Below are 144179 nucleotides of genomic sequence, written 5' to 3'. Positions count from 1 at the left end.
TTCCGCACCAAGGAGGAGGACACCAACAATTGCATCCATGACAGTTTAAAATGGACATTTCACATTACTCTGGCTATGATCCAACGACATGGGTAAACCGATTGATACAATTCTTTGAATTTCAGGGCATTGTCGAGAATCATAAGGTGTAATTAGCCTCCTTCCACTTAGAAGGCAAGGCAAATGTATGGTGGCAATGGGTTTAGCGAGTCTACAAGGAGGAAGAAAAGCTCATCACTTGGGATGACTTTGTGTGGATGATATTTGTGCTGTTTGGACCAATCGAATACAAGGACTTTGATGAAACACTATCTTGGTTTTGTTAAACTAGGTCTCTCCAAGATTATCAGCGTGAGTTGGAATGCCTAGCAATCAGAGTGGTTGGTTGGCTTTAAAGGCACTGATAGGCATTTTTTGGGTGAACTGAAGGATGAAATCGCTATGGACGTCCCAATTTTCAAGCCAAAAACACTGCGTAAGACCATTGAATTGGCAAGAATGAGGGATGATCTGCTAAGTAAGCAAAGGTAAAGTACACACCTAGAATGGAGTCGAACATTGGTTCAAGCAACAAGGGCCCTTCAAGCAGTCACCATGCCTCCTATAACACGTAACAACAACAATATGAAGTTCATAAGATTAATCTTGGAGGAGATGCGGAAGAAGTGAGTGAAATGACTATGTTTCAATTGTAATTAAAGGTTTACACCTAAACACAAGTGTCAAACGCCTCAAGTCTTCCCCCTCGAAATGGTGGAAGATTTAAGGTGGGATGAAACTAAACAGTTAAAATGACAGTTTTCATGATCGCACCTTGAGAACAAGGCTACTGTGAAAGAGGGGAGGAATGATGGAAACATAACTTGGAAGTCTATTATGAAGTGGGGAAACTACAGTGGAGTAGGACACAAAGTGAGTTGAAGTTTTGTTTTATTCTAGGAATAGCTATTATGGCTGTTAGTTGTTTTATTGCTTTAAACTAGTTCATGTTAGTTAAGATTGTTGCTCTAGTTAGAATAGGAGTAGGATTGTTATTTTTATTGGAATAGAAGTAGGTTTCCGTATATTGTTAGGAATACATGGCTATAAATAATAGGATTGGTAGTTTATTTTCAATCCTAATAAAGAATTGTGATTTGTTCCAGCCCTAAGTAGATCACAATTTATCAATTTTTATTGTAGTAAGATCCCTGATTCCGTCACAAACCCTCCCATTTTTTTTATATTTTCACACCTCTCCAATCTTAGACCCTAACATTTTTATCTCTTTCCCTCTCCATCATGTGACACCCACGTTGAGCCTGCTCTCCCAAGATGGGAACAATGGCATCATCAAAGGTGAGAGATCTCACATACCCATTCTGGAATCTCCCTTTCTCTCTCTCTGAAGCACTCATGTCGCACCCAAGTTAAGCCTCAACTCTTGTTTGAGTCGCACCTCTTGTGGTATGACAACTGTTTAATGGTGCCAACTAATGTTAATTTACACAATCTATATGTCAATAATGGCTGCAACTCTAACACAATATTCATAGCAAATGCCTCCCCAATCTTGCGTATAAACCTGGTGTTATTCACTATATGTCAATCATGGCTACAACTCTAATGCAATATAATTAGAAATTCCTATCCAAACTTGTTTATAAACTTGGTGTTATTAACTAATCCGATTCATTAAAAAATAAAATAATATGTATACTTAATCATATGAATTGGGTACACTTGTATGACTTGTAAGTCATAAAGACAATGTCTACCCTAGGAACAACCTGCCCTAAATTTTGGCATATTGTCTCTATACAGCGAAGGCCTTCATTCTTGGTTCTATGCCCAAATGTCCCAAACAGAGCACAATTATAGACACGAGCTTGTCCACCTACCCCCTCCAATTGCATCTTTCACCTCACAATATATCCGAAGGGAATGTTGACGGAAACAACTCAGGAATAAAATATATGAGAAATGGTTGGTTAATGCATTGTACATATCCTAAGCTTGAAGTTACTTTACATATCCGAATTGGTATTCTCAAAAGATAATCTTACATATTAGAAATGGTATTCTTACATAACTGAGCACCACTAAAATGAGGACAAAAATAGCACCAAAATGAGTACAAATAATAGAAAAATGAGAACTAAAATGAGCACAACATCTAACACCAACCTTTACACTAACATCAACAAGCTGACGTAAATAACACAAGCCTACATGTAAATATCACTACACTTAGCAATACAATAAGTTGCGGGAATGTCTCAACTTAATTAAGCTAATAAATATTAATATATATACATTCTAAACTGAAAATCAGGAGCACAAATATAATCTCTTCCAATATAACTGTTTCTTGCAAAATGTGACTAAAGAATGGGTCTAGAATCCCAAACTTGCACTGTGATACCCAACCCCCTTGTTAGCCCAGCCCATGTTCCCATGTTAAAAAAAAAAAATATGCTAGTTACGCAAGTGAAGCTTCACTTTGGGGTATTGTCTTTAAGCTCTCTTATGCATGACAAGCCTTTCTTCTTCTTCCCCTATTTTTTTTTTTTTCTTTTTAAGTAATAGTCGTACTCTTTATTTCCTCATTCCACGTTACACACAACCCACATTCTCTCTCTCTCTCTCTCTCTCTCTCTCTCTCTCTCTCTCTCTCTCTCTACGCGCCATAAATCTCCATTAAGATGAAATCATCAGCCATTCAAATTTGCAACGTATCTCCCTTAACGTCTGGTCATCGGTTTCCTTCCCAAGTTAATGGTATTTTCCTCTCTAAATACCCCAACTCAATTTCATTTCAAGTTTTATCATCACTCTCTTCACTCAAAATATCTCTTCTATTTTTCTACAATTGGAATGATCTGGGTAAGTCCCTTAATTTATATTCGATTACTATGTATTTATTTGTGATTTGTTAGGACGTTCTATGTATTGAATGAGTTTCTTTTAGTTGTTTTGATTATTGCAAGACTAAATCTGGTTGTATAAAAATTTTAGCATTCATTTTAGTTTAATATATATGGCTATATATATATACACACATGGTAGACTAAGATTTACATTTAGAGCATATAGTTGAGAAAATATTTTTTTTTTCTACTACGAAGATGCAAAATTTTATTTTACTATTCTTGGTGACTAACTCTAAAAAATATTTTAAGAATTATTCTTAAGTATAAGAGTTGTCAAGCAATATTAGAGAAGTCCCCAAGTCATTTCTTAAAGGAACTATTAGTTTAGATTGCAAATTCATCGACTACTGAAGATAAAAAAAAATTATAACCTAAGACTATCTACATTGTTATTCACAATGAAAATTGATTCTTGGATATTATTAAAAATGCCCTTGTTTCATTTTGCATGATATGATAAATGAATCATAAAGAATATACAAGAAAAGTGAATAAAATAATGTGTCAAACACGAGTAGAGAATATGAAATATTTAGCTAGCATCTAATTGAATTTTTGCTCTAACGCACATTGACGCTACTTCAATCACTTCCATACATTAATTGGATTTGTGGATGTGCATTGAATAAATTGTGAGTATCCTTGCTTAAGAAGCTAAACCACATTCATCAACGTTATCTAATCTAATGCTTTCAAGCAATAAACAGAAAAGTTCATGAAACTTACGTTTTAAGAGACATTTCATCAAATACCATGTGTGCAAATTAGAAAGCCACTAATTTCCACTCCATAGAACTCAATCTAACCCAGAAAAAAAATTACACTACTTAGAATCAGTAGACACAAATGAGATAGAACCGATATACGAGTCCAAACAACCCAACATAAATATGGAAACAAGCATAAATATAACCCAATATGAGTGCCACATAAATGAAAAGCCACTGGAAGAGGAGCTGTAAGCTATCGAAAATGAGTCCAACACAATAGTAACTACTTCAAATAAACAAACTAAAATAAAAATAAGCTGAAATAAAAAAACATCTTAAATGTAAATGCAATGAAAATAAGAACTTGAATTCGGCAACAAGTCTTGGATTCAAGACTTGGGAGTTGGTTGCGCACAGTCTACAACTCTCTAGCAAAAATAGAGTATTTTTCTCCCTCTATTTTTCATTTTCTCTCATCTTGAAGTAAAAAATCAGTTGCCTTTCTATGCACACAGGCCAAAAGCACCCCAAAAATGGAAGAATTTCGGGTGCCTCTTTAGCTACTATGTAACCAAGTCTCAACTTTTCTGCTAGTAGTTATTGTATGTCCAAAACAGGCAACAAGCATGGTTTGTAGTAGTAAGATGGAACTGCAGCATTTTTGGTGAGTTCGGTTTGGAGAAATTGAATGCTTGAGAAGGGAATTTCCATATAGTTGCAACTGTCTTGGCTTGGAGTGAATCGGTGCAAGGGAAGGGAATTTTTGTGAGGCTAAATCTGGTGCAGGGGCCCACTTGAAGTGAGTTGCACGTTTGGTCCATGGATCAACATGGATTATGCCACTTATGGCCCACTTGAAATACGCTTGAGGTCCTGCTTGCCACCTGCATGTATGCCAATGAGTTACACAACAAATGGACCTCCTCAATTTCATGTAATAAATTAGAGATTAGAGATCATAAAACTAGATTGTTATCAATTAAGTTAGAGTTGATTTATCAAGGCTCAATCACTCAATTACTAGTAAAAAAAAGTGTAATTGACTCAAATTGAAGTGCAAAATAATCATAATATAATAGCTCAATCACTCAGCATCTAGTTTTTGTTTTCTTTAGTTAGTGGTTGCGTGATATAGTTAGTGGAACTTTAACACCATGATATGAAGGCTATTGAGATTTCTTGGGTGACTTGCTGATGGTCATGAGACTGACTAAAATGATCTTATGCAAGAATAGATTAAATAAATTTGCAATGTTGTTAGCTTATATATTTGTTGGAAGAGTTCAAGAGACTGACTAAAATGATCTTATTTTCTTACTAATGGAAGTTTCTTCTTTTGCCCTTTTGGCTTTGAAATAGGAAATCCACGTTATTTTCTATTGCAACTTTCTAAGTTCTTGTGCTAATGATGATTCTTATTTTTTTACCTTGCTTCGAATTTGGTTTTTACAATAAGTGAGTATTAGTTTGGGATCATTCAACGTTCGGTTATTAATGTTACGTTGGGTTTGATTTTATAGCGAGTTTTTGTTTTACATTTGGTTTGCATCATTTATTTAGGTTTCAATTAATACAAAGATCTTTTTGATCAAGTGGTAATTTGGGTATTGAAGTATGTAGGTTTAATTAATTTGACAATTTGATTAGAAGTTTCTGAACTCTTTATTTTTTATCAAGCATTACTGTTCAAAAAATTATTTCGCATTGTATAAAAATATTAGAACATCTCCAAAATAAATTATTGTATTATGAAATGTGTGACTTGAGCCTAAAATTTTATGTAAGTAGTCATGGCATATTTATAGAAACTTTATGTGCATTATAGTTATGTGAAATGATATATAGATTATATGATAGTAGGATACCATTATTAAATTTTGTTTGAGAGGATAACTATACAGAAGGACTTTGAGAAGTGTAGACCCACTCAATGAGAAATTAAAGAGATGATAACTAAACTGAAGGACAATAAAAATGTATAGACTCTAAATGAAAAGGAAAAATGGGAAGGATAATTGCATTGAAGGATATTAATAAGGTGTAGATCTCAATGAATAGGAGATTATGGGAAGGATATCTACCCTTGAAGGGATAGTTTCCCTATGGAGAAATTTTTGGAAGTGTATTTACATGGTATAAGAATTTTATTTTACAATATTACCATGATTTCGGCTATTATTTATTGTTGCTTATAGGTTTATTTTTATGAGACTTATATAGTTCACCCAGGTTAATCAATCTTACTTATCAAGCCGTGGACTTACCTTCCTTTTGTAAAATTATTTCAAACAAAAACAAGACAAAAAGGAGGCTTAGTTGGCATGTGAAAGGATTAGAGTAAGAGTGATGGAATACGTGTCATTTATGGAATAATTTGGATTTTAGTTGGTGTTGTTTTTATCTACGAACATTTTGAGCTCAATTATATATGAAAGTTACCATTTTGTTGTCAATGGAATCACCTCCAATTTTTAGAAAAATTGGGGCGTTACATGTATTATATTTTTAGCCTAGTGATTGTGCTATTTAGACTAAAATTAAAGTGTATAAAGACTGTGTTGCTTTACTATATGTAAAAATATCAATGTCAATCTACATCTTTATATCTAGGGGTATAACAAAAGTTGTCCTCATACAAACGTTAGTAAGACACTTGTACCTACCAAGGGAAGAGAATACAACCTAATTAATATACCACAAAGAATCAAATTATAAAAGAAATATTTGTAAACAATACCACAATTGATTGAGCAGTAGAGGCTACAGAAAACCCGTGCCCATACAACTATGTGAGCTAAAATCTGCCACAACGATTCTATCTAGGTGCAGACTATTCTCCTGTTCAAAATTTCATTTGGTTATATAGTTAATGCTGAAAATATGATTTCAATCACAATATATAAAAGCAACCTGACTTACCTGAGCTCGTTGCATCTTCCTTGATTTCAACCTATTTACTGTGTTCTTAGCAGACAACTGTTTCCTATTAGAAATTGGCCTCCCTTTATTATGAGCCATTATATATGACTTTGCAATTTTTTAGGGCCTTTTATCACCCCTAATGACTCAATAGAACGATTATCATACATTGGTTGCACCCCAACCTATTCCAGCTTCAACTTACCTAAGTGAGTCAGTAACTTCGCACAACCTTCATCATTATCGTTTGCAATTGAAGAAATCTTATTATTCAATTTGTTCATTCGGTGTGCATTTAGACTACAACTTAGTTCATCGCAACTATTTTGGACAAGCGTGACATCTTATTTCAAATCATTCCTCCATCTTTCAAGAATGTATTTTTAATGCAACTCATCATTGTCATGGAGTGTTAATACACAAATGGCATGCCTATATAAAATACCCTTAAAATCAAACAACTAACCCATGTAGCTTGCTTCATACTATGCATCTTTAATGTTAAAAACATATTTTAAACTTTTTCTGAATCCATTCACAACTTGGACTTGATCAGCCACATGATATGTAAAAATCCCCCATTCACTCCTAGCCAACAATGTGCAACAAAATATCAAACCTCTTAATTTCGAACTTCCTTAAATTTAGTATTTATATAAGTTTCTTGGAACTTCCTCTCAATTCCGTATAAAGCTATGCATGAAATTTGTGTATAAGGAACTGAAGTCAGCTATACTCTTATTCTTAATCTTGCATCTAAGTGCAGTATCATACTGATCTATGAACTATTTTAATGTTTTTTTTAATTTACGTAATAATCAAATAACGCATTCATACATCTTGCTTCTCTAAGTAGTTGACATTCCTACCCAAAAGTTATTCCTCACATAAGCTGGCACTCATAGATGATACTCATAATATAATTATTCAAGTCATGAATGATTACGCAGATAAAAACTATTAAGAAATTGCAATCAACACTTGTCAAATTTCTCATGAGTCAATGTGTCATAAACACACATGTATGAATAGTCCACAGATTAGTTGTTTTTCTATTATATGCCACAAGTGAGAGAATGCCAAATTCAAGAAACATTCATTATGAAGAAAACATACACATGTAGCTCACTTTTGATGCTATCGTATTGACTGTATGCTTCAAATTTTTTCAAAATTTTTTTTCATTATATACCACAAGCAAAATCAATATAGAGATTTCGGAAACACCTTTATAATTATATTCTGCATAGCTTAATCTTGGTCTGTTATTATGGCTTGTGGTGTGCAGCCATTCATGCACTTAAGCCACAATTCAAATAAGCATACAAACATGTCCATATCCTTCTTGTAAATCAAGTCACACCCAAACATAATTGATTGGTCATGATGATTAACTACCACAAAAAGGAGCATGTGGCATTTTGTATACATTGATTAAGTACATTATATCGAAAGTTATAACACCATCGAATGATTCGTACACAGCTCTACTACAGTCATCTATCCAAAACACATTCTGCAATCTAAATTCATTATCAATGTCCATGACATAATAGAAACTATCATTTTTTTTTTTAATAAACATCAAAGTTTTATTAGTAGTATTATTAATAGCCTCAGTAAGGAGAGGAAACCCAAATACAAAACGAACAACAGCCTACCAAATGAACAAAGAAAAAAAATCCAATAAAGGACAAAAATGCACTAAAATGCACCAATGTCCCGAAAAGCTACCCAGAAGCCAAACGAGCCAAAAATCCGCCCCTGCATTACATTCTATATATACATGTCGTATCTTAAATCGCAAACTTGATAGAATTTATCATATTTTCTCCTAGTAATCTTCTAAATACCAAATACCTCATCTTTTTTTTTTTCCCTAACTAGTTAACAATTAAAAGAGAGTCAAGTTCCACTTCTATTTGTTGTAAGCCTAGTTCCTTACAGTGTTGCAAACCATGATAAAGGGCCAAAAGTTCCTCTGTATTGTTCGTCCCGTGGTCCAAACTTTTCGCAAAAGCCAACTTCAATCTCCCAAGATCATCTCGAGTAAGACCTCCTGCCCCCATATGTCCAGGATTATCCAAACAACTCCCATCTACATTTAACTTAAACCAACCATTCTCTAGTTTTTGCCGATTCACAAGGCAAACTTGTTTTCTATTGGTAAACTCATTTTCTATTGTGTGTGCATATGAATGAAGTAGTTTTGTAGTGCTTTGGCACCTTCTAATCCAAGCCGAAGTAATCTAACCTCACATATATCCTCTTATCTCAGAAATGCGAGAATTGAAGTTCTTACACAATTGAATGTCGGCATATCATTGTATTATAGTCTTCTCTTCATCAGCTCATCCAATCTTTTATGACGTCTAATGTATCTTTCATTTCCAATACTGAGAGCATAAGTGTGCTCGAGGACAACATAAGTCAAGCAAAACTCCCATTCAAAACTCAATATGGCATTGATCTTTGTCTTGCATCCATTATATTCCACCAGTCTTGGTTTAGGAATACTCGATGATGTGCGTACAAACTTGTCTTGATGGACACAAACAAATGTGAAATACCTTGTTTTTCCATTAGCTCCGATTTTGAAATTTCGCTTTGTCACTTCAAAACTAACTTGCTATGCATATCTCCTATAGCATGCCCTCACTTCCTCAAGTTGGCACTATTGAATGATGCTGACTAGTGAAAGAGGGGCCTTAGAGAGAGAGAGAGAGAGAGAGAGTGGTCATGTGCAAGGCAGGTTATTTTGGATGCATGGGAAAATCAAGTTTTCAATTAAGCAGAAGACTTGAATAAAGCTTCACGAGGGATTGAAAGCTTTTGATAGAAGCTTAGTCAAATCTCAGAGTCAGAGCAAGTCTTGGACAAAAGGCTTTTAGAAGGCAGAGTAGCGGATGTAGAGAAGAAAACAAAAAATAAAGCTATGTAGGTTGGGTAGTAAGCCGGCAATGGAAAGTATTAAGGGTATCATTACACAAAATACAAATATTTTTTAATTTTAAATCTTTTAATTTTTTTATCTAATCATTACCTAGTTATTATAATTTTTTTCAAAAATTTAAACAAAATACAAAAAATAATTCAATTTTTTTAAATATCAAAATATAAATAATAATTAAAAAAATTATATTCTAATAATAATTTAACTTTAGAATATTTTTATTCAATTTTTTTCTAAAACCCTTTAAAACATCTGAACTCAAATTATTTTACTGCTATTTACAATCAGTTTCACTAATATTCACAATCAAGTTCACTACTAGTTACAAATTTTTCATTTGATCTTATCTTATCAACATCTCAAGCACGAGATCTTCGTCATTAAGATTGAGAGTTACATTGGATTAATTATTGATCACTGAGTACATATTAAAGGTGTTTCAATTTTTATTTTGAATCAAAATTATTAGTCGCTGCTGTAGTTCTATTTTATTACCAGTACCGGTTTTTTTTTTAACGTCCAACCAAGCCTAGAAGTATGAACATGTACTGTAATTTTTGGAGTGAGGCCTGAACATATAATTTTTCTGGAGATGGTTTTTGAATTCAAACAAGGGCTGAATCTTCTTTAGTTTCCTTTCACTGAAATTTTTGGAGCAAGGCTTGAACATATACTGTTACATTTTGGGATTCAAGTAGTGTACGTGATCGAAAAAAATAAAAAAAAAAATAAATAAATCCAACGTTCAGTTTTTAAAAAAGGTTGTACGATAAATGCTTGAAAAGAAACTCTATGTTTAGAATATGAAAAAGAATTCTATTGCTGAAAAATCAAGCCTATCTTAATATTTGCTTCAGTACAATTTTTTTTTTAAACATACGAGAAAAGTGCTATTATCATAAAGATATCCTATAAAAATAAAATTAAAAGTTCATATAATTTGATATAATATATTATATTATAAAATAGATTTAATGTATTATATAAAATTATATTAATTTATAAATTTATTTTATAAAAAAAATTATGCTTAAAATATTTATTTAAAATACATGCTGTTATTCCCATCCCCAAGAAAGGCATTTTAGCCAAAATTTACCTCCATTGGGCCGTGTATTTTGAGGACCAAATTTTAAAACTTTGTTACGGTAAGTCCTCAAATTTAGAGACCTAACGTAGCTTTTTCTAAACTAATTGTTTTATTATTTATTTTCTTATTTGCTTCTTTTAAATATTTTTTTTCTATATATGTGATAATAGTTGCTTTTTCTTTTTCTATTTTATAACTAAATTTTTCTACTGTTATTTATATGAGTAAAGCTCCGACCGAGTGTAAGCCAATAAGATCTCTACAAGTATGAGACTTATGTGATTTATGGTATGCGGTAGTGTACTGAATCAATCCTCTTTCAATTCTCTCCCTCTCCCCTATCACCTCTCCCGTCTTCTTTCTCATCTCTCCTCTTTCCATTTTTTTCTCTCCCATCTATTTATTCATTCAGAAAAAGAAAAAAGAAGGAAAAAAAAAAACCCATCTAGTCACTACAAGAAAAAAACATTTTTTCACACGATTTTTTTTCTTTGTGACTAGCGCTAGTGGGAAATACTGGCTTATGGGATAAAACACTTCTGTCATAATAAGTTTTGACATTTATCACCAAAAATTGTGCGACGGATGAGAAGTCATGGTGAAAAACCACAAAAAGTAACGAAATTGTGTTCGTGTTAAATGGTTGTGGTTTTTACCTCTAATATATATTAATTTTGCTAGTAACAACAAAACATTCCATGCGGTTTTGCCTTCAAAACTGCACCTGAGAGATTGCTAGCCTAGATTGTGCCCTTCAACACTGTATATTCTGAGAAAAACTTCGATGGTGGTTTCTCTTTTTGCAACCTAGTGGAACCTCACTACAAATAGCTAAGTGATTCCAAAGTATCCAATAACTCTAGGTTTTCTTATTATATGAACATTAGTTATTATGTTTTCTTAGTACCCAATAATCCAATATTTTTCACGAGAACTGTGCATGGCAATTGCTCATTTTCCACCAAAAATGTTGGCAGGGAAAAACACCATACGGCATGTAGCATAGACGTCAATCACAACAAATTACCCACAGATACTTTTAGTGGGTAATACTAATACCCCACCATCTACTCTCGTGGGACTTTTGCAGCTAGTAGTGGAAGGCTCTTGCCATGGAATGTCACAACATACAGACCTAGAATAGGACTTTAGATTTATTTAGTTAGATTTTATTTATTTATTTATTTATTATTATTATTGTTATAAACTTGATATATGTTTTGAAATAGATTTAAGATGATAATTGCTGTCGATTAAGCTTCATCCCCTATCCCGAAATTGTATCCCTTTAGTTTTCATTTCAATTTGACTACGACCCCTGAATTGAATTCAAATTCTCAAATCTAGATTTTATCTAATTTCTCTTCAAAACTCACGGCATCTCCCTCTCTCTCATCTGAAAATCCCACATGATCCTTTGTTTTAAACACAAAAAACGTAAGGGAAAAGATACACATACCAGCCTAACATAACAGTCCCTACAACTTTGAAAACCACTTTCACAGCCAACCGAGGGAACCAACTCGCCGGAAACAACCACAGAAAGTGCCGACCAGCCCACTCCCGTCAAACCCACTCCCTTCCCGTAAGCCCACGCCAGAATCTTCTCTCTCCCTCCATTCTTTGTTTCGTTTGATAGATTTTTTTCTCTCTCTCTCTCTCTCTCTCTCTCTCTCTCTCTCTATTGTACCGCACCACCTTTCTAAGAAGGCCAGTGGCGTTGTTGGTCACTCCCAGCCTCCTAGAGCTGTCGCCACCTCAGCCTCCTCTCGGTAAGCATCTCACGGCCATTTGTTTCTTTGTCTTTATTTGGTTCCAGACTTCTAGTGATACGGACGTGAGCCACTCTTGTAAGTTTTGTCCTTCATTTAAATTGTTTTGCTCAAGACATCCCATAAAGCCCCTTTTAAGGCTTTTCATAATCACTTGTAAACCCTTTCACCCTTAGCCTATACCCTCCTGAACCAAATTCTTTTTAGTACAATGGCCTTTGGGCTTTAAGCCATTCGACCAAGTGATTTCCTTTTAAGGGTGTTGGGCCTATTTTAATAAACCTATTAGACTTAGTTTTAATTGGACTTGTTTATTTTGGGTGGGCTTGGTTTACTATTTATTCTTTGGAAAATATTTATTATTTAAAGTAGGTTGATTTTATAAATTTGCATACTGTTTATTGTGAGTTGATGGTGTTTTACAAGAAACTATTCTAGTGTATTGAGTGGGCTGTTTTACTTAAATAAATATATTAGTCAAACTTGTTTTTATAGAAAATATTTAAGGGCTTTTAAGCATACCTTTAAAGTATTCTTTTATATCGGTTCGGCTCATTATCTTAGTTCATATTCCAATTAACCTTTAATAGATTTTTATAAAATTATTAAGTTATATCTTTGCACAGAATATTAAATATTATGATATGAGTTTTGGAATAATATTATTTTATGTAACCTTTTTATATTTGAATATTTATTAAATTATTTCTATGGTAAGATTTTAAGTAATTAGATTGCTACGACACATTTTCTAGAAAGTTTAGTAACATCCAGTGCCTTGTATAAGTCACGAGCTAAGACGTGAGTTTTCATAAGAAGAGCTAACAGGTAAATAGTATGATCATATAAATGTATGCGTAATGTAAATATTATAATTGGGTATGATAATATAATATGGTTTTGATGGTTATCTACGTTGCGCTAAGGGCCAAGTCAAGGTTAGATCACTTTCACGAACTTTTATGAATTACAATGATTTACATGAAAGTAAGCTTATATATGTTATGTTATTATGGATTATTGATTGATGGATTGAATGTTACTAAAATCACATGGAAGCCATGATATGATCATATAATAATTTAAGTTAAATATGCTATGAATTAATTAAAATAGCCAGATCGTGCATGCTATATTCATGTAGTACTTAGACCATGTATGCCATTTATTGTTCATGCAATAACTTAAGTCAAGCATGCCATGTAATAAATAGCCAAATCATGTATGCCATGTTCATGTAGTTCTCAGATCATGCATGTCATGAAATGTTATAAAATATTTAGATCATGTTAGGACATGTCATGTTATGCTACGTTGCGTATAAGAAAACAACATGAACAAGTTACACAAGTTAAGTGAAACACGGACTCAAGCATGTTTCATTCCATGTTATGTAAGTTAAGTAAAACACGGACTCAAGCATGTTTTACTCCATGTTATATAAGTTAGGTGAAACACGGATTCAAGTGTGTTTCACTCCATATTATATAGGATAGGTAAAACACAAACTCAAGCGTGTTTTACTCCATGCCATGCAAGTCAAGTGAAACACGAATTCAAGCTTGTTTCACTCAATGTTATGCAAGATAAGTGAAACACGGACTCAAACATGTTTCACTCCATGTTATGCGAGTTAAGTGAAACATAGACTTAAGCATGTTTCACTACATAACAAGTTATGTTGTGCGATGGACTCAAGCGCGGTTCACCATGTAATAAGTATAATTTAAGACAAACAAGTTACTCATACATTCACGCTTCATGTTTGCCATGATTATGTATGTTTCCGCTCATGTTAATGAAGTATAGACATGTTATGAGAATCTATGAATGTTATATGTAAGTTATGATGAGGCTTTAAAAATCAAGTTTATGCTAAGCTAAATAATATTTTAAGATATGATGTGCTATTTACTGAGTATTTGACTCATTTTTTATTGTTGTTTGTTTTTTTGTTTTCTTTTATGTTGATTAGCACAGATGGTGATTATGATGATGCAGAACTGGATGACCAAGAGTAGTTCTAGTATAAAGACTTAGAGATGAATAAGTGTCATTTACACAAGGATTAAGTTTTCTTTTATGTCATTTCAATAACTGATCTTGTTTAAGACTAGCTCATGTTTTGCTTTATTTCAGTTTCAAGTTTCAAGACTATTTATATCCTTTCAATTAAGTTTTTCAATAAATGAGGTATTTCAAAATAATGAGTCTCTTTACCGGGCATTTTGTCATGTATGTTAATAACGTCTCTATCCTACGGGATTGGGGTGTTACAAATGTACTGTGTAGAAAAGCATCTATTGCCCACAAATTAGAATTTTCGTGGGATAGAATACTTTTTGCGGCGACCTATATCCCACGAAATTCTCACGGAAGAAATTTGTGAATATAACATTTTTTCCACAAAAAACGTACTTTGGCCCATGAAACCCCTTCTTGGAAAAAAAATGCTTTTTCTTGTAGTCCATCAAAATCAAGTTCTAGAAATTCGACAAAGGAATTGAATTTATAAAATATCCTATGTATGTAAACATGAAACTAGAAAACTGATTGATACATTAACTCAAATCAGAAACAAAATTTGAATCCATCCATCCACAAAATTTTACAAGCTATCTACGTGCTGAAGATCCCTAGCTCTAGCAGTTCATGAGAAGAGCTCAAAGGCAATGCCAAGATCATTCTCGATTTCTCGATGAGGCAATCGAGAGATGCATTTTGCTGCCTCGCACACGATGTTCCTTTCGCAATATTCATTTCACTTGTGATCAACAACAATTCTTGCGATTCTGTGCCTCTTCTTTCTTCAGGTCATCCAATACTTTAATAGCTTCTTAATTTTATAGTCTTCAATGTTTTGCTCAATTTGCGTAGGCAAAGTTGCATCCTTATCTTCCCTGGACTTTGCCAGATCAAACGCCGTCTGATGTCTAGGATCTAGAGTGAGAGAGAGATAAATTTGTTGCCATTACATTCGGTTTAAATTCCTCGCATTTTACGTGCCAAAATGTAATCAACATAGTTAGAAATAAAGTTGATAATAACGATTTATAAAATATAGTTTCACGCGGCACACATGAATTAATGTACAATTTAAAATTCATAACGCGTTGATAATCCAGTCACACAACGTGAGTGTTAGTTAATTAACATAACATATTTATATATACCTCTAAATAAATACTTTTACGTACCATCCAAATTTTAAAAATAATTTCTGCAAAGTATTTATGCATGCAATTCAATTTTATAACTTTGACGTACGGGCAACCTAATTCAAAATAATTCTCTCGTTTGGATTGATGATTTTCTCGAATATATACTTTCATAATCATTGAAAAAATCTAATTTTCAGATGGTTTTTTTTTTTTTTCCCTGCATTTATGAAAGTGGCTGGATTCATTAGAAACATTATTGGGAAGATAAGATGCGTTCAAATTCTGTCTTGTACAAACTGTTTTGACTTTTATGCCTTTTTTTTTTAATAATGAAAATTGTGGAAAATTATAAGATAAAACAATTTATTTTAGATGTCGTGTATAATTTTTAGAAATAGATTCAACTTGAAACTGGAAAAAATTTAAAATAATAATAAAAAAAGGGATAAAATCATTCGAGTCCAAACATGCGTGGTTGAATCATGCGCCATTCAACGAGTGGGTGGATGTGATGTTAGGTTTAGCCGCATGGTGGAAGACTGACCTAATTTATCAGCAGAGTGGCCCAATGGATAACCTTTTATCATGATAATGAACATGCAATTTCCTCAAAGATGGCTCAGTCCATCCAATGATCTCTCTCCCCTCACTTCACAAAGAAAACTTGTATTCGATAAAGACAGAGACTTGGAAAGAAGACTTTTATAGGGTAATAATGACAAATTATTTTTTCTAGTCCTTGGTCTTTGAAAACGAAATTGAATACAATTTTATTACATAATCAAAAAGAGAAATACAGGATAAGGAAAATGAAAGTGGAAATAACGGATTGTGCATAAGAGTATATTTATTATTTACAATACCAAAAACATAACAATCCTTCCACCAATGCCTATGCTTTTGTTTTTTTCTTTTTTCCAGACTTTTCCTTCCACAAAGAGACAATCATTGTGTGCTCTTATTTTTATAAATTCAATATCTGGTTCTTGGAGTCTTCCATTCCCAAAATTCTCTCGTATTACAGGCATGCAAGTTTTACTGTTTTTCTTTTCGATACCTTTCAAACGGACATGAGTCTCAACACAGATATCTAAAGAGAAGAAACAATCATTTTCTACTTACCAGACTTTTCCTCCCACAAAGAGACAATCCTTGTGTGCTCTTATTTCTATAAATTCAATGTCTGACTCTTGGAGTCTTCCATTCCCAAAATTCTCTCGTATTACAGGCATGCAAGTTTTACTAGTTTTCTTTTCGACACCTTTCAAACGGACATGCTTCTCAATACAGATATCTAAAGAGAAGGAACAGGTCATCAACTTCCACTATTATTTATACTTTTCTACATATCTCTATCCTTTTTTTTTTTTTTTTTTTTTTTTTTTTTTTTTTAAATTTTATTTTTTATAATATACCGTAAGTTAGCTGATAGCCCCAAAGTTTTATGGAAACTAGAGTTGCTATCCTTTTTACCTTGCCCATAGGGATACGTCTCATATAAAACATAATACAACACCACATCTCTGAATTAGGGATGTCAAATCCTGTTAACGGGTCGTGTTCGTGTCGTGTCAAAGCATATATATTATACTATATAGGTAAACCCTAACCCGACCCGTTAAGCTTATTGTGTCAAAACCTCAAACCCTAACACGACCCATTAACATAACGTGTCGTGTCGTGTCAATCCGTTTTGACCCATTAGTGAATATTACTAAATAGGTTGACACAAAACAATACAACCCGTTTCAAACTGTTTATGTAAATGAGTTAAATATGCATAAAATTAACCTGCTTAACTTGATTAAATTTAACATAATTTTCTATAAATGTTAAAATCACAATATCTATAAAAATTATAAAACTAACTACAAGTCCAAAATTACAATCTAAACAATAAAAATATTGAAATTAAAATTCTAACAATTTTACTTTTAGGTAGAAGGGTATAATTGTAATTTTAACTTTCTTAACGTGTTATAACGAGTTATAACGTGTCAAAACGGGTTGACCCATTATCAACCCGTTAAGCAATCGTGTCTTAACGGGTCAACCCGTTTTGAACCGAACCCATTAAGACTAAACCCTAACCCGCTATTATCGTGTCGTGTTCGTGTTGGGTTAACAGGTCGTGTAACAAATTGCCACCCCTACTCTGAATAGCAGTTAATATTATTTGAAGAAGACTATATGATAATAATGACAAACTCTTTGGGGTCCTTGTTCGTTCGACAACGAAATTGAATACAAAGTTTATCTACTCTGGCGGAGGAGATAACTCGAAATAAAGCATTGTGTACAAGATATTTTAGTACTTACAATACCAAAAACAGGACAATCCTTCCACTTGCTAAAAACAAAAGGACAATTCTTCCACAGGCGGCTATGCTTTGTGTTGATCTTAATTCACAAGACTTTTTCCGGCCCCCACAATCATGCACCATTTTACTAAGGCTTGTTTGCTCTTATTTCTATAAATTCCATCTCTGGTTCTTGGTGTGATCTTCCATCCCAAGACTCTCTCATATTATAGGTATACAAATTTTACTGTTTTTCCTTTCCATACTTTCGATCAAAACGGATTTTTGTATCAATACAAATATCTGAAGAGAAGGTACGAATCATCAACTTTCACTATTATAAACTTTCATTCTTTATATTCTTTTCTTATTTTTAGAAAATAAATGACAAGGCATAAGAAATTAAGACGTGCTCCAGATTTTCTTTCATACCGTTAGGTAGCCCCAAAGTGTTTTGGTCGAAAATCGAGTTGTTGTCTTTTTATTTTTTATTTTTTAAATATTCCCTTAGGCTTAGGCGCTATACATCTCATATAAAACATAAAACGACATGAACACATCTGTGAATAGCACTCATAATGGCGCATCTCAGCCAAGTGCAGTGAACCGCGCCAGCTTGAAAGAAAAAATAAAGAAAATACTTATATAGACTTTTCTTTATATATAATTAATGGGAGTGTAAGCTTGCATTTTGTGTACTTATTATCATCAAATATTCTTGTACGTGCTTTGATTATATATATATATATATGTATATTATAAAGAGTCTATAAACCGCATAATATATGGGCTCGAATTCATTTTCGTTATCCAAGTAATTCTTCTATAAATAAATCAAGAAAATGAGGAGACCTAAAAACTTCATTAGCAATTACAAACAATTTTGATACGAAATTGTAGACATAAAAAACTATTGTTTTAATTAGTGAAAATGGAAAAGTACGTATTACATTCTTTGATTGATGAACATTATTCTTATTCTCCCATTTGAAAACACACAGCGAGGGGAAGAAAAACGTAGAGAGAATAATTTCAAGGTGATGGCAACCATCTTGCTTCTTCTTCTCTTCTCAGCAAGTTTCACCGCACACGCTCAACAAGCTGGGCAATCCGTTATCAGGCCAGGTTCTTTGTTAACACCTATAGGCACCAATTCTTCATGGCTATCACGTTCCGGTCTATATGCCTTTGGATTCTACAAGCAGGGCAACGGCTATGCTATCGGGATTTTTATTGCTGGGATTCAACAAAAGACTGTGGTCTGGACAGCCAATCGAGACAATCCACCACTTCCCGCTGATGTTAAATTGATCTTCACAAGCGATGGACGACTGGTTCTGCAATCGGCACAAGCTGGCACGGAGACCGAGATCATCAGCAGTACTGAAGGTGCAGCAGCAGCATCGATGCTAGATTCGGGCAACTTTGTTCTCTATAACTCTAATAACGAGACAATAATATGGCAGAGTTTCGACAGACCAACCGACACCTTCTTACCAAGTCAGAAACTCACAACTGATCAAGTGCTGTTTTCCAGTCGTTCGGACACTGACCACTCAACAGGCATATTTCGTCTCATAATGCAACAAGATGGATGGCTAGCAATGTACCCAGTTGGAACCCCATTCACACTTGAATTTGGTTATTTTGGACAAGGTATATCTGGACAAGGAGCTGATGTTTCACTAAATTTTGATACTGATGGTCACCTCTACTTGCTTAATGGCGCCGGCATATATATAGTGAATATTACATCAGGAAGTCCAACAAAAGGTTTAATCTACCTTTTAAGAATTGACCCTGATGGGATCTTGCGGCATTACTCGCACAATCTTGATCAGAATAGTGTTTGGAAAGTCACATGGTCAGGTCCGAAAGATGTGTGTGCCCCTAAGGGTCTTTGTGGCATCAATGGATTTTGTGTTACAAATGATCAAGAAGCTGCTTGCAAATGTCTTCCTGGATTTACACGTGTTAATGAAGATAGTTGGATTTTAGGATGTGAAAGGAATTTTGATTCTAAAAGTTGCAAAAGCAATGAAGCAGTTTCTGGATATAACATGAGAGAAGAGCCAAATACTGTATGGGAAAATAATAACTATTCTATCCTGACATCTTCAACCCAAGACTCGTGTGGAGAAGCATGTTTGAGGGACTGTAACTGTGAAGCTGCGTTATACAAAGACGGAGAGTGTAAGAAACAAAGGCTTCCTTTGAGATTTGGAAGAAGACAACAGAGTGACTCAAGCGTAGCCCTCATCAAGGTAGGTCTGTCTTCACTCTCTACAGATCCAATTGTACCGAAAGAAAGCAAAAAGGAGATTCGAGTGGACATCCTGATTATTAGTGTTTCGTTGATTGTATTAGCATGCATTGTCTTAGTAGTTTCTGGAATTGTAGTTTACAAATATCGTGTTTGGGCCAACAAAAACATATCTAACAATGAACAAGGTGGCTTGGTTGAGGATGTTGCTCCAAAATCATATACTTATGCAGAACTTGAGAAAGTGACTGATGGTTTCAAGGAAGAGATCGGTAGGGGAGCCTTTGGGATTGTTTATCGAGGGGCAATATGGAATGGCGAGAAGATTGTGGCCGTCAAACGACTGGACAAATTGTTGGCCGAGCGGGAAAGAGAGTTTCAAACGGAGGTGAAAGTTATTGGGAGAACACATCACAAAAACCTAGTTCGGTTACTCGGGTATTGCCATGATGGACCGAATAGGCTTTTGTTGTATGATTATATGAGCAATGGTTCACTTGCAGATATACTCTTCAAGCCATCAAAACAACGACCTTCTTGGTATAGAAGAATTGAAATTGCTCGTAATATAGCAAAAGGAATTCTCTATCTCCACGAAGAGTGTGAGCCACAGATCATTCACTGCGACATAAAACCACATAACATTCTCATGGATGAGAACGGGTGTGCAAAACTCGCTGATTTCGGATTAGCGAAGTTGCTGAAACCAGACCAAACCAAAACATATACCAACATAAGAGGCACAAAGGGATATGTTGCACCAGAGTGGCATCGAAATTTGCCCGTGACAGTCAAAGTAGATGTGTATAGCTTTGGAATTGTACTCTTAGAGATGATTTGTTGTCGAAGGAATGTGGACTTTGATCTTCCCGATGAAGAAGCACTTCTTGAAGAATGGGCATACCATTGCTTTGAGTGTGGTGAGCTGGGCAAACTTGTGAAAGATGAGGTGGTCGACAAGAAAGAACTAGAAAAAATGGTTAAGGTAGTACTCTGGTGCATTCTAGATGAGCCATCACTTCGTCCCTCAATGAAGAAGGTTCTACATATGTTGGAAGCTGGGGCTATTGATATTCCAATCCCTCCCAGCCCGACATCTTTTCTCACTGCCCTCTAAATTGGTTTTGCAATTTATCTGTCTCAAAAGTTGAAACCCAAACATGTAATGGTTAGAAATAATAAGTGCTCAGCATATTCTGTTGCTTAGAAGGGAATAAAGAAGATAAAAGATTTTGTGTATTTGGTGAAATCATTTCTGTTTCTTTCTAGATGTAGTTCCAAATATCTGTATGCCATTGCTACACAAGTGTTTTGGTTTTTATTGTATTTTATTCATATATGGGATGCAATGGTTTACCGACTACATTGATTGCATACATAAGCATTGACTGTGTCAACATGCCTTTTCGAAGGCTAGTTTGGCAGATAATTTGAGGTTGTTTTCCATTTTTTTTTTTTATGCAAATACAATGAATTGCTTGAACTTTGATGAACCTGTATTAGGGTTAACTCGAATACCAAATCGTGCGGCCTCTTGGTTGTGCAATTTTTATGACATTAGTTTTTTGGGTGACATATATAATAACACAAAAAGAATGTTAAGCAAAACAAAGACAAACTGATTTACATTGACTAGAAAACCAAAAGCAACAACTTTGTATAGCTTCAAAACAACTCATTTACTCAATTTCACATTTGTAATCCTCACATTTCAAACAATTTACAACAATTTCAAACTCTAATACTCTTCAACACCCTTCATTCCACAAAGACTTGTATCTGATTAAGACGAAGACGGCTAGGTAAGAAGACTATGGGGTAATACTAACAGACTTTTTGGGGCTCCAAGTTTCTCGACAACAAAAGTAAATACTACTTCAGCAATTACAGAAACATGTGGTTGGTGAACAGAAGGAAACAAAACCAAAAAAAAAAAAAAAAAAAAAAAAAGACAATTCTTCCACCATGTATTCTTTGTTTTCTATAAGACTTTTCCTCCTCCACAGCCACCATTTCACTCAGACCAATAAATTCAATGTCTGGTTCTTATTATCTTCCATTCCCAAGGGCCAAAACTCTCTCATATTATAGGCATATAAGTTTTTCTGTTCTTCCTTTTGATGTCTTCAAAACAGACATGTATTTCAATATAAATTTCTAAAGAAAAGGCAAAGGTCATCAATTTTCACTATTGAAAGTTTTTTGAAAAATTGAGCTGCTTATCTTTTTTTTTTTTTTGTTCTTTTATTTATTTATTTATTTTTATGATACCCTTGGGGTTTATACGTTGCCTACAAAACAAAATACAACACCACATCTATGAATAGCTCTTAATGTGGCATCTCAGCCAAGTAATTAAGACTTTAATTTAATTATTCAATTGGGTGTATTCCCCTTGAATTTTTTGTAGTTAGTAGTTAAAATGGATTAATTATGTACTTGTTAGTTATATGGAGAAAAAGTTATTCAAATGTATAGCACCTATATGATAATTGATCTTCCTTGGTTTTTTTTTTTTTTTTTTGGAGGGAGCTTCAAATTCAGTTGGCTTGATGGATATTTTATATCTTTAAAAAAGTAGATAAAAGTATTCTTATATGTACTTTGATTTATATTATAAAGAGCGCATAATTAACCTGTATAATATTTCGGCTTGAATTCAAATCCACTTTCTTTATCGATGTAATTTTTCTAGAAGCAAACCAAAAAAATCAGGTGACCTGAAATCTCATTAACAATAAGAAAAATAGTTCTTCTTTAAATGGGTCGGAACTTATTCAAAAAATCATTATGCATCTTTTAAGCATATGATAAGTTACCGAAAGGACTAGTGAGTGCACCTGTTAATTGGACGTTTAAAAAAACATGCTCATAATATAAACAAAGCTCGCTCAAACTCACACATGATCTATATATATCACAATCACATGCACATAGCAAGGCCAACTACTCATTATCACACGCACGCACGGCTAGAAAGATGACAATTCCACCAAAAACAATTGAAGATCAATGGAGCTACTAAGTTGGAGAACTAAGAAGGACAATCATCTTCACCTGCATCACCATTGGATGGCAGGTCAACAAAGAAAGGAAAACAATCGTGTAAAGAAATGGGAGAAGAATTATGAGAAATAAAGTTTTTTTTGTCTTATGTACAGACCATGACCTTTTGTTTGTATTCCACTTTCATTTATGTAAAAGCAGTGTGAGCAGGGTAGTGGTAGGATGTATGCATAATAGAATTTGTAAGCTAGTGACACATATGTAACGCTATAAAGAGTAGGCCCTTTGTACATATAGTCATATAGATCAATATACAAAACAATTCCTCTCAGTTTTTCCTTTATTATTTTACTAAGTTCTTGGTGTTTTCCATACATTCATTTGCATTTGCATTTGTTTTATCATATCAGAGCTTAGTTATGGAAGAACACAACTCAGAAAGCCACAATCAAAACCAAAACAAACCCAACCAAAGACCTTGCTCATCCAAGCAGTCCATTGGCACAAATGATGGCATTGGCTCCATGCTTGTTACTCATAGCTTGGATGCCAGTAACTATTACTCATGGGCTCGATCAATCAAGAGAGCATTAAGAATAAAAAATAAGCTTGGCTTCATTGATCGAAGTCTATGTGAGCCAACTGACCCAAATGACCCTCTCATGGAACATTGGCTTCCATTACAACATATTTGACCTTTTGCTGCCACTTTGTTTCTAGCAACTTATAAATTGCCGTAAATGCTTAGTTTTACCCACAAAATTAATGCTTGGAAAAAAAAAAAAAAAGATGCAATGGTGACTAAAACCCATTTTTTTCAACAAGAGCATGTTGCCAAAATATTATTTTGACCAAAAAAGTCAATTTTGACACTTTTTCAATATTTTACAACCACAATCATTCGCCACTAATTTTAATCGTGTTAAATTTAATTATTTACCGCGATTTAAATCACTACACAAAAGGCCAATTTCCTTTAATTTTTCTCCCTCTCCCCAATAGTCTCCCCGTAACCTATTCCGGCCCTTTCCTTACACCCCCAAGCCCCCTGCCCGTGACCTTGCCTTGTCTTCCCCCCCCCCCCCCCCCCCCCCCGGTCTCTCGCACCGACCTGCCAGCCGCCATGAGTAGTAGCCGCCTCGAGCACATGCACGAGGGTGTCACCGTCGAATGCTGCCCATAACCTCTCTATCTCCCTCTCGCCCCCCCCTCTCTCTCTCTCTCTCTCTCTCATCCCTATTCGTTGCAGTTGTTGTGCCGCCAATCCAATTGCCCAATTCGGTCTTCCCCATCGTGCACCATTGCAGATGTAGGAACCGACGTAAGTCGCCCCTTATTCTCACTATTGATTTCACTGTATTCACTACAACGAAATTTGGGTAAGAAAGCCCGAGCATTAGTTTCGAATTTATACTGTTGTTTTCGTGGCTTGTACATTAGTACCATTTGGAAAGTTTCTTTGGCTCTGGTTGTGTAAGAAACATTAGAGTTTTGACTTCTTAGTTACATTGATGTGTAATAACCTCTGATTTGGGGTGTTGTGGGCGGAGAAAACTCGGTAGTGTCGCTGTTTGGGTTGCTGTATGGATTGTGTGCGACGTGGGGTGTTGCTGGTTGTGGCATTGTTGGTGAAGAAGACTTGACTGCGCGGCCTAATTCTCTCATATTAATAACATTTTATGATTACGTATCTTGGCATGGCCTAATTGCTTTATGTATATGTAACTGGTTAACTTATACTGTGACGCCCCCAAAATCCCCACGCCCGAACACGGGGAAATTGAGACGTCCGGATGGTGACAACCCGGGTCACCATCCCATCGACGGGTGCCGAGTGTGTGCAAGGCAACGGATGTGTACAGAGAAACACGCAGCGGATAACGAAAGTCATAACTAAGTACCAGAATTTTTCTTAACTTAATACAAGCTGTTTAAAACATACATAGATAAAATATTACAAAACACAAATGCAGTTTTAACAAACAAAAAGATAGCATCAGCAACCCGGCGGAGCCGCGTCCTCGGGCTCAGCCTCCTCCTCTTCGTCCTCTAACTCTGCACCAAGAGCTACGGAACCACGAATGGTACCGCAGGTAAGTGAAACCCAAACACTACCAGATAAAAACACATAAAACTCAAACAATATGCATGAACCATGCCCAATGCACAAAGCCCAAAAACACCAGTTTTCCACACACGTCAAAAACCCTTTTGGCCCAAAAACACATCCTTACCGAAAAACACGCCAAAAGTCACATTTGGCCGCCAAAAGTCCATTTGGCCGCCAAAAGTCCATTTGGCCCAATATCTCGCCGGAAGTCCATCCGACCCAATATCTCGCCAGAAGTCCATCTGGCCCACGCCAAAAGTCCCATTTGGCCTCATAAACCATTATCCAATTTTAACCGTATGCACCATGACCTCCCCTAGGGGTCATCCGCACACCCTGGCTCCAGTGTCACACCGTAGAGTACCACCACGCATGTGACACCTAACGAGCGATGCCCAGTTCCGCTCCCCGCGCGTGCGTAGCCAAGCATCCTCTAGCCCTCGCCAGCGAAGGGCCACGGAGTCGGTGAGTAGGGCGATGCCCGGTTCTGCGCCCGGCGCGTTCGTAGCCAAGCATCCCCTAGCCCTGCTCCCGTCATCTCTCTCGACAACTCAGGGGACATCACTCAGTTTATTCCGCTCCCGAGTGACCAGAGGAGCTCCACCGAGATAATAACCCATCCCGGCTTGGGCTCGTGATACACACGCACCCGTAATACACTTACGCCAATACACAGGCTTTTCACACATGAACAAAAACACACGTGCATGCACCATGAAATGCCATATCAATGCATAATAAAATAACCAACCAACATAAATCAATTAAACAGACAACTCCGTCCTCCATCCATCCGACCCCCGAAACTCCTCGGACTCAGTCCGGAATCAACAACCAACAACAGTAAATAAATGAATGAGCAATATATATTAAAATCTGAAAATAGAGTTTGGAAAATACTTACAGCGCTATACGGCAATTTTAGAAAACAAGCGGCGTTGCAAACAGCGGAAAAACAGCAACGTCACAGTGAAAATTCACTGTGGCCGTGGGTTTGAAAAACCCACTTTTGAACGGGGACAAACTAGGACACGAGATTGATAGGGAATGGTCTAGGGATGGTTGTGAAGCTATTGGAAGTGACGAACGGCCGTGGGTGGCGGCGGAATGGTCGGATTACCCAAAACGGAAACTAAGCTCGTAGGAGCTATTCCGGTGGTCGTTGGAGGCCGGAAATGGGTGGGTTAGGACGGCAAGGAGTCGGTGATGAAGTGGTGAAGAAATGGTGGCCGGAGGTGGAGCGACGGCGGCGGATCGGAGCAAAATCCGTGCGCCCTTCTTGGAGCTTTTCCGGCCAAACGGCCGGCTGGTTGGGGGTGGGTTTTGGAGGGGTGGTGCACCGGAGGGAGAGGAAGAGAATGGGACCGGTAGGAGGCCGAACGGTGGCCGGACGGCGGCGGTAGAGTAGAGAGAAGGTGACGCCGGCGTGAGGGAGAGGGAGGAGAGAGAGAGAGCACGGGGGGGGGTTCGGTCGAGCGGGAGAGAAAAAGAAAGAAAAAAAAGAAAAAGAAGAAAAAAGAAAAAGAAAGGAAAAAGAAAAGAAGGGAAAAAGAAAGAAAAAAGAGAAAAAGGAAAAAGATGTGAAAAGAGATGAGGTCCAATCCTCACTCCGGGAAAACGAAACAAACCGCCGAAAAAGATTAAAACCACAAAACAACTTAAAGAAATAAAACACAACATCAAATAAATTAAATTAAATTAAAACCCAATTTTTAAAACGCAAATAAATTAAAATAAAATAACTGATATATTAAATAAAATAAAAACAATTATTTCAGCGAAAATACACTTAAAAGCGGGTCATCACATCCTCCCCTCCTTAAAAACAATTTCGTCCTCGAAATTGCAAATCAACCACCAACTTAAAGCAAGCCACATAAACGCTCATAAACCAACTGAGATCAAGATTAAAATACATACCTTCATCATTCAAACAAATACGGGTACTGCTCCCTCATGTCCGCTGCTCGCTCCCAAGAGAAGTCTTGAGCTAACGGATCTCCCCAAGCCACTTTAACTAAAGGTATCGTCTTGGACCTCAACTGTTGCTCCCTCCAATCCAAAATCTGCGACGGAACAACTTCGTAAGTGAGATCCGGTTGCAACTGAATACCTGCTGGGTCGACGAAACGTGGCTCTTGCTGCCCAAAGCTCTTCTTCAGGGATGATACGTGGAAGACATCATGAACATCCCCAAAACCCCACAAACAGGCATACGTCCTCCCATGCGAACACTTGAGGATGCTTGAGATCGGGTTCCGGTCCGCTGAACAAACTTCTGAGGCGAACCCGAGCTGCTTCCTTCACCAGAAAAACTCCGCCTCTTTTGCCCTGAAGGGGAGCCCATACTCAGATTATTTTCCCTCTCTATAAGGGTGGCCACATCCACTAACTCCTGAAAAGTGGATATCCGATGGCTGACCACCATACGGCTTATGTCCTGACGCAGCCCCTCCTGGAAACGATCTGCTCGCACCTCCTCAGTGGCGACAAGGTGAGGAGCAAACCGCTCCAGTTCTATGAACCTCCGGGCGTACAGCTCCACTGTCGCGCCCCCTTGGACCAGATTGGAGAACTCTCTTGCCTTTTGCTTCCTTACCGATGCGGGAAAGAAGCGGTCATTGAACTCTTTCTTGAAACGCTGCCAGGTCACTGCAGCGAAAGATCCCAGTTCAGATTCCAATAGCACCCTTTTGGTATCCCACCAATCGGAAGCGGTACCTTGCAAGAGGTAACTGGCGTAAAGTACTTGCTGTGCCTCAGTGCACCCACACACCTCAAAAGTGTTCTCCAGATCTTTGATCCATTTTCCAGCCTGAATTGGATCCTCGTTTCCAGTGAAGTGTGGGGTCCGATGCGCCAAGAAGCGCTCATAGGTGCATCCGGCTTGCACCATGCTACTGGACCCTCCTGGATACATCCAAGGCCCTCCCTGATATGGCCAGGGACCTCCTGGTTGTGGCCAATACCCTCCTTGTTGCGGACAAGGCTCTCCTGACGGTGGATAAGGCCCTCCTGATGGTGGACAAGGCCCTCCTGATGGTGGCCAAGGACCCCCTTGTGGTGGCCAAGGTCCTTGTGGTGGCCAAGGCCCTGCCTGTTGGGACCTCGTACTCTGTTGCATAAACTCCGTCATCTGCCGAATTGCTTCGGCTATGGAGTCATCTCTGGAGGTATTTTCTTGCGGTTCCTGAGTATTTTTCCTTGGTCTCCCTGGTCTCCCCATACTCCTGTCACAACACTACTCTTGACCCTCCTTTAAGAAAACAAATAAAACCATCATAAAACCAACAAAAACAAAAAAAACAGCATTACACAGCAAGAAACAAAAGAAACCAGCATGCCAAAACATAACTAAATAAATAAAAACAAACAAACAAGCTCACACAAATAAAACAAATAAAACAACTATACTTAACATAATTTTCAAAACACAACTTAAAAAAACATTCTGGTACTACCTACGGGACATGTGGTTTTACCCAGAGCCAAACCGCTCTGATACCACCTGTGACGCCCCCAAAATCCCCACGCCCGAACACGGGGAAATTGAGACGTCCGGATGGTGACAACCCGGGTCACCATCCCATCGACGGGTGCCGAGTGTGTGCAAGGCAACAGATGTGTACAGAGAAACACGCAGCGGATAACGAAAGTCATAACTAAGTACCAGAATTTTTCTTAACTTAATACAAGCTGTTTAAAACATACATAGATAAAATATTACAAAACACAAATACAGTTTTAACAAACAAAAAGATAGCATCAGCAACCCGGCGGAGCCGCGTCCTCGGGCTCAGCCTCCTCCTCTTCGTCCTCTAACTCTGCACCAAAAGCTACGGAACCACGAATGGTACCGCAGGTAAGTAAAATCCAAACACTACCAGATAAAAACACATAAAACTCAAACAATATGCATGAACCATGCCCAATGCACAAAGCCCAAAAACACCAGTTTTCCACACACGCCAAAAACCCTTTTGGCCCAAAAACACATCCTTACCGAAAAACACGCCAAAAGTCACATTTGGCCGCCAAAAGTCCATTTGTCCCAATATCTCGCCGGAAGTCCATCCGGCCCAATATCTCGCCAGAAGTCCATCTGGCCCACGCCAAAAGTCCCATTTGGCCTCATAAACCATTATCCAATTTTAACCGTATGCACCATGACCTCCCCTAGGGGTCATCCGCACACCCTGGCTCCAGTGTCACACCGTAGAGTACCACCACGCATGTGACACCTAACGAGCGATGCCCAGTTCCGCGCCCCGCGCGTGCGTAGCCAAGCATCCTCTAGCCCTCGCCAGCGAAGGGCCACGGAGTCGGTGAGTAGGGCGATGCCCGGTTCCGCGCCCGGCGCGTTAGTAGCCAAGCATCCCCTAGCCCCGCTCCCGTCATCTCTCTCGACAACTCAGGGGACATTACTCAGTTTATTCCGCTCCCGAGTGACCAGAGGAGCTCCACCGAGATAATAACCCATCCTGGCTTGGGCTCGTGATACACACGCACCCGTAATACACTTACGCCAATACACAGGCTTTTCACACATGAACAAAAACACACGTGCATGCACCATGAAATGCCATATCAATGCATAATAAAATAACCAACCAACATAAATCAATTAAACAGACAACTCTGTCCTCCATCCATCCGACCCCCGAAACTCTTCGGACTCAGTCCGGAATCAACAACCAACAACAGTAAATAAATGAATGAGCAATATATATTAAAATCTGAAAATAGAGTTTGGAAAATACTTACAGCGCTATACGGCAATTTTAGAAAACAAGCGGCGTTGCAAACGGCGGAAAAACAGCAACGTCACAGTGAAAATTCACTGTGGCCGTGGGTTTGAAAAACCCACTTTTGAACGGGAACAAACTAGGACACGAGATTGATAGGGAATGGTCTAGGGATGGTTGTGAAGTTATTGGAAGTGACGAACGGCCGTGGGTGGCGGCGGAATGGCCGGAAATGGCTGGATTACCCAAAATGGAAACTAAGCTCGTAGGAGCTGTTCCGGTGGTCGTTGGAGGCCGGAAATGGGTGGGTTAGGATGGCAAGGAGTCGGTGATGAAGTGGTGAAGAAATGGTGGCCGGAGGTGGAGCGACGGCGGCGGATCGGAGCAAAATCCGTGCGCCCTTCTTGGAGCTTTTCCGGCCAAACGGCCGGCCGGTTGGGGGTGGGTTTTGGAGGGGTGGTGCACCGGAGGGAGAGGAAGAGAATGGGACCGGTGGGAGGCCGAACGGTGGCCGGACGGCGGCGGTAGAGTAGAGAGAAGGTGACGCCGGCGTGAGGGAGAGGGAGGAGAGAGAGAGAGCACGGGGGGGTTCGGTCGAGCGGGAGAGAAAAAGAAAGAAAAAAAAGAAAAAGAAGAAAAAATAAAAAGAAAGGAAAAATAAAAGAAGGGAAAAAGAAAGAAAAAAGAGAAAAAGGAAAAAGATGTGAAAAGAGATGAGATCCAATCCTCACTCCGGGAAAACGAAACAAACCGTCGAAAAAGATTAAAACCACAAAACAACTTAAAAAAATAAAACACAACATCAAATAAATTAAATTAAATTAAAACCCAATTTTTAAAACGCAAATAAATTGAAATAAAATAACTGATATATTAAATAAAATAAAAACAATTATTTCAGCGAAAATACACTTAAAAGCGGGTCATCACATATACTGTCATATTTGGTATAGTGTCTAGACCTTTAGCTTTAGTATGACCTCAAAAGTGATAGTTAGATGGCAGTTTTGTAGTTACTTATCACTTAAAAGGCTGGGTTGTTATGGTTACCCCAAACAATTTTTTTTATATGTTTCAGTTCTAATTGTATCTTGAACATTGGGTTGTGTTACATAGAAATATTGAAGCTTTACTCACTAAATATGCTGGCTAAACATTTTGTTTGGGTTTGAGTTAATTTTGATTATGAGTTATATTCATTTTGGTGGTTCAAATATCTACCATGCTACCACTTGGATCTGTACCTCGTTTTTAGGGTAGATGGAAGGTTCAAATGTGGGATTTACTCTTGGATAAAGATGGTAATTTTTGGGTCTTCCTCATTCTCATATGGGGTGTCACATTTTGGGTTAACTATAAAAGGTAGAAATAATTTCTGGATTTTATATTGCTAGTTTTTTATAATTTATATGTTTAAATTATTAATATACGTTTAAAATTTATAATTTTATCAACAAGATCCTATCTTGTATTTTCGTTGTATCTAACTTTTATTTTATTTTATTTTATTTTAGCTTTGAGTAGGGTTTGAGGCTTTGAGCCTCCTTTCTAGGGCTTTTCTTTCTTCACTTTAAAGCCCCCAAAAACCCAAGCCTATTAACTTTTCTCAATCGCAAAACCAATGTCTCATGGCTTCTCAGCGGCTTGGTGTGTCTCCTGAGCCACTCTCAGCGTTGGGACGTAGTTCCGATAGGCTTAGCCTTCCGACGCTTCAATCCAAGATGAAGTCCAACCTAGAAGGGTACGAGTCAAAGTTGGTCCTCATCTACAACCAATTCAAATCCTACTTGGAGCTCTTCCAGCAACAAGCTGCGCTTAGCTCCACGTCCATCATCGGCATCACCACCGACCTCACCGTAGCCAAAGACCTCGGCGATAGGGCCATGCTCTTAGCCCATGTCACACCTTTTTATCCTCATCACCTTGCCGACTTCCCCAAGCAACTCTCCCATTTCCTAGCCTCCTCCGCATGTTCGCTGCCCTCGAGTCTGAGATGTCATATCGTTCAATCGCTCATTCTCCTTGCTAATAGGAAGGTAATATCGCTAAATCTCACAAAGAAAAAATAAAAATTGATGTGATTTTTATTTTATACGGAGCTTTTTCATATTGAATTTGGCATATTTCATTGTTTTACTTTAGATGGTTGATATTGGGGACACCCTAGCTTTGTTCATGGAGCTACAGATTATGGACGATAGGGCTTTAAGAAAATTGGCGTTCTCTCATGTTGTTCATAGCATCAGGCGAATGAATTAGAAGCATAAGAACGAGGTTAAGAATCGTCCGCTTCAAAATATCTTGTTTTCACTGCTTCAGGTTTGTATTAGTAATTTTTTTGCCTAATCAATGAGCAAAGCTTCGTCGGAGTGATAATTGATTTTTATATTTTGTAAATATTTTGATAGCAAGAGGATGAAGCAAAAGCCAAGAGATCGCTTATCACCCTATGTGAGCTTCACCGAAGAAGAGTTTGGTTCGATGATAGAACTGCAGATGCAATTTGTACTGCATGTTTTCATTCTTCATTAAGGTATATGAGTATTGTTTTTTGTTGGTAATCATGGGTAATTTATAATCTTTGAACATTTGAAAATCACAACCTGCGTTTGAATTACTTAGGATCATGATTGCTGCTCTGTCATTTCTCCTTGATTATGAGAAGATTCAAGACGACGATGATAGTAATGCTTCGAGCAGTGAAGATGACTTGAGTCCTCAAGTCACTCGAGCTGTCCTTTGTAAAGAGGCTGTTTATAAGGTTGGTTGTAGATTTCACTAGGTTGTTCACACAACAATTTAGATTACCCCAATATATTTTAGGAGTACAATGGGATGGAATTTACAATTCTACTCCCGCCCAAGAAAATTACCTCCCACTGCAGGGACAGCTGTTGGGTAATGAAGTACATATTTTTTTTATTGCGTTTAAGGCAGTAGATATTTTGAGAAGTCATTTGTAAAAATTTAAAAATTCTTTTAAGAAGACAACACTTCATGGGTATCTTGTATTGACTACAGGCACACCATAAAGGAACAGTTTTGAGCAAGAAGAAAAAGCAAGCGAAAATATAGCGTGCAATTCGTAGCATGAAAAGACAGCAACGCTTATCATCAGAAAAAACGACCTCATTTTATTATTATTCACCTCTTAGCCATCTTAGGGATGCACAGGTTATTATGTTTTCTCATTATCTTCTATCCAGTTACTTCTAATATTTTCCATGTGGATAGAACAAGATTTTACATTTCTATTCACTTGCAGGGATTTGCTGAGAAGTTATTCTCTCGTCTTCAAACATGTAATGAACGTTTTGAGGTGAGAAATGTTATCTGCATTTTTTCCCGAATGACAATCTCAGACGTTTTTTTTATAAGATGTTTTTATATCCAGGTAACATATGTCAATATGTTGCAGTTCTTCTCTTGTTGTATTAGGTTTTCTCTCTTTATGAGTCGGGCTAACTAAGATTGTCAATGGGTACTTCTAATGTTCTTTGGAACCCTTAGGGGTTGGCTCAAGCGGTTGAGGCCTTGGTATTGGTGGTATGCTCTCTCCAGGTCTAAGGTTCACAAGTCCTTTGGGTGCAAATAATTTTTAGGACAGTGTAAATTAAGACTTGCTTTACACAAAGAGGGAGGATTAGAAGCTTAGTGTAACACCCCCTTCCCATAGAGTTAAGAATGCTACTAAATTATGAAGCATAACATGATGATGTTTAGATAACTCGCAAAACTTGGTCTATACCTGGGTCGCTGCCTCAAAACATCCACGTCATCACCTGGGACATTCGAAGTTGAATATGCATATGCATGGCACAGCATTAATTGTGACATAGCAATATTTGTATGCATGGCTATCATATCATGACATCCTTGGCATGAATCTTGCATGGAGCGTAATATCCACAAACAATACCATTGTAATCCAACAAGGATTCATAAAGATGGCCTAACATAGATGGCCTTACATAGATACAAGTGAACAAAATTTTTCCAATACAAAGAACATGGAGTGGTTTTTGGGTGTTTCATTTTTACCCTGAATTTGCATCAGCCATTAAGGAACTTGTCCAATGAATTTGAATGATAAAAATCCAGGACAGGGAGCTGTGAAGTGGGTGACACACTGATGGCTGCAGTTAACAATCTTTTTTGGGTTCCCTTTGGTGCTGTAAATGCATGGACAGCAGCACTCAATGAGAGCTATAATCATATAGGTGGAGTTGCATCAAAGGGAGTCTGTAAATTTTTAAGGATGCTCAGTTAGATTTGTTGTAAGATAGGGTAAAGCAAAGAGAATGGTAGTCATGTAGTTTTAAACCTGGAAAGCCAAAACAGGGGAAAAATAGTATGTGTACCTGCCACATAATAGGGAATCTGGAAGGACTTTTTCTTACAATTTTCTTACCTGGGTTTTGGGAAACCAATTTCTATGGATAATGGTGAAGGAAACTTGAAAGAACAAGGCTGCAGAGGGGTGGCAAAGAAGAAACTCTGGATTGAACCTTTACTAGAGTGGCTGTTACTTCCATAGATTTTTCTCCAATAATTTTCTTTTTGATAAGATGTTTACTTCCAATAATTTGGCAATAAAACTCGAGGAGAAGGCTTGTAGAGTGGCAGCAGTGGGCCTCCTATGACTTTAAACCAGAAATTGAGTTAAAGAAACTGAGGGTGGTGGCACAAGGTGTGCTACCAGTCAGCTTCTTTAGACCTAACCTGAGTTTAATTTTTTTGCAAAGAGAGAGGAAGAGGAGAGTGGTGGCACAAACAAGAAAATTAGGGTTTTGTTGCTAAGTTTGGAGATGGTCGTGTGGACAGAAACATGGGAAGTGTTAGATTTTGGAAAGGAAGAGGTTTATAAAGGGAGACAGACAATTTATTGGGTCAACATTTCAGGAAAATATGCAAGCTTAATATGCTTTATCTTTATTTCAAAATGATGGAAGGATTAATTTACCGTGTTTGGAATGTACTAAGAAGTAAATCAAAGAGAAGTGAGAGATTAAATTTAGGAATACTTACCATGTGGATATTAAGTAAGAAAGAAGTGGATGGAAGTGGCAGGGAATAAAATTCTTATTGGTTCCACTTTCTACTTCTCCCCAAAAGTTGTGAGAAGTGTAGTGGAATCATTAAGTGTATGCGAGGGTACCACATATTCTTCTACATTCCCCTCACAAACTGATGTGGTAGTGCATGCGGCACTTGCCTTATCATCTACCAAAATGACATGGGCAATCCATGTGCCATGTAAGCCCTGAATTTTGTTCTAAAAAAGGACACAGTGATCAGAAGGAAAAGGAAAAAAAAAAGGAAATAGTGTGGGGAGAGTGAGGTGGAGTCGCATTTGTGCTTGCGGGTGATACTGGTGTGAGAATTATTTGTCTTAGGAGTCTGTTGGCGATGTCTCCTGGGCTGACGAGGTGCGCTCGGGCTCCGTTGGCTTTGCCGCCGACCAAGGAAACAACCTCTTCTTTGGCTCTCTTGGCATATCAAGAGAACCTTTTCTTAAAAAATTGCACAACTCCCATCTTGTATTTCCCTTTAATCTCCTTCTCTCTTTTACTCAAAGAGAAGTGAGAGGACTGGTTTAAAGGTGCAGAGGGTGAAGTGGATCTCTTGCTCTCGAGATGAAGTTTATGAAACTTGGATCAAAGCAGGATTCCTTTCAGGCTGAAGGAAACAATGTCAAGTGAGATCTTTTGGAATTAAAGAAACAAAAAAAGATGAGAGATATAAGAAGTCACGGTAGGCCCCTCACCAAATAAGTAAGGAGCAAGCACTCCAAAAGCCTTTTGATGATGATTACCAAAAATGTTCTTGATGAACTACATGACACATAAAATACTTAATTAAGACCAAGATCAAGATTTAAGCAAATATAAGAAGCTTCAGGTTGCTGAAAATAATTGACGCATAATTGCAGAAATATGAAGATATCTTCATTTCTTAAGCAACTATAGCTGCTCTCTCCTTTGTTTTCCTGCTTCTTTCCAAGATCTAGAAGGAGCTGCATATGTAATTCAACATGCATAAATTATAACCATAGTAGGAATTGCTTGTATGCTTGATATGGATTATTTTTTGTTGAATCTGAAGTTATACAAAGAGCCAAGAGCAGAAATTTTCATTCTTTTGGTCAATTAGCTTGCTTTATTTTTTGGCATCATCCAAGAATATCTTCCAAATAATAAAGTATTTTTGTATGCCATTTATTGAGTAGTCCAACTCCAAATGTCCCATTAACATTCTGCCAAAAAACAGATGCAGGTTCTATAACTTTTTGTTTTTGTCTTCTCTTTTTCTTATGGTTTTGAGTACTTAATAATTATTTATTGGCTGTGGGGATGAGCATGCATGGCTGTTATGGGGTCGACCCATCTCTGCTGTAATAAATATATATATATATATAAATTTTTTGATTCAAATCAGGTAGAAAGTATTTGGCTTTTCAGAGAAAGATCAATAGGCCACCAACATTATCTTTCACTCCCAAACAAAGCTCTTTGCCTTATGTATTTTTGCATTACTCGGTTGATCGCCAAGGCATCTAAAACAAATAAAAGACAAAACTAAGCCCCACTAAGATCAAAATAAGGTGTTGGATACCTGCAACTTGCTTTAACGCCTCTAAGATTAGAAAGGAGCTAAGTATGAGCAACTCATCAGTGTGCACCTGTATGGATGTGGCGTCAGTTTCAAAGTTTGTGTCTCCTTTAACAGTCAGCCTTGTATGGGTTGACAATGGCAGTACTTGCTACCATCTTGGTGCAGAAAACCTTGAGTAAGGTATGCAATTTCCACACTCATCCTTGCTTAATATTGCTGATTAAGTCCTAATTTACTGTTTTTTGTTTTACTCCATTTAACACTCATATGCTCATTTATGGTGAATTTGGAAATCCTAAACTTCAAACTGTCCATGCTTTAGATTAAATAAATAGTTTGCATGATTGGAAAAAAAAATGCAATTGGTGGCTGAGAGTACAGTGACTTGAATGATGGGATAGGGTAGTTAGTAAGTGTCAAGATTGATATGATATTGGACATTTATCAGCCCTGCTATTTAGGAAGCAACTCATAGGTAAAAATGTTGGATTTCCATGACAATAACTCAAGATATATGTGCTCAAAGGTATGTATTTCTGACAGTTGGATATCCATTCAAACTATCCCTGCTTTAGATTAACTAAATAATTTGCATGGTTGGATAAAAATACATACAATTGGTGGCTGAGAATAGAATCAATTGCATGATGGGATAGGGTACATAGTAAGTGTCCAAGATTGTCATAATATTGGTAATTTATCAGCTTTGCTATTTTGGAAGCAACTCAACTCTAAAAAAATGGATTTTCATGACTTTAACTCAAAATATATGTGCAGGGAGTATGAAGCATGGCAGCAAGAGGAGATTTCAAGGAACTGTCTTGATTAAGACACAATGAGGCCAACCTTGGAATGATGTGGACAATGAGATGTGTTTTTTTTTTAACCAAGATCCCCACAGATATCTTTGACCAGGGAAGAGACTAGAAACCATGCTATATATATTGATCTGTAATAGTTCTGTTTTAGGACATAGAAATGGGACTCATGTGTGAATATGTTGTTTATGTATATTGGCTGGGCATGTCAGATTGAAAAGGATGCCAATTATGGGAAGCATGTAATTAATGAGACTAGAATTGATGATTAAGTCATATGTGTTGATATGATCATAAACAAGATTTTGTGGTTTATGTTGGCTGGATATTGACGAACTGAACAGGGTGCATTTGGATGGAAAATATGTTTAATGGAGAACTAAGTGATATATAAAACAGATGTGTTCATTTGGATGTGCCTTGTTTGTGAGTCCTTAGTTGGGTAATCAAATATTTGTGTCCACTTAATTTCTCCTATTTATTTGGAAATGTGCTAAGGGGGAAGATGTCAAGTTGATCTATAGTAACAATGTTGACAATTTTGTTTTATACTTTTCATCTCAAAAACAAATGGCATGATCAAATCAAAGCCATCTGTCAGCGGGAACATGCATAGGTCGCAAATTACTAATTATGTATTGAGCGTTAATTTATGGAGAAAAATCTGGTTGAGGTCACTGTTGTATAGTAATTACATATTTATCATTATTGTGTAGTAGTGGCAAAATGGTAGGGTAGTAAAGTAGCAAGAAATCATCTTTTGCTATGCTAGGTAATTGTGACAGATATGAACATGGAGTTGTTTTGTGGGAATAGAGGTTTTCTGACAAGAATGCATCATCAGGACCCTTCAATCTCTGCCAATAAAATGTAGGTCATTGTATTCGGAATTAGATGTAAAACAAATTTGCTGAGATTGAGCTATAGCAAAGAAAACAATGGCCAATAATAGTTATTTTTGGCATAGCTGAATCATCAATGAATTCCTAAAGTGGGAAAACTAATTAGTCGGCAATAAGGCAGATTGGAGGATTCACAATTGTCAGTAAAAGTATTTTTCAAAAGACATAGTTGCCAATAATAACCTTTTACATTGATGTGTGCTAGTAGCAAAAGCTAATTGAAGTCAGTCTCAATTTGTTGAACCGCATTGCAATTAAGTTATTGTGGTGCTTCAAAGTTGCTGTGAACTATTTTTTCTAGTAACATAAGTTTCCAATATAATATATTTCCTACAATATGTATATGTAGTAAGTATTCAATAGCCACAATCTAAATTGATGAAATAGCATGTAAGTGGCAAGGTTGCATTCCGAGAATTGAGTTAACTGATCAAGATTGGGAGGGCGGGTTGCAGTATTTCTGACAAGAAAAATGACTTATGGCAGCGGCTTCCATTGCCATAATAAGTAGCTATTTTCCACAAATTTTCAGATGGCCGAATATAGTAGTTAAATTGGCAGTTTATTATCCGCAAACATGCGGCGGGACTTTTTTGCCACTGAATGGTCATTTGCTGCAAATTTTGATAGTTTTTCTAGCAAAAGATTTCGCGTCAATAGGCCCTTTTTGTTGTAGTAATTTGTTGAAATGATATTGTAATCACTTGGATGCAACATACCATGGCTCTTGATATCAAATGCAGCCCAGAATATGTAGAAATAGCACACCAACTTTGGCTTTAGTTCGAGCAACATTTTGCACAACAAAATGCACCTCCAATCTTTGAGATCAAACAAGCTATAACCATACTAATGGAAAACCAAGATTTTGTAAGTGTTTATTTCTCCAAACTCAAAACTTTACTTGATGAACTTTTGAATCATAAGACAATTCCAAGTTGCAGCTGTGGATGCCTGAAAATTGTTGTACAAAACCAACAAAGGGATTGGGTTATGAAATTCCTAATGGGTTTGAATGATTCTTATAAGGGAATCAAAACTCAAAATCTCTTAATTAAACCCTTCCCTAGTCTTAATGAGGTTTATTCCATAATTTAACAAGAAGAGAAAAGAAGGGAAATATCCACTGAGGGATCTATTCATGACTCTATGACACTGTTTACTCGAGGCGACTACAAGGAAGGTGGCAAATCAAACACTTCTACACAAAAGAGGGATCGATACTATTACTCCTTTTGAAAAATTACAAGACACTCACTAGAAAGATGCTTTAAGGCTAACCCAAACAAACCAATTTGCTCTCATTGTCAAATCCCAGGTCATACTGTAGATAAGTGTTTTAAACTACATGGATATCCACCAACTCACAAGTTTGATGGAAGGAACAGACCTTCAGCAAATCAAGTCATTGCGCCTTCAACTTCTGCACAGGATTTGGAAAATGACAAGTCTCAAGTGTCCTTAAGCCAAGAACAATATTCACAGCTTCTAGTTTTTCTCAAACCAGTAACAAGTCCCTCACATTCAAGCCCCTTAGCCAACAATGTCCAAAGCATTTTTGCCTCTTCATCTTCTGATGGAAATGTCCATGAAATTTCTGGTACACCTTCATTATGCTTATCTGTTTTTAACTCCAAGCTTTCAAATAAATTGAATGTGCCTTCGATCATTGATACAGGAGCAACAGATCATATGATCTATTCTCCCTCACTATTCTTCTCAATCCAATCACAAACTTCTTTTTCCATTGTTCTAACTAATGGTGATTGATTGAGCTGAAATATTGCATAGTTTAGCTATTTAAAACCAATGTATTTTAAATTCTTCGTGACACTATTATTAGTTTTAGATAGAAAAATGGTTAATAAGCATAAATACGAGTTGTGATTTTTAATTAATTGATATCATGTTTATGCTTAATTTTATAACTATGATTTAATGGGACAATATTTCCTCACATATATAGTCTATTTTTTTTTGATAATCTATTTTTCTTTTAATTTATTTTTGAGTGTTATTTATTTCTTTTTATTTTCAGCTTAAATAAAATTCAAATGGGATCCGGTTGGAACTTTTGATCAAAAGTACATATTAATTGAGAGGAATGAAAAGAAAGAAGCGATGTACTTGGACAGCTGAAAAATAAGACAAAATGAAGAATCAGTGGTTATTTTCTTGCTTTGATTATTCAAAATACATGTGATCTTCATGGTTGAACGAAAATCACGGAGGCTTGAGAATTTTAGGTGGTGCAACATTAAAGTCATACAAAGGATTTGAATTATTGCAAAAGTGAAAAGAGAAATGAATTTTCGGTAGAAGTGTGAATGTAATTGGGCGGCTGCTTGTTTGGCTTAACTTTCACCGGTTGATGCAGCTAAATTTGATAGGCAAAGCAGAATAAAATAAATTTGGTGCCAGCTGGAATTAAGGTGAGGAACATGTGATTGATTGGAGGGCTTGAAGTGTGAAGACGTGCTTGAGTTTTCAACCAAGTGTGAGTCGGCTATTGAAGATGGAATTCGGTTGGGTTAATTTTATTGAAGATGGAATTCGGCTGGTTAATTTGATTGGAGGAAGGGCAGCACCAACTTGAGGCAAAGAAGAGCCGTGTGGGAGTTTTCAACCACGGAGACGTGCTGTTTTTTTTTTTTTTTTTTTGTGTGTTGAAATCAGAAATTGGGGGGAGATGTCCAGCTGTTTTAGAAGAGAGGCAACAAGTCTATAAAGCAGGAGGTGTTGTGCTGGAATGAGGGACCAGTCGGTCAGTGCAAGAGTTGAGATAAAAGTGTAGGAATCGGTTTAAGGTGAGAAGAGAAAGAATTAAGAGAGGTCGGTTGGAATTTTTTGGGGTTGAAAAGAAATAGGTGGAGTTAATTAATTGGTTGGAATTTATCTTGGTTGATGGTAGAAGGAAGGAATCAGTTGGAGAGAGAGAGAGTGAGACGTGGGAAGAAACATAGAGAGAATTATGTAAAGGTGATTAGCTGGAGTTAAAGGGAGACGGCTGGAATTATTTTTTCTTGGAAGTGTGTCGTCGGTTTGATGTAAGTGAGGTGGAGTTTGAAGAGAGTAAAGACCCATTGAATCCGTCGGTCCTAAGCAAGCAAAAAGAGAGAAAAGTCATGATGGCCAGACCATTAGTCGGTGGGGATTTATTTTTCTTGATGAAGGAGGAAGTCGGTGTTTGAGTTTAACTTGGAGTTGATGTGGTTGGAGTTTTATTTGGCTCCTTTATGTTTTTGTTTTTCGTTTGGCATCTGTTGGGGCTGCAGCTTCTTCTTGATGAATTTCTTTTAGTTTCAATTTCTGTTTTATGCATTTTAGTAACGTCGTGAGCTTTATTCTTTCGACGTTGACTAGATTCTAAATTTTGTTGTTTTTAAATTGTTGCCTAGTATTTCTTGTATTTCATTTTAGTTTTCTAATGAATAATATTTACATGATTTCTATAGCACTTATAATAAATATGATTGGCTAAATTTCCATACTAAGGTTAGAGGTGAAGTTTAATGATTTAAATATTATTTTTGGATCCACGTAAAATTTATTCTACAAGCTTGATCGATTGAGGGATTTTATTATTGGATATTTTGATTATCTATATACTCGTCTTGATTCATTGTGATTTCCGAATACAGTGAATGCTTGAGGAATCCCTGTGGTATTCAAATAGATTTGTAAATGTTTTAATCATCAATCGTTCACGCTCAATCATAAGCGACTATTTTTCTTGATTTTAAGTACTAAATCTTCCAATTAAACGGAATCATTATTCTAGTTTAATTGAAGTAAATCGATCGAAAACAATATCATAAATTATTAAACGGATCCTCGAAACCTTAGTCTTTCTCCATATTAATTCATTTTATCATTTTAGTTTGATTCAGTTATTTTATCAATCTTCATCTGATTGCACGTTTCTTTTAGTAATTTCGTTTCATTGTTTGAATTTATTTCCTTTATCACAAAAGTCAATCCCTGTGGATTCGATCCTGTAAGATACTACAACACCTGTATACTTGCAGGTAAAACTGCACTAAATTTTTGATTCATTAATTTGAGTCAGAATTTAGGTGCAACAAATTTTTGGAGCCGTTGCTGGGGATTGCAACGTGCGATAATTGTTTTTTAGAAAAGAAAAAAAAAATTTTTTAGTAATCTTTTGCTAATTGTTTTTCATATTCTTTTTGCAGGTACACCTTTTTACGGAAAACAGAGCAGGTAACATTGCTTCCATGTTCATACCATTTGGTAATCTCGTTCCAAAATTTTTTTCTTTTACTTTCTTACTTGTTTTGGATTTTGTTTTTACTTTTTGAATGTACTCGATCCTCTATGATGAATGATCTCGTGGCAACGTGATCAAATGGGTAGATTGAGAAGAGAGGAAATTGTTTTAAAAGAATTGGTTGATACTTTGTCAGGTGATTCTAAAAATTCTCATTCTAATACCATGACTGACAATCGTAGTGTTCATGACGAACAAGAAAATGAAGAGGCACAAAATAATCCGCCAATGAGAACTTTGCGCGAATATTTGCAGCCTACAAGGACAAGTACTCCATCTTGCATGAGTTTTCCTACGAATATGGGAAATTTTGATTTAAAACCAGGAGTAATCCAATTACTTCCCAAGTTTCATGGCTTAGATTCAGAAAGTCCTTATTTGCATCTAAAAGAATTTGAAAAAGTTTGTGCAACTTTACAAAACCAAACTATCAATGATGATGTTGTTAGATTAAAGTTGTTTCTATTCTCTTTGAAAGAAAAAGCTAAAAATTGGTTGAACTCCTTGAGACCAAGATCTATTGGCACATGGCAAGAAATGTAAAGAGAATTTCTGAAAATTTTTTTCCTACTCATAGGACCAACACTCTTCATAGAAATATTATGAATTTTTCTCAAAAGGAAAATGAAACATTTTTTCAGTGTTTGGAATGTTTTAAAGAATTGTTGCTAACTTGCCCACATCATGGCTATGAGACTTGGCGCACCATTAGTTTCTTCTATGAAGGTTTAACATCTCAAATGCGTCAGTTTGTAGAAATGATGTGTAACGGTGAATTTTTAAATAAAGATCCTGATGACGCTTGGGACTATTTTGACCAGTTAGCTGAAAATGCCCAATCTTGAGATAACACAGATCGTTCTGATCGGTCAAATAAGCTCAAACTCAGTGCCATGTCTCAAGAAGGTATGTATGTTCTTAAAGGAAATGATGATGTGAATGCTAGGATAGCAAGTCTGACAAGAAAAGTCGAAGCCATGGAATTTAGGAAGGTAAATCCGGTTAAGGCCAGTGAAAAAGAAGAAGAAAATTGTGGCATTTGTGAGATTAGTGGACACCTAGCTCAAGATTGTCCAATAATCCCTACTTTTAAAGAGGTGTTACACGAACAAGCAAATGTCATGAATTCCTATAGGAGACCATTTTCTTCTCCTTATTCGGAAACATATAATCCTGGATGGAGAAATCACCCCAATTTTAGTTGGAGGAATAAGTCCAATTCAAATCAAAATCCTCAAGGGCCATCTTCTTCTAGTCCTTATGTGCCTCCACATAAGAAAACCCTTGAGGAAACATTACAGGCTTTTATGCAAGGACAAGCAAATATCAACACTCAGACAATGCAGGCCATTACTGAGATGAGAAGTTCTATTAGCGACTTGACCTCTGCATTGCATGCTCAAGAAAAGGGTAAGTTTCCTGCTCAACCTCAGCCAAATCCCAAAGGTAAATTTGAGGTAAGAAATTCAAATCCCTCTGATTCAAAATTTGAACATGCCAAGTCCATCACCACTCTACGCATTGGAAAAATAATTGATAAGAGTATTTCAACAACGAAAGTTGATGAGACCAACAACTCTTTAAATTCCAAGAGTGATGGTGAACTTGAGAAGGTTGAATTGGATGTGCCTGTGAAAGCCCCAATACCTGCTCCATTTCCCCAAAGATTGCAACATTCTCACAAGTTGGTTCAAAATACTGATATTCTTGAAATTTTCAAACAAGTAAAAATCAACATTCCTTTGTTAGATGCAATCAAGTAAATTCCATCGTATGCTAAATTTTTGAAAGATTTGTGCACAGTGAAGCGTATGATGAAGGTGCAGAAGAAGGCTTTTCTCACTGAGCAGGTAAGCGCCATCCTCCAGAACAATTCTCTTCCTAAGTACAAAGACCCAGGTTGTCCAACAATTTCCTGCGTGATTGGAAATTTTAAAATTGAAAAAGCTTTACTTGACCTCGGAGCAAGTGTTAACCTCCTACCCTACTCGGTATATGAGCAGTTGGGTCTTGGTGAACTTAAACCCACCAAGGTAACACTCCAACTTGCTGACCGTTCAGTTAAAATACCGAGAGGGATAGAGTAGGATGTGCTAGTTCAAGTAGGCAAATTTTATTTCCCAGTGGATTTCATTGTTTTGGACACAGAACCTGTCTTTGATATTTGCACTCAAATTCCTATAATTTTGGGTAGGCCGTTCCTTACGACCTTAAATGCTTTAATAAATTGTAGGAGTGATGTGATGATAATATCTTTTGGCAATATGACTTTGGAGTTGAATATTTTCAATATTTGTAAACAACCTGATGATGATGATGATGTGCATGAAGTAAATCTGATCCAAACTCTTATTTAAAATAAATTTGATTTGTCAAGTTTTTCTGACCCACTCGAGGCTTGTTTGGTTCATGGTGCAAATTTTGATGATGATTCTGTGCTTGCATCTATGAATTTTTTGCTAGAATCTACTCCTATAATGGACACTGATAAATGGAGAACACGTTTTGAGGAATTACCGCCTCATGATGTCGTGTCTCTCCCTTCAAGTGTGCAAACACCAAAACTCGACTTGAAACCTCTACCTGCTGATCTCAAATATGTATTTTTAGGTCAAGCAGAGACATTACCAGTGGTCATTTCATCAAAACTAGATGAAATTCAGGAGAGCAAATTGATTGGTGTTCTCATTGAACACAAAGAGGCAATAGGATGGACCATAGCTGATATCAAAGGTATCAGTCCTTTGATTTGTACCCACAGGATTTATCTAGAGGACAATTCTAAACCCTCTAGAGATATGCAGCGTAGACTGAACCCCAACATGAAAGAGGTTGTCAGAGCAGAGGTGTTAAAACTTCTGGATGTAGGGATCATTTACCCTATTTCTGACAGCAAATGGGTTAGTCCCACGCAGGTGGTATCCAAGAAATCTGGTGTGACTGTAGTTAAGAATGCTGATAATGAATTGATCCCAACTAGAGTTACTACTGGTTGGCGTATGTGCATTGACTACAGAAAACTGAATTCTGTTACCAGAAAGCATCATTTTTCCCTACCATTCATGGATAAAATCATTGAACGTGTAGCGGGCCATAAATTCTATTGCTTCCTAGATGGTTATTCTGGATATAACCAAATTGAGATTGCTCCTGAAGATCAAGAAAAGACCACTTTTATATGTCCATTTGGTACCTTTGCATATCGAAGGATGCCATTCGGACTCTGTAATGCTCCTGCTACATTTCAACGATGCATGATGAGTATATTCAGTGACATGGTAGAGCGTTTCGTTGAAATATTCATGGATGATTTTTCTATTTTTGGTTATTCATTTGATGAATGTTTGATTCATTTGGAAAGAGTGCTGATTAGATGCAAAGAAAAGAATTTGATTTTAAACTGTGAGAAGTGTCATTTTATGGTCACTCAAGAGATTGTTCTTGGTCACATTGTTTCTTCTCAAGGTTTTTAAGTGGACAAGGCCAAAATTGAATTAATTTCTAAATTGCCCATCCCAAAGAACATCAGGGATATCAGATCTTTTCTAGGTCATGCAGGTTTTTACAGGAGGTTCATCAAAGGCTTCAGCACAATTTCTAGACCTTTGTGCAATTTATTGTCAAAGGAAAATTCTTTTGTGTGGACTGATGATTGTGGGTTAGCTTTGACAAAGCTAAAAGGTATGTTGATTTCAGCCCCAATTATGCGATCACCTGATTGGAATTTACCATTTAAAATTATGTGTGATGCTAGTGATTATGCTGTTGGAGCTATGTTGGGCCAACGTAAGGACAAAAAGCTTTGTGTTATTTATTATGCAAGTAGGACTTTAAACAGTGCTCAAATGAATTATTCAACAACTGAAAAAGAGCTACTTGCAGTAATTTTTGCACTTGACAAATTTCGCTCTTATTTGATCGGATCTCAAATTGTCATCTTTACTGATCATGCTGTGTTAAAGTACCTTTTTAGCGAAAAAAGATGCAAAGCCCAGGTTGCTTAGATGGATCCTTTTGCTGCAAGAATTTGATCTGATTATCAAAGATAAAAAAGGAGTTGTGAATGTTGTTGCTGATTATCTGTCTAGACTTGTTCTTTCAGATTCCATAGAGACAGTTCCTATTAAAGACACATTTTCAGATGAGCAACTTTTTGGTATATCTCAAGTGCCATGGTACGCTGACATTGCTAATTTTCTTGCTATAGGTGAAATTCCTCACATTTGGACTCAACAAGATAAGAGGAAATTTTTTGTGGAGGTAAGAAAATTCTTTTGGGATGATCCATATCTGTTCAAGTATTGCCCAGATCAGATAATTAGACGATGTGTTCCCAATAACGAATTTCAAAGTGTGATATCTTTTTGTCACTTTGGGGCATGTGGTGGCCATTTTTCTGGAAAGAAAACTGCTTTTAAAATTTTGCAATGTGGTTTCTATTGGCCTACCATTTTCAAGGACACCCATGAATTTTGTAAAACTTGTGAGCGTTGTCAAAAGTTGGAAGGTATTACCCGCCGGAGTATGATGCCATTAAATCCAATTTTGGTTGTTGAAATATTTGATTGTTGGGGCATCGACTTCATGGGACCCTTCCCAGTTTCTTTTGGCAATCTCTACATTTTGGTAGCTGTGGATTATGTGTCCAAATGGATTGAGGCTGTTCCATGCAAAAACAATGATCACAAAGTGGTACTGAAATTTTTAAAAGAAAATATTTTATCAAGGTTTGGAACACCTCGAGCCATTATTAGTGATGGGGGTAAACATTTTTGTAATAAGCCTTTCGAGGCCTTAATGCGAAAATATGGTATTACTCATAAGGTTGCTACCCCTTATCATCCACAAACAAGTGGTCAAGTTGAGGTATCTAATCGGGAGATCAAAATTTTTTTAGAAAAGATGGTTAACCCAAGCCGCAAAGATTGGTCTTTACGACTAACCGCACTTTGGGCATACCGTACTGCTTTTAAAACCCCGATTAGTATGTCTCCATATCGACTCATTTTTGGAAAGGCATGTCACTTACCTGTGGAGTTGGAGCACAAAGCTTATTGGGCAATCAAGCAATTTAATTTTGATGTGGATAAAGCTTGCTCTCTTCGTAAGTTTCAGCTTAATGAGTTGGAAGAAATCAGGAATGAAGCTTACGAAAACTCTCGCATTGCCAAGGAGAGAATGAAAACTTTTCATGACAAAAATATTTTTCGAAAATCTTTTGAGCCTTCCCAAAAAGTTTTGTTGTATAATTCAAGGCTCCATTTGTTTCTTGGCAAGTTTCGATCCCGATGGATCGGCCCCTTTGTTGTAAAAACTGTTTATCCTTTTGGGGCCGTTGAGATAGAAAATCCAGAAAATGGTAATGTTTTTAAAGTTAATGGACAAAGGTTGAAACCATTTTTGGATGATTTTACTCCAGAGATTGAGTCCACTACTCTGGGGGATCCTACTTATCAGAATTAATTTATGATTTCTCATTGTATATACCGTATTTGTTTGTTTTGTTTTTCTTTCTTTTGCTTTTTGTGTTTTTAACTTTGACAGAAATCTACTCCTTATGTGCGTTCGAATATCTCAGGTGAATTCTTTCCTCTCTGTTTAATCATTTTCGTCTCAATATATGTTCTACAGTGTTTATCTTGCTCCAATTCATACCTGTATAGCATACATCATCGAACATTCAATTGTTGAACATTGAGGACAATGTCACATTTAGTTGGGGGGAGGGTTTTCTGTTGAAAATTTATTAGTACAATTTATTAGTACCTAAAAAAAAATAATAATAAAATAAAATAAAAAAATAAAAAATTTTTGTGAGGTGCGTTGAAACATAAATGATTAACACACTTCTGACATTTTTGTGAAATTTGAGTATCTTAGTGGAGTAGTTGAGCAAAATTATTTTGTGAAGATTTGTTTTCAACCTTAAGCATAGAACATGCTTATGATGCATCATATTTTGTTGAGGAGTGACTTGAAACACCGGGATGCGATATTTAAAAAATGAGAATTAGTTTGATTTGTATAGAATGAAGGGCAAGTTTTGAAAGAACATTTTGCACATGCTTACACTTGTAGTGTTCCTCATTAATGTTCATTGATTTAAAACAGGAGAAGTAAACTGCAGGACTACCGAGCCTTAAAAAAAAAAAAGGGAAGAAAGAAAGAAAGAAATTTTAAAAAAAAATCATGTAATTTTTCCTGAATAAAGGGCTAGAAATAGTTACCCAAAATTTTGGGGGTTGAATGTTCAACTTTTAAACAGAGTTGGCGTGAAAACTGCTAGTCCCTTAGGCTTTGAGGTAGTTAGAATCAATAATGATTAATCTTAAGGTTGAAAAATCCTATGATAAATCATGTTTATTAGTGAGGAACACACAGAGGTTTAGCCACACACACATATCTGAGTTCTAAGATATTTGCCTTAATTCTATGTGAACAATTGTTGAGACTTTCCTTGTGGATACAACTCCTGGTGTTGAGTAGTCACGAATCGATTTTTTGTGAGAATTCAGAATTATGTTTGATTGTTTTTGTTTGAATTTTGAGCTTTATGCAATGTTCAGCTCAATTAATTTTCACTATTTTGGTCAAGGATTAGCAAAAAGCTAGTTGGGGGGGTGTGATTGAGCTGAAATATTGCATAGTTTAGCTATTTAAAACAATGTATTTTAAATTCTTCGTGACATTATTATTGATTTTAGATAGAATAATGGTTAATAAGCATAAATACGAGTTGTGATTTTTAATTGATTGATATCATGTTTATGCTTAATTTTATAACTATGATTTAATGGGACAATATTTCCTCACATATATAGTCTATTTTTTTTTTTGATAATCTATTTTTCTTTTAATTTATTTTTGAGTGTTATTTCTTTCTTTTTATTTTCAGCTTAAATAAAATTCAAATGGGATCCGGTTGGAACTTTTGATCAAAAGTGCATATTAATTGAGAGGAATGAAAAGAAAGAAGCGATGTACTTGGACAGCTGAAAAATAAGACAAAATGAAGAACCAATGGTTATTTTCTTCCTTTGATTATTCAAAATACATGTGATCTTCATGGTTGAACGAAAATCACGGAGGCTTGAGAATTTTTGGTGGTGCAACATTAAAGTCATACAAAGGGGCTGAATTACAGCAAAAGTGAAAAGAGAAATGAATTTTCGATAGAAGTGTGAATGTAATTGGGCGGCTGCTTGTTTGGCTTAACTTTCATCGGTTGGTGCAGCTAAATTTGATAGGCAAAGCAGAATAAAATAAATTTGGTGTCGGCTGGAATTAAGGTGAGGAACATGTGATTGATTGGAGGGCTTGAAGTGTGAAGACGTGCTTGAGTTTTCAACCAAGTGTGAGTCGGTTATTGAAGATGGAATTCGGCTGGTTAATTTGATTGGAGGAAGGGCAGCACCAACTTGAGGCAAAGAAGAGCCGTGTGGGAGTTTTCAACAAGGGAGACATGCTGTTTTTTTTTGTTTTTTGTGTGTGCTGAAATCAGAAATTGAGGGGAGATGTCCAGCTGTTTTAGAAGAGAGGCAACAAGTCTATAAAGCAGGAGGTTTTGTGCTGGAATGAGGGACTAGTCAGTGGGTGCAAGAGTTGAGAGAAAAGTGTAGGAAAATTGGTGGTGATTGAAAGAAAAAGGAATTGTGATTGGAGGAGGGAAGGAGGACCAACTAGAAGCAGCTATATATATATTGCTGGACGTAAATGAGGAGGGTAGCAATCGATGGGTGAGGATTTGAGGGGCAGGTTACGTAAGAGATAGAAGGGAGTTGAGGTGTGTTGGTCATGAGTAGAGAGGGAGAGAAGAGAACCAGTCGGTGGGTGCAAGAGTTGAGATAAAAGTGTGTGAATCGGTTTAAGGTGAGAAGAGAAAGAATTAAGAGAGATCGGTTGGAATTTTCTGGGGTTGAAAAGAAATAGGTGGAGTTAATTAATTGGTTGGGATTTATCTTGGTTGATGGTAGAAGGAAGGAATCGGTTGGAGAGAGAGAGAGTGAGACGTGGGAAGAAACATAGAGAGAATTATGTAAAGGTGATTAGCTGGAGTTAAAGGGAGACGGCTGGAATTATTTTTCCTTCGAAGTGTGTAGTCGGTTTGATGTAAGTGAGGTGGAGTTTGAAGAGAGTAAAGACCCATTGAATCCGTCGGTCCTAAGCAAGCAAAAAGAGAGAAAAGTCATGATGGCCAGACCATTAGTCGGTGGGGATTTATTTTTCTTGATGAAGGAGGAAGTCGGTGTTTGAGTTTAACTTGGAGTTGATGTGGTTGGAGTTTTATTTGGCTCCTTTATGTTTTTGTTTTTTGTTTGGCATCTGTTGGGGCTGCAGCTTCTTCTTGATGAATTTCTTTTAGTTTCAATTTCTGTTTTATGCATTTTAGTAACGTCGTGAGCTTTATTCTTTCGACGTTGACTAGATTCTAAATTTTGTTGTTTTTAAATTGTTGCCTAGTATCTCTTGTATTTCATTTTAGTTTTCTAATGAATAATATGTACATGATTTCTATAGCACTTATAATAAATATGATTGGCTAAATTTCCATACTAAGGTTAGAGGTGAAGTTTAATGATTTAAATATTGTTTTCGGATCCACGTAAAATTTATTCTACAAGCTTGATCGATTGAAGGATTTTATTATTGGATATTTTGATTATCTATATACTTGTCTTGATTCATTGTGATTTCCGAATACAGTGAATGCTTGAGGAATCCTTGTGGTATTCAAATAGATTTGTAAATATTTTAATCATCAATCGTTCATGCTCAATCATAAGCGACTATTTTTCTTGATTTTAAGTACTAAATCTTCCAATTAAACGGAATCATTATTCTAGTTTAATTGAAGTAAATCGATCGGAAACAATATCATAAACTATTAAACGGATCCTTAAAACCTTAGTCTTTCTCCATATTAATTCATTTTATCATTTTAGTTTGATTCAGTTATTTATCAATCTTCATCTGATTGCACGTTTCTTTTAGTAATTTCGTTTCATTGTCTGAATTTATTTCCTTTATCACAAAAGTCAATCCCTGTGGATTCGATCCTATAAGATACTACAACACTTGTATACTTGCAGGTAAAACTGCACTAAATTTTTGGTTCATTAATTTGAGTCAGAATTTAGGCGCAACAGTGATGCTGCTGCTGTTACTCACATAGGGTCAGTAAAAGTTATAAATTCCCTAACCCTTCAGGATGTTCTTTGTGTCCCTAGCTTTACTTTAAACTTAATTTTTCCCAAAAAATTAACTCAAACCCTTCACTGTTGTTTGATTTTCTTCCCTCATTTCTGCTAAATACAGGACCTTTCAATTTAGAAGACGATTGGCATGGGTGAAGTAAGGCAAGGGCTATACCACATGCTACAAGGGGAAGTCTCTCCCTCAGCCTTGTCAGATGCCTTGAGCAAAATGAGTCCACTATCTTCATTTTCTATTTCTGCTTCAGTCACCAACAATGACCAAAACTTTGATGTTTGACACTATAGACTAGGACATTCTTCTTACACAGTTTTTCATATAGATGGTGAAGTTCATTTTTCCAAAATTCCTAATGAAAAACCTTGCTCCATATGTCCTCTAGCCAAACTGCACAAACTACCATTTCCTCTAAGCATACACAAAACAAAAAAGTGCTTTGAACTATTACATTGTGACATTTGAGGCCCTTGCAATGAGATTGGCAGTGATGGATCAAAATATTTTTTGACTATTGTAGATGACTTCAGTAGATGTACCTGGACCTACATGTTAAAATTAAAATCTGATGTTAGCACCACTCTTAAGAGTTTTTGTGCTATGATAGAAACTTAGTTTGAGACCAAAATAAAAATTATTCGAAGTGACAATGGGGGGAGTTTAATATGAAGGATTTTTATCTCAAAAAGGGCATCATCCATCAAAGGAACTGTGTTGAGACACATCAGCAAAATGCTGTGGTGGAAAGAAAACTGGTACATATCTTAAACACAGCAAGGGCATTGAGGTTTCAAAGTGGAATCCCCTTAAGGTATTGGAATCATTATATTTTGATTGCTGTGTATTTGATAAATAGGATAGCTTCACCTGTGCTAAGCAACAAAAGTCCATATCAAATTCTATTTAATCAAACTCCAAATTACACACACCTTAAAGTTTTTGGTTGCTTGGCCTTTGCCACCACCATTGTCAATGGAAGGCATAAATTTGACCCTAGAGCAAAATGGTGTGTGTTCATAGGGTACCCTTTTGGAGTTGAGGGATACACTTTGTTGGAACTTGAAGCCAAGAAAACATTCACTTCTAGAAATGTGATTTTCTATGAAAAAGTTTTCCTTTACAAAAATGGATCCTCACAAACACTCATGAGCAATCAAATCAAAGCAATGTTAGCTTCACTCAAATCCCTACCATTCTTACAGAATCTGTCACAACTTCTCCAAACATTCCTCAAGAAATAGAAACAAATTCTTAAAATACCATCTCTGAACAGGAAGTTTTTGACACTTTCCCTCAAACTGAGTCAGAAACTAGCTCTCATGACCTTCCTACTCATGACCATCCATCAAATATCACACCAATCACTCACTTGCCTAGGAGGTCAACAGGGAATTGAAGGACACCATCCCACTTGCAGGATTCATATGTCAGCAGGTCTCTCTTCACCCATCTCAAATGTTGAGCAAACAGAAAGGCAAGAATCCGTCAGGTAATGCTTATCCTTTAGTGATACTATTTCGTATGGAAAGCTTTCCAATTTACATAGAGCCATTGTTGTTTCCATTACCTCTCAAACAAAACCTAGAACTTAAATGGAAGCCAAAAATTCACCTGAATGGTGCACAACTATGAGAGTGAAATAGAAGCTCTTGAACTTAATGACACTTGGGCCTTAGTTAAATTACCACCTAATAAGGAAGAAATTGGGTGTAAATGGGTGTATAAGGTTAAGTATAAAGCTAATGGGAGTGTAGAGAGATTTAAGGCAAGGCTGGTAGCAAAGGGATATACTCTACAAGAAGGACTAGATTACCATGAAACTTTCTCACCTATGGCTAAACTTGTCACTGTCAGAACACTTCCAGCTATAGCAGCAATAAAGGGATGGGGACTTTTCCAAATTGATGTAAATAATGCATTTTCGCATGGTGAGTTTGTTGGTCAATTACTATACTTGACACTAACTAGGCATGATGTTATGCAGTTTAGTTATTAAGCCAATTCATGGAGAGCCCTCGGGTCCCACATCTACATGCAGCACACAAGATCTTAAGGTAGATCAAGAGGGCACCAAGTCAAGGGTTATTCTATCCAAGAAACTCAAAACTACAGCTACATGGATATAGTGATTCAGACCGGGAAACTTGCCCTGATAGCAGGAGGTCTATGATAGGTTATTGTGTGCTAATTGGTGAACCATTGGTGTCTTGAAAGTCCAAGAAACAACATGTTGTTTCCAGGTCCTCATCAGAGGCAAAGTATAGGGCCATGGCCAATGTGTGTTGTGAATTGACATGGTTGAAGTACTTATTTGAGGACTTACATGTTGAACATCCCAAGTAGCTTTCCTATATTGTGATAACAAATCAGCTTTGTATGGAGCCACCAATCCTATCTTCCATGAGAGGACTAAGCATATAGAGCTTGGTTGCTACCTAATTTGAGACAAGATACAAGAAGAGAGCATCATTACAGAACATGTATCCAGCAAATCACAAGTGGTAGACATACTAACCAAGGCTTTGGACTCTCAAAGCTTTACTCTTGCATGTCCATGATGGGAGTAGTAGATATCTACTCTCCATCTTGTGGGGGGCTGTTGAAGATTAATGGCGCTGCTGAGTTGGAGAGCTAAGAAGCACAATCATCTTCACCTGCATCACCATTGGATGGCAGGTCAGCAAAGAAAGGAAAACAATCGTGTAAAGAAATGAGAGAAGAATTTTGAGGAATATTTTTTTTTGTCTTATGTACAGACCATGTGCAAACCATGACCTTTTGTTTGTATTCCACTTTTATTTTTGTAAAAGTCGTATTAGCAGGGTAGTGGTAGGATGTACGCATAACAGAATTTGTAAACTAGTGACACATATGTAAGGCTATAAAGAGCAGGCCCTTTGTATAGATAGTCATATAGATCAATATACAAAACAATTCCTCTCAGTTTTTCCTTCATCATTTTACTAAGTTCTTGGTATTTTCCATACATTCATTTGCATTTGCATTTCTTTTAAAAACATCATTGGGGGTTTTTGTTTTCTCCCTTACACCCAATTTAGCCCAAAATGTGTGGATGGAAGACAACTTTCCTCGTTCTCATTATGCCTAAATAAAAACTTTTCCTTTTTGCCCTCATGACCTAGTTCCCATCTCAGAGCATGTTTGTAACAAAAAATAAATTTGAGTTGCATTTTAAGGTTTTTGTTTGTAAAAATGGTAGAAAACTTTTAAGGGGAGTCTTTTTAGGTTTTTGTAATATGGATTTGGTATTCCTTTTTTTTTTGGGGGGGGGGGGGGGGGGTGGGGGGTGGGGGGGAATGTTATTGTAAAAGTATTTGAGTCTACCAAGTGTTAGAAAATATTTTGTTGAGAGATGAAATATTATTGGGGTTGTAAACATATCATCAAGAATGAAAGGAAAGGAATGGGCGAAAGACTAGTTTATTCAATGGGGTGGTGGTAGACTGGTAGTTAATAGAGTGGACACATTGTGCAGAACTGTAGTTATAGAAACACATGGTTTCTAAGCAAAGGAGAACAAGAAAGAAAAGCAGGACAAGTGACAACTCCATGAAACTTCAACCTCTAGCAAAGAAAAAATGTTACGAATAAGATATTGAGCTAAATGAATCGAAACAACATAGTGGCAAGAAAAAAATGGTATGTCAATCACAACAGGTTTTATCCCATCCTACTGAACTTAATTTATGATTGATAATATGTTAGTGTGGAATGTGCAGGGTTTAGGCACAACAAAGAAAAAATTGAGTCAAATGGTGAGGACGTTTAATGTGGCTATTGTAGCGATTTTGGAACCTTTTTCGGATGTTAATAACATGGATCAGGTGGCATGGTATTTGGGGTTCTTGAAATCTTGCAGTAATGCCGAGATGGGTGGCAAAATATGGGTAGTTTGGGATGATTCATATGAGTGTGAAGCAAATGATCACTAGTTGGTTCCTTCGTGGTGCAGCAAATCTACTCGTTACGTTTGTCTACGCAAAATGTAACCAAGTGGAGAGATATGATTTATGGAATAGTTTAAAGGAGGTTTGTATAGATGGACCATGGATGGTCGTGGGGGATTTCAATATTAGTAGGAAGGATCAGGAGCGAATGGGTGGGAATCTGTGACCACTAACTTCCATGGCTGATTTTAATGTGTTTGGACTCCTGTGGTTTGCTAGATCTCCCAATGGAGGGTAGGCACATGTCATGGTGTAATGGACATGATGGGAGCAATAGAAGCTGGGCTCGCTTGGATCAAACCCTCATTAATTCATCGTTTGGGATTTCTTATTTGACAGCTTACTTTGAATACTTGCTGAGGAAGTCCTCAGATCACTCCCCTATGCTTGTTCGCTTCCAAAAATCGAAGGTATTTTATGGACCACATCCTTTCTGTTTGTAGAATATGTGCTGTAATCATGCATGATTTAAACCTTACGTTGAAGCAATTTGGCGAGAACCTGTCACCTCTTCTGGGCTTTACAAATTGGCAAAAAAATTGAGGAAAATGAAAATTGCGCTGAAAACCTGGAACTGTAATATTTTTAGGCTGTGGATCAGACTATCAAAGTGCTAGAGGAAATTAAGATTAGAACTCCTAGAAAATCAGTTGCAAAATAGTTTTGATCCGAAATTAGAATGTGATTACCTTATCACCAAAGCTAAGTTGGATATCTGGGAACGTAGAGAAGAAACACGGTTGTTGCAATTGGAAAAAAAAAAAGTGGTTAAAGAAGGGTGATCAAAACACTAATTTTTTCCAAGCTAGTGTTAATCAAAAAAGAAAAAAAAAATGCAATTTTCCAAATGGTCTTAGAAGATGGTAGTATTTTGGGACACCGGAGCTGATTCATGAGGGTGTGACTAATTATTTCGAAAGTTTTCTTTTGATGCCGAATGTGGTGGAGCAAAGGAATTTATCGTCTTTGATAGAAGAAGTGGTTTCCCAGGAGGATAACATGGATCTTGTTCAGGTGCCTTATTTTGAGGAGGTGGTGGCTACTTTGGCCACAATTTTGAAGGAGAGCACACCTGGATCAGATGGTTTTGGCTCAACCTTTTATGTATATTGTTGGGAATTCATCAAGGAGGATATCGTTGAGGCTATAGAAGAAATTTTCTTAGGTAGACCATTACCTTGATTTTATATTCGTTCTTATATTATGCTAATCCCCAAGGTAGAGGAGCCGAAAAGTTTTGACAAATCCATATCAATAAGCCTTTGCTCGGTGGTGTATAATTTTTCTCTTTTTAAATTTTAGTTCAACTGTTGACTCAGCTTCTTTCTCACTTGATCTCATGTAAACAAGGGGCCTTAATTTTGGGTAGTAGTATTTTTGAGAACATCACTTTAGCATAGGAATTGTTGCATTCTCTGAACAGGAAAGTGAAAGGCGGGAACGTAATGCTAAAGATTGATATGGACAAGGCTTATGACCAAGTTGATTGGTCCTTTTTAGTTAGTGTTCTAGTGTGTTTTGGTTTTTCCTCTCTTTGGTGCAGGCTGGTGATGAACTGTGTAAGGTCCCCATGGCTTTCCATAATGATGAATGAGACTTATAAGGGTTTCTTCCAACCATCCCGGGGCTTAAGGCAGGGGGATCCCCTCTCACCATATTTATTTATTATAATAGAAGAGGTTTTGTCTAGACTATTATGGAAGGCTTTTATGGATGGACGGATATGTTGCTTCTCTCATCTTGTGGGTGCCCCGTTGGTGTCACACCTCTTTATGCTAATAATTTACTAGTTTTTGCAAATGGTGAGAGGAGATCAATGCATCGACTTTTCCAAACCTTGGAGATCTATGAAAAATGGTCGAGTTAGCTTATTAATAAAGAAAAGTAGGCGTCTTTATTTTTGAAACATATTATAACATCTAGGTGGAGGAGTTTGATGAGGCCCACTAATTTTGTTGAAGGGAATTTACCCGTAACTTATTTGGAAGTTCCCCTTGTGTCTGGCAGGTTAACCTCGAGAGATTTAGAGCCTCTTGTTAGGAAGATAAAAAAAACAAAATGGCAAGATGGAAGCTGAGATTACTCTCTCAAGGTGCTCAGCTTGTATTACTCAACCATGTTCTCAATTGCATCGCTGCATATCTCTTGGCAGTTCTATAGCTGTAGATGGTGGTTCTCAAAAAAATAAATTTGCACCTGTCTACTTTTCTATGGGGGGAGTTTGGTAAGCCAAAATAGAAATGGTGTGCATGGAAAAATTTAAGTAAACCTGTCAAGGAAGGTGGCCTGGGTCTTAGAAATTTTTTTGAGGTCCAAAGATCTCTACATATGAAATTCATTTGGCGTCTTTTGACTGTGGATAACATTTGGACAAAGTTCTTTCATGCGAAATATTTGAAAATTGGACATGTGATGCTTACCGAAGTGCATCGTACAGCTTTCCTTTTTGGAGATCAATTGTTAGGGTAATTCCTGAAGTTGTTGAGAATGTGCACGTTAAAGTGAGGGGCAGAGCTTCTTTTTTCTGGTTTGATAAATGGCTGGCAGACGGTCCTTTGTGTAGTAGGTACAAGGATCTGGCTGAGGGGCTCAAAATTTAGGATGTGTGGATTGGTGGTTCATGGAATGAAGTGAAGCTGGTGGAGATCATTGGTTTAGGAAGCGTTGGGGACATTATGCAACAAATTATGGCTAGGAGAGAGTGACCAAATATCATGTTTTTGAAACTTGCTGTAGATGGGTGCTTCATGACAAGAAGTGCTTGGGATTTAATTCGCGTCAAGGGTGTTGAATGCCCTGAATTGGATTGGATTTGGCATCAATTGCTGCCAAAGAAAATCTCTCTGTGTATGTGTGATTGAGTTGAATTATTGCATTTTTAATGCTTTTGGAAACAATATATATTAATTCTTTCATTACTTTATCATTGGTTTTATATGGAAAAATGAATAAATCAAAGTTGTGATTTTAATTGATTCAAAAGAATGAATTTCTGCTCTAATTTTATCACCTGCCAATTAATATGGATTATGGTACATTTCGCTCGAGCGGCGGCTTCTGGCCGCTCGAGCGAAGTCAGGCAGGTTCAAACGCTCGACTTCCGCTCGACAGTGGGCTCGAGCGAGGTGCAGGAGAAGAGATCACTCGAGCGGAGGCATTTGGCCGCTCGAGCGAATTCAGGCAGAGTCACACGCTCGATGTTCGCTCGATAGGCCGCTCGAGCGAACTTAGGCAAAGTCGAACGCTCGGTGTTCGCTCGACACTCCGCTCGAGCGAATATTGCATTTTTACAGATCAGGGTTCATTCCGCCGTCAGAGTATATATATGTTTTTTTACATCTTAGGACGACTCTTGGGTTGGAAAACTCAGTTTTTGAGTAGAGAAACACTTAGAATTCATTTTTCCTTTGATTTTTGTTCAGATTCGAAGAGGATGATTCATTCAATCGATCATTCACACAACTACACAATTTCCACTGGATCATTCACTCACACTGCAGCAGATTGAAGAACTCCTTGAGGGGTCCAATTGCCACTGCAGCTCAGCCTCCCCCACCGCTTCGAATCTTCATCTCCATTCAACTGGCTTGATCTTTTCAATTCCCTACTTGCTATTTCATTTCAGTTTTGATTTTCTGAATTATTTTAGAGAATTTTGATTTAGACGTTTGAGAAATTTATTTGTTATTCATTCAATTCATGTTATTTATTTTTATCGTTTCGTTAAACTTTCATTTTAGTAGTGATTACAATTACGGTGGTTTAATTTGAGAATTTGTGATTTGAACATAATGATGAACCCTAGAACATTGATTTTGGGGCTTTTCAATTTCAGTGCATGTTTTGTCAATTACTTCCTAATTTAGTTTAATTCTTAATTTAGTTTTATCAATTTCTGAGTTTAATCTATTAGTCATTTACATCCCTATCCGACAATCAAAATCCAAAAATATGAATCTAGTCCAAGACTAGTGTCCTCTCCCATCCATTGCACATACCATCATTTTATTTTCTCTTTGTGAAGTTTTTCATCTTTTTCAACGAGTTTGATTTCTAAGTAACTTTCCCTGAGGAGACGATCTAGGAATTTATTCCTAATTATTATACGACATCCTCCTGCACTTGGGATAGCTTTAGTGCTACTCATTTTTGAGTGAGTCAAGTTTTTGGCACCGTTGCCGGGGAAAGTATTTTAACTTAAATTTAAACTCGTTATTTTTATTATGCTCTTTAAACTGATGTTTCATGTCATTGGTGAGGGACAGTTCAAATAGGTTGCTTAGAGTCACATCGAGTGTTGAGAGTAGTATACACAGTTTGGAGACAGATAGCTCTTCTGTCTTTTCTATTAGTGAGTCAGGTGAGGAAATTGAAATTGAACCAGAAAACATGGCTGTACCTGCACCACGCACTCTTAAGGATTATTTGCAACCCACTCGCACCACTACACCATCATGCATAGTTTTACCTGAAAATGCATCTAATTTCTCTATTAAGCATGGCATGATGTCAGTGATACCTCAGTTCCACGGGATGGATTCTGAGAGCCCTTACCAGCATTTGACAGACTTTGAGTTGGCTTGCACCACTTTTATCACTAGGGCTGTTACTGATGAATTCATTAGACTTCGTTTGTTTCCTTTCTCTTTAAAGGATAAAGTGAAGATTTGGTTTAATTCTTTGAGGCCTAATTCTATTTCTAGTTGGTCTGATATGCAGCGTGAATTCTTACAAAAATTTTTTCCTTTTCAGAGAACTCAGTTTTTGCAAGAGCAAATTAGTCAGTTCAGTCAGAGACCTTATGAGACCTTTCAGGCCAGTTGGGAAAAATTTAAGGATTTGATGAACATCTGTCCACATCATGGCTTTGAATCTTGGAGGTTGGTGAGCTATTTTTACACTAGTCTTACTCCAGAATGCAAGCAGTTTGTTCAGACAATGTACAATGGGGAGTTCTTCAGCAAGGAACCTGATGAAGCTCTATCATTTTTTGACTACCTTGCTGAGAGCGCACAACAGTGGAACACTCATACTGATCGAGTTCCATTAGCAGCATAGCCACTGAGGGCTATTTCTGGAGGGGGCAGATATGAGCTTAAAGAAGACACTGATGTTCAAGCCCGAATAGCTGCATTGACTAGAAGACTAGAGGTCATGAAAATGGAAAAAGTGAAGGCTGTGAAAGTAGTAGAAGCATGTTCTATATGTGCTGATTCAACCCATAAGACCCAAGACTGCCCGATTATGCCAGTATTTCAAGAAGGTGGGTCTGAGCAGATGCAATCAGCTAACTGGGTTAATAGAGCACAGAATCAGCCTTTCTCCAACACATATAATCCGGGGTGGAGGAATCACCCAAATTTTTCATGGAGAAATGATCAGCCTGGTCGGTCCCCACCACCTCAGCAGCAGCCATTTAATCAGGGTGCGCCTCAGCACCAGTATCCGCCATATCAGAATCCTCAGAGCTATCCTTATGTAGCTCCTCCTGGATTTCAGCCTCATGTAGATGCACAGAGTTCTCAGCCTTCATCATCTGCAAAGAAGACTCTAGATGACAGTATGGCTCAGATGGCCAATACACTTCAGCAATTCATGCAGATTCAGGCCACCACAAATAATCAGAACACTCAGGCCATAAATGAGTTGAGAGGCACTATAAATAAGATGAGCACGACTTTGAGCACCCTAGAGAAAGGGAAATTTCCAGCACAACCTCAGCCTAATCCTCAAGTGTACAGGCAGCAACAACAGCAAGTGCATAATGTTTCAGGGGATGTTATTGAGACAGCGAAGGCAGTTCTTACTTTGAGAAGTGGGAAGGAAGTTCCCCAACCAGAGATGCCTATAGACACACAGGTAGTTGGTCCTACACCTGAAGATGTAACAGAGACTGATGAAGTTGAGAAAGAACCAGAGGTAGTGAGACCAGAGCTGAAGAAAACTGTGATTGCAGATGTTGAGACTAGTAAGGGATACCAACCTGTGGTTCCCTATCCTTAGAGATTGGCAGCTGGCCAAAAGAACAAGTATCACACGAAGATTCAAGTGATTTTCAAGCAAGTGAAGATCAATATTCCACTCTTGGATGCCATACAACAAGTGCCTTCATATGCAAAATTTTTGAAGGACTTGTGCACAGTGAAGAGGAAGCTGAATGTGAAGAAGAAAGCTTTCCTAACGGAGCAAGTTAGTGCATTGATATTGAGTGAGACTCTTCAGAAGTTTGGAGATCTTGGCTCTCCCAACATTTCCATTATGATTGGTGAATCACGCATTGGGAGAGCTTTACTTGATTTGGGGACTAGTGTGAACTTGCTACCGTTCTCAGTATATGAGCAGTTGGGATTGGGTGAGCTGAAAAAGACCTCCACCATGCTACAGCTGGCTGACAGATCCGTTAAGGTACCGAGGGGTATTGTAGAGGACGTGTTGGTCCAGGTGGACAAATTCTACTACCCAGTAGATTTTGTGGTTCTTGACATGCAGCAGCCGATCTCCACTATTTATCAAGCTCCTGTCATCCTAGGAAGACCATTTCTAGCTACATCAAATGCATTGATCAATTGCAGAAGTAGAGTTTTGAAGCTTACCTTTGGGAACATGGCACTTGAGTTGAACGTTTTCAACGCTTGCAAGATGCCAGCACATTTTGATGACATAAGCGATCTGAATGCTGTGGAGAGTTTGACACCAATAGATTTTATTTGCTCAACTTCTCCATTCTCTGATGATGATTATATTTTTCAGACACCTGAATTTTTACTTGATGAGAAAATTGATCATATCAATGAAGATGACTTTGATTTTTTTGATTGTTTTGCAGATTCATCTTTACCACTTGAAGTACAATTTGCGGGAGTAAGATGGAAACCCCAGTTTGAAGCTCTACCACCACCAGACATGCTTAAATCTTCAGAGGAAGAAGTTCCCCAGTTGGAACTGAAACCACTTCCTCAAGATTTAAAGTATGTGTTCCTTGGTCCTGAAGAAGGCACTTTTCCGGTGGTGATTTCCTCAAAGCTAAATCAGAAGGATGAAGCCCAGTTGAGTGAAGTATTAAGAAAGCATCGAGATGCAATTGGTTGGACAATAGCTGACATCAAAGGCATTGATGCCGCTGTATGTACCCACAGAATCCATCTTGAAGACGATGCTAGACCAGTTCGTGATGCTCAACGTAGGCTCAATCCTACCATGAAGGAAGTTGTGAAAGAGGAGGTGCTTAAGCTACTCGCAGTGGGTATCATTTATCCCATCTCAGACAGTAAGTGGGTAAGTCCAACTCAAGTGGTACCAAAGAAATCTGGTTTGACTGTCATAAAAAATGATAAAAATGAGTTGATTCCAACTAGAATGGTTACTGGCTGGAGAATGTGCATTGACTATAGAAAACTTAACTCAGCCAGTAGGAAGGATCATTTTCCTTTACCATTCTTGGATCAAATTTTGGAAAGAGTAGCTGGTAATGCATATTATTGTTTCTTGGATGGCTATTCTGGTTATTATCAAATTGCTGTAGCACCTGAGGATCAGGAGAAAACCACTTTCACCTGTCCTTTTGGCACTTTTGCGTTTACTAGAATGCCTTTTGGTTTGTGTAATGCTCCAGCTACTTTTCAGAGATGCATGATGAGTATTTTTTCTGATATGATTGATGACATTTGTGAAATATTCATGGATGATTTCTCTGTTTTTGGAAAATCTTTTGAGAGTTGTTTGCATAATTTGGCACGTATTCTCCAAAGATGTAAGGAAAAAAATCTTTTACTTAATTGGGAGAAATGCCAATTTATGGTCACTCAGGGCATTGTATTGGGGCATATTGTTTCTTCTGAGGGTATAAAGGTTGACAAGGCAAAGATTGAATTAATATCTAAACTTCCTATTCCTAGGACAGTTAGAGATATTCATTCTTTTCTTGGTCATGCTGGTTTTTATAGGCAGTTTATTCAAGGGTTTAGTTCTATTGCAAAACCTTTGTGCACTCTTTTACAAAATGATATTGAATTTGTTTGGACTGATGAGTGCCAAAAATCTTTTGATACCCTTAAGAAATCGCTTTCCACTGCACCTATTGTGCAACCTCCGCAGTGGGACCTTCCCTTTGAGATTATGACAGATGCTAGTGACTATGCCTTAGGAGCTGTTTTGGGGCAGCAGGTGGATAATAGTCCATTTGTGATTTATTATGCTAGTAGGACCTTGAACGATGCCCAGAAAAATTATTCCACTACTGAAAAAGAATTGCTTGCAGTGGTTTTTGCACTTGATAAATTTCGGACTTATATTCTTGGTTCTCCTGTTACTATTTTCACTGACCACTCTGCTCTTAAGTATTTGTTGGCTAAGAAAGATGCAAAGCCACGCTTGATTCATTGGATTCTATTACTTCAAGAGTTCAACATCAACATTAAGGACAAGAAAGGAGTTGAAAACGTGGTAGCTGACCACCTCTCTAGATTTTCATCATCTCCTTCTTCAAATGTCAGCCTTCCTCTTGATGATAGTTTCCCGGATGAGCAGCTGTTTGTGGTTGATAGAGCTCCCTGGTATGCTAACATAGTCAATTCTCTGGTGACTGAGAGAATGCCTTCTGAATGGTCCACCCAAGATAAGCGTCGGTTTCTCTCTGAGGTACGACACTTTTATTTTGATGATCCATATCTTTTTAAATATTGTTCGGACCAATTGATTTGAAGATGCATTCCTGATGATGATTTTCCTTCTGTTTTGAGATTTTGTCATATGGGTGCTTGTGGTGGTCATTTTTCAGCAAAGAAAACAGTTTCAAAAATTTTGCAAAGCGGTTTTTACTGGCCTTCCATGTTTAAAGATGCTTATAATTTTTGCAAGGCTTGTGAGCCTTGTCAAAAATTGGGATCCATTAGCAAAAGAGACATGATGCCTCTTTCCCCTATTCTGACTTTAGAAATTTTTGATTGTTGGGGAATAGACTTCATGGGACCTTTTCCGGTTTCTTTTGGAAACACATATATTCTTTTAGCTGTGGATTATGTTTCAAAATGGGTGGAGGCCATTGCTTGCAAAACAAATGACCATCATGTTGTCCTGAAATTTTTGCAATCTTTGTTTGCTCGTTTTGGCATGCCAAAAGTTATTATAAGTGATGGGGGTTCTCATTTTTGCAACAAACCATTTTCTACACTTGTGAAGAAATATGGTATTACACACAGAGTTTCTACCCCTTATCACCCTCAAACAAATGGGCAAGCTGAATTGGCAAACAGAGAGATAAAAATTATTTTAGAGAAAACCATCAAGCCTAATAGGAAAGATTGGTCGGTTAAACTTCTTGATGCTTTGTGGGCTTATAGGACAACTTTTAAAACAAATCTAGGGATGTCTCCTTATCGATTAGTTTATGGTAAAGCTTGTCATTTACCTGTTGATATTCAGCATCGAGCTCTTTGGGCCATAAAACATGTTAACATGTCACTTGATGAAGCTTCAGGGTTGAGAAAATTGCAGATCAATGAATTGGGTGAAGCTCGTCGGAATGCTTATGACAACGCTCAGATTGCAAAGGAACACATGAAAATTCTGCATGATCAGAAAATTCATCCAAAGCATTTCACACTTGGCCAGGAAGTTCTTCTTTACAACTCTCGCTTGCACATTTTTCCTGGAAAGTTGAAATCCCGATGGAGTGGGCCATACATTGTAAAGACCGTTCATCCTCATGGTGCGGTAGACATTGTCAATCCGAAGAATGGTAATAGCTTCACTGTCAATGGACAACGTCTAAAGTCATTTCTGAAGGTCTTTGATCCACATGAAGAGATCTTGCTTGTGCAAGACCCCAGGGAAGTGTTTTGATTTGTTTCTATTTCTTTACACTTTTCTTTACTTGCTTTGTTTTTATTTGTTCTTTTGCTTTGATTTTATATTTCATGATTGATTGTTTGTTTTGCTTGCTTAGTTCTGTGCACTTTCTTTTCTTTCGCTCGACTCATTGAGGACTATGTCTCTCACTAGTTGGGGGGTAGCATGTGTGCACAGTTTCAAAAAGAACAAAAAAAATAAATAAATAAGATTTGTGAAATTTGAGCATCTTGGTGGAGTAGTTGAGCGGGATCATTTGTGAAGATTTATTTTCAAGCTTAAACATAGAGCATATTTTTGATGCATCATATTTTGTTGATATGTGGCTTGAAACACCGGGATATTATGCTTATTGAGATGAAACTTGATAAAATTTTTGTAGAACGAAAGGCAAATTTTGAAGGACATTTTGCACATGCTTACGCTTGTAGTGTTCCTTATTTACCATTCATTAATTTAATACTGGAGAAGTAAACTGCAGGACTACCGAGCCATGCCAAAAAGAAAAAAAAAAGAAAACAAAGAAAACAAAGAAAAAAAAAGGGGGAAAAGGATTTGAAAAGATTAGAATGAAAAGAAAAAAAAAAAGAAAAAAAAAAGAGAGAAAAGGAATAAAGGCAACTTAGTGAACTTTCCTAAGTAAAAAGGGCTAGAAACAGTTACCCAAGACTTTGGGGATTGAGTGTCCAACCTTTAAAAATAGAGCTGGCGTGAAAACTGTTAGACCCTTGGGCTTTGAGGTAGTTAGAATCAGCAATGATTAATCTTAAGGTTGAAAAATCCTATGGCAAATCATGGCTAGTAATGAGGAACACACAACCGATCTAGCTCCACACACACATTTGAGTTCTGAGACATTTGCCTTAATTCTATGTGAAAGATTGTTAAGATAGTCTTGGTGGGTATTACCCTTGGGGGTTGAGTAGTAACGTGTCACTTTTGTGAGAATTCATAATTGTGTTTAATTGTTTTTGTTTGAATTTCGATCTTTATGCAATATTCATCTCAATTAATTTTCACTATTTTGCTCAAGGATTAGCAAAATGCTAGTTGGGGGGTGTGATTGAGTTGAATTATTGCATTTTTAATGCTTTTGGAACCAATATATATTAATTCTTTCATTACTTTATCATTGGTTTTATATGGAAAAATGAATAAATCAAAGTTGTGATTTTAATTGATTAAAAGCATGAATTTCTGCTCTAATTTTATCAACTGCCAATTAATATGGATTATGGTACATTTCGCTCGAGCGGCAGCTTCTGGCCGCTCAAGCGAAGTCAGACAGGTTCAAACGCTCGACTTCCGCTCGACAGTGGGCTCAAGCGAGGTGCAGGAGAAGAGATCGCTCTAGCGGAGGCATTTGGCCGCTCGAGCGAATTCAGGCAGAGTCGAACATTCGATGTTCGCTCGACAGGCCGCTCGAGTGAACTTAGGCAGAGTCGAATGCTCGATGTTCGCTCGACAGGCCGCTCGAGCGAACTTAGGCAGAGTCGAACACTCGATGTTCGCTCGACAGGCCGCTTGAGCGAACTTAGGCAGAGTCGAACGCTCGATGTTCATTCGACACTCCGCTCGAGCGAATATCGCATTTTTACAGATCAGGGTTCATTCCGCCTTCAGAGTATATATATGTTTTTTTTACATCTTAGGACGACTCTTGGGCTGGAAAACTCGGTTTTTGAGTAGAGAAACACTTAGAATTCATTTTTCCTTTTATTTTCGTTCAGATTCGAAGAGGAGGATTCATTCAATCGATCATTCACGCAGTTACACAATTTCCACTGGATCATTCACTCACACTGCAGCAGATTGAAGAACTCCTTGAGGGGTCCAATTGCCACTGCAGCTCAGCCTCCCCCACCGCTTTGAATCTTCATCTCCATTCAACTGGCTTGATCTTTTCAATTCCCTACTTGCTATTTCATTTCAGTTTTGATTTTCTGAATTATTTTAGAGAATTTTGATTTAGACGTTTGAGAAATTTATTTGTTATTCATTCAATTCATGTTATTTATTTTTATCGTTTCGTTAAACTTTCATTTTAGTAGTGATTACAATTACGGTGGTTTAATTTGAGAATTTGTGATTTGAACATAATGATGAACCCTAGAACATTGATTTTGGGGCTTTTCAATTTCAGTATATGTTTTGTCAATTACTTCCTAATTTAGTTTAATTCTTAATTTAGTTTTATCAATTTCTGAGTTTAATCTATTAGTCATTTACATTCCGATCCGACAATCAAAATCCAAAAATATGAATCTAGTCCAAGACTAGTGTCCTCTCCCATCCATTGCACATACCATCATTTTATTTTCTCTTTGTAAAGTTTTTCACATTTTTCAACGAGTTTGATTTCTAAGTAACTTTCCCTGAGGAGACGATCTAGGAATTTATTCCTAATTATTACACGACATCCTCCTGCACTTGGGATAGCTTTAGTGCTACTCATTTTTGAGTGAGTCAATGTGGAAAGCTAGGTTTGGGGCATTACTAATCGATCTTTGGATTGAATCTCTAGATATCCTCATGGTCTCACGATGCGATTGTTGTGAATTTGGTGATGTTGAAACAATTGATCACATGTTGCGTTCGAGACAAATTGCATCTCAAGTATGGACTATGACATCTTTAGCTCTGGGTATTACACATATGGAGGGGCGCACATGGTGGGAAACAATACAGAGCTAGTTTGCTTATCCTAAAAACTCAGCCCTCGAGGCATTCTCTTGTAGACTTTGGTTAAGGCGGTGCAAAGCAATTATGGAAGGGGTACAAGAATCGGCAAGGGAGGTGTGGATTGTGTGATGCCCCCAGATTTCCATTTGGAATCGGACGGACATCCAAAGTGTGGGGATATCCAACACAAGATTACTTGCTCCCGTTCATGACATATAAGATGCAATGTTCCTAAAATGTATCTAGCATTTAAGCAATACCATGCACCAAACTTATAATATCCCAAATACTTAAATCGTAATCCAAGCATACTTAACAAAATAAACATCCACAATTTCAGTACGAGTCTCAGAAGACTGTAATCTCAAAAACATGGGAGGCCAGACTCAATATTTACATTATCAAAATACATTATTGAGGAAGTTCGTCATGTAACTCGACTAACGAGGCCAGAATACTGTCCAAAAACTAACTATGGAAGTTGTAAACTCCACGTCGTGTCTGCGGCATCTAGTCGACCTCCTTCAGTCTACAAGTGTCTGCTCCCTGCTTTGATCCGGACACATCGCCTACCATTCGGGGGAATGGTAGTTGGGACTACCACGGTGAGATTTGATTACAAATCTCAGTAAGTTAACAGGAAACTCACGCACAGGTTATTGATGCATGCATGACAGTAAAAGCATGAATGCATAATTAAAGTCGTAAGTAAGCACAACATAACTCGACATATAGCATGTCATAACTAACATAAACTAAACTGAAACATGAACTGAATTTGACTTGACATGACATGAACTTGATCTTAAAACATAACATGGACTAGCAACATAACATGAACGTGAACTTTAAACATAACATGGACTTGAAATATAGCATGAACGTGAACATACATAACATAAACATAAGCTTGAACTTAACATAAACCTAAGCATAACATGATATAAACGTGAACTTGAGACATAATGTGAACATGAACATAACATAACGTGAACGTGAACTTGAACATAATGTGTACATGAACATAACATGACATGAACGTGAACTTGAACATAACATAAACGTGAACATAACATGATATGGACATGAACTTGAAACTTAACGTAAATATAAACATAACATGTACGTGAACTTGAAACATAACATGGATGTGAACTTGAAACTTAACATGAACGTAAAGTGGAACATGACTTGAACGTGAAATACATGAACTTGGAATCTTGTTCAATAGACTTGATTAATAAAGTGACCATATGGGTGCTACACGGGTCCCCTTGAGCTGTGTGTCCCTGCCGATTACTGCATCACAACACAGGTATCTACACCAGCTGTGAGTGCGTTAATAAGTACTCCACAATTGTTGTGAACCCATGTATTTTACGTGTCACAATTGCTGTGTCTCACATAATGTATGCTCCACAGTTGTTGTGGCTCCATACTTCATGCTCCATAGTTGTTGTGGCCCCATGAATTGTTTGTGCCACACTTGTTGTGAACATAATTAAAATAAAATATGGCTCTATAGGCGTTAGTGCCTGGTGCGCTCCGGTGACTAGCTAGTTAGGCCCCATTCGCAACTTGTTGACTATACTTCATCAACCCAGGGAATTTCACACCTAGTTAGATACTCTAGCGTGAACAAAGGAGTTCCACTAGGATATTACCCCATCCTAGCACTTAGGGTCGTGATTGACATGAATAACTTAACATGAACGTGATCTGAAACTTGACTTAACATAAACTTGATCTGATTTCTTTAATTAACATGAACTTGGACTTGAATTCTGAGAATCAAAATGATTCTGCGAGTCATTTTGTTAGGAATAGTGAATAATCAAAATAATTCCGCTCAACATATTCTGTTAGAGATATTCAGACAATCAAAATGATTCCATCATGAGTATTTTAAATAAGATACCCTAACAATCAGAATGATTACGTCAGGAGTATCTGCATAACTGTACTTGAACTTAACTCGAAAGACATGACTTAAGATAGAAACATTTCGTAACATGACCTAACATGTAACATATATCATACTTAACATGATATACTTGAAATAATGAATATTTCATGGTCATATAACATATGGCATACTTATAACATATAGCAATATGTGACAGAATAAATCGTGTAACATATAAATATTTGTGACAGAATAAATCATGCATAACATATAAACATGTAATGATGTGGCATGGCATGTAATATATAATAATATACATACATAAATTGTAGTTCCCTTACCCATCATATATACACAGTAAACTGATAATAAGTTAAAAGCTAACTTACCTCGATCGTCGTGTTCTATGAGAATAAAGCACGAAACATGAGAAACTATAAGAGGATATTCTAAAAGTTAGAAATTTAATTACTAACAATTAGAAATGTGTAAAAGAGATAAATTAGAGTAAAATTACCATATTACCCTCTACATGTGGAAAAATAACAATTTTATCCCAAACTTAAGGACTTCACATCCTTACTCCAAAAATTTCTAAAATTTACATTCCTCATGTAAATTTTGTCCTAAACTCAAATATCAACTCAGAAAAATTTAAAACAAATCACAACTATGGAAAACATACTATGGCCAAAACATCCATAGGCCATTTATCTTGATTTTTGTTGCAATTTATTCCAACTTCAAAACTCATGCTTAAACCAAAATTTTGCAACAAAGATATTCCTATCCTAAATTTAAAACAATACTTAAAACATCCATTTAGAAAAAACTAATAATCAACAACAAACGTTATGTAAAAAGATCCAGACACTTGAATCACAAGCTTTGACCCTAAATCAAAACATCCCCAAGAATTCCAAAAAATCAAATTTTACTTCTAACATATTCATAACATCATCCTAAGATCAACCATGCTTTAAATCATCAAACTAAAGTCATCAGAATTACAAAATAACGCTTGGAGTTTTTGGTTTTACACTTAGTCCAAAAACATAAACTTTTTCCTCAACTAGCTTTGATAAATCTCTTGATCAATGGCTTAAGGAGGTGAGATCTTCGAAATAAAGCATCACATGATTTAAAAATGTGTCCTAAAGAATATCCAACCATAAAAATTAAAATCACATGGCCAAAACTCAATAAAACATGGATCTAACTCAAAAACATCAAATCTTAGGCCTAACTGAAATCCTCTTGCATAGAAAAAAATCATATCCTTGAAATTAATACTAAATATCTTCAAAATAACATCCTAAAATGAAAATAAGAGACTTGGGATCATCATATAAAAATATCAAAGCCTTTAGACTAAAATCAAACCACGAAATATTTAAACTTTCTCTAAACAAAAACTGTTTTTCCAGTTCTAGTTTTCAAGTTTCTAGATCTAAGAAAATCTATCATAAAAAACTTTATTCATGCAAAAAAAAAACTCAATGAAAACTCATAAACATATGATAACAACACTCCATAAAATTTTCGGACCAAGATATGTCCATTACCTTGGTCAAAAACTCCAAAACATAACATACTCTCCAGTTTTAAGCCCATAATGACCTTTCCATAGTTAAAACCACTTTTGACCAACCAAATGACCATGTAATGATACTAATAATATATCTATGGAAACTAAACTCAGATAGAAACAACTTTTATGAAGGAGTTATTGTGTGAGAATACTTACAAAGGGTCTAAAATCTCCACGCAAAAAAATCCAGAAATCTGCCCGAAAGAGCTCTTTTGGGTTTCTCTCTAACAACGGGGGTGAAGAAATGATTAAAGGGAAATAAGTGTGTATTTCATGACTCTAGAATTCTGGGGGGAGAAGATATGATCTTGAATGACCCTTGATTGGAGGTGGATATGTGACATAAAGTGGAGAATAGTGAGGGGAAAGGACTGCCTGCAGAAGCTGTGAGGTATGGAGGTTGATAAGGTGGGTTTCTCCATCTCATCAAGGCACTATTGGGTGAAGCCAAGGGCATTGGATGGTCTGCCATGTGAGGGAGGAAAATTCTTCAAGAAACCTTGTCAAGGTGGCCAAATTCGTGGGCCTTGGTGGGCCTCAACCAAGTGGACTTCAATTTGGGGTTTAAAGGGGGTTTGGTTGGGTTTTGAGATGCTATCAAGCCCAAATCTAATTTTTCTTGGTCTAATCAGATTTCTAAGGTTTAAAAGTTTGGATAATGATGTCATGAAAAGGATTTGAGAAGTTAATAGCATGTGGAATTGATTTAATCAAGTGATTAAACACAATTCTAGAAATTGGATCAAAGAGGGTTTGAAGGCCAACTTTAGGGTTTGGGGAAACCATTTAGGGTTTCGGTTTCAATAAGCTTTTGGCGTTTCAATTGGATTCCAACCATTTAGGATTTCATAAGGGTTGAAACCCTCTTTGATCTAACTCAATTTGGTTGATCAGATGAAAAAAGGTTTTACTTAGGTGGCATGATCACACACCTTGATTTCCTTCACAAATCTATCTAATGGTTCCTCTTTGTGCCAAGTGTCTAATACTATTCACTATGTGTAGCTAAGATCTTGCCAAGTGTCCAAATAAAACTTCTTTAACCTAATTTAGATATTCCACACTATGATTTTGAAAACACTGCACTTAGTACGCTTATCGAGGTTACTATTCACTCCACAAAAATGCGTAATAAACTTAGTACTGAAAAATCCTAAATATTCATATTAACCTATATAGTGAAAATCATTTATCAAAACTGAACCCCAAAGTGCCCCTAAAAATAAATTCACAGTTTTGAACAACCGTTTCATCCGAAATTATGAAAATGAGTTATTGCGCCATTAAATCCTAAATAATCAACTGAGTCTAGTGGCATAGACTATAACGTATTCTGACACTTCTAACTATCTCAAACAATTAAAATCGCATTTCTGGCACCATAGCAAGTGATAACACTGACTATGTTGACAGCCTAAAACCTTTGTGATTAGTCTATTCATGAAAACTCCATAAGTTTTCACGAGGTTCCTAAAGTCTATAGAAATTTCACTACTGAATTTTTAGTGGGCTGTTACAGATTGCTATCAAGGTATGGGTTCAGAACTTATCTTCTCTTTTGGTTAAAAAATGGGAGATATCTTCCACTAACAAATCCATCCTTATGGCACTTGAGGTTTCTTTCGTTGATTGTCAAAGAAGACCTCCGTGTCTAACATGGAAAAGTGGCATTTCCCTACCACACTTAAAGCTCTAAAAGGCTTCTTAGGCCTTACAGGATTTTACAGGAGGTTTATAAGGGGATATCAGGGCATTGCAGGTCTGTTAACCAACCTATTAAAGAAAAATCAGTTCAGTTGGACCCCTGATGTGACCCCCCCAAGATGACAACACGGGTCACCACCCTATCGCCAAGTGCCAAGTGTGTGTACATGCAACAAGTGTGCAATAAAAACACGTAGCGGATAATAAAAGTCTTATAACTAAGTACCAGAAATTTTTATTTAATACAAACCCGTTTAAAATATACATAATAAAATATTACAAGTCTCAAATATCGTTTCAAAACCAAACTACAAAGCATAAAACTCCAAATCAATACTCTGGCAAAGCTGCCTCCTCGGTCTTAGCCTCGTTGTCCTCCTCCTCCTCGACATCTGCATCAAAGTCTACAGTACCAAAATGGTGCCGCAGGTAAGTAAAGATCCAAACGCCATAAGATAAAAATATATTAAACTCAACAATATGCATGAAAGAATGCCAAATGCACATATTCTATAAATCCACATTTTTTCCACGCACGCCAAAAATCCCATTTGGCCCTAAAAACATATTACTTTGCAACTCATGCCAAAAGTCTTATTTGGCCCAAATCCAACTCAATTCAATATCCAATTAATTCGAATGCACCATGACCTCCCCTAGGGGTCATCCGCACCCCCTGACTCCCATTGTCACACTACGAGTAACGACCATGAGTGTGATTTCGTAACGAGCGATGCCCAGTTCCGCGCCCCGCGTGTACGTAGCCAAGCATCCTCTAGCCCTTGCCAGCAAAGGGTCACGGAGCGGTACGAGAGCGCTACCATCCCGCCCACTCCTGTTGTCATCCAGTGACAACCCAGGAGACATTACTTAATATATTACGCTCTCAAGTGACCAGACGAGCTCCACCGAGATAACGGTGGAAGCGAAAAAATGGCAAAACGAAGTTGAGCTCGTGGGAGCTGCTCCGGCAACGGATCGGGGATGAAAATTGGTGGTTTAGGACGGCAAGAGGTAGGTGATGAAGTGGTGAAGAGATGGTGGCCAGAGGTGGAACGACGGCGATGGAAATGCACAAAAACCATGTGGCTTAGAGGGGCTCTCGGCGGCAAACGACGGCTCGGATGGAGGTGAAACTTGGTGGAGTGGTTCACCGGCCGGAGGGGAAGAGAACTGGGTGGGTGGTGTAGGCTACGGTGGCCGGATGGTAGTGGTCTGAGGTGAGAAGGCAAACGGAGACAGAGGAGAGAGAGAGAACGTGCAGCGTGAGGACGGGGAAGAAGAATGAAAAAGAAGAAAAAAAAAGAAAAGAAGGAAAAAAGAGAAAAAGAAAAAGAGAAGAAAAAGAAAAGATGGGGAAAAGAAATGAGGTCCAATCCTGTAACGCCCGTCCTTGTGGTGGGTCCTTTTTCATATCGATTTTGATAAAAACCGACAGGAATTATGATTCCTTTTCAATCTCTTTTCCATACATATCAGGATACAAAAGACTCCATGTTATAAATAAAATCTCATTTTTTTTTCTTGATTAAAACTTTCAGCGGAAAACATTACATTACATAATTAAAGCTTTTAATGTGAAACATCTTGTCTAGGCCTTCGTGCTCTTCCCCTTGGGCTGTGCCTGTCCTGACTTGTCATGCTCATCTGGTGCCTGGGAGGGCACACATAAAAACTAAAATGAGTCGATGACTCGTAAGCATTACTTCATACAGTCAAAATATAATAACATAGTTTTTCAGTCATGCAGTTATCATTCCATACATACATATCTTACGTAGCATGCATACGTCTTTCTTTTCGTTTGAAAATGTTTCGAGGTGGGGTTTTTATTTAAAACATGATTTCTTCTTTAAAATAGATCTCCACGCATCGCTGCCTTCGTTACTTAAAGAATCTTTTCATGCATTTATATTTCTACGTACATTCATGCATACATACGTTCATTAAATCATCTTTTCTTACTTACGTACATTCATGCATTCGGTCCATTCATTCATACATACATACATGCATCCATTCTTAACATGCAATCGTTCATTCTTATCACTTTCATGTGGCCGTTGCACACTGTTATGCCCCGTGCGCTGGGGTTAGCGGTCTTTTGGGACCTGATTCCGCCCGTGGCCGCGGGTTGGGAATCCATTCAGTCAGGGTGCAGCACTGGGTGCACTACCAGTTCTACTTACCCGGCATTGCAATCTGCCCATTTCTTTGATATCATTTCCAATCCAGTCCATGTGGCCATTACGTATTTTCATACATCATACATTCAATCCGTTCATTTCTGTACAGTCCTTTCCTTTTTATTCGTATCGTTTAAAGCATAATTTTCTTTATTTTTCCTAAAAGTTGCTTTAAGAGAAGTTTCTTTAAGAGGAAACTGATTTTCTTTCTTTTCCATTAAAATTATTTTAAAAAAGAGTTATTTTATTTTAGAAAAGATAGTTTTCTTTCTTTATCAAACCTTACAATCCTTAACAGTTATAACGTCTTTTAAAGCTTCATTTCGTTTCTTTTCATCAATATACATACAATACGTACTACTTATAGCATCCATTCACATGCATACACGTACATACTTTGGGTGCATAAAAAAAAGCTACCAAGGAAGGCCGTTACGTACTTATACTTGAAAACTTACATTTTATTTTCCTTTTTACAGAAAAGCTTTCATCTTATTCTTCATTTTTATAGAGAAAACTCTAGAAGAGTATGAACGTAACACTTACCTGGACTTCATACCATACTCAATTCATGCAGTCCATTCATGTGCGTGTCAGATGGCAACCTACATGCATACACATAACTTTATGTCATCATCTATCTAATGCATAAGTAACTATTCTAGAAAATAGAACTATGCTTTGCTTGAAACATTCTCTATCCATCCCTGGGCTCTTACGTACTATTTACTATGTTAAAACCTTCGAGGTCTTATTCCTTAAAGTGAACCTCTGTGATTCACCTTAGGGTAAGACACTAAGATCTCTGTCTCGTTCTTCTATTTACACAATCCAACGCATGATTCTGTCATACAGAGCCATGCGTCCCAACCTTAAACTATATACTCTTCACTACTTTCACGTATCCTAGCCCACGCTACATCCTTATTTCCATCCATTCAGACTACATGAAGTCAGCCAATTCTCTGGCTAAAATACCATGTAACCATGATTAGGACAGATTACTCATTACATATGATAAATCTGTCTGATACACTTGTCTTGCCAGAGACACATGTATCTCATCCCCTTTTATCACCTAAGAGCAACTTATAATTCCAATAAACGCCTGTTTGTATAAACAAGCTCCAAACTCCAATACCAACTTGTTAAGACCCGGTCGATAGGACTTTTTTTACTTCCCGACCCTTTATAAGTTCATCCCAACACTTAATGGGAGAGGATTGCATCCATAAATGCACCTCTGTCACGTCATGTAATTCGAGATAAATCCCGAGTCACATCACGATACCCATCATGCTTCCGCTGCACGCTCTGATACTTCACCATCACTTCCTTATACTCTTAGTCACAAGTCAGTCTCAAGGCAATACCCGTTACCTTGGACTACAGGACACATCACTACTGCTTCGGGACACTGTTACACAGTTCCCGCCACTTGACAAGAGGACTGCATCCACAAATGTGCCTCTGTCACATTATGCAGCTCAAGACAGAATCTCGAGTTACAATACGGGGCCCATTGTGCTTCTGTTGCACTCTCTGATACCTTTTCACCACTTCCATATACCTTTAGCCATAGTCATCCACAAGGTAAATCTCGTCACCCCAGACTACAGGCTATGTCACCATTGTTTCGGGATACTGTTACACAGTTCCCGACACTAGACCATACACTCCACACTTCTCTGCTACGTCATCCAACCCTTCGTGACACGCCATCCAGTGTATCACGACCTCGTATAGAGTACACTCACGTGAACTCTCTTCCATCCAAACTATGACAACATCACTACGATACATGCCTCACGGTGCATCGCTACGCGACACGGAGTACGCGCCATGCGTACTCCTTTCGTTACAACACTCATCATCACGATGCACATCACACGGTGCATCGCCATACAACACGGAGTACACTCCACGTGCACTCCCTTCCTTCTACGCCACACATTACTACAACGCACGTCACACGACGCGTCGCTGCACTACACAGAATACGCTCCACGCGTACTCTCTTCACACATCATGCCATATCACAACTACGGCATCCATCTCATGTCCACACTTCACAACATAGTCCACAATGCTACACAATCAAGCCCAACACTTCACAACTACACTTCGCTTCACAACTACGCAGCGAACTCCACAAATACTAACTACACAGTCTACGATCCAACCAATCAACTACTTTAAACATAAATAACTAGAGATAGAGGGTTATACCATCGACGGGCTAACCCGTGCGTCGTTCGCTGCTCGTCACGATTAAGCGTCAGAGGAGCGTATGTGGCGGTAACACCGCGTACGGTGGCTGTCCACCACATAAAGTGGCGGTTCAGGCTTGAGGATAGCTAGGCGTGGCCTTGAAAAGGCTCATGGTGGCCTCGTGGTGGTCGAAGGTGGCGGAGCACGGCGGCATCATGCCGTGAACAGTGAATCCGAATGGTGGGTGTTTGCTTGAGGTGGTGGAAGACCATAGAACTTCATGGCAAGCTAGGGAAAGGTAGAGGAACATGTGGTAGAGCTTTGGTGGCGAGGTGGTGGCCATACGATGGCTCACGGCAGCGGATCGGCCGTTTGAAGCCATTTTCGGCCTTGGAGAGTGAGGGAGAGTGAGAGCTCTACATAGCTCCGTTGGCCATGAAATTTCTTGGGGAAGTTCGTGGTGATGAGAGGAACAAGGTGGTGGTGGTGAAACACCATGGGTGGCCGTGTACGGTGGTGCACGGCGGTGCAACCGAACGTGTGTGTGTGAAGACCCATCGGAGAAAGAGTGAGAGTTAGGGAGAAAGAAGGACATGGGGAGGAAGCTCTTGACATGGTGGTTCCATTGGTGGTGCTTGGTGGCCGTTTCAACCGTGTATGGTGGTCCAAAGAGGTGAAAAACGGTTGAAGACCCATTTCTTTCAAGGGAGATAGAGAGAGACTCGGTGGCCGGTTTAACTCACCACCGGTGAGGTTGTGGTCGCCGGTGATGGAGGGTCATGCCGGTGTGGGAGGTGGGGCACGGTGGCCGGAGGTGGCGCCGGCTGGAAGCTTGGACCGAACGGGCATGGAGGAAGTCCATGCACAGTGATCGGCTGGACGTGCACGAGGGAGAGAGAAAAGAGAGAAAGAAAGAAAAAAAAAAGAAAAAGAGAAAAAGTGAGGAAGAAAAGATAGAGGTTTGGGTATTTATCTTCAATCCTACGCTTCGGGATCCTCAAAAGGATCTAACGATGAATTAAAATACTGATTTGAAAACGCGTAAGTATTTTATTTTAAATAAAACACTTTAATAAAACACTAAGAGAAATTAAGATAGAATATTATTTTATAAACTAAGGTTTATAAAATAATATTTTCTTCATCATTATATAAAATGATAAAGTATCATTAATTAATCAAAGTGCATAAAACACTTAAACAAAACACTGAGAGGAATTAAGATAGAATATTATTTTATAAACTAAAGTTTATAAAATAATATTTCTTCATCATTATCTAAATTGATAATGTATCATTAATCACTCAAAGAGGATAAAACCATTTAATTTAAATAAGAGTTTTCAATGTAAAGTTAAACCTCTTAATATTTTAAAACAACTAAAATATCTAATATAAGATATTATCCACAATTATAATATTTTCAGAGCTCATTAAAATATTATAATTGTGCTACTTTAAAAGCAAGCTTATCTAATAATACTGAAAATATCTTCTATAGATATTTTCTGAAAATATCTTCCATAGATATTTTCTATAGATATCTTCCATAGATATTTTCTTTAGATATTTTCATAATATTAAAATATCCATAAACTTTAAAATATCTATCTTACTTTGAAATTCGCATAATAACTTTCAGAACACGCCATCGAGATACAACACGTAGGATAAGATTCAACATGTAGATCGAGGCTAGTCAGATAAACTGACTCTCGACACGTAGAGCAAGGCTCAGCATATACACCGAAGTTTGACACGTGGATCAAGGCTCGTACGTAAAGAAGAAGAAAGAAGGAGCGGATATTACAAATCCTCACATCCAGAGTCCAAAAACTGATCCGACAAAAATAATTTTAAAAAGTATAAAACGACTAAAATAAATCTAATTAAAATACAATAATTTAAAATAAAAGATCTAATATTTTAATTAAATTAAAATACTTATTCAGTGAAAATACACGTAAAAACGGGGTATCAGACTTGAGGCTAGGAAGGCTTTTATTAAACATAAGGCAGTTGTTGCGCCTAAACTTTAACTCAAACTAATGAACCAAAAATTTAGTACAGTTTTACCTGCAAGTATACAGGTGTTGTAGTGCCTCACAGGGTCGAATCTACAGGGATTGACTTATGTGATACATAAAATAAACTCAAACAATTAAAATAAATTACTAAAAAGAATGTGCAATTGAATATAAAATAAAATTACTGAGATGATGATTTTTGAAATAACTGAATAAAACTAAAATGATAAAATGAATTAATATGGAGAAAGACTAAGGTTTCGAGGATCCGTCTAATAATTTATAATATTGTTTCCGATCGATTTACTTCAATTAAACTAGAATAATGATTCCGTTTAATTGGAAGATTTAGCATTTAAGATCAAGAAAAATAGTCACTAATGATTGAGCATGAATGATTGATGATTAAAACATTCACAAATTTATTTGAATATCACAGGGATTCCTCAAGCATTCACCATATTTGGAAATCACAATTATCAAGATAAATATATAGATAATCAAAATATCCAATAATAAAATCCTTCAATCGATCAAGCTCAGAAAATAAATTTTATGTTGATTCGAAAATAATATTTAAATCATTAAACTTCACCTTTAACCTTAGTATGAAAATTTAGCCAACCATGTTTATCACAAATGCTATAGAAATCACATAAATATTCTCAATTAAAAAACTAAAATAAAATACAAGAAATACTAGAAAACAACTTAAAAGTAATAAAATTTGGAGCCTAGCCGACGTCGAGAGAATAAAACCCACGCTGTCGATGAACTGTAGAAAATAGAAATGAACCCAGCCGCTCCTTTGTTCTTTGTCTGAACCAATAGACCTTTGTGCAAACTCATGTCTACTCTCCCTCTCACATAAAAGAGTATAGCCTAGAAGATAATCTGGAATCTCCCACCGACTAATGGTCTAGCAATCAAACTGACTGACTTTTCTCTCCCCCTCTCTAAAGACTTGGTTCTGTAACTTCAAACCATTTCAACCGACCGACTCCTCTTCTCTCAAATACCTCCAAGTCCCTCCACCGTACTAAAATAGAGTAAGGAATATATATTTATAGCCGCCTCAAGAAGACACCAGATGTGAAGACGTGAATTTCTTTCCATATACGTGCTGAATTGCTTTTCCCTCTATCAACATAAAAGTCAAGCTCAACAAGCTGTCGATTACGTTCACATTCTACCACCGAAAATTCAATCCCAGCTAGCTGCCTCCTTTGGTTTGGAGCCCACAACATTCTGAAAAAATAATCAATCACACCGACTGACTTCCCTCTTTTCTTTTTCTATCGTCTTCATTCCTTTATTTTTTCATAAAAATATCTCTTATCAGCTCTCTCTCTTCTGTGTTTTTTCTGAAAAAACAACGCCCACCTAATTTAGCTTCTTTTTCTTTTCCTTTCCGTATATGTCCAGACCTCCTCCATTTTCTTTTTAAAGACTTTTACATTACATGTGTTTGTCCAACGCAAATCATTTTCTTCACCGCATGCATCTATGAACAACCAAGTAAGAAAGTCACCACCAAAAATCTTCATCTTTTTTTAGCTGCCAAAGTACACCACTTCCTTCCTTCTCTTCATTCCTCTCAATTAATATGCACTTTTGGTCAAAAGTTCCAATTGGATCCCATGTGAATTTTATTTGAGTTGAAAATAAGTAGATAAAAATTGCACTCAAAAATAAATTAAAATAAGAAATAGATTATCAAAAATATATTATATTTTTGAGGAAATATTGTCCAATTAAATCATAGTTATAAAATTAAGCATAAACATGATATCAATCAATTAAAAATCACAACTCATATTTATATTTATTAACCATTTTTCCATCTAAAACTAATAATAGCGTCACGAAGAATTTAAAATATATTGGTTTTAAATAACTAAAATATGCAATATTTCAGTTTAATCAGTAGTAGTCACTAATCCCCTTATCCTAGCCTTACTAGATTTCACACTTCCTTTTATCATAGAGTGTGATGCCTCAGGGAAAACTATTGGGGCTGTATTGATGCAAAAAAATAGGCCCATTGCCTATTTTTGTTAGGCCTCCAAGGGAAGGATGCTGGCATGGTTTACTTACAAGAAAGAATTGCTCGCCTTAGTGGCTACCATCCAAAAATGGAGGCCTTAGTTGATTGGGCATATATTTATAGTAAGGACAGATCATCAAAGCCTTAAATTCTTATTGGAATAGAAGGTTGTCACTCCTATGTAGCAAAAGCGGGTGTCTAAACTATTGGGAAATGACTTGAGGGTTAAGTATAAGAAGGGGATCAAGAATAAAGTGGTTGATGCCCTTTCTAGGAGAGAGGAAGGTGGAAAAGAGGAGGTGGAATTAAGCATTTATGCTTTTTCAGCACCTAAAACTGACTGGTAGGAAAAAAATAAAAAGGAAGTACCCCTAAGACCCCTACACATCCAAGCTGCTCACTCAGTTTGAGAAGGACCAACTTCCTCAGAAATTTGCAGTAAGAGATGGACTACTATGCTACAAACAGAGGTAGTGTGTGGCTGATTATGGTGATTCAAGGCATAAGGTGTTACAGACTCTCCATAGTGGACCTTTAGGGGGCCACTCAGGGTATGACAAGACCCTACATCATGTGAAGGGGGAATTTCATTGGCCTAGCATGACGTATGATCTAAAGAAGTTTATAAGTGAATGTGAAGTGTGCCAAGGGGTGAAACAGACTAGTCTAAGCAAAGAGGGCTCCTCCAACCCCTACTCATTCCCTTCCAACCTTGGTTATGCATAACCATGGATTTTGTTGAGGGCTTATCTAATTCTCAGGGGTTTAACAGTGTGTGGGTGGTAGTGGATAGACTAACCAAATATGCACACTTTGTTCCTTTGTCCCACCCTTTTCAGCCAAAACAATGGCTTTGCTCTTTATCAAACATGTGCTCAAATTGCACGGGATGCCATAGTCAATAGTGTCAAACATGGTTAGTGCTTTCACTAGCTTATTTTGGCAGGAACTCTTTAAAATTCAGGGGATACAATTATCTTTCAATACCCCTATCATCCCCAAACCGATGTCCAGATAGAGGCATTGAACAAGTGCTTGAAGAACTACCTACAGTGTTTTATGGGTGATCAACCTAAGTCTTGGGCTCGCTAGATATCCCTAGTAAAGTGGTGATACAATACAACACCAACCACCGCTCATCAACCCGGGCTACCCCCTTTGAGGCCCTATACGGGTATGGGCCTTTGAAGCTACTACCCTATGTCTTAGGGACCACTAAAGTTGAAGTTGTGGAAGAGAATTTCAAAAACAGAGACCAGATTATGCAATTGTTGAAAGAAAATTTAAATAATGCCCAACAACGCATGAAGAGATATGCAGATCGAAAGCAAAAGGAACAAACTTTTGAAGTGGGAGAGTGGGTTTCCCTCAAGTTGCAGCCATATAACCAGATGACAGTGGCATGACAACAAAGCTTGAAACTTTCACCCTGATACTATGGGCATTTTTAGGTGATGCAGCGAATCGGGGAGGTGGCTTACCGGCTTGAACTACCACCCACGATGTCCATCCACCCAATATTTCACTTCTCACAACTGAAGAGGAAGCTAGGGCATGGGGCTGCTACACTCCTAACTATGCCTCCAATCAACACAGAAGGGGTGATCAAACCCTAACATAAGGAGATTGTGGCCCATAGGATGAGGAAGTGATGAGAATTAACAAGCACAATTAAAGGATCCATTGTAAGTTCCAGAGGGGCTAATCACAAGGTCAAGAACCAAGAAGATCAAGGAAGCAATGCAAGGATCAAGGCAATCCACTTGGATCGATTTTGCAAATTCATTGAGTAAGACCTCAACATTCAAGATGGGCTTAAAAGATGAAGAATCATTTTTAACCCATGTGATACAAGCTACAGAGGGGGGCGTTATAGCCTAGGGTTTAGTGTAGACTCTATTTCAATAAGTATAGGCGTGTGGGCCTATTTTATGTTTATATATTTAATTCAATAAGTGGACTTCTTTTGATTAGCTATAGGGGATGTTTTGGGGTTGAAGATGTTCAGCCCATGTCTTTTAATTAATGAAGGCCTTAGTTGGCCTAGGGTTTCAAGTGAGTCAGGCTAGTGTTTAATGGAGGGATTAAAAATAGTATTATAGCTGCATTTTAGACAAGTTTTAATATTGAAAGAAATTTAGAGAACTTTTCAATTTTCTCTACTTGTTCTTGATTGAACTATGAACTTATCAAAAGCAAAACTTTTGTGGCGTTCTCACCAAATTTAGGTTCTTGAAACAAGATTTCAATGAGTTTAGATCCTCTTGACTTGATTCTTGGCTTTCTTGGAGAAGTTTTCAATTTGATTGTAGGTTCAAGGGATTTCAATCCCATGAGTTCACATCAAGAATAGCAGAAATCAAGCCCTTGTGGATCTCTTAGTCCACTGGCAAGGGCAGGGCATGGAGGATGCGACAGGAAACCATATTCAGAGTTGAGAGAGACCTACCCACACCTTGTGGGCAAGATGGGTATCTATCACACACATGTTAGGGATGGGAAGAGGATTTGGGCTTAATGTGCGCTAGGGAGACTGAAGACTCAAATTGGGCTTAACAGACTTGAGATGTGACTATGGGCTTGGCTCATTTTCTTGCTTTTAAATTTTAAGCCTTATACGGCTCAGCACTTGTTTAATTCACTACATTTCTTTATGCTTATTTTACTTGTCTGTTATGAGTCCTACCATGTGATTGGAAGATGCACTACTAGCTGTTAGTGGAAATCTATTCGTATAAGGCCTGTAGGAATGACAGAACAATCATCGAAGAATATTATTTGGTTATTGAATACAAATTCTATCAGTTCCATTCTCTTTTTCTATCTAATGTTTTGGAGGTTTCTCACATTCTAAGTGAGTTATTGCCATTTCTCCTAATTTAATGGCTTTAGTGTTACAGGATTTGGGCTAAAATGTGGGCTAGGGACACTGAAGACTTGGATTGGGCTCAACAGATTTGAGATGCGACTATGGACTTGACCGAGTCTCTTGCTTTTACAATTTAAGCCTTATATAGCTTAGCACATGTTTAATTCAACTGTATTTCTTTATGCTTATTTTACTTTAGTCTATTATGAATCTTGCCATGTGATTGGAGGATGCACTGCTAGCTGTTAGTGGGAATCTGTTTGTATAAGGCCTGCAGGAACGATGGAACAATCATCGAAGAATATTATTTGATTATTGAATACAAATTCTATCAGTTCCATTCTCTTTTCCTCTCCATTGTTCTGGAAGTTTCTCACCCTCTAAGTGAGTTATTCACATTTCCCCTAATTTAGCGGTTTGAGTGTTACAATTTGTCCAAAAATTTAAGGAGTGCGAAACTAAGATCAGTAAGTGAGTGAAGAGACTTGCCTCGTTCACTATTGTTCCAACGAGAAGGCTCGATGACAACCCAAAGAAATACACAACCCACAAAATTGTAGCATCGACGACTAAGATGAACAAACTCGTAGGACAGGGTGAGGAAGCCCGTAACTGAGAACAAAAAGTGAGGCAAAATAAAATTGAAGGTGAACTAAAAATTTTGTGTGTGTGTGTGTGTGTGATGACCCGGCATAGTGAAGCACGGGCCATGGAATATTTTCTTGCCTTAGTGATAGAGGGCCCTAGTGATTTAAGGGAAGAAGAGGCTTTATAGGGTCAATTATGGATTTTTGCCGTAAGAAACTCTTTAGTGCAATTTGGCCATAAGGGAAAACCCAAGCCCACCTAGACTTTAGCCCAACATTCAAACCCTAATGGTGCCTAGAGTTGATAATGGACCAAGGGAGAGAGAATAGTGTTAGGAAAGCCCAAGGGAAGGCTTGTACACCTAACCTTAGTAGCATTGCTACTTGTCACTCATTCAAGGATGATTCTAGAAGAGTAAAATGATGAGATGCATAGGAAAACCAAGAGGCATTTGGCCAAGCCAATCCCACATGCCTAGCATCTTCTAGAAGAGCACCTTTTCAATTTCGAAGGGAAAGATGCATAGGGAAGTGGCGCATAGGGAAAACCAAAGTGATTTCCAAGAAGGGTTTGTGAGGGGAAAGCCAAAAGACAAGAAGGATGTTTCGGTTTCCTCCTACCACACGCCCAGCCATGAGTTTTGTGACACCCCTAGATTCTGTTTGGGATTGGATGGATATCAGAAGTGTCGAGACACGCAACACAAGGTTACCTACCCTTGTTCATGACATATAAGATGCAATATTCCTAACATGCATCTAGCATTATGTAATATTTGTAGTGGATAATTTTTTTTATTGAGCAATACTATGCACCAAACTTATAATATCCCAAATAATTAAAGCGTTATCCATGCATATTTAATAAAATAAACATCCACAATTACAGTAAGGGCCTCAGAAGATTGTAATCTCAAACAATATAGACTTGGCTCCATAATTACATTGCCAAAATAAACTATTGGGCTAGTTCATCGAGTAACTCGACTAATGATGCTGAAATACTATCCAAAAACCTAACTTTGGAGGCTGCAAGCTTTGCGTCGCGTCTAATCAACCTCTTATAGTCTGCCCATGTCTGTTCTTTACTCTGATCCTGACACATCACCTACCATTCGGGAGGATGGTAGTTGGGACTATCACTGTGAGATTCGATTACAAATCTCATCAAGTTAATAGGAAACTCCCATACAGGTTAATGATGCATGCATGGCAGTAAAAGTATGAATGCATAATAAAAGTCATAAGTAAGCATAACATAACTTGACACATAGAATGACATAACTGACATAACTTGAAATTGAATCGTGAACTGAGCTTGAATTGATATGACATGAATGTGAACTTAAAACATGACATATACTAGCAACATAACATGAACGTGAACTTGAAATATAACATGGACTTGAAACATAGCATGAACATAAATATACATAACATGACATAAATGTGAACTTGAGACATAATGTGAACATAAACATAACATAACATGAACATGAACTTGAAACATAACGTAAATATGAATATAACATAACATAAACCTGAGCATAACATGACATAAAGTTGAACTTGAAACATAACATGATCATGAACATAACATGACATGAACGTAAACTTGAAATATAACGTGAATGTGAGCATAGCATAACATGAGCATGAACTTAAACTTAACTTGACATAAACTTGAACTTAATATAACGACAGATTATACTCTTTCACTGTAATACTCAGAAGTGCATAGCCTTGACTGCAATACGAGGTAGCGCATATCATCCTTCTGTAGTACGGCATATTATTCTCCTTCATTGTAGTACTTGGCAATGCATAGCCTTGACTGTAGTACTAGGTAGCGTGTATTATCCTTTTGCAGTATGGCATATTATACTCCTTCATCGTAGTACTTAGCAACGCATAGCCTTGAGTGTAGTACAAGGCAGCGCGTATTATCCTTCTGCAATACAGCAGATTATACTCCTTCACTGTAGAACTCAGCAGCGTATAGCCTTAACCGTAGCACCAGACAACGCGTATTATCCTTGATTGTAATACAAATTAATTGATTTCCCCATTTGTAGTATGGTAGATTATACTTCTTCACCCTAGTACTCAGGAACGCATAGCCTTGACTGCAATATCAAGCAGCACGTATCATCCTTAACCGTAGTACAAATTAACTGATAACTAAACTTAATTGTTCTCAAAATACACAAGTGTAATCAAGATGAAACGTGACTGGAATACGAAAGGACAAAATTTCTGACGTCACATAACATGACTTGAATGTAACTTGAGAGACATGACTTACTTGAGATAGAAACATTTCGAAGCATGACATAACATGTAACAGACAATATTTCATAACATGACATAACATGTAACAGTAAATATTATGTGATATGGCATACATGTAACAAATGGCATAACATAATATGGCATACTTATAACATATAGCAATATGTGACTAAATAGATTGTGTAACAGATAAGCATTAATGACAGAATAAATCATGCGTAACAGATAAACATGTAATGATGTTGCATGGCATGGAATATATGATAACATACATACATAAATTGTAGTTCCCTTAACCATCACACATACACAATAAACTGATAGTAAATTAAGAACTAACTTACCTCGATCGTCACATTCTACGTGAATAAAGTACGAAACACGATGAATTGAAAATAGTGATTCTAAAAACTATAAATTTAATCACCAACAATTAGAAGCATGAAAACAACCTAACTTAGAGTAAAATTACCATTTTATTCTCTACATGCAAGAAAATGATCATTTTACCCCTAATTTAAGGATTTCACAGCCTAACTCCAAAAATTTCTAAAATTTACATTCCTTATGTAAATTTTATTCTAAACTCAAATATAAACTCAAAAAAATTTAAAACAAATAACAACTATGGAAAACACACTATGGTTGAACCATCTATAGGGCATTTCTCTTGATTTTTGTTACAATTCTTTCCAACTTCAAAATTCATGCTTAAACCAAAATTTTGCAACAAAGATATTCCTATCCTAAGTTTAAAACCATACTTAAAACATCCATTTAGAAAAAAATAATCATTAACACCAAACTTTTTGTAAAAAGATCCAAACTTTTTAACAAATAGCAAACCCTTGAATCACAAGCTTTGACCCTAAATCAAAACATCTCCAAGAATTCCAAAAAATAAAATCTTGCTTCTAACATATTCATAACATCATCCTACGATCAACCATGCTTTAAATCATAAAAAAAAAAGTCACCAAAAATCACAAATTAACACTTGGAGTTTTTGGTTTTACACTTAGTGAAAAAACAGGAATTGTTTTTCTTAACTAGCTTTGGTCAATCTCTTGATCCATGACTTAAAAAAATGAAATCTTTAAACTAAAATATCACATGGTTTAAAAATATGTCCTAAATAAGATCCAACCATTAAACTTAAAATCACATGGCTAAAAGTCAATAAAACATGGATTTAACCCAAAAACATCCAATCTTAGGCCTAACCGAAATCCTTTTGCATAGAAAAATCATATCTTTGAAAATAATACTAAATATCTTCAACCAAACATCCTAACATGAAAAATAAGATACTTAGGATCATCACATAAAAATATCAAAGCATTTGGAGTAAGATTAAACCATGAAATATTCAAACTTTCTCAAAACAAAAACCGTTTTTCCACTTCCAGTTTTCAAGTTTCTAGATCTAAGGAAATCTATCATCAAAAACTTTAGTCATACAATAAAACCTCAATGAACATTCATAAACACATTCTAAAATAACTCCATTAAATTTTCGGGCCAAGATATGTCCATTAGCTTGGTCAAAAACTCCAAAACATAACATATTCTCCAGTTTTACACCCAGAATGACCTTTAAACGGCTAAAAATAAATTTTACCAATACAATGACACAAAATGAGACAAATAAGATATTCATGGAAACTATACTCAAAGATGAACAACATTTATGAAGGCGTTATCATGCGAAAATACTTACAAAGGGTCAAACATCTCCACGAAAAAAGACCCAGAAATCTGTCCAGAGGGAACTCTTTTGGGTTTCTCTCTAAGAATTGGGTGAAGAAGTGATGAAAGGGAAATAAATGTATCTCAAACTTCTTTAGACTTCTAGAGAGGGGAGATATGAGCTTGAATGACCCTTGATTGGAGGTGGCTATATGAAATAAAGTGGAGAATAGTGAGGGGTATGAACTGCCTACAGAAGCTGTGCGGTATGAAGGTTGAGGAGGTAGGTTTCTCCCTTACATCAAGACACTATTGGGTGTAGCCAAGGATTGTGGATGGCTTGCCATATGGGAGATGAAACTTTTTCAAGAATTTTTGCCAAGGTGGCCAAATTCTTTGGCCTTGGTAGATCCAACCAAGTGGGTTTCAATTTGAGGTTTAAAGGGTTTTGGTTAAGGTTTGGGATGCTATCAAGCCCAAATCTAATTTTTCTGGACCTAATCAAAATTTCAAGCTTTAAAAGATTGGATAATGATGTCATATCAAGGATTTTATGAATTAATAGCATATTTAATCAAGTGATTAAACACAATGCTAGAAATCAGATCCAAAGAGGGTTGGAGGCCAACTTTAGGATTTGGGTAAAACCGTTTAGGACTTCAATTTTAACCAAGTTCTTGGGGTTTTAATTGGGTTCCAACCATTTTGGATTTCACTAGGGTTGAAACCCTCTTGATCTGGCTCAATTTGGTTGATTAGATGAAAGAATAGTATTTTGCTTAGGTGGCATGATCTCATACCTTGATTTCCTTTACAAATCCATCTAATGGTTCCTCATGGTGCCAAGTGTCTAATACTATTTACCGAGTATGGATAAGATCTTTCTAAGTGTCGAAATAAAACATCCCTAACAATCTTAACATTCCACACTGTAATTTTAAAAACCCAATGCTAGGTGCTACTATTAAGGTTACTATTCACTTCGAGAAAGTGAATAAACTTTTCACTGTAAAATCCTAAATATTCATATTAACCTAAACTGAAAATATTTTACCGAAATTTAGCCTCGAATTGCCCCTAAAAATAATTTCACAGTTTCGAATAGACGTTACATGTGAAATTATGAAAATGAGTTATTGCGCCATAAAATCTTAAATAATCAACTGAGTCTAATAACGTAGACCATAACACATTCTAACACTTCTAACTATCTCAAATAATTAAAATCGTATTTCTAGCACCATAGTGAGTGATAACACTGACTATGTTGAAAAAGTAAAACCTGTACGATTGGTCGATTTGTGAAAACTTATGGAGTTTTCACGGGATTCCTAAAGTCAATAGAAATTTCATTAGTGAATTTGTAGTAGGTTGTTACAAGTTTTCTTAGATCTTTTCCAATTGTTCAACCATGCAAGGGTTTTTAGAAGGAATGATGAAAGGACATTTGCACAAATAGACCCTCTTAACACTAACATCACGACCACCACACTCAAAGCCAGACTCACATTCCATTTGTCAACTAGGGTTACAACAAAAAGTTTTGGGAAGTGGAAGGTCACCTAGGGAATGTGCATGGAAGAGGAAGGATCTCCATGGGGAAAAAGAAAGAGAGGGGGGCGGCATCTAGAAGTCTCTACACGCCTAAACCATGTGGCATCCATGTAACACCTTGTTTTGGGAAGAGGAAGACACTAGTGAGTAGTTTTTCCTAATTGGCCTAAGGTACATTGCACTTAGACACTTTTGAAAATGACATTTGAGGGATTTGGCCAAGAGGGGAGGAACTCCACACACCTCAAGCTTTGGTCTTTTCCAAGGGAATGTCATTATGAAGCACAAGGGACATGGACAACAAAAAGGAATGAGGAAGGGCAATGCCATTTTTCCTTCATGCATTGGGTTTCAAGTGACCAATTAGACTTTGTGGGCAAATTCTATATAAAGGGGAGAGAGCTACATGCCTAAGGGTTTTCTTTTTCCATTTTTGAACCTCTCATGTTCTCACCTTCTTCATTCTCTCTCTCACAAGCACTCAAAGGATTTCTCACTTTCTCACACTTTCATTCCAGCCAAACAAATGAAAACTACCTTTGATAAGGGATTTTGGCTTACAAGGAAGAAGCACGGTGAGATTTGCTATCTTGATTCACGCACACACCCACACATGACACATTATCAATTCGTAGAGATGAGAATCTCTATATGGTTTTGACCAAACACTCACAATCTCACACTTGTTCTTAAGGAACCAACTAGGGTTTCCTAGAAATGGTCTAAGCCAAATGGTTGAGGACACAAATCCTCCATGTATTTAGCCAACCACTTTCTTTTTTAAGAAAACGGAGAAAACAAGGGGTTTCTTGACTCAAAACCCTAGAGGCCGAATGGTCTAATTTTGTTTGAGCACTAGTGGTAACCCTAGAAACCCCACACACTCAAGAATTAAACATGTTATGCTTAGCTATTTCATGCACGGCATTTCATATGGCATATGTCAAGTACTAGTACAGATATCTTTAGTCTCATGTCACTTGCATTTGGGAAAAGTGATTTCAAAGATAAACGTTTTCAAGAACAAAAAGGGTTTTTGGAAAATAAGGTAATGTTTTAAAAAAAAAGTTTCATCACAACCCCAAATTCTAGGGCGGGGGAATATCCTAGTAGAACTCCTCTGTCCACTCTAGAGTGCTTAAGAATGGAGTGGTAATTCCTGAGTCGACAAAGAATTGTTGATGTTCCTCTGATGGATTCTTTTAAAAAAATGCCTGAGTGGAGTAGTACCTAATGCTAGTGGGTGCACAAGGCATGTAACCTGACATAGTATTGTTGAGTTAATAAGTTAAGTTATGTTAAGATGTAGTCATCACGGTGCACGGACTAGTGATGGTGCGGTAATTAGCATGAACACACGGTGCATAGGGGAGCCGTGATGTGTCCACGAGTGTTATAAGAACAAGGCCACGTGCCTACATGATATGTTATGGATCACATAATGTTAATCATGTGGTATGATATGATATGTTTTGGATCACGTGATTAACTAAGATATGAATGATGATGAAAGTATGATTTTTTGAAAATGCTAAGTCTCTTTTACAAGTGTTAAGAATGGTCAAAGCATGAGTCTCAGTTTAGTTTTAGTTATGAGTTAGTTGCATGTCCATGCATGCATTGCATGATATACCTCTTGTATACTTGTGTTAACTATGGTATGCTGTGTGATTACTTACTGAGATTTCTCAAAATCTCATGGTTGCAATTTTTCCACTATCATTCCTTTCCTAGAATGGTAGAAGTTGTTACAGGAATAAAAGGTAATGCCAATGACCAAGAGGAAGAGAACAACACCCCTTCCTCCGGAGGTGCCTAAGATGGGCATCAGTAGGCTAGAGCCCACCATTTTGGAGCACTTGGAGGCTATAGATCAGGAGATCACTAAGATCCTCTAGTTCATTGAGGAGTTTCAATGCCTCAATAATAGGGATGTGATGCCCCCAGCTCTACTTGAGATTGGATGGAGCCTGAAGCGTTGGGACATGCAATACAAGATTACATACCCCTTGTACATGACAGATAAGACGCAATGCACCTATATTCTAGCAATATGCAATAAATCGCAACGGAAAAATTCTTAGCTTACTTAAGGACGGTGGCAAAATGAATAAACATGGTACCCATGTAAAATCCCGAAAGATAGTAATTTCATAGTAAGTTTCCAAAAGAGTTAATAGTTGAAACCTTTTTCCCAAAAACAAGGGACCATCCAAAATATCGTCTTTATCAAAATACCATTGAATTTCTATCACCAAAATACTAAAGCCTTTCTAGCTTAATCTTCTTCTCAAGGAACTGATCATTGCTTAGGTTCTTGAGTATCTTAAGCTCATCAACGAGATGCAAGGCTTCCGTAAGGGTCTTGTCGATGGATTCCAGAAGTTTGGGGATCGAGGGCTTAAAGGAGTTAGTCTCCATTTTAAGCACTATCCTCTCCAGAAGGAGTGCCGTCCTTCCATTTTGTCATCTAAACCTGTCACAACTTCTACCATTCCGAAAAGGGAATGATAATGGAATATACAACAATGAGATCTTGAGAAATCTCAGCAAGTAAACAGTCAACATACAATAAATAACATAGGCATATATAAGCAAACCACAAACAAGTGCAGTTTATAACCAATGCATGAACATGAACTCTTACATAGAAACTTGACACATGCAACTTGACTTTTCATAAACTTTCCTTTATTATTTTAATCTTCTTAACACATGTTCATATTATTTAAGCTCGAAATCTTGCACTTGGCACGATGTGCCTTGTCATAACATTTCATAACAAATAGTGTCTTATCATAGAGGTCAAATGCCTTGGTCTTTTCATGCTTTACATGAATGGATACCTCATGGCTCTCCTAAGAACTGTAGGTTCCCCGCTAGTTACCACATCATCTATCAATCCCTTTGACTGAGGTGACTATGTCTTAATCATAACATGGTCTTTCTATATGGTAGTTTGTTTATTTCACCTTCACCGTAACACTCACCCATTAGCTTTAAGTAAAACCTTGCACCGGTATCCTTTCTTAGGAACCTTTTAAGGCCCGTTAACGTAGGGGTTTCCACTCAACTTTAAACATTCCTGAGAAGATAGAGAGTTCCACTGTAGCATTTCCCCGTCTTAGCATTAAGGTCATGATAAAACATGCTTAGACTCTTTTCTTTTTGAAACATGGACCCCAATGCATGAAACATGACATGGCAACTTATTATACTCATGCAACCATGGACAATCCGAAACACATATGAGTCAAATGACCAAGTACATTTCACAATATGGCTTGAAAATATTATAACATACAATCATAGGATGAATACATGTATACGCACATGAATCACCCTTCCACAAACCCAAAACAGATTTGGCTTTCCTTAAAATAGCCTTGGCCGAAACTTCAAATCCTTTAAACATGAGTTTCCATCGTCCCATTTCATATTCATAGGCTTACATACAGTAATGGATCAACAAGCATACATAGCATAGAAATAGGTTAAAGTGAAGATGCTAAATAGGTTGAGGCCGAAACCCTAAACATGACATATTCAAGATATACAATGACATATCATCATCCAAACATGGCATTTCATTCTAATATTACAATTAAATAGGCATGATATCATACAACAAGATTTAATCCAAAGGAGTAACAAACAAAAGTTCACCATACATATAAAAGAGTAATTCAATAATAAGTTGGAAGTTTACTTACAAAAAGTCCGATTGTATAACTTAACAAAAATCTTAAAAAGAACATGCAATACATATTAGAAACCACTAGAGAAACCCTAATCTCAAAGCAAGGGTGGATATGTGTGTGCACTTATATTTTTAGAAAAGCTTTGTAAACCAAACCCTAGAGTCTGAAACCCTAGAGGATTGAACTCTAGCTTTTTGCTTGGTTTATGGTCATGACTTTGCTCCCTCTTTCTCTTCCATGCATTTACAAGTAAAAACTTGAAATGTCCATCTCGGGTTCTTCTTCTCAAGGAGTGAAACCCTAGTTTTTCTTTTTTAAGTGAAATCAAACTCAACCTTTTCAAATCTTGTGTTTCTTTTGTTCAAACCACCGTAGATATCTAGGGTTCATCCTTCCTTGAAGAGACAACCCTAGTTACTAAAGCGAAAGTGTGTGGTTGTGAAGAAAAGCTTAAAAACCAAATGGAAATGGTAGATTTCCTTCTTGGCCGTGTGTTGTGAAGAAAATGGTGGAATGGTTCTCACCTCCTTGAACTCTTTCCCAAGCCGAATGGTGTAGAGTATCCTTCTTGTGATTCTCGACTTAGAAGAAATGAAATGGTGGCGTTTGGTTGGTAAGAAAGTGGTGAGAAAGGGCAAAGAACTTGACAGAAATGGATGGTGCCGAGATCCTTAGAAAGAAAGTGAAGAATAAAGCAAAAAGGCCCCCCTCATTTTCGACTATCCCTTTATATAGGGAACCTTCTATTCCTCTAGAAAGAACCAAAGTCCCTTTACATGTATGCTACTTGGCAAAGCAACTCTTCAACTTCCCCTTAGATGGGATTGCATAGGGAACCCAAAAACCTCCTCCAAGGGTGGCTTGTAGCACCAACTAAAAGCCCTTTCGTCTGTTCCTCAGAATAGCAGTCCTGGCTCTGATGGGTTCTCAACTTCTTCTTTTTCTCTGGCTTGGGACATTGTTAAAGATGACATTGTTGAGATGGCGAAGGATTTTTTTTTGCGGGTCAACCTTTTTCTTCTTTTTCTGGGGCTACAAATTTGGTGTTGAATCTGAAGGTAGAGGAACCTTTGGGTTTTGGTCAATTTCAGCCTAGTAGTCTGTGTTCCGTGGTGTATAAAATAATGACAAAGATTATGGTTGTTAGATGTGCTCCTACTCTTGAAAGAATTATTTCAAAGGAGCAGACAACGTTCATTCCAGGTCGAAGGAGCATGCGCAAGCTATTAAACGAAAGGTGTGAGGGGGTAATGTGATGATAAAAATTGACATGGCAAAAGCTTATGATCGAGTAAATTAGAGGTTCCTTATGGAAGTTTTATGTCGATTGGGGTTTTTTGATAATTGGAGGAACCTTGTTTACAATGCTATTTCCTCCTGGCATTACTCGGTGATGTTGAATGGATGTACAAAGGGTTTTTTTTCAAGCGTCGCGTGGTCTTCGGCAAGGTGCTCCATTATCACCTTATTTTTTTATTTTATCTCAAGAAGTTCTCTCTCTTATGCTATATCATCAATTTAGTTTGGGACGTATAAAACCTTACCATCCGGGTGGAGGCACCCTTATTTCACATTTGCTCTATGTGGATGATATTTTGATTTTTGCAAATGGTGGAAAGATGTCCATAAGGAACCTCATGGAAACTTTGCATCGGTATGAAGACATATCTGGTCAGCTGATTAGCCCGAGTAAGTCTACCATTTTTTTCTCCACTTCCATCTCCATGGTTCGAAAGAATAATCTTAAGATTATTTTCGGTTTTGAAGAGGGTTCTTGGCCTTGTTTGTATTTGGGTATTCCTCTTTATGTGGGGCGGTTGAAAGTTTGTCTATTTGATTATTTTTTGGCGAGGATACCAAAAAAATAAGCAGGGTGGAAAAGCAAGATTTTATCTTTTGGGGGGAAGATCGTTCTTATTAAACATGTGTTGAACAACATGCCTATTCATATGTTATCCATTTTGAAGATGCCAAAAGCTATGTTTGCTACTCTAAATAATTTTTTTTTTTTTTTTTCTGATTTCCTTTGGGGCTCATTGATGGAGTTTCTAAAACGGAAGTGGATTTCATGGAAAGCTTGTTTGTAAGCCAGTGGATGAGGAGCCTTGGTATTAGAGATTTGATGGAGGTGCAAAAATCTCTACTTATGAAATTTGGATGGAAATTATTAACGAGGAGTCTATGTGGGCAGAGTTCTTCTAGGAAAAATACATTGGGTAGGATCACATCTATCAGGTGCTTCATAAGAACAAAGGCTCAAGACTTTGGAAGGGAATAACAGCAGTATTGCCTAGAGTGATTTGAAATTCTAAGTGGATTGTGGGGAATGGACAGGTAAATTTCTGGATGGATAATTAGGTAGGATGTGGTCCTTTGCAAGATTACTATCCAGTGGTAGGGAGTAGCCAATTATCAGTTGCTGCAGTAGTTGATGATAGGGGCCCGAAATTGGATGTTATTCAAGATTTGGTAACACCGGAAGAGCTGCAGAGAATTTGTGAATTGGGTGTGCGGTTCATAATGGGAGGGATGTCTTGGTATGGTAGCACTCTTTGGATGGAAACTTTACAACTAAATCTGCCTAGGATATCTCTAGGCAATGTGGGCAAGTATGTGAATGGAGGAAGTGGCTGTGGCAAGCAAATATTTCCAAACAAAATGTCTTTTTTCTATTGGAGGGCTAAGAAAGGGGTTGTTCCAACTGATGATTGTATTCAATGTTTGGGCATTCTGCTAGCTTCTGAGTGCCACTGTTGTTCCACGCCTCAAATAGAAACGATGCGCCATGTTCTATGTGAGGGGCAGAGTGCTTAAACGGTATGGATTTTCTTTGCGAATTTATGTAAGATATGGCTCCCTTTGATCCGAAATTGGAAGGGTATGCTGGCATTTTGGTGGTAGCAAGCAGAGACTGTTTCTCAAGTGGGGTGGATATGTGGTACTCATCCTATTATTATCTCTTGGGCTTTATGAAGGCTCGATGTTTAGCCAAAATGGAAGATAGTTTTTTTAAGGTTGATGATGTTATACAGATGGTGAAATGTTTAATTCAAGATGCCTCTTGCAATCTAAAAAATTTCCAACATATAAGGAGAGATGACCGTTTGGTGATGGATGGTCTAAATCTTCGGATTGTCCTGCTTCACATAAAAAAATCGATGTTCATTAAATGGGAGATACCAGGAAGGGGAAATGTGAAGCTAAATGTTGATAGGGGAGCTTGTAATAACCCAGGAGACGCAGAGGGTGGAGGTGTCATCCGAGACTCAAATGGCAAGGTTCTAGTAGGTTTTGCACATTCCTATGGTTTTGCAACTAATACTGTTGCCGAATGTCGAGCTTTACTTGATGGTCTTCGGATATGTAAACTTTTGAGAATGCGGGATGTTCTAGTAGAATTGGATTCAACGATTGTCATGAATTGGCTTGCATTTGGAATTTGTAGAATTTGGTTTCTTTGGGATTTTTTGGAGGAGATAAAAGCGCTTGCAAATGAGATCAATGCACAATTTTGACACATTTTTCAGGAAGCTAATATGGTAGTGGACTTCTTGGCAAAGGAAGGTTCGCATGGTGTTAACACAAATTTTGGTTCCGTAGTAGCACATACCCTCTTGCAAGGCCTGATTCGTATGGATTGTTTGGGAATTCCTTTTATTAGAGAGAAATGAGGTCTAGTGTTTTTTTTTTTTAGAGTTTTTTTGTAACCACAGTGTTCCTCCACCATATGTGAGAGTTTTCTTCTAATAAAACTCGGGATAGAGGCCTCTCATGAACAAGGGGCCCTGACTCTTATGAAAAGAAAAAGTGTAGCACCAAAACCGAAACCCTTCTTGCCTCACCTTCCCATTTTGCCCTTCTCTTCTGGTCTAGATACGTTGAACCTAATGGTTGAAAGGTAAAAACACAATTCAAATACTCCTTGGATTCCCTTACCGTGTGCATGGTTGCCATGTGGCAAAATAGAGTGTGGGTTGCTTGATGTGGCTGAAAATCTCTTGATCTACCCTAGGTGATCCTTTGCCTTCCTAAGAAAAAATCTCTTGCCCTTCCCCCATGCAAAACTGTCGGCCTCTCTCTCTCTCTCTCTTTACTTTTTCCTAAATCCTTCTAGAACATGTCCTCTCCTTTTTCCAACCAGATCTCTTGAAACCCTGAAAGTTTCTCTCTTACTCCACACATGTGTCACAAGTGGCATCTGACATAACCTTACTATGGGTGTGTAAGCCTGGTTTGAATGACATCACTCTTCACTCATTCCTTCTAGAAGCTTATGCATGCAAGATGCCTTCTTCCTAGGTTTCTTGCTAGAAAAGATCAAATAGTCCCTCATTGCCATGTGGCAACTTCCTCTATCCTTACAAAACATTTTAGGCCTTCTAATCCAGACTTCCCTTGATGTCCGAATCTCCTTATGGGCCTTAGTGGGCTTCCTTTCACTTTTCCTACCTTAGAACCTTCTAACTATGGGTCCTTATGATCCAAGAATAACGCATACTAAGAGCTTATATTCCCACACTTAGCTCTATTCATCTCTATCCCTAGAAGATTGAGAGACCTTTTTATAATAAGATAAAGAATAAAAGAAACGAGGACTTGGCAAAGTCTGGGTTCTCACAAGGGATAAAGACCAGGCTTTAAAGAAGTGGGTGAAGGATGAACCGCTATTTAAAAAAAAAAAAAGGAGACAAAGAGAGAAAGATATGCCTAGTGTTGGGACCCATTTTCCCATATGGGGGAAAATGCTTTTTGGAACTTATTATATGAAAAATGAATATTTTGGTCTTGTGTTTTAGAAAATGCAAACTATTACTATATTTTAGAACTCTCTTTGTTTATGGATGTCAATGATTGGGACAAGGTTTGGGTAACTTTTTTTTTTTCTATGTATTTTGCAATTACTTACGGCATTGCTTAGATTCTATTTACCTTTTTACTATTTTTAGTTGAACGTTTATCGGATACTGCTACAATATCTAGGAGCATTGAATATTATCTATCATGTACGAGGAGTGTGTAGCCTTGTATTATCATCCCAGTGTCTCAGTCGTTGCCAAATCCCAAGTGGGGGCTAGGGTACCATAGTGTGTGTGTGTGAGAGAGAGAGATGGAAGATAACTCTACAAAAAATATGGGAAAGAAGATCAAAAAGGGTTAACAGAAGGGAGAGTGGAAATTGGGTGAAGCGAAATTCTTGGGTAAAGGAAACTGTTTCAATATGTGTGGATGAGAGAAAAAGTTGAACTCGATTGCAGGGGTGTGAGGGAAGAGGATGTCGGGAGGGAAGGAAGAAAATTCAAAGAGGAAAAAGTGAATATACCTTAAAAATGACGTCATGTGGGGTTGGTCCCCTTAGCTAGGCTCTTTGTGGGCCAGGGACTAGGTCTTGGGCTTAGTCCCTAGATACTACAAGAGGTCCGTCTATCTATAACAAGAATCTGAGTAATAATTCTATCATTTTTTACTTTTTAAAAAGCTCATCTAATTATCTTCCTCAAATGTTTAAGAGAATAAATTTTTACTATTTCAAAAAATAAATAAATAAATAAATTTTTACAAACAAATCACATAAAAGTTTTCTTTCTAGACATATTTTGCATAGAAAAATTCTATTCAAAGATCCTATACTATACAATTATTTTTATTTATTTATTTTGGTATATCGTGTAGCATTGTTGAGAAGCCTTTTAAATAAGCTCGTACAAACAAATTAAGTCCCATAAAGAGAGGAAAAAAAAAAAACTCAAATCGTTTCTCAACGTGAAAACAAATTTATCATCAATCCCAACGTGTCAACGTGTCATATCTCCTCCTACCTCTCTCTTTTGACTCTGCATTCCCCACTGGAGGATTAGATAAGAGAAGCTGAGCGACACAAAAATGGAACCACACAGAATGATACCATGTTGTTGCTCCCTCACTCCATCTTCAGCCTCCATATCCAAATTCATCTCGGACCAACCTTACCTCATCATGCTTGACAAACATTGCACCACCATGAGAGACCTTCGAAAGATTCATGCCAGCCTAATCAAAACTGGACTCTCAAATGACACCATCGCCGCTAGCCGCATTTTGACCTTCTGCGCGTCACCCGCCGGCGACATGAACTACGCATACTTGGTCTTCACTCATATCCAAAATCCCAACATTTTTATATGGAATACCATCATTAGAGGGTTCTCTCAAAGCTCAACTCCACAAAAAGCACTGTTTCTTTTCATTGAAATGCTAATGTCTCCTGTTGAACCTCAAAGGTTGACCTATCCCTCTCTTTTCAAAGCTTACACTCAACTTGGACTAGCCCATGAGGGAGCTCAGCTCCATGGGAGAATTATAAAATTGGGTCTTGAGAGTGATCCATTTATACGAAACTCTATCTTACATATGTACTCAAACGGCGGGTTTCTCAGCGAGGCACGTCGACTGTTTGACGAAGATATTGAGTCCGATGTTGTTGCATGGAATTCCATGATTATTGGTCTCGCTAAATGTGGAGAAATTCACGAGTCCAGGAGGTTATTTGATAGAATACCATCCAGAAATACGGTTTCATGGAACACCATGATTAGTGGTTGTGTTAGGAATGGGATGTTGATGGAGGCATTGGAGCTTTTTTCCAAAATGCAGGAGGAGAATATTGAGCCTAGCGAGTTTACAATGGTAAGCTTGTTAAGTTCCTGTGCTCGTTTAGGAGCACTTAAGCAAGGGGAGTGGGTTCATGATTATATTAAGAAGAAAGATTTTGAGTTGAATATCATTGTTATTACGGCAATAATTGACATGTATTGCAAGTGTGGAAGCATTGAAAAGGCTCTTCAAACTTTTGAGGCCACCCCAAGGAGAGGATTGTCGTGTTGGAACTCAATGATCTTTGGCCTAGCCATGAATGGTTGTGGAGAAGAAGCAATTCATTTATTCTCTAAGCTTCAGTCTACGAATTTGAAACCAGATTATGTTACTTTTCTCGGAGTTCTCACAGCTTGTAATCACTCGGGCATGGTGGATAAAGCGAGTTATTATTTCTCGTTAATGACAAATACATATAAGATCAAGCCATCAATAAAGCACTATAATTGCATGGTTGATGTATTGTGCAGAGCTAGACTATTTGATGAGGCAGAAGAGCTAATAAGAAGCATGCCAGTAAACCCAGATGCCATTATTTGGGGGTCTTTGCTCTCAGCTTGTAGGAATCATGGAAACGTTGAGATGGCCAGGCGGGCAGCAAAGCATGTGATTGAGTTGGATCCAAATGATAGCTGTGGTCATTTGCTAATGTCTAATGTTTATGCTGCCTCCAGTCATTTCGAGGAAGCAATGGGGGAAAGGCTTTCCATGAAGGAGAAGCACATTGAGAAAGAACCAGGATGTAGTTTGATTGAAGTGGATGGAGAAGTTCATGAGTTTGTCTCTGGTGGCAGGCTGCATAACAGAGCGCCTGAGATATACTCTTTGTTAAATGAACTGAGACTGGCATTGCAAGGGATGGAATAGGTCTGATATGAGGCATGTCCATACAAGATTATTGAGCGAACTTATGATAGATGAAGAACTAAAACTACATCGTACTTCTTTCGTTGCCTAGTCTGAGCTTTTGCCCACCGTTTTGAATAATCACCGGAACAAGGCCTATTCACTATTTTGTTTGTCATATTGGCTCAATTGCCAATATCGAAGTTACTGGTTTGGACTTCATTATTTGCTTCTTTATTTTTGTGAAAATGATGTTGGGAGTTGATTGCCTGTGAGAACAATATATTTAAGAAGCCAAGACAAATAAAAATATTTATGGAATTGTAACTTATCTTGAATTTTAGGATCCAAGTTACATTGTAGACAGTTTCACGTTCTGCATTCTCAAGCACAAGTGGAGCTAGGTTGCACAAAGTACACCTATGACCCTCTGTAGACAGGGCCATACTTCTGTGGGTGCGGGGAAGTGTAGGGGTTGCATGTCGTACCGGTGTACACAGGGAGAAGTCTGAGGCTACGTCCAGAGCATAGACCCTTCAACAAAATATTTACACCAACTTCGTGATTTTTTATTTTTTTGTAGTTAATTACCGTAGTGATATGTATAACAGCCAATGCAATATGGATTGGCTGGTGACGCTACCTAGTTACATGAACTTCAAGGTCACCATTACAGTTTCACAATATTTTTTAGTGTTTATGCATGATAGGACATACTGAATTTTGGCAAACAGGTCTAGGTTTTGGACATGGTTCGGCCTGGTGCCCAAGAGTACAACTCAGGGGTCATGGTTCCATTGGTGAGCAAGTTCTGCGGGATCCCATACAAGTCTGAAATATCTGTAAGGGGATGATTACGACCGTTTTGATAATGTTGATTTTGCATAGCTGCAGCAATTTCATCATCATCCAATGGCAGGCGATCAAAAGTGGCATTGATGAATGATGCAGCCATGATCACGACAGGGCCAGAAGCAATGAGTGCACCAACCACACCCCCGCCGACAACCTGTCCTTGAGCACCAGCCAGGTATATTGTCAGGCCGGTGATGCCCGGTGGGGCTGGTGGAGGCAAGATTGATCCAAGCAATGAAAGAATCTCGAACCGACCGTGAAGGGTCACTATTGCACCGGAGGAGGCCGGTTGTCGCAGCGTGACATTGGTGACACATCCACTGCCACTAAGTATGCAAATGCCACGTTGTTTCCTCCTAGCAAAATTGGCCAAACTTTCACTCACATCGCAGCCAGAGCTAACTTCCATGGCATGTGCACGGAGTGCATTGGCACTATCTCGGGTGACAATAATGGGTGGCTTAGGCTTGTTCTTAGAACCAGCTGGTCTCCCACGAGGTCGCCTAATAATGGTCTCCCCCTCAGCTACAGATGAAACTGGTGACACTGCCTTGGGCACTTTGGGAGACATGAACACATCAGAACCAGGCCTGGTGTGATTGCCCCCACTTTCATGTTCTTGGTTTCGATCATTGGTAGTTTTTGACACCAAAGAAGGGACAGTTAGATCTGCGCCTCCAGCCATTTCTGCACCGCGCACAGCAAACTGCTGACAAACAAACAAACAAACAAACAGGAAATTCGCCAAATATGCAGTCTAGATGTGAGTTTAAGTAGTGGTTTCTGCCAATAATTTTATCATAGAAACCCGAAAGAATGACAGGGAATTAGGAGATGGTTAAGTACAGGTAGTTTAGTACCAACCCTGCGCTTTTGTGTATTCATCTCGGTGCCTAATTCCCAACGGATCACGTCTTCATGTCAATTGCCTTCTCCAACAGATACCCATATCGCATATAAATATTCCACCTGGCAAAATCATGATTCCAAGTCATTAAATCGAATCCTGCAGCCTGAATGATCATTTTAACTGCAATTGATGATGAGGAGTAATAGGCCAGCTGTAAGTATTCAAAAGGAACAAGTAAAAAATCTGTACTACCCCGAACAAGAGGAAGGCGATTAATGGTTTTCAAAATATCTGGTACAAAACCCAAGTGAGATTTTAAACAATGAACTATATTCAAACCGTTGATCAGACATCGGTTGCGGGAAGAATCAAACTCAGCCAGTCACAAAACGCATAAACCAATCCCCACATCAACTTAAGCATAGCACAATATTGAGGCAGAGGAAGGACAAGGTCAACCGAACTTCAATGTTTGTACAATTGGACAGAGCCAAAAAAGTATCACAAAAGTTCTTAATTAAGCTGTTGAAACACCCTTTTTGCATGGAAAGAATGGATGATAGGTCCTGTCGATAGGAGAGAATAAAAAGGAAATGTTAGTAGCTACGTTGCCAAGTCTCTTATCTTAGATGCCTTGTCCAAAGAACCACATGGAGTCAAATTATTAAGGCTCTGCCATTGATGTACTTTTGGGACCCCCCATGCCCCATGCGACTGCTGACCCAATTGATATGAATTATTCTGTCGGTTCGGAACTCCACGATGCTGTGACTGCTGCTGACACAATCCAATATAGAAAATGCTAGCAGTCGCTCAAACTTGTCCCGCGAGCTTACGACTAAATCTTACCAATCATGAATTTTATTTTTTTTTTAATTTAAATTTTTACTTAATGATTAAGAAAATGATTAATAATAAAATTACATATTTTTTTTTAATTTTTTTCTTAATGATTAAGAATGTAAAACAAATATTCACAAAAAAATGATAAAAAAAAAACAATTTTCAAATTTGTGCTAGTGATATGCCCATTGGTAAATCCTAGATGGCCCGCTAGACTCTAGCACCATCCATCGTATATATTATTCTGTTGGTTATTATAGGGGTCAAATCAGCAGTTTATAATTTAGTCTTGGGATAAGATCGAAAATTAAGCTAAGAGATAAAGCCAATAAGATATAGGACAAGAGACCTAGACTTCTAAAAGGAATCAGACTCAGACTTCTAAAAGGAAAATGTTTTACAGGATAAGTTGAACCTAATCACTCCAAGGAAATAGACCTCAATATAAGGTGGAAACTCTCAACAAATTCTACACACGAAATCTGTCCACAGAAGCTCCCTATGTACGACTTCTCTAACGCCTAGGCTGAATTCCTCCATTGCATGCGAGGCTATGAGAAATTGTAAAATTATCCATTATAGTGGATTTTGCCCCCAAACAACCTGTGGGCATAGGTATTATGTCAAACCATATAAATCTTTATGTCTCTCTTTATTACTTTTATTCGCTTATTTATTATTTCATTTATGGATGAACGCGAAGAACACTCGAAGCCCCAATGATCATCGTGGGCCGAAAATAATCCTTTCCACCCTTCCAATCTCTTAAGCAAATTAAAGACTTAACAGTTGGCACTGTTTATGGGATCAATTTATTTTTAACACTAGAAATGGGTGTAGGAGAGTTCCATAGCTCATGAGATTGCCTTGAGTCAGATAAGCTTTCCCTATCAAATCAACTATATTCTTGTTATTTTTTGTTTCATTAATACTTTTATGCAACAAGAAAGAAAAAGAAGGAGAGTGTGTACAGTAGACATGCACTATGCTTGTAAGCCACACGTGTAAAAATAAAATAAAATAAATGAGAGGGAGATTAAACTAGTGGAGTGCATGTGAAAAATGCACTATGCATGCTATGCATAGCTTGCGTAACTGGTGCAGGGGGTGCACCTAGTTTTTTCTCTTTTCATTGTGCAGATCTTTGGACTTGTAGTCACCACCCCCATAGTGCTATGGGGTCTAGTGCTAGCCACCCCTCATATGGAGGAGATGGCACGATGGAAGATCCTTCCACCAGTTGCTCACCGCAAGCGGTGAGCTGTGCACACCTTGCACGAGGTGGGTAGAGACCAATGAGTTGCTGGAAGCGCACACATCGACCTCCGTGAGCTATCAAAGCCACCACCAACCACACCACCAGGGATTTTTGCTGCTAGCGTACGTGGTAGTTCCTTGACGTCAAAAGCTGTTTCATCAGGCACATCGTCACAAGTAGATGATGCACGTTCCCGTTAGACCCAAAGGTCCAGCCACTGATCACCACCTAGCTCATCAGAGCTTTCTATCGCTAGTAAGAAGGTCTCTTGCGCCTAAAATTTGATTCAAACTAGTGAACCAAAAATTTATGGCAGTTTTACCTGCAAGTATACAGGTATTGTAGTACCTAATAGGGTCAAATTTATAGGGACTGACTTATATGATAAGGAAAATAAACTCAAACAATGATAAGAAATTACTAAAAGGAACGTGCAATCGACTAGAAGAGAAAATTACTGAGATAAAGATTTTTAAAGTAACAGAATGAAACTAAAATGATAAAATAAATCGATATAGCGAAAGACTAAGGTTTTGAGGATCCGTATAATAATTTAGAATATTGTTTCCGTTCAATTTATTTCAATTAAATTAGAATAATGATTCTATTTAATTGGAAGATTTAACATTTAAGGTCAAGAAAAATAGTTACTAATGATTTAGCAGAATGATTGGTGATTATAACATTCACAAACTCATTTGAATATCACAAGGATTTTTTCAAGGATTTAATGTATTTGAAAATCACAATAAATCATGATAAATATATAGATAATCAAAATATCCAATAATAAAACCATTCAATCAATCAACTCACAATAGAAATTCTTTTGTTGATCCAAAAACAATGCTTAAATCATTAAACTTCACCTCTAACCTTAGTTCAAAAATTTAGCCAACCATGCTCATCACAAGAGCTATGGAAATCAAATGAACATTCTCCATGATAAAACTAAAATAAAATACCAAATCAACACTAGAAAAATAAGCGAGAGCATAAAAAAAAAAAGTGAATAGAAAATACAACCCAAAAGAACTCCCCTGCGTCTCACTCAAAAGCCCATTCGAAAAATAAAATTTTCTCTTCCTGTAAATCAGCATCAAATAAAAAAGAACCTCTCTCGCAGTCCAGTGTGATTTTTCTGTCTGGGTCTGTAAGTCTCCTCCTGCATTCCCCTTTGGCCTGTGCATGCTCGTGTGGCTGCCTCCAAAGCAAGGAAGCTCCTGCTACGTCCCTTCAGTCTGTAACCCAAAATGAAAACCAAAGCACTCTCCCTCATTTTTTTTTGTGTCATTCCCCAGTCCTCCCAAAACCAAAAAGTAATATCTCCCCAGTAGCTCGTCCTCTAACAGAATAGAATAATGCTACATACAGTCACTTTTGCGTACTCCCTGCGCACTCCACTGATATGATTGGCTGGATTAATTTGTTTTTAGTATACAACCAATCATATCATTGGAGTGTACAAAGGAGTCCACAAAAATGACTGCACATAGAATTTTTGAACATAATAATGCCACCTTTTTTCTCTAAGTCCCTCTTGTCCAGTCTAACCTCTCTAGGAGAAATAATGAAGTCCCCCACTTTCTCTGAAAAGCTCATCATTTTCTGCTACCTTTCCTATCGAAAGTCAACCCATAACCCAAAAAGAAATAAATCTCTCCTCCTTTCAGTCCCTACGCTCGAGAAAATCTCTTCTGCACCCAAAAAGCTCATTGGCCCCCTTTCCTTTTGTGAAAAATAATCTCTAGCCTTTTTGTTTTTTAGTCTAGTGTCCCTCTGTTTCAGTGTATATTGTTTGTGAGATAGAGAGCCCCTCAGTTCGTGTAGAGCACCTGCAGCTCCCAAAGTCTTTCTTTGCTACATGTGTTCCATAAAACCCAAAAAAGATCCCTCCCTTGCCGCTCATTTAAATAGAAAACCAAAAATAAATTTAAAGGAAGAATAGAATATAAAAAATGTATTGTGCATGTGAAGAAATATTGTCCAATAAATCATAGGTTACAAAATTAAACATAAATCATGATAATAATAAATTTAATCACAACTCAGATTTATACATATTAAACATTTTTCCATCTAAAACCAATAATAATATCATAAACTAATTAAAATGTATTGGTTCTAAATGTATGAAATATACAATATTTCAGCTCAATCAAGGTCCCCAACCCTAGAGGTTTTTTTCGCCGCCGTACCTCACCCCAACCATCAACGTTCGACACAAGAGCTGCTCAATGCCTCTACACCATTGCAAGTATGCCTCCTATCGTGAAGCTTAGCTCAACCGTACGCCCCTTAGGACGTTGCAAGCTGGATGGAGGGCACAACATTTGAACCACTGACGGTGGTTTCTCTCGCCGACAAGTAAGTTCTTTGTCATGGAGGCTCATTTCAATAGTTTCTTGGCAGTGTGTTTCTGTACCCTCATGATAGCCTCGAGCTTGTGAAACCCATTGTGGCCACTACCACAACCACTACCGCCTGCCAGCATCTCCTGGCACCATCAGAGGTTGCCACATCTTGTTGTATGGTGTCATGCGACTTCATTCCCGGCAAACTTAGAAACTGTCGTGGACAGCATATGGCCCACTGGAAGTCTTTGTTGCCCAACCTTGAAAGTCCCCGCCAGTAGCTCGTGAGCTAAGTGAAGCTGCCGACGACCACCACATGGCCACCGATGCTTTCTGTCACTGACGATCCATGGCTTAAAAAGATAAGATCTTCAAACCAAAACATCACATGGTCTAAAAATGTGTCCTAAGGCAGATCCAAGCTTTAAACTCAAAATCACATGACTAAAAATCAACCAAAACATGGATCTAGCCAAAAACATTAAACCTTTGGCCAAACCAAGTATCCTCTTGCATAAAATATCATATCCTTGAAACTAACATAAAAGATTTTCAAACTACATCATATATAAAAGGCTTATGATCCTTAAATAAATATATCAAAGCCATTGGAGTAAAATTAAACCACAAAAGATCTAAACTTTCTTAAAATAGAAACTGTTTATCCTCTTCCAGTTTCTACGATTCTAGATCTAAGAAAGTTTTTCATCAAAAGTTTAATCATGCAACAAATCCCCAACCAATATTCATATACACATGTTGACACCACTCCATAAAAATTTTGGGCCCATGAGGCTTTGCTTGATCTTATTCCTTGCCGCCACCAACGTTTGACATAAGAGCTACTCAACACCTCTCCGCCGCTGGAAGTACGCCTCTTGCTGTGAACCTCAATCCAGTTGTATGCACCCCCACAGCTCTACGCTGAAAGTGGTGGAAGGACAACTCTTTGACTCAGGAGATCCTCTAAAGGATCAAATAAGATCTCTCACCTTTTGTCTGTTATTTTTATTTTACTAACATCTAACATCTGCCAAATATGAAAGGGGTATATGCAAATACATGACAAACACCGTACACGTTGGAAGTACATGCATGCATGCCTTACCAACTACATGCACATACCTCTAGTGGGCAATGACCAGACAGTAACAAGCCTCACCCAGTACAGCATCTTGCTGCCCAGTGGCGACCAATGTTTCACGCCACAAATTGAAAAGGTCGCTGCCATAACTTTTGCTCGACCAGATAAGTCTTTCTCGAATACAGTTCCTTGCGCCCACAACGTGCCCAGGAAGCTAGCTTGCCACGCTTTGGTAACCAACAAATCTAGGTGGACAACACTCATAGAAAGCTAGCTCGACATCCTAATGGCAAGCAACGAACCCCTTGCATTAGGTAGATGAGGAGCTCCTCAGCCGGTCATGAAATGAGGCTAGCTCACCCGTGAGAAGCAATAAGTACACCAACGAGTTCACCTCATATGGGTAACCTCGGGCGAGCATGGGGCTTTCCTACAGTTGCCTTTCTCTTTTGTGCATGGCCATGGTCAAGAGTACATCCTCAAGTTCACTAACAATCATAAATACTTGAACAAAAACACAGGCAAAGCAAAGAGGATAGGCAAAAGGAAAAATCACAAAAAAAGTAATAATCAAATATGAACAACTTCTATTATGCAAAAAATTGTCAGCATCAAAAAATCTCAGTGAATTGAGAATAGCAGCTAAATTGCTCTGTAGTACAATCGAACATGGAGATAAGAATAATGCACTTTATTTGCTCTGGCATCTAGGCTCAACCATGAGTCCTGGTTCATACAAGCAAAGCATCACCTAGATCATCCTGGTTTGTTTCTTTCAAACTTGCTATTATAATTTCATTTTTACTAACAAATTGGGTTTTTGGAGATTTGTCCTGTAGAAACTCCTTGAGGTTCCATGAGAATCTGAGTGGCTACACGCCTTGGGAATATACTTCACTGGAATCACCTGTGAGGTGTGGAGCACCGGCTACAAAGCCCTTCCCAGGCGCCACGGAGGCTTCTTAGTTGGTTTTAGAACTCTTGGTATCGTGGGTATCAATGGCCTTAAACAATGCCAAAGCATGGCTACCAGCGGGCATCACTCGTATCTCACTAGCTTTCACCACACTCTAGTGAAATGGCTCAGGTTTACATATCTCAAACTTGTAATTTATATTACATTGACCTATGTGGTTTTTGGTGAAAACCTCTCAGGGAAGTCAAACTCAACCTCCTTCCACAACAGTGTGGTTGAGTATCCTCTCAAACACCAAAGTCGAGTCCCTAGACTCATGGTGAACAACAACCCTCAAACACCAAAGTTGAGTTCCTAGACTCACGGTGAACAACACCCCTCAAACACCAAAGTTGAATCCATAGACTCGCAGTGAACAATGGCCCCCAAACACAAAAGTCGAGTCCTTAAACTCACGGTAAACAACGACCACATCAAAGTCAAGTTCCTAGACTCATTGTGAACAACGGCCCTTAAACTAACAAAGTTTAAGTCCAAAAACTCGCGGTGAAAAGAGCATGGAGGTCAAAAGACTCTGCAACTTTCAAACACCAAAGTCGAGCCCAAAGACTTACGGTGATGAAATGGGCCCACAAGTCAATAGGCTTATTGACCCTCGCACAATGCCTTCTCCAACAAATGTTGAGTGTTTACACTCTCGTGCTATAATTGCTGCCAGCAGGTTATCTTCGGGAACGAACCTTCAAACTCTACAACTGACTAGGATGGACCAAGGGAGTCAATGAGCTTCCTGACTACTTCAGTGCAGTTTTGCAGGTTCCGTTCCAGTTTTAATAGTATTAGTATATATATTAATATTAGTTATAGTGATTAGAATAACTATGTATTAGTATTTGTTATAGAGATTTTAATTTATTTTAAATATATCATTGATAGTGATAGTATTACTGTTACTATATCATTATTTCATATATAATTATTTAGTATTGTGATTTATATGGTAATTTATATATAGACTTAAAATATAATACTAATAGTAATATAGTATTATAATATTAGTATTACACCGTAAAATGTAAATTGTAATTAATATACATTATATACTAATTTATATTAATATTACTAATTTACTAATGCTATTATCAAAAAGAATATATTGAGAATTTATTAGGTCATAAAATGTTAATAATATATATATTTTATGATTAAAGCATATGATAAAATAAATTTTCATATTTAATATTAAGATTTTATGTTATAAATTATAATAACATTGTTTTATATATAATTATAATTTATACTATTATATATAATATATATAATATAAAAAATATTATATATAATATTAAAAAATTAATTTAAAATATATAATATAGCGAATTGGTCCAACTTGGCCAGTTTTGGAACAAAGGGAACAAGTCCCGGACCAGGTCCAAACAGGACCCATTCCACCGGTTCGGGCTGGTCTGGTCTAGTTTCCTGGTTAATTTTTACACCCCTAGAAACATCCATAAGCTAAAGTTTTTGATTTTTGTTGCAATTCTTCCAATTTCAAAACTCATGATTAAAACAAAACTTTGTTCTAATATATTCATAACACATTACTAGAAACATTAACCATGCTTTGAATCATTAAGCAAAAGTCATCAAAATGACAAAACAACACTTGGAGCATATGGCTTCATACTAAGTCCAGAAATAGAATTTTGACTCTTAACTAGTTTCAATCAACCACTTAATTCATGGCTTAAAAAGATTAGATCTTCAAACCAAAACTTCACATGGTTTAAAAACGGTGTCTTAAAATAGATACAAACTTTAAACTTAAAATCATATGGCTAAAAATCAATCAAAACATGGATCTAGGCATAAATATCAATCATTTGGCCTAACCGAATATCCTTTTGCATAAAAGTTCATATCTTTGAAATTAACACAAAAAATCTTTAAACTAACATCCTAACATGTATATATAAGAGGCTTAGTGTGACGCCCCCAATTCTCCACGTACGGACACGGGGAAATCGAAACATCCGGATGGTGAGATCACGGGTCACCATCCTATCGCCAAGTGCCAAGTGTGTGTATAAGCAATAATGTGCAAGAAGAAACACGCAGCGGATAGCAAGGTCATAAACTAAGTACCAGAATTTTTTCTATATTTAATACAAAGCCGTTCAAAACATACATAATAAAATATTACAAACTACAAATATTACAAACTAAGTACCAGCTATAAGACATAAACTCCAACTCAATACTCCGGCGGAGCCGCCTCCTCGGGTTCAGCCTCCTCATCCTCGTCGATCTCTGCATCAAAATCTACGGTACCAAAAATGGTGCCACAGGTAAGTAAAATCCAAACGGCACTAGATAAAAAGCATATTAAAACTCAAACAATATGTATAAAAGAATGCAAATGCACATGACTCGTAAACCACATTTTTCCACGCACGCCAAAAATCCCATTTGGCCCCACAAACGTGTTACTTTTCCAACTCACGCCAAAAGTCTCGTTTGGCTCAAATCCAACTCATATCAATAACCAATTAATCCGAATGCACCATGACCTCCCCTAGGGGTCATCCGCACACCCTGGCTCCTGTGTCACACCGTAGGTAACGACCACACGTATGACACCTACATGAGTGATGTCCAGTTCCGCGCCCCGCGCATTCGTACTCAAGCATCCTCTAGCCCTCGCCAGCGAAGGGCCACGGAGTCGGTACGAGAGCGTTACCATCCCGCCCACTCCCGTTGTCGCCCAGCAACAACTCAGGGGATATCACTCAGTATATTATGCTCTCGAATGAACAGAGGAGCTCCACCGAGATAATACCTCATCTCGGCTTGGGGTCGTGATACACAAGCACCAGAAAATCCATTTATGCCAATAAAGCAGGATTTTCTCAATTTAATAAAATGCACGTGCATGCACCATGTAAATGCAACCTCAAGGCACAAAACAACCAACCAATCACAAACAACAAAACCAAGCAACTCCATCCTCAATCCATCCGACCCCCGAACTCGTCTGACTCAGTCCGGAATCAACCAACCAGCAGTCAAATAATTATTGTAAGAGCAAAATATATTTAAATCTAAAAGTAGAGTTTGAAAAATACTTACAGCACTATAAGGTATTTTTTGAAAGCTTACGACGTTACAAATGGCAGAGAAAAAGTAACGTAACAGTGTATTTTACACTGTGGCCATGGGTAGTAAATTACCCACTTTCGAACGGGGGCAAACCAAGACACAAAATTGATAGGGAATGGCCTTGAGATATTTATGAAGCTAAAGAAAGTGAGCTTTGGTCGTGGGTAGCGGTGAAAACGGCGGTGGAAGCGAAAAAAGGCCAAATCAGAGTTGAGCTCGTGGGAGCTGCTTCAGCAATAGATCAAGGTCGGAAATGGGTGGGTTAGGACGATAAGAGGTAGGGGATGAAGTGGTGAAGAGGTGGTGGCCGGAGGTGGAGCGACAGCGCTGGAAAAGCACAAAAACCGTGCGGCTTGGAGAAGCTTGTGGCGGCTAACGGTGGCTCGGATGGAGGTGAAACTTGGTAGGGATGTTCACTGGTTGGAGGGGAAGAAAAATGGGTGGGTGGTGTCAGCCACGTAGCTAGTGAGTGGCAGTTCTGGGCTGAGGAAGCAACCGGCGACAGAGAGAGAAGGGAGAGCTGGTGCTGTGACTTCCAGTCATGCGTGGCGGCTAACGGCTGCACGGGTTGGCCTGAAAATTGAGGGAGGTGATCACTGGCTGGAGGGGAGTCGACGGGTGGGGCAGTGCACTGCACGGCGGCGAACTGGGTGGTGGAAGAAACGGACGGAAAAAGGGGGGGCTGGGTCGTGCGCACGGGAAGGAGGAAGAAGAAAGAAAGAAAAAGGAAAAAGGGAAAGAAAAAGAAAAGAAAAAAGAAAAAAGGGAAAAAAAATGAAGGAAAAGAAATGAGTTACAGTCCTCACTTCCGGATTCCAAAAACTAATCCACCGAAAACGATTTTAAAAATATAAAATGATTAAAATAAATCAAACACCACATCAAATAAAATAAAACCAATTAAAATATAATAATTTAAAATAAAAGAACTACTATATTAATTAAATTAAAAAAAACCCCTTCAGTGAAAATACAGGTAAAAACGGGTTATCACACTTAGTATCCTCAAATAAAAATATCAAAACAATTGGAATAAGATTAGGCCACAAAAGATCTAAACTTTCTTGAAATAGAAACTGTTTTTTCTCTTCCAGTTTTTAAGTTTTTAGATCTAAGAAAATATTTAATAAAAAGCTTTAATCATGCAAAAAATCCTCAACTCATAATCATATACACATGTTAATAATACTCCACAAGCATTTCATATCAAGATTTGTTTATTAGTTTGGTCAAAAACTCCAAAATATAGCACACTATCTAATTTATGGCCCAGAATAACCTTTCTCGGTTTAAAACAATTTGTGACTGATCAAATGAGCTTAAAATAGAACAAAAAAGATTTTCACGTAAACTAAACTAAAAAAGGAACACCTTCAAGGAAACCATTTGGAGAAAACCGTTTAGGGTTTGGAGGTCAACTTTAGGGTTTGGAGAAAACCGTTTAGGGTTAAAGTTTCAATCTTGTTTTTGGGTTTCAGTTGGATTCCAACCAGTTAGGGTTTTGCTTGGATTGAAACCCTCTTTGGTTCTGCACAATCTAGTTGGTTGGATGGAATAAGGTTTTGCTTAGGTGGCATGATCTCACACTTTGATTCCTTCAAAATCCATCCAATAGTTCCTCTTCGTGCCAATTGTCCAAATAAAACTTTTCTAACCTAATTTAGACATTCTATACTGTGATTTTGAAAATATTGCACTTGGTGCGCTTATCGAGGTTACTATTTATTCCAAAATGTAAACAATAAACTTTGCATTGTAAAATTCTAAATATTCATACAAACCTTTTAGTGCAATTTGTTTATTGAAATTCAACCATGAAGTTCCTCTAAAATTAAAAACACAGTTTCAAACAGGCATTTCAGCCAAAATTAGAAAATGAGATTATTATGCCATAAAATCATAAATAATCAACTAATTCTAATGGCGTAAGTTATAACATATTTTGACACTTCTAACTACCTTAAATAATAAAAATTGCACTTATGACACCATAATGAGTGATAACTCTAACTATGCTGATAGACTAAAATCTACGTGATTAGTTGATTCGTGAAAACTTACGAGATTTTCACGAGATTTCTAAAGTCTACAAAAATTTCACTATTGAATTTCTACCTGGTTGTTACAGCATAAATCCCTATGTCTCTCTTTATTTACTTATATTCTCTTATTTATTTTTTATTTTATGGATGAACATGAAAAACACCGTATCGAAACACGAATCAACATCGTGGGCTGAGAATAATCATTTCCTCCCTTCCATTCTGTTGTGCAAGTTAAGGCATTAGCAACTACTTTCCATTACTATGTAAAATGTCCTGTCTTGAACAAAAGATATGGTTGTTGATGCAGGTCCAACGTCCCAAGAAAACGTTAATTATGAAGCAAAAACTTCAATTTAATACACACAAACCTACACAAAGTTCAAAGAAGCAACATGTCCACGAACGCACACTCACATGTAACTGTTAACCAAGAAAACACTTAAGAATATTTTGATTGAAAGAAGAAAAAGCACGTGTAATTCGGAGTAGTCATTAAAATTTGAAGGAAAATATTACAGTTACAAAGATTATATATAAATAATATTATAAATTAATATGGCTTGATGTGGTTCGTCAAATTGTAAGTTACATTTTTTGTAAAGTAAATTTAACAGATAAGATGAAGCTATATCAATTTATAGAATTGTTTTATGCGATTCTTTTATAGATATAGCAGTATTCAAAATCAAAAGCTTTTACGCATAAGAAGCAAATGACATCGTACTTACTTACACAAAGGAAGGTAATCAGCAATCTATCCTTTCTCTCTCTTTAGAAGTCATTGCCCAAATTAGACCACGAGTGAATCATGTATGGTATGTCCCGTATTATGCTTTAACATAAAATTAGTGGCATGTCACAAGGTAACGCCAGTGTCTCTCGTGCAGAGAGTTTTAAAATAGAGACAGGTGTTAATTGACAATTTGAAAATATTACTTTTTGTACTTTTGGTGCACCTAGTATAAACAACTCCATAAATCAAACTAATACATGCTTAAACAACTCCCTTGGCACATGGGTTGGGCATGTGCAAGACATTAAGGCCCATTCTGATCCAACTTCATTCTCCTGTGGCCCTAGGATTGCAAAAGGAGCTTAGCCCACGAATTATTCCAACTAAAGTAAGGTGAATGAGAAGCACGGACAAACCATTCATTTTCTAATGATGAGCATGAAAAGTGGCAACATCGATCATCTACTATTGAGGTGCCACCCGAGGAGCCACTTTGTATTAATGGTAGCACCCTAGACCCCATGCCACATTAAAGGCCCTAACTGGGGCTACTATGGGGGGTGGCATGAATCCCCTGACACAGTACAAAATGTCCCCCACCTCATACAAAAACCACAACCCAGGTACGAAAAAAAATTCTCTCTAAACTTGACTATTCCCCTACTTTGGTATCAAAAGTTCCCCGGACCATGACTGAGCCACCCATTTTTTTCTATGTTTGCAGGAAGGAAGACCTTGACCTAGGTTGCTAGAACCTTGTCTAGGCGAACGAAACATGATGTTAACAGTGGCTCTGTCCGTGGGATTCATATAGATGTAATGTGTCCTTCACATGTTGGCGACAACCGGTTCTCATAAAACCTGAGGTTAGAAACCTTAACAGAAGACATGGAAGCACGCTTTGCAAAGATGGAACAACTGATGAAGATAGATAGAGATGCATAGAAACACTTCAGAAGGAGAATGAAGCTCTATGGGTAAGCACTACCAAGCTACCTGGAGACACTAAGCCCAGTTACAATAGACAAGACGAGTCGTGAGGAGTAGAAGGGACGGATGTCAATAGTGAAGAGAAGAGAAAGATGCAATATGAATTACATGACCTCATGGGCAAATACGAGGAGAAGGCTAAAAGGATGGGAGCCTCGTCCTTGGTAGACCAGATGCTCACTAGCACGAAGTTGCCTTATGGTGCAGAAGTGATGGCCTTACCACTGCTACCGAAGTTCAAGGTTCCCTAGATAGACTTGTATGATGAATCCAAGGATCCTTTTGAGCACCTGGATACTTTTAAGGTCTGTATGACCCTACACTAGTTCCCTAGGGAGATCACTTGCAGGGCCTTCCCTTTGAACTAGAAGGGTGCATCACAGGCATGGTTTGTATCCGTAGCACCAAATTCAATCTATATAATGTGAACCTCAATCGACTCGCTTAGAGAACCAACAATAATATTGGAAAAAAAAACCTAAGAAAGCCAAACTCAAGTCGATGGATGGAGAATCTAGACCCGTTGAGAACTCGTTTCAAGAACCTAGATTATATTAAAATTTAGACTCGTTGAAGAACCCGTCTCAAGAACCCAAATTACAAAGGAGGAACGGCACAAAGGTTGTGATTTAGCTTTGATAAGTTTAAACGTTCAATCAAGAACAAGAGGAGATAAACTCAACTCACAATGAATAAAATTCATCAATTTCAATAATGTCTAACCTGCTCAAATGAGGCTACAAGTAATTTAAATAAACAATCCCTAAAAACCCTAGTGAATAGTGCGGCGGTACTATAGCGTGAATAGCGCCACGCTACAATACTTCTAAAACCCTAGTTTAAATAAAATAATAACTTTTCAAATAAGCCCTTGGCCAAAATACAAGGCCTTCCCAAAAGCCCTAATTCATTAGAAGTAAGACATGTGGGCTGGACATCCCTCAAGCCCAATTATTCTAGATTAATTCCTATGACTAATAAAATAAGTCAGTTTAATGAAATAAATAAGTCCATGGCCTTCAATAACAATAGGCCCAAGTCATGTCCTCCATAGCTTGGATCAAGTGGACCAAAACTGGTTCTCCTTCTTTCAAGCCCATCATGAGTGTTGGGATCTTGCTAGCTTCATCTCAATTGGATTGCACCAATTCTTGCATTACTTCCTTGATCTTCATGGCTCTTAATCTTGTAATTGATCCTTAAGACTTGGTCCACCTTGGGGCCCATCATTCCCCCTCTTGTCAAAAGGAATCGACCTCGAATATCCACCTGGATCAAAGGGAAAAAGATCAAAAACATTGAAAGTAGCAGAAATATTGTACTTATCTGTAAGATCCACTTAATATGAATTATCGTTAATTTTTTGAAGAATTTGGAAAAGTCCAACCAAGCTACTTCTGTCATCAATAGGTAAAGACATTAAATCAAAAGGAATAAGTGGATTAAATCCAGAAATAACTTCAAAATGTGAATAAGAAATAGCAGTATGCATGGTCCGATTGTATGCAAGCTCTAATAATGACAAATGATACTCTCGCAAACATTCATGCAACAATTCAATGAATAGAAAATGATAATCCCACAAACATTCATGAAACACATCTAAAGTCTTCCTTATCCCAAAATGACCACTCCAATTATATGCGACCCCTATGAATGGTAAACCGTACTCTCAAAAGTGTTCATGCAATACGCCTAAACTCTTCTTTACACTAAAGTGACCACTCCAACTATATGCAAACCCAATGAATGGGAAACAATACTCCTACCTATGGTCATGCAATAGATTTAAAGTCCTCTTTACCACAAATGACCCATCAAACCACATCCATGTCTATTACACACAAGTAACTCATGCATAAAACTAATAGGCACAAAAAGTCTATTATTTCTAAATAAGTACCAATCTAGTCTATAGAACTTACCAAATGATACTTTCTCACATGCTCCATACACACTATCAAAGTCATCATCACTAGCTTGCAATTTCTTATGATATTCAAATCTCAATAACTTTGCATCCAAAATGAAGACAAGGACATACCTTCTTGATATTGCAACAACCACAAATTTTTCCTTACCATGTGTGTATTTGATGACATGAGAGAAAGTCCCATTACATTCCTCCCACTTGGCATGCATTCGATCTTTTAAACTTACCTTGTCCTTTCAAGTGAATCAAGGACTTATGTTTGGTATGTAGGACAAATGCTTTTGGCCAAAGGTAATGTTGCCAATTCTCCAATGCTGTCACACAATTAATTTGATGCTTTATTCCTCTAATAAGTGACAATCCACAAAGAATATCGCTAGGCAACACGACCTCATATCCCTGCAACAAAGAGATAACAATACTAGGCAAAGATTCGTTAAATTCGTTAGGATTAAAATTCGCCCTAGCATAAAAACTCACTTCTCTCTCACTTTCTTCACTCTTGTTTTTCTTTCCAATCTCCTTTTTCTTTTCACTTTCTTTTTTTCTTTCACTCTCTTTCTCCTTTTCACTCTTTTTTTTTTCTTTCACTCTCTTTTTCTCTTTCACTCTCTTTTCTTTCACTCCCTTTGTCAACATCTTTTTTTGAACTCTCGGCCTCACAATTGTTTTTCAAATCATTCTCTCTTTTTCTTGATGTTTCAGCCTCACCCTCATCTTTTTTCTCTCTCTCCCCTCTTTGGTGTCACTATTTCTTTCTTCCTCAATCTCACTCACACTCTTTCTTTTTCGCTCAACCTCACTTTTACTTTATCCTTTTTGATCAATCTCACTTACTCTCTTTCTTTTTTGGTCAACCTCACTTTCACTCTTTCGTTCTTGATCAATCTCAGTTTCACTCTTTTTTTTTATCAACCTTACTTTTCAGTTTCAGTTGGTCCTCATGGACCTGTTTTGTGGTTAAAAGAGCAAACTTGATTGTTTTTCCATCCTTTACAAAGCTATATATGTTATTGACCTCATCATGGATCACCCTCCTATCATACTGCTACAGACTCCCCAACAAAATATGACCACAATGCATACATCACAAAGGACCTCATCTTTGTACTTTCCAATTGAAAAAGAAACTAACACTTGCTTATTTACCCTAACCTCTCCACAATCATTCAACCACTGCAACTTGTATAGTCTAGGGTGTTTCAAAGTAGGTAAATTTAATTTCTCAACTAAAGTAGTGCTAGCCACATTAGTACAACTTCTCCCCATCAATGATCATACTACATACCTTGTTGTTAATGTGGCATCTAGTATGAAAAATGTTCTCTCTCTGCTGCTGTGTATCATCCATTTTACTTTGTGTATTGAGAGCATGCATGACAACAAGAGACTCACCATACTCCTCATTCTTATACTCATGTTCAATACTAGGCTTATGTCTCCTCCTATCTCCCCCACTTTGCAGATTTCTAATCAATGCACCTTGTTGATCCATCTTATTCCTCACTTTCCCCAACGTCAAATTTAACCTTTTAAACTTTTGTTGCATAGACTGCAACGCAAAGAACAAAGTTTTAAGAATCAATTACAAAATCGAGAGCTAAAAAGAGCAAGGAAGCTGCAAGGATTGGTGCAATCTACTTGGAAGACATGATTTGGGCCAATTGTTACTGAAGGTCATGGACTTATTTATTTCATTAAAATGACTTATTTTATTAGTCATAGCAATTAATCTAGAATAATTGGTCTTGGGGGATGTCCAGCCCACATGTCTTATTTCTAATGAATTAGGATTTTTGGGAAGGTCTTATATTTTGGCCAAGAGCTTATTTAGAAAGTTATTATTTTATTTGAACTAAGGTTTTAGAAGTTACTATAGCGCAGCACTGTTCACACTACAGGACCCGCAGCACTATTTACTAGGGTTTTTAGGGATTGTTTCTTTAAACCACTTGTAGCGTTATTTGAGTAGGTTAGACAATATTGAATTTTCATTTTGAGTTGAGTTTACTCTTCTTGTTCTTGGTTGAACTTTTGAACTTGTCAAAGGTAAATCACAACCTTTGTGGCATTCGTGCTTGTAATATGGGTTCTTGAGACATGTTCTTCAACGGGTCTAGATTTTGATATAATCAAGATTCTTGAAACGAGTTATCAACGGGTCTAGATTCTCCATCCATTGACTTGAGTTTGGCTTTCTTGGGTTTGTTTTTCCAATATTGTTGTTGGGTCTCAAAGCGAGTCGATTGGCCGAGTTTACATCATTTAGTATTCAGAGCAAGGTTTCCAATCAGGTCTGATTCTATCTTTTATTTATTGCATCGTTAATTCTAGGACTTCAAAGTTCTAGGGTTGTTAAAAAAAAAAAAGTGCAAAAATTCATTTTTTTTTCCTAGGGCTGGCAAATCACTCTATCATTTGGGCTCATGTTCATCATCATAGGGTGGCTAAATTCCTTATTTGAGGGCTGCTAAAATTTACACCATCTAGGGTTTGAAATTTCTAGTGTTTCTTGCATCTCTAAAATTTTCAATTACTTGGAGTGTCGTTTCATTGATTCTCTTCTATTTCATTGTCAATTTTTATGTATTTGAATTCAATTATTTTATTGTTACAATTGACTATTCCTGTTTATGATTCAATTGGTGATAAAAAAAAATGAAAAGAAAGGAAAAGAAACAAAAAAGAGAAAAAAAAATCTAAATTTTTATTTTATTGATTGAGCCTTATCTTTAAAGGGGCTGAATACATCTTTCTAGTTGGTATCTTGTTTCATAATTACTCTTTCCATAGTATAAATTCCTTGAGTCTCATGTCATTTTATTCCTTCCGTTTTTTCTCTTGTTCTTTGTTTTTTGGACCTAATTATTAGTTGAAACAAAACAAGGTTGTATTGTCCTGATTGAGTTCAATGATTTCTTAAAGAACTCGAGTGAGAAAACTCTTGAGGTAAAAGGCAAGAGAGTGTGAGATCATTATCTAGAAAAAGCCAATTAAGAGTGAAACATGAGTAGAGTGTCATTCTTCGAGTGTAAACATGTAAAGGAACATGTGAGGTCTTTTTTCACTAACATTATTTTTGTGCAGCGCATACGATGTCTCATAAAAGTGACTCATCACCAAATGGGATGGTAGATAACTCCTTTGTGTTGCAGGCCATGCAACAATAGTTTGAACGGTTGAACATGGCGTTAGGGGAAGTGAAGGATATGATAGATTATCATGGTGCATTAATTAGAAATCTGCAAAGTGTGAGAGATAGGAGACGTGAGCCTAGTATAAGAATGAGGAGTATAGCTCATCTCTTGTTGTTAAGCGTGCTCTCTATACACAAATTAAGATGGATGGTACAGAGCAACAGAGAGAGAATATTTTTCATACTAGATGCCACATCAACAACAAGGTCTGTAGTATGATCATTAATATGGGGAGTTGTACTAATGTGGCTAGCGCTACTCTAGTTGATAAATTGAATTTACCTACTTTGAAACACCCTAGACCATACAAGTTGCAGTGGTTAAATGATTGTGGGGAGCTTAGGGTAAATAAGCAAGTTCTAGTATTTTTTTTCAATTAGAAAGTATCAGGATTGCTTTGTGAGGTTGTGCCTATGCGTGTTGGCCATATTTTGTTGGGAAGGCCATGGCAGTGTTATAGGAGAGTGATCTATGATGAGTTTAGAAACATGTACAGTTTTGAAAAGAATAGAAAAACAATCAAACTTGCTCCTTTAACTCTAACACAAGTCACTAAGGACCAACTGAAATTGATAAGTAAGGTTGATCAAAAAAAGAACGAGTGAAAGTGAGGTTAGTCAAAAAAGAAAGAAAGAAAGTGAGGTTGATCAAAAAAGAAAGAGAGAAAGTGAGATTGATCAAAAAGGAAAGAGTGAAAGTGAGATTGAGAAAAAAAGAAATAGTGAGGCCAAAACCTCAAGAGAAAGAGAGAGTGAAAAGAACGAAGAGAGTGAAGAAAAAACAGAGAGTGAAAAGAAAATAGAGAGTGAAAAGAATAAAGAGACTGAAGAAAAAAGAGAGAGTGAAAGGAAAAGAGAGAGTGAAAAGAAAAGAGAAGAGATAGTGTAGAAAATGAGAGGAAAACAAAAAGAAAAGTGAGTTTTTATGCTAAGGCAAGTTTTAATACTAATGAACTTGAGGTACCTTTGTCTAGTATTGTTGTTTCTTTGTTGTAGGGATATGAGGTCATGATTCCTAGTGGTGTGTTTAGTGGATTGCCACCTATTAGAGAGATAAAGCATTACATTAACTTTGTTCCAGGTGTGACAATCCCTACCTGACCTTTCTTTCAAGCACATGAGTCCTCAATATACTTGAAGGGACAAAGGAAGTTGTTGACTAAAATACATGCTAAGTGGGAGGATTATATTGAGACTTTTCCTCATGAAATCAAATATATACATAGTAAGGAAAATATTGTGTTTGATGCATGATCAAGAAGGCATGTCCTTGTCTTCATTTTAGATGAAAAGTTATTGAGATTTGAATATGATAAGAAATTGCATGCTACCGATGATGACTTTACTAGTGTGTATGGCGTATGTGAGAAAGCATCGTTTGGTAAGTTCTATAGACTATATTGTTATTTGTTTAGAGAGAATAGACATTGTGAGCCTACTAGTCTTATTCATGAGTGGCTTGTGCATGGATGTGGTTTGTTGGGACATTTTGTTATAAAGAGGACTTTAGACATGTTGCATGACCATTGGTGGGAGTACTACTTGCCATTCATTGAATTTGCATATAGTTGGAGTGGTCATTATGGTGTAAAGAAGAATTTAGGCATATTTGCATGAACACTTTTGGGAGTACGGTTTGCCATTCATTGAGGTTGCATATAATTGGAGTGATAATTTTGGTATAAGGAACGTTTGTGGGAGTATCATTTTCCTTTCATTGACTTGTTGCATAAACATTTGCGAAAATATCGTTTGCCCTTGTTAGAGTTTGCATGTAATAGGACCATGCATACTATCATTTTTTATTCTAATCTTGAAATTGTATATGGTTTTAATCCACTTACTCCTTTAGCATTGATATTTTGTCTAGTTGATGACAGGAGTGGCTTGTATAGACCTTTTCACATTCTTGAGAAAATTAATGATAATTCATGTCAAGTGGATCTTCTAGGTAAGTACCATGTTTTTGCTACTTTCAATTTTCTGATCTTTTTTCCTTTGATTCAGGTGGAGATTCGAGGTCAAATCCTTTTGAGGAGAGGGGATATGATGGGCCCCAAGGCGGACCAAGTCTTAAGGATCAATTACAAAATCGAGAGTTAAGAAGGTACGGAAGCTGCAAAGATTGGTGCAATCTACTTGGAAGACACGACTTGGGCCAATTGTTATTGAAGGCCATGGACTTATTTATTTCATTAAAATGACTTATTTTATTAGTCATAGGAATTAATTTAGAATAATTGGGTTCGGGGGATGTCTAGCCCACACGTCTTATTTCTAATGAACTAGGGTTTTTGAGAAGTCCTTATATTTTGGCCAAGGACTTATTTGAAAAGTTGTTATTTTATTTCAACTACGGGTTTAGAATTACTGTAGATGGGCACTGTTCACACTATAATACCCTCGGCACTATTCACTAAAGTTTTTAGGTATTATTTATTTAAACCACCTGTAGTCTCATTTGAGCTAGTTAGACAATATTGAATTTTCATTGTGAGTTGAGTTTACTTTTTTTGTTCTTGGTTGAACTTTTGAACTTATCAAATGTAAATCATAACCTTTGTGACGTTCTTCCTTGTAATCCGGGTTCTTGAGATGAGTTCTTCAACGGATCTAGATTTTAATATAATCTAGGTTCTTGAAACGAGTTATCAATGGGTCTAGATTCTCTATCCATTGACTTGAGTTTAGCTTTCTTGGGTTTATTTTTCTAATATTGTTGTTGGTTCTCAAAGCGAGTCGATTAGGGTTCATATCATAAAGTTTTAAGCCTTTCTTGGAGGACACTAGAAAATAGGTTCAATGTAGAGGACAAAAAGCCATCGAGCCTAACTTGATAAGTGTAAAGGCCTTTGGCCCAACCTAAGAAAGACCTAAGAGTAGGACCCAACCTAGTAGGCCTTTGAGTCCATGGATAGGCCCCAAAAATTTGGACATAAGGTCCATGTAATAACCCACTCCAAAGCCCACAACCAAAGCTTGCACATTTAGCACAACATTTGAAGCCCAAAGCCTTGTCTTTTATTTTATTCTTCCAATTGGAGTCCACATACATCATATCATAAGTTTCCCTTAAACTCAAGATGAGCCACACACTCCTAGGGTTCCCTCCCAACCATGGTTAAGTCAAGATGAACCACACACTCCTAGGGTTCCCTCCCAACCATAATTAAGTTTCTAACTTGAGTTAAGAAGCACTACTCATCTCACATATGAATAGTAACCCACACTATGATTTTTGCGTAGTTTTCTTTAAATTAGTTTTCTTCACATTTATGATCTGAAATTTTTAGATTTTTTAATTATTGTGCATCATTCTTAGACATTATTCTTAGACAACTCTAGTTGGCAGCCACTCATGTCTCTTTCCTCAACTGAAAAAGGCTACAAATGATGGTCATGATACCCCCAAATAAGACCAAGAGGGTGGGTCAAAAGAGGATAAAACATCTGGACAGCTTTGAAGGAAGCCAAAACCGTTGGCCACAGTTTGATTTCTTTGTGAATTTTTGTTTTATTTTCCCACACCAATGTAGCCCATTGCACCTATAGGCTTCTTCTACCTCCTTTCCAAGGTCAATCATGAAGACTCAGGTCATTATTCAGCTGACCAAGCCGTGATACAAAGCTGAAAATGCAATCAACACACCACCTCCCACACACACCAATCACATCCACTTCCTTGGAGCCAAAACCAACTGTCCCTTGTCGCACACCGTCAATTGAGTCCTATAAATACCTCCCCTCATCCCTCACTTCTTCATACAACTATCTCTAGATTTCTTTTGGTGTTCTTGAGAGTAAAACATTCAAAGTGTGAGAAAGGGTTGAAACCAAGTAGCTTGAGTGAGGTCTTGGAGTGAGTTGAGTTTTGAGAGCTCAAGGGCCATGACTTTTGTAAGTAGTATTGCCTTATCTCTTGTTGGGTGTTAGATTAATATGTTAGGGTTTTAGATTAATATGTTAGGGTTTTAATCAAGTAATGAGAATGAGGATTTGATTGATTTATAAAAGGTTTTACTCAAGGTGTTGCATACCGGTTCAAATTTGTAGTTCTTCTTGAATAAATTGTTTTGGGATGAAATTTTACCCATGGCATTTCTTGATATGATTTATATGTTTTACTAATGTCTTGGGAGATTTATTGATCATGTCATGATAGGTTTATAATTTAATATCTTGTGTTGATCATCTAGAATTAGGTTTGCACTTGAATGAGAATGATCTTGGCATATCATCTTCTATTTCCTCAAATATGGCCTTATGAACCTTTAGGAACCAATTATCATCATGTTAGGCATTGATTTCTTTAGGCTTTAAAACTTGCATTGACAAAGAGAAGCTAGAAACATCATGTATACATACGGTTTGAAGGTTTTTGGATGATTTGTGGTGTTATTCAATGTTTAAGTGTTGGGATGAACTTGTGTGGCATTATTCTAAGTTGTTAAAATGTTCCAATATCAGTTTTATTGATTTATATTTGATGGAAACTGATCACCCATGTATGCGTAGAAGTTATAGGTTTGAAATCACATAAAGGTCCACAAAGATGTATGACACGGGTTGATTGATTTTGGCATAATTGTGGATTGATTCTTGCTATTCTAAGGTCATATATGAACTTAGAACATAGAGAATTTTGGTTTATAAAATTTGGTGAATTTTGGAGATAAAAAGCAAATAGTGAAAATTTATAGCTTTAGTGGTAATTTTGCAAAATATTGGAGCAGTTTTGTAATTATTGATTGGTAAACCCTTTTAATTATGAATATCTTCCTTAGTTATGCAATTCCTAACTTATAATAATTTTTATTATAGCTCCACCAACTCTCTAGGCCTTTGGAAATTTTGTAAGTTAACTTTGAACTTACTCTTAGATAATTTATTAACGATTTTTTGTATAAATGCCACATTCATATTATAAATGTCATTTTCAGCATGATACATCATTAAGCATTTGATTAATTGCTTACATGACATGTGAAATTTTCACCATTTTAGCATTTGCATATATAAATGTCATTTTCACATAAAGTTTACTATATATGCATATGTCATGAAATCTATTCTTCAAGCATGGTATGAAAATAAATTTTATCATGACCCCAAAGGCTAGAATAGGGAATTATCCTAGTGAAACTCATTTTTCCACTCTAGAGTAAGTAAAAATGGAGTGGTAACCCCTAGGTTAATAAAGAACTGTCAACTAGTTTTGAATATATTCTTTTTAAAGAATGCCAAAACAAAGTCATTTATGGCACCTAATGCTAGTGGGTGCATACGTTATAATGTTATATTATGATGAAATGTTATGATAAATGCATTGAGTTATGATGTTTGTAGACAAAGACACAGTTTCAACATGAGTTGTACTAAGGTCACTAGCAGGCACTCACAATGCATATAGAGGACCTATGATAATATCATACATTATGTTATATTAATGATGGCTTTCATAACGATGAATTGTTATGTTTGTTAAAGTAATGAGGTATGAAATGTTCTCTTTTGAAATATCATGTTTTTAAAATGAGAAAGTGAAAAATGTTCTTTGAAAAAGAATGTGTATTAAAGTTTTTCCATTAAAGTCTTTCTAAAGAAATGTTGAGGAACTGGATAGGAGACAAAGATGTATTTTTCTTCATTTCATGCATCTCATGTTTATAATTAATCATGCATATCTTATCTCTGTTCAAGTTGGTTATATAACTTACTAAGATTTCAAGTAAATCTCACCCTTGTGGGTCCACTACCATTCCTCTGAAATGATAGAAGTTGTGTCATGACTAGCATTTGACGAACAAGATGAACTACTGGTTTCAGATGGTTGAGGAGGAGCTTGATATGGAGAATGGAGAGGAGGCAAGACTTGATTTTAACTTTCGTAGTAATGGCTTTATATACTATAGAGCAGATGCGTGAAGTCTGATCATGTAGATTTTAGTTTATGGAGATAGATCTATCTCAATTCAAGTGGACCTCTGAAGTGAGGAAGTAACTATTTATGGTTTATAAATCATTGGGATGTTTAGTTTTTTCTAGCAATAATTATTTTTATCATCCTTATTTCCTCTACGATTATTATATACTGCTAGTTGCATACTAGGATGCATTGCATATTAACTATCATAAGGGGGCAAAGTCTTTGTTCCATCCCAAGTGAAGGTTGGGGGCATCCCAATCAGGATAGGGTTCAAGGGATCATATTTCTTCGTCCAATACTTCTCACCTTTTGACATCTCTCATAGGCTGAACATTAGACATGAGAATCACAAAAAATAGACGATCAATAAAAAAGCACATTGTAACATTTTTGCAGTTGTCTTTCTTGAAGTAAAGTGACATCTACATGCTTGGTCACGGCAAAAGGAGATGATATTGTTTTGGTCACTCTTATGGATACATCTCCTTATTATCTAATTAGAATAGTACTTAAACATGTATGGATCATCCCTAAAGAAATGCTTAACCTCAGCCAAAAATTTGAATGTTTGGTTTGGTCCAATGTGAAGGCATTTGGTTAGTGACAATGTGGTTCACAATATCAACATACCAAGGTGTTTGGTAAAACTGCATCAACTGCTCATCAGAAAAAGGAAGGTATGTGTAATGGGTAGGATGTCCTCATTATGCTCCACTACCAACCTAGATAGATGGTTAGCAACCACATTTTTAGACCATTTCTTGTCCCAAATCTCAATATCAAACTCTTGTAGCAACACAATCCATTGAATCAAACAGGAATTAGCATCCTTTTTGTAGAACAAGTATCTCACTGCAGCATGATTAGAATAAATCACAACCTTAGACCCTAACAAATATGATTGAAATCTTTCCAATGCAAATACAACTAACAACTCTTTCTCTATCGTGGAATAATTTAGCTAGGCATTATTGAGGATACGACAGGCATAGTAAATCGCATGGAGAATTTTGTTAATACACTACCCCAAAATAGAACCAATCACATAATCAGAGGGATCACACAAAATCTCAAAAGGCACACTCCAATTAGGTTGTCAGATGACAGGTGCCGATGTTAATTCATTGTTTAGTCTTTCAAAAGTATTAAGGCACTCATCATCAAACACAAACTGGGTATCTTTGGCAAGCAAGTTGTAGAGAGGAATGGAAATCTTACTAAAATACTTGACAAACCTTTGATAAAAACCTACATGGCCTAAAAATGATTTGATTCTTTTCACATTTCGTAGAGGTGGAAGACTGGAAATTAAATAAATTTTAGCCTTATCAACCTCAATACCATTCTGTGATATTATATGCCCAAGAACAATTCCCTTCTTTAATTTGAAATGACATTTCTCCCAATTAAGCACAAGATCTTTTCTTTACCTCTCACTAAAGCCAATGATAGGTGGTGCAAATACAACTCAAATGTGGACACAAATATAGAAAAATAATCCATAAATACCTCCAAGAATCATCCTACCATGTCAGAAAAAATATTAATTGTGCACCTCTGAAAAGTGGCAGGTGCACTGCATAGGCCAAAAGGCATGTGATGATAGGCTTTGACCCAAATGGGCACGTAAAAATGGTCTTCTCTTGATCACCTGGTGCAATGGTGTGATGCCCCCAGATCCTGCTTGGGATTGGATGGATGTTGAAGTATCGGAACATGTAACTCAAGGCTATATATGCATGTTTATGATAAATAATATGCAATGCACCTAACATGTTTCTAGTAGTATGCAATAATCGCGGTGGAAAAATTTTGATTCCAAGTAAAGATTAGAATAATTAATGCATGGCACCAATATAATATAGCTAAGAAATCCCAAAGATGTACTTGTTCAAAATCTTCCAATACAAAAAAGGGGTTTAAACCATAACCTTCATATTACCAAGTTTGCAAAATATAACGACTTTCATATTGCCAATCTAAAGGATCCTATTTGGCTTTGTCCTTGTCGATAATCTTTCATAATTCCTTAAAAAGCTTAAGTACTTCATAGATGAAGTAGTCTATAGCTTCTAGCCTATCCTTTACAGTCAGGTCTACTAAGTGCTTGGGGTCTTTCGAGGCTTCCTTAGTAGTCGAGGGACCATTGCACTTGCGTTCTCCCATTATCTTATCCTAATCTTGTCAAAACTTCTACTATTACAAGTGGGAAAATGGTAGTGGAAACTACCACATTGAGATTTTGATAAATCTCAGCAAGTTAACAAATAACATATAGAAAGATAAAATAAGCATGCATAAATAAACCATGAGAATGAATGCCTGGACATGTACTTGACCCAAAATCTTATTTCATGCTTGTGCTCTTTTTTAGTCATTGACTGTGTATCCATGCAACAAATCTTTCTAAAATAGTGAACTTATAACCAAGTAACCAAGTAATAGTATGACCAAATAACAGAGTGCCATTTCTTATTATCTTCTAATATTTTCAATATAACAATGTGGGTGGATACCTTACAGCTCCCCTATGCATTGTAGGCTCCCTACTAGTTACCGCATCACATAACTGGTCCTCTTGGCTGAGTGTGAGTACATCATATAATATGACAATTCACAATTTACAATTTGCCTTCACTGTGGTTTCTATGTGGTGCACCCACTAGCGTTAGGTGCTAATTCACTCTGGAATCCTTTAAGAATGACCCATTTGAAGTCTGTTGACTGTTCTTCATCAGCCCAATGGTTATCACTCCAAATTAAGCCCTCTAGAATATTTTGCCTTCCTAGCATTTGGGGTCGTGACAAAACATGTATACCCTTTTCTTTTTCAAAAACACAAACTGAAATGCATGTGACATGTTCTTATGACAAAGTTGGTTTTCTTTAAATATAAGACTCGAAAATGTATGCCATGAACCGTGTAACTCTTATGCAATGAAATCATATATTCATACCATGTATCGAAGTGCATCACATTTATGACTTGAAAAAATTAGAACATGCAATATTCTTGTACAAAATAAAACAACATGTAAAAGTTCAACCAAGGCATGTAACGTTACTCGAAATCCAAACTTGGTATTTTAGTCTATGAACAACAATTGAGTATGGCATAAATGGACATGACTGAAACATAGCATATTTCAAACAAAAACTCCATCATCAAGTTTAGCAAACAACATGCAAAGTTTACATGCTATATACAAATATTATCCAACGGTAGGTTAGAATCTAACTTATGAATATTCCGAAGCAAAGAAACACCAACAATCAAGCAAGTTGAAAATGAATTGTTTAAATCATTAGACTTATTGAAACCAATGAAACCCTAATCCAAGAATGCATGTGTGGTGTGCTGGGGTTTACTCTATTCTGTTCTAGGTTTCAAATCTTGCTCTATGTGACCTTCCATGAGCTCGGACCTTAAGGGAAAAACCCTAGGCTGAGTGGTGGTTGTACCTCCTTCAAAGATTCAATCTTTGCAACCCTAGTGGTTGTTAATACACATGAGGTATGTGTGCATGGGAGTGCATGTTGTGCATCTGTTCATCCATCCCTATGGCCAAAACCTCACTAGAAGGAAATTTCCACTTCGAAATCCTAAAGGTGACTAGGGCTCTCAACCTTCCATGAGCTCCCTCCACTCTTGCTCTTGGCTAGTGGGGTTTGGATTCCTTTGAAGGAAACCCTACTTTCCCATGCTTTGGAAAAGCTCATCAAGAAGGAACCCAAACATTCTCTTATTATTATTTTTTTCTTCATAACTCGAGCTAAGGTGGTGTCCATCTTTACTCAAACCAAACCCTTTCTTTTCAAGAAAACCCCTGTGAATGTGTGTGATTTGAATAAGTGAGTGTAGTAGAAGGCTTGGTGGTTCTTACCTTGCGGTTTTCTCCAACGTGTCTTGCTCTCCTTCCTGAGTCATGCATGGACTATGTTTGGATGGAAGGAAAGAATGGTGGTTGTTTTTCTCCTAAGGTGGGCATGTTAGAGAGAGAAGGAGGAAGGTGAGAAATATGAAAAATGGCAAAGTGACCTTTGGGTGTCTCTTTTGGGGGTATTGGGCGTTGACCCCCTTAAAGAACTCCTTATATACTCCCTCATTTCCCTAGACACATTGTCTCTCTCTTATCATTATTTTTGACATTGGCAACCCTAGAATCTAGATGTATGGGGGCCATGTGGCATGCCCTTCCTCCCTTGGCCAAAACTTCCCTTTTCCCTCTTCATCATTGTCTTACTTTGAAAAACCAAAAGACCCTCTAGTATGCATGACAAGTGGTGTGCCCTTGCTCTACCCCAATACCCTAAATGCCCTTGGTGTGTTCCCTCAAGTGATCTATGTTCAATGAACCTTCAAGGGCATGTAGGTCTTTTTATGGCCAAAACCCTAATGTGTCTCCACAATGCTAGAGCCTTCTTGTTCCTAGGTGTGTGCATGGCTTGCCATTTGGCAATGGTGTTTCTATGTGTGTCATGCTCTAGCCGACTCCCTCTCTCTCTCTCTCTCTCTCTCTCTCTCTCTCTCTCTCTCTCTCTCTCTCTCTCTCTCTCTCTCTCCCCCCCCCCACTCTCTCTCTGATCTTCATCTCCTACTAAGATTCTACCAGAATCTACAGAAGTTGTGTGCCTTTTCCCTAGGTGTATCTCCCTTTTCCTCATGATTACATTGCTCTAAAAACTCCCGCACTTCATGCATGTGTGATACTTGGCAGACATGGTGGTTGAGGCCCCGTGGGTGGGCGTGTATCTCTTTGGCCAAAACCCTAGAGCCTTTTTAAGACTTTCGCTTCAGATTTTGAGTGTTCCCTATGTGCCCCTCAACATTTCAATCTTCTAGGAACTCACGTACATTAGTGCATGGGTTGGTGGCATGTGGCTCTTAGGGTTTTGATTCTTGTACCTTGGATGTAGATTTGCATATTGGCCATGTGATTGAGCTGAGTTATTACATATCTTATATATCTAGAATCAATATATTTTAATTAGTTCATGAAATTATTATTGGTTTTAGATGAAAAAATGGTTAATAGGCATAAATCCGAGTTGTGATTTAAATTGGTTAATATCATAGTTTATGCTTAATTTTATAACCTATGATTTAATTAGGCAATATTTTCTCACATTCACTACACATTTTTGATATTCTAATCTTCATTTTAATGTATTTTTTATTTTCTATTATTTGTGTGTTCTTTTCTTTTATGTTTTTAAAATAAGAGCCTCTAGGTGGCAACCTGCTCCTTACTTATCCCTGATTTCAAATGATAGGACAAAATATTATAGAGAAAAGGTGCCAAGGTGTTGGTAGATTGGTAGACTGTAAGTGGTAGATGCACATGGCCTTTCTTGAGCCATGTTTCAATTTTGACCAATGCACAGGACAAAAGCACATGGGACAAAGACCAGCTACATTTTGATTTTGCAGTACCTTTTCTGCACATTTTCAACTTTTTGCACAAGGAGACTTTTAGCTTTTCAGCACCTGCTTGCGCATTCATTTTTCAAGACTCTAGCATGGAATGGAAACACAAAAACATAAAAAGAAAGACAAAACACATGAATCACAAGCTGTAGGTTTAAGACACAGGCTTTCGGCTGGATTCAGCTTTCAAAGAAGCAATACAACAAGTGGGAAGGTGCTGGCTGACACACATAGCATTTCTACGAAAATTCATCTAAGATGGACATGGGGGACAGCAGGCCATTTGCTTTGATGCACTCATCTGATTTTAGATATAGGAAAGACTTTTTGGTGGCAGCACACATGGATACAACAACATGTAGAAATATGTGCTGGATGGCATTTTCTTTGGCATGTTGGATGCACAAAATGGATATAAAAGGGAGAGGTGTTCTACACTTTTGGGGGCTTAGAGTAGGAGTAGAAGTAGTGTAATTTAGTTTTGATCTCAATATTATTTTTAGTTCTTGAGAGAACGTAGGTGGAGAAAGGGAGCTAGGCAACGTGGTTGCAAAGCTTGTGGCCCAACTGTCGCTGCCTAGCCTTCCTCCTCCGTTTGTAGCCACACTCTCTAGTTCATTTTTATTTCAGCCTATTTAATTTGATCTCATTTACTTTTCTTGTTTCTTTAAGCTTCCATTTTAATTCTTGCTTATTTAACTTCATGTCATTTACTTTTCTTGCTCCTTTAAATTTTAGTTAATTAATTTCAACAAATTTAGTTTACTTTTTTGCATCTCAGTCTTTTACTTTTCCATGCTACAATCAAATCCAACAACATGAATCTGGTTCACGACTAATACCTTTTCATTTCCATTGTACTCTTCCATTCATTGTACATACCACCACTTTTATTTTCTCTTTGTAAATATTGTTGTCACTTTATACGAGTTTGATTTTAAAACAACTTTCCTAGATAAGACGATCTAGGAATTTTATTCCTAATTATTACGCGACATCCTCCTGCACTTGAGATAGCCTTTGCACTGCCCATTTTCTAGTAAGTCACCATGTAGCGTGTGGGTAGGTGAGATGGGCGTGTGCCCTAAGTGTGTCAAGTCCCACATCTCCTTCCATCTCTCTAGCTTCTTCTTAAAGCCTTCATGCATGTTTGCCAATCGGGAACAGTGTGCTAATCAAGAATGTTTCTTGCTTAGGCTCCAATGATGTGATTCTTAGGGAAAGCTAAAGGTTTTTCCACTTCCAAGTAGGTGCATCCCATGCCCAAAACCCTAATTAGGGTTTCCTACACCCGAGAACCTTAGTGGCCGACTTCCACTAGCCCATGATGGGCCTCTTAGTGGGCTTGAGGTGCCTCTTCTTTGAGATTGACAAGGCCCTTATTGCTTTCCAAGGTGTAACAACCAGTTAAAAATTCAATGGTGGAATTTTTATAGACTTTAGGAACCTCGTGAAAATCCCGTTAAATTTTCACGAATTGACTAATCGCAAGGTTTTAGTCTATTAGCATAGTTAGTGTTATCACTCACTATTGTGCCAGATGTGTGATTTTATTTATTTGAGGTAGTTAAAAGTGTCAGAATATGTTATGGTCTGCACCAATTGACTCAATTGATTATTTAGGATTTTATGACACAATAATCATTTTTAGTTTTCGGATAATACACTTAATCAAAAATGCATTTTGCTTTTTTTGAGGCACTTCAGAGTAGAATTTTGGTAAACAAATTGCACAGTTAGGTTTCTATGAATATTTAAGATTTTTCAGTGCAAAATTTATTTTTCACATTCCTAGAGTAAATAATAACCTCAATAGTAACACCTAGCGCAGTATTTTTAAAATCATAGTGTGGAATGTCCAAATTAGGTTAGAGAAGTTTTATTTGGATACTTGGTAAGATCTTAACCACACTTGATGAATAGTATTAAACACTTGGCATAAATAGGAATCATTAGATGGATTTGTGAAGAAAATCAAGGTGTAAGATCATGCAACCTAAGAAAAACCCTATTCTTTCATCTGATCAACCAAATTGAGTTAGATCAAAGAGGGTTTTAACCCTAGTGAAGCCCTAAATGGTTGGAATCCAATTGAAACTCCAAAAACTTGGTTGAAATCAAAATCCTAAATGGTCCCCAAACCCTAAAGTTGGCGTTCAAACCCTTTTTGATCCAATTTTTAGCATTGTATTTAATCACTTAATTACATCACTTTCACATGTTATTAACTCACCTAATTCTTGTTATGATATCATTATCCAATCTTTTAAACCTTGAAAAATTGATTGGGTCAAGAAAAATTAAATTTGGGCTTGATAGCATCCTAAATCCTAACCAAACTCCCTTTAAACCCCAAGTTGATGCCCACTTGGTTGAGGCCCACCAAGGCCCACGAATTTGGCTATCTTTGCAAAGTTTCATGAAAAAGCTTCCTCCCCCACATGGCAGGCCATCTATACCCTTGGTTGCACCAAATAGTGTCTTGATGTAAAGGAGAAATCCATCTCATCACCCTCCATACCTCACAACTATAGGAGTCAATCCTTGCCCCTCACTATTCTCCACTTTATGTGACATAGTGATGAAGTGCTAAAACTACATGATTAAGTTATTTAAATGAATAAATTGTTTAACCAAAAATGATTTAAGTACTTAATTATGCAGTAGATTATGATACTTGAGTCAATTAATAAATTCTGATATTTTTTGTGCTTAAGAAGATTTATAATGCATTTGATTCACATGAAAATAAATATTCTAATTTTACTCCTCTCATATTATGCTTATACTTTACAGGACATTTATTTTTTTAGAAAGAAATATATGAGTTGCTAACCTTCCTTTTGAGATTAAAGAAATATTACAACAAAGGGGCATTCTTGAAAAGTTACAAAAAAATGCAAAAGGAGCCGACTGCAAACTCTGCAGTAGAGGCACGCATCATGCACAGACAGACAGACAGACGGACAACTTCTTGTTATTTTTCTCTTGGGTTTTACTTTTTTGTTGGAGGAGTGGATGGGAGGTTCTACTTTTTGGGTTTTGGATGTTTTCGTTTATAGGGGCAGACGGTAGTTTTTATTTTATTTTTTTGCTTAGTCTTTTTCCTTTTTTTGGACGGGATCTCGCTCCCTCATTTTTGTCTTAATTTTTTCAGTTCTTGAGGGGAGACAGCGAACCAGGGATGTAACTCTCTCGGACTCTCTCTCTTGATTTTTATTTTTTTCCTACTCTTAGTTTTTATGTTTACTGGTTCCAGACCGAAGGGACTCGGTCTGCTGGTGTTTATTTTCTTCAGTGCGGTTTACGTTTATGTTTTTCCAGACTGGCGAGAGGTCAATAGTTTTCGGCATTGTGATTATTTTTTGTGCAGTAGCTTCCTCTTGTTTTTTTTCTTTTATTTACTTGTCTCTTGGTTATTTTTACTTCAGTTTTCAATAGATGCATAAATGTTTAGTGAGGATATTCAACTTGAAATGTTAGGGTTCATCATTTTTAGGCATTTTGCTAATTTAGTAATGATAGGCTAGATTTTTAGCTTAGGATTCATTGAGTAACTTATGACTATTTTGAGTTAAATTTTCTTCAAGGTTATGGAATTTTGAATTATTAACTTAATAGATTGTATTTCATTTTGCCTATAGGAAGGATTAAAATTCAATGTTCTTGAACTTGATCAGTCGTAGACATAAAGGCACGATTGATGCTTGAACTTGTAACAAGATTTTGATGGCTTTCTTTCACTTTTACATTTGTTATAAAATCTGTCAAGCACCTTGATTATACTGAAAAGTGTGCTTATTGTTTAATTATCTGATCATAATCTCTTGGAAAGAGAAAATGGTTGAGAGAAGATGAAATTAGAGGTAAATCCAACTTCAAATTAGAAATGGGCGAAAATTGCATCCCAAGTGTTTGTTTTATTGTTTCTTACAAGTTTAATTCAATTTCTACACATTTTTCTTAAATATCTTGGTTCTTGATAATTTTAGAAACATAGATTCACATTTATTTTCATCTTTCATAGTCGATACATCTTTTACACAAAGAAAATCTCACAAACGCTTTGATAACCCTTTGTCCCTGTAGAATACGATCCTGGACTTATCCTTGATACAACTTGACACTTCTAGACTTGGAAGCACATTCGAGACAGTCAAGTTTTTGACGCCGTTGCCAGGGACAACTGGTGCTTATTAGAGCATTCCTCTACTGTTGAGAGGACAGTTGTGGAGCTGTGAACCTCTTCACAGCCTGGGTGACATCTAATCTTTTTCCATTTTCTCTATTTATTTTACATTTTGCTTTATTTTCTATTTTTGTTTGTATGACTGGTTGGACTAGGGACTAAACTTCTCAATTGTTTAGGACAGAATCACTATCATCTTTTAACTTTGCATCTCTTTCTCTTGAATCATCTTCTGACACTCATAGCACCATAGCTGAAAATGAGAATCATGATAAGGAAATGGAGAATCAAAACAGGACACTTAGAGATTATTTGCAACCTGTCAGAACTAGCACACCCTCATGCATAATTCAACCTTTGAATCCAAACAATTTTAATTTTAGACCTAGAATGATTCCATTAATTCTACATTTTCATTGCATCGAATCTGAGAACTCTTATTTGCATACCAAAGAGTTTGAAGAGGTTTGTTCTACATTCCTGGACTGGACCTGCACTGAGGAGGTTATTAGACTAAAGTTGTTTCCATTTTCCTTGAAAGATAAAGCTAAAACATGGTTGAATTCGTTAGGCACTTGGCAGGAGATGCAAATAGGATTTTCGAAAAACTTCTTTCCAATTCATAGTACAAATGCTTTGAAAAGACAGATCATGAATTTTTCTCAAAAGGATTCTGCAACTTTTTATCAATGTTGTGAAAGGTTCAAAGATCTTTGTTGGAAAATTTTTATTTTATCATGAGTTTTGAAGTTGGAAGAAATTGCAACAAAAATAAAGAGAAATGGCCTATGAATATTTCGGCCATAGTGAGTTTTTCATAATTGTAAATTGTTTAAAATTTTTTTGAGCTGAGGAAAAACTTTATATAAGAAATGTAAACTTTGATAATTTTTGGAGTTAGGATGTAAAATCCTTAAGTTAGGAGTAAAATAGTCATTTTTTCACATGTAGAGGGTAAAATGATAATTTTACCATAATTTGTCTCTGTTACATGTTTTTAATTGTTAGTAATTAAATTTCTAACATTTAAAATGCCCTCTTACAGTTTCTTATATTTCGCACTTTATTATCGTAGAATGCAACAATCGAGGTAAGTTAGCTTTTAACTTACTATCAGTTTACTATGTATGTCTGATGGGTAAGGGAACTACAGTTTATATATGTATGTTACCATATATACCATCCCATACTACGTTGTTACATCTTTATCTATTATACATGATTTATTCTGTCATGAGTATTTATCTATTACACAATCTATTCTGTCACGTATTGCTATATGCTCTAAGTATGCCATATGTTACATATATGTCATATCATGTAATATTCACTATTACAAGTATGTCATGTTAAGCATATTGTTTGTTACATGTGATGTCATGTTATGAAATGTTGTCGGTTATATATTATGTCATGCTACAAAATGTTTCTATCTCAAGTAAGTTGTGTCTTTCGAGTTACGTTCAAGTCATGCTGTGTTACGTCAGGACTTCTGTCCTTCCATATTCCAGTCACATTTCATCTCGAATACAATTTGTGTATTTTGGGAACAATCTTTCAAGTCATGTCAAGTCAGTTATGTCTAAGATACTCGCAATGTAATCAATATGATTGTCCGAATATCTCCATTCATAATTCATGCGAGGTACTTTTGCCAAAATCATTTTGACTGTTTGAATTTAGTCCAAGTTCAATTATGTAGATACTCCTAGTGTAATCACTTTAATTGTTAGGGTATTTCATTTAAAATACTAGTGATGTAATTTTTCTGATTGTCAGAATATTATTAGGTATTCCTAGTATAATCATTTTGATTACTAGGGTATATGATTTAAAATATTCGTGATGTAATCATTCTGATTGTCAGAGTACTACTAGGTATTCCTGGTGTAATTATTTTGATTGCTAGGATATGTGATTTAAAATATTCATGATGGAATCATTTTGATTGTCTGAGTATCTTCGATGGAATACGTTGGGAGGAATTATTTTGATTGTTCGCTATTCCTGACAAAAGCATTGGCAAAATCATTTTGATTGTCAGAACTCAGATCAAGTTCATGTTAAGTTAAGTTTTAATTCAAGCTCACATTCATGTTATGTTCAAGTTCAGGTTTATGTTACGTTTCTAGTTCACGTTCAATTCATGTTTCAATTCACGTTAAGCTCATGTTTAGTTTCAATTCAAGTTCAGTTATGTTCACATTCATGCTCAAGTTCAGTTTATTGAACAAGATTCCAAATTCATTTATTTCACGTTCATGTTATGTTCAAGTTCACGTTCATGATATGTTCAAGTTCACGTTAGTGTCAAGTCTCAAGTTCACGTTCATGCTTTGTCACGTCTAGTCAAGTCTTAGTTTCAAACTCTCATGGCAAGTTTCAAGTTCAGTTTACATTACAATTCAAGTTATGTTAGCTCACGCTATGTTATATCAAATTATGTTATGCTTATTATTGACTTTGATTATGTCAGAGTTTGCTGTTAGCATGCTGAGATTTATAATTAAATCTCACCGTAGTAGTCCTAACTACCATTCCTCCCGAATGCTAGGCGATGTGTTAGGACCAGAGCAGGAAATGGACACTGGTAGATTGAAGGAGGTTGACTAGACGCTACAGACACGACACAGAGCTTACAGCCTCCATAGTTAAGTTTTTGGATAGTATGCTAGCATCATTAGTCAATTTAAGTGAGTTACTCAACGAACTAGCCTAATAGTGTATTTTGGTAATGTAATTATAGAGCCCAGTCTCCATTGTTTTGAGATTATAGTCTTTTGAAACCCTTACTATAATCGTGGATATTTATTTTGTTAAGTATGCATAGATTTTGTTTTAACTATTTGGGATATTATAAGTTTGGTGCATATTATTGCTAAAAAAAAATCCATTGTGAATATTACATCATGCTAGATGCATGTTAGGAACATTGCATCTTATATGTTATGAATGTGGGATATGTAACCTTGTGTTGCTTTTCCCGATGCTTTGAATGTTCGTTCGATCCCAAGCAAAATCTGGAGGCGTCACACAAGGTATCTTTATGCCAAAGGTTGGACAAAAATCTAAGTGGGCTAAGACTAAGATAATAAAAGTGGCAAAAACTTAGCGAAAGTTAGGGTCATCACAAATGAAGATTTGGTTATAACTGGAGTATACATCAAGAAAACAATAATATGCATGTCTGGATAACCTTTCTAACATTTTATCTATAAAAAGTATAGGAAAATGACATTTCCTATGGAATTCAACTTATGATAGTCAATTCATACTCTCAATCCTGTTTGAACTTGAGTAGGAACTAGCTCATCTGTCTCATTCTCAACCAATGTTATGTCTGCCTTCTTTGGCACAACTTGTAATGAACGCATAGATTTACAAATAGAGATTGGGTAAATGATACTATAATACCCCTTCCCATAGGCAACGAATGTTACGTGCTTACATAAGTAAAGTTAGGCAAGAGATTTTATAATTTTATAAAATAAAAATTTATTTAATAAAAAGAATTATTTAACAAAAATTTGTCTCCAATAATATTAAATAACTAAACTTCAATAAATGAATAAACTTTTTTTTATAAAAATAATTTATTCTAAGAAGTCTAGAACTATCTGACTGCTCTAACTAAACCTGGCTTGCCTATTCATACTCATCATCCTCACTTGGGTGGTTAAGAAACCCATCACATGTAAACATAATAAATGAATGACTTTTGATAAAATATTTCATGTTGAGAATTTAAAATTGTGATCATATGCATGACTTCTCTTGAATTATTTAACTAGCCGACACACTTAACCTATGTGCAAAGCTGTACACTAGCCCCAAATCTCAGGGCAGCAAGGGGAGCCACTGAATAGTGTTTTCGGATACTACAGTAAACCATGCTTGAGTTTTTGGTTTGCACATCCACTCATGAATCACATTGGTACTATGTTTCTAAATGGACATCTTATTAATTGATCTAATCTTGACTTACACTTGAACATAATAAAGCTTACATGTCTTATGTAACGTGAGATGCATGATATACAAATACGTACGTAATTATAAATGCTTAATTAAACCTGATGCAAAAATAACATGATTATGAACTATGATGAATGACAAGCTTGTATAAATCATGGCATATGTGGTACATAAAGAGTGGCTATTAAAGAATGAGCTTTACCAATAATCAATCTAAAATAACTAATATGTGCTGATTCTAATTTATGTTCAAGCTACTTACCTCGTTATGCTGCTTCTTGAATTTTACTTTGTAATTTGTTACGGAGGGAGAGGCAAAGGAAAACAAAACAATGGCTGGGTGGCTTGACTAAGTTGAAAATAATGGTGGCTATCGGTGGCTCTTTTATGTGTGATAGAGTCCTACAAGAGAGAGAAAATGGCTCTGTGGAGAATTACAAAGTGAATGGCACTGTGGTCTCAAGTTGAGAATAACAAAGTGGAGGGAGAGTGAGTTTGCAATGGTGGACATATGGAGAGGACATGCGGTAGATCTAGGGTGGAGAAAAGTGTACAGCAGTAGTTTTTGTCGAGGCTAATTAGTTCACGGCAATCATGGGCACGTTAGGTCATTGCTACCACTGGTTCATGCATGGTATAATGGCCTAATTGCAAGTGGCTATCCATGGCTAATGTAATGTGGAGGAGATATAGGAGATGTGGTTTAAAGTGAGGTCGTTTCTATTGCGGTGCAATGGCACTGGGTCACGATGGAAAGGCTATTGGCCTTGTTGTTCGTGGTGGTGGAACTAGCCACCGCTTTACGGCTTTCCAACATGAACCACTATTCTTGGAATCCTTTAGCATAATGATTTGAACTTTAAGGTTAGTATTCTTATTTAGAATTTTGCAGTGTAAAATTTATTTTTAGCCTTTTCAAAGTTAATAGTAGCCTTAGTGTTGACATCTAGACTAGGGTTTTCAAAATTATAGTGTGAAATCTCAAAATTAGGTTAAGAAAATTTTATGTGGATACTTGATAAGATCTTAACCACACTTGGTAAGATTGTATTGGATACTTGATAAGATCTTAACCACACTTGGTAAATGCACTAAGATGAACCACAAGATGGAAAATATGAAAGAAATCGAGTTTTGTGATCATGCCATCTAACCAAAACCCTATTCCACCCAAGCATCCAATTTATGTCAAACCAAAGAGTGTTTCAACCTTAGAGAAACCCTAAACACTTTGAATCCAATTAAAACACCAAAATATGGGTGAAAACCAAAACCTCAAATGGTTTTCCCAAATCCAAAAAGTTTGCCTTCAATCCCTAATTGAACCTGATTTTGGCTTAGTGTTTAATCACTAAATTAAATCACTTCCACATATCATTAATTACTCAAATTTATGTTATTAAATCCTTATTTATTATGCTAAATCTTGGCAATTTTATTGGGCAAAGAAAAATGGATTTGGGTTTGATAGCAACCCAAACCCCATTGAAACACTAAAAGGAAGCCTACTTGGTTAAGGGCCATGAAATTGAGCCACCAAGGCTTGTGGACGAAGTATTCCCTTACCATTATAGTCATTTCACTGCTCAAAGAAGCTCCAAACAGTCATTGATGGGAAGGCCAAGAGCCACTTCACCCCTCCCTCTCACATGACAGCTATTGGCAGAAAACTATGGGCTGATTTTGCTCCTGATTTTGGCTGACATAAGTTCCTTTCATACACCTCCAATCACCCCACCAGATATTTATGTCTCGTTTGTTTTTGCATATGAGATGAGATGAGATAAGATGAGTTGAGATTCAAGTTAAAAGTTGAATAAAATACTATTAGAATATATTTCTTTTAATATTACATTTTTTTGGAATTTGAAAAAGTTGAATTGTTTATTTTATTTTGTGTGAGAATTTGGAAAAATTGTAATGATTGGATGAGAAGAGATGGTATTTGGAAAAGTTGTAATAATTAGAGTGAGTCTTCCATGTCAATTTCCCTTACATTTGGTCACTTTTCAAACCTTTTCTTGGAGAGAAAACCAGATGAGCTCTTAGATAGTTTTTCTCACTTACCTTACTAGACTTTTTTGAAAATCTTGTAAGTGTCTTCTCACAAAGTACCCTTCACACAAGTTATTTATCTTCAATTCTAGTTTATGTTGGTAGGTCTGGTGTTATATTTTATGGTCATTCAATGGGTGAAAGGTTTGTTTATGCATGAAGAGGTCATTTGGGGTGATAAACTGGACAGTGTGTGATTCTTTGATTTTTTTTTTTTTTTATGGTGTTCTTAATGAGATCTTTGTGCGATATTCTTATGAATTATTGTTAACATGCT

The 144179-nt window shown here is 37.1% G+C and overlaps 3 protein-coding genes and 1 pseudogene across 4 annotated transcripts; 3 read left to right on the top strand and 1 right to left on the bottom strand.

Moving 5' to 3' along the window:
- The first annotated feature begins 17901 nt into the window (after positions 1-17901).
- LOC122304126 (G-type lectin S-receptor-like serine/threonine-protein kinase LECRK1) lies at positions 17902-21464 on the top strand. Of its 2 annotated transcripts, none has more exons than XM_043116207.1 (2): positions 17902-18050; positions 18819-21464. In XM_043116207.1, the coding sequence occupies exon 2, from the start codon at positions 18858-18860 to the stop codon at positions 21195-21197; it is 2340 nt and encodes a 779-aa protein (XP_042972141.1). In that variant the 5' UTR covers positions 17902-18050; positions 18819-18857; the 3' UTR covers positions 21198-21464. The 2 variants fall into 2 exon arrangements, with proteins under 2 accessions (XP_042972141.1, XP_042972140.1); XM_043116206.1 differs by having other exon boundaries at positions 17902-18131.
- Positions 21465-31569: 10105 nt separating this feature from the next.
- On the top strand, positions 31570-97451 carry LOC122304735 (annotated as a pseudogene).
- A 2997-nt stretch (positions 97452-100448) lies between these two features.
- Positions 100449-102451, top strand: LOC122304124 (pentatricopeptide repeat-containing protein At2g42920, chloroplastic). Its single transcript, XM_043116204.1, has one exon. It carries the CDS (start codon positions 100518-100520, stop codon positions 102132-102134), a length of 1617 nt encoding a protein of 538 aa, XP_042972138.1. The 5' UTR covers positions 100449-100517; the 3' UTR covers positions 102135-102451.
- Positions 102452-102849: 398 nt separating this feature from the next.
- LOC122304125 (AT-hook motif nuclear-localized protein 16) lies at positions 102850-104473 on the bottom strand. Its single transcript, XM_043116205.1, has 3 exons — positions 104158-104473; positions 103833-103937; positions 102850-103655 (listed from the first exon to the last, which is right to left on the bottom strand). Exon 3 carries the CDS (start codon positions 103651-103653, stop codon positions 102850-102852), a length of 804 nt encoding a protein of 267 aa, XP_042972139.1. The 5' UTR covers positions 103654-103655; positions 103833-103937; positions 104158-104473.
- Between the last annotated feature and the right edge of the window lie 39706 nt (positions 104474-144179).

This window comes from Carya illinoinensis, chromosome 3 (genome assembly GCF_018687715.1).
Source record: "Carya illinoinensis cultivar Pawnee chromosome 3, C.illinoinensisPawnee_v1, whole genome shotgun sequence".
NCBI lineage: Eukaryota > Viridiplantae > Streptophyta > Magnoliopsida > Fagales > Juglandaceae > Carya > Carya illinoinensis.
The sequence above is the reverse complement of the archived record's forward strand: the minus strand, read 5'-3'. Positions and strand labels throughout refer to the sequence as shown.

Excerpts from the sequence above, each read along its gene's own strand:
- LOC122304124 (XM_043116204.1), top strand. The coding sequence starts at position 100,518 with ATGGAACCACACAGAATGATACCATGTTGTTGCTCCCTCACTCCATCT.
- LOC122304126 (XM_043116207.1), top strand. The coding sequence starts at position 18,858 with ATGGCAACCATCTTGCTTCTTCTTCTCTTCTCAGCAAGTTTCACCGCA.
- LOC122304125 (XM_043116205.1), bottom strand. The coding sequence starts at position 103,653 with ATGGCTGGAGGCGCAGATCTAACTGTCCCTTCTTTGGTGTCAAAAACT.